Genomic DNA, 121,896 nt, shown 5'->3' with positions numbered 1-121,896 from the left:
AGATCTTTCTAAATGTTCATCAATTGTAACGCCACGTTCATCCAAATGAGACCCAAAATGGTCATGAGGCAATATTAAACCAGCCAGTTCCCGACTAAGAGGAGCCATTCTGCGCTCTACTCTGTTATACGCACTTCTTCCGGGAGCATTGGTAGCTAAAAACAATGCATCGAGATCATGTCGCTTAAAGTGTTGTATAGCAAACCCTATGACTTTTTGATAACGCGGATTTTCATCTGGCCCTCCATCAACCGTCATGATTACCACTGGTTTTACTAGTCCATGGTCAGTTTTAGCTAATGGTCGAAACTCTTCAAGTTCGAGAAGCGTCTCGAAATCCTGAGCATGAGTATTAGCAGTAGATGAACTATGCTTTCCACTTCGAATAGCGATGTATGTTGGTCCAGAATATCCAACGGCTTGCGGTTGTCCTAGCATATTGGAAGTGATTTTGATACCAGCATAAACAGATGGTATTAATTTATGACGCTCAGCGATTACCCAATCGTGATCAGGCAATTTGATTCTATATTCCATGTGCATTAGAAGAGGTGCTTGCTTATTTGCCGCAGTTACGCCAATAGGGACTCGAGCTTTATCATCTTGAGATATGAAAAATACTTGATCTGGTCCTAGTATGGATGCTATGTTCTCTAAATAATGGATTGATGTTTCAGCGAACTTGCTATCTAAGTGGCTCTTGTGGTGATCAGTTTGAGCCCGAATGAGCTTAACAGGGACTGTCGATACATGTCTTCGTCCCTCTGCAGAATTAGATTTTCTGGGAATCAAACGAAGATATGTCCCACTGCGACTAATGTCAAATCCCATTTTACGTAATTCTTGTGTGAGTTCATCAAGAGTTTTTACTCTGCGAATTGATTCCGTTCGTCTTCTATCATCTGCTGCACTCCCAAATAAAGCTATATCCGCGATTGTTTTCAATAGTAAAGGTTGATTGCTTTCAAGATTAGGACGTCCCACTGAATCCCTCAGAGATAGTCTTTTTTTCATTTCTGGATTTTCATGACAAATATCTTCTAACTTTCTTTTCATACCATCCCTGTGTTTCTTCTGGGCAACTGCGTTTTGAACCTTCCTGTTTAAAGACTGTTTTGCTGTTTTTATTTCCTCGCGCAACTTAATGATCTGTTTATCAACTTCAGCACGGATTGACATAGTATCTCTGGCAGAATACAAAGCATTCAAATTTTTTTCGAGTAGAGCAATCTTATTTTTCATAGCTTCCTGAGAAGGTTTTGGTCTCTGTTTATCTGTATTTTTATTAATTTCGCATTGCTGTTGTGATTCATTACCGGTTTTTATTTTATCTTCTTCCTGTTTTTTAATATTTGAAGCTGGCTGTGTAATTTGTGTTTTTTCTGCAGGTTTACAGGTTGCCTAAAAATAAAAACTTTCTATGGGTTCTGCTAAAGATTCTCTTATTAAGCTACATAAATACAAAGTATGGCAATAAATATGGTAAATACAAAACCCTATGGCTTTAAATCTAATATCTTTAAACGAGCAAATCGTTCCGGTCACAAAATACAGGGTGTTATAGTCTATTCAAGTAGGTATTTAAAAGAATATAAACAATCTTGATATGTCTTTTTATTGAAATATGCAATTATAAAATCAGATATCTGTAAAGGTGCGTACAGACATCGCGAGGCTTGCGCCGCGAATGGTTCGTCTCGCATACATCAACCTGAGGCATGCTACGGCACATGTATACGTGCGAACCATTCGCGGCGCACGCCTCACGATGTTTGTACGCACCTTTATGTATTTACAGAAAAGCAATTTTTTAATATTGGTTGAGTTTTTAAATGAATCACAACAGATTTTACACAGTTTACAATTTTAAACCACATATTTCAATAAAAAGACATATAAAGATTGTTTACATTCTGTTAAATACCTATTTGAATAGAGTATAGTTTTCTGTAGGTATATAATATATATGTATAAAACTGACATCCTGTATTTTGTGACCAATTGACGGAATCAATTATAAGAAATAAATCTATATAATGAATATTACCTCTATACTTTAAGATAGGCCATAATATTTTCTAATTAGCAAAGAGAAACTTTTTGGCGATTTCTAATATTTCTAGTAGGTACCTAAAATGATTTCGTCACTCACCTTAGAAAAAAATGTAGTAAATTGGATTTATTCTTAGTCGCTGCTTGCAATTCTTCTTCGATTCTCTTAGATACAATAATATCTAGTTCCTTGTCGGATTTTGCTTGTAATTTATAATTTCGCCACACTTCGTTAACTAACTTTTGTACATTTTGTACTTTCGTACTTGTATGAGATTTTTTAAAACTTTCAAACAATTTTTGGTATAACTTGGATTTGTCTATTTGAAATGACATCTTATTTAAACATTAAACTTTGGATAATGGAATGAATGGTAACACAAATGTTAACTTGCTTTACTATGCTTACAATACGTCTACTCGCTATAGCAGCCAAACGAAACAATACACTGATAGAGGAAATTTAGACAAGTGAACAGCGCGCGGTAATTCCCTTACTCGGTTCTAAAGCGAGTAGGGGAATTACCGCGCACTGTTCACTAAATGTATGTATTACTTGCGGGAATCCCCGAAAATGCTTTTCGTTTTCAAGCAAAGACAATGTGTGGGTTGCCATTCGTGTAAAAAAGAAAATAACTACCGATGACGTAATCATCATCTAGACTCCCCTACCCCCCATGTCATCCAAAATAAGCAAAGTAAAGACCCCCCGCCCCCCCATAGTGCTTACGTAATAATTGAACGGCCCCATTTACAAATAAGAAAAAATACCAAATTGTTAACGTTTTAATATTGAATTACTTACCGTCAAATATACGAGATATAACATAAAAGCGTAAAGCTAAAGAGTTTAAGGAAAAAAGTCGCGGTAAGCCCGGTATATCTTTCGAAGTACGTACATTCGAGAGTGGGGTTAGTCCGATAAGTAAAAACGTGCGTGAATAATCCGATCCCAAACAAAAGTTTTACAGTAAAATGTACTAGCCTTAATTTTGCTGTAAGTCTCGGCAAAATACTATAGCCGTAGCTCGTAGCGCGTAGTTCGTAGCACGTAGTTCGTGGTTCGTAGCGCGTAGTTCGTGGTTCGTAGCGCGTAGTTCGTGGTTCGTAGCGCGTAGTTCGTGGTTCGTAGCGCGTAGTTCGTGGTTCGTAGCGCGTAGTTCGTAGCTCGTAGCATGTAGTTCGTACCTCGTAGCGCGTAGATCGTAGCTCGTAGCGCGTAGTTCGTAGCTCGTAGCGCGTAGTTCGTAGCTCGTAGCGCGTAGTTTGTGGTTCGTAGCGCGTTGTTCGTGGTACGTAGCGCGTAGTTCGTAGCACGTAGTTCAAAGCTCGGACGCTGCTACGCGCTACGAATGCTACGAGCTACGAATGTAGTCTCGCCGTGACTTAAGGTAATAGGCCAGGGCAGTAGAGTTAGAATCTTGGCTCTATATGAAGATGTGATTATTTTTTTATCTTTATGGTCTCACCTTGACAATATTTATTTGAAAATGGTTTTTTGCACTCTTTTATTCTAAGTTAGACTTTAGGTTTAACATAAATGGAGCAGAGATCTAAAAGGTAGTTTTTTCTGTCTCATATGTATAATTAGGTATATTGCCTATCGTGGTTTTTTGTAAGATTTCATTGTTTCATAATAACAATAGGAACAAATAACCGTTCCTATTTACCCGTACCAAACGCGCGAAAGCTTTAAACGTTGCACTTCGCTTGGCTCGTGTTGGCGGAGGCACTCCCTCGCTACATAAGTATGAAAGTACGAAGAACATTTTTTAAATCGGCCTCTATGTATAAGGTTATCAACGTGCCTTCCAACCCATTCGTCGAGAACATAACCACGACTATTGGAGTGAGTTTCAATTTTGATTTCGAAATCGTGTAAAGTACCTATGTTTTATACATACCCACATATTATCGTCACGTCTGTTTTCCACTGGGTCAGCTATGCTCCTATTTATCGTAACGTGATGTAATAAAATTGTTCAAATCAAACCAGTAGTTTCGGAGATTAGCGCGTTCAAACAAACAAACTCTTTACTCAGCTTTAAATGTTATCATAGATACAGATTTCATTATACATAGGTGCTTAATTACAAATGATGAATTCAGATAAAACCAAACAATACAGAACTCAAACCCGCTACCTCTGGCTCACTGTGTCGGTGTTCTAACCACCGAGTTATTGCCACTCAGTAGTAACCTGTGAGACATGTGGCGCCATCTGTCAGAACACTTAGGCATTAACAGCATGAGTGAACGATTTGATGTTGCCGAATCTAGTAATCCATTTTATCTAAAGTGTTGTTATAAGATGTGTGTATTTGATAAAATATAATAATAAATTAAAAACAAAAAAAAGAGAGACGGAAGAGTGGGACTCGAAGCCGATCATCATTATTTTTATCGTTTTGTGATCTGAATTCAGTGTCGGCAAGTTTGTGAGTATGTACACTTTCACTCAGATTTGTTTTAGGTATAAAGATAGATTATAGTCTAGAATAACATATGGCTATTTTTAACGAGAGCACGCGGGCGAAGCCACTCGTAGCAGTTAGTAATTAATGAGTAATAAGGGCTTTTCTTTATATTGTAAATATTTCAAATTAAATCATTAAAAATCCATTAGTTAATTTGTTTCCAATCACCTGATAAAATTACTTTAACCATGTTGGTCAATCTATTTATGATTCTTAACTAACTAAAGGAAGAAATAAAAGTAAATCATTGTTGTATGTTATATATTATAACATAAATACATTAGCATAAACACAATTTCTGTAATATTAGTACAGATGAAACATGCACTATTTCAAACACCAAATGACAAATGGTGACTTTGAATTACTGGGTGTTAAGGACTAAATAAAACCTAACTTAAACTAAATTTACAAATAATATTATCCACCTTTCTTCCACTTTTCTCCAGGAGTATACTCAGTCATAGGTTTCCCTGATATGCCACAAGTGCCGATGCCTACTCTGCCGGTCAAATTGTCTGGTGAAGCAAATATACTCTTTGTTCGAACACCAGGTTTTTTTGCAGCTTTGGTATGAAAGTTTAACCACTTGTTCTTTTCAGTTTCTCTTTCTTCTTCAATTTGTTTAAATCTTTGCTGTTTCTTCTGTTTTTTCTTCTTGAGATATTCTCTGTTGTACCCCTTACCATGCCTATAAAGAAACAAACATCATTTTAGTACATGAAATAGTCTGGAAAGGTATAATATGCATATAATACACATAATACTGCATAAAGAGTATAGAATAGGACCAGCAGAATAACTGCTAGTTCTTATAAAATTGTGATGGCAAGGAATATAAAGGAATGGATAATTTTGAGGTGGCCTAAATATCCAAAAATAAATAGCCCAAAAAAACTTAGATGTTGATAACTTTTTTAATAAATTGGGTTTGTGGGGCATACGCATATAATTATTGAAAATAGAGTCACCTCTTTACATATAACTAGAATGATATGATAACTGGACAAAAGGGAATGTTACTAAATATTTCCATCTCTGTCGGAGACTAGAGAACTAGAGGTTTGGCATTATACATAGTTACTGAAAAGTGTCTTTATACTCACTTGCTTTCATCACCACTGTGAGGTCTCTTTACACCTGATCCAGGTATAACCTTTACATCATTAATGGATACCACTTCTGCTGTTGCATAGCCATCAAATTTTACTTTTAAGGTATCTTCTGTAACATCTTCAATGAGAGCTTCATAAAATCTGTAATAAGTAATAATCATTTGTAGCTTCTGCCCACAACTTTGTCCACATACAATATTGACTTTGGTTACAGTTTTTTATGTTCCAATTTCCAAAACAAATTGTGTGCGATTTGCATGTGCATAGAGTAACAGGCAAACATACAAACGGATTTTTTCTATAATGTACTTTTCCATGAGATCAGCCGGCAAAGAAGCAGACGTAGGTAAGCTATCGGCGCCGCCAATGGCTACCCGAAACACCAAAGGGGTTACAAATGTGTTGCCGGTCTTTTGGGGTGTTAGGAATTTGAGGATTGAGGAAAGGGAGAAGGTAATCGGGCCACTGGTAACCTCACACATACACCAAAACAAGACATAAGAATTGGTACACGCTGGTTTTCTCTGAGGCTCAGTTGTGCTGATGCATGGCTCTCCGACACTTATTACAGATTCCCTATTTGGTTTTTTTTTCATAATAAATTATTATTTTTTTCATAATAATTTTTCATAAATATTTAATACATACATTGTCACTTATCTTATCTACTGTTTAATTACATCTATTATAACTTAATATTACTAGTATTGATTTCTTATGGAGTGGGGGACTCAATCATTATTTACATCATTTATTTATCTTTCATCTGTATAATTTGTCCATTAGTGATTCTATTTTCTCCCTTTCTTATGTTTTGTGAAATATTTCATTTTGTATTAATGACTATATTGTTAGTATTTATTTAATTAATTAATAAAATAGAATTAAATTTAAGCATCCGAACACATTGTCAATGCTATCTATTTGTTTCTCAACCTTTTGCGAGTATCTTATTAGGAACTACACAAAGAAAAGCTATTAAACAATAAGCTCACTATAATTCCTTGTTATAGAATATACTAACAACAATACATTATCTAGATATTTATCCAGAAACAAACTATACTTATGAAAAACCTATAAATGAAAAGCATTATTAACCCTTCATGTGCCAGAATATGGATCCACACAAGACACAATGTGTTTTTAACCGACTTCAAAAAAAGGAGGAGGTTCTCAATTCGACCGTATTTTTTTTCTATTGTTGTCTTTTACAAGACGTTAAATTCAATTGACATATTTGTAATAGAACAAGACGTTAATGTCAACATAGTATATATTATATACTATTCATGTGCCAGAATGTGGATCCACACGATACATAATGTGTTTTCTATTGTTGTCTTTTAAAAGACATTAAATGAAATTGACATATTTGTAAGAGAATAAGATGTTAATGTCAACATAGTATATATTATATATTAATTTTACATTTTGAAAAGAATAAACTGTACTGGACTGAATTGTAAATTACTACAAGCCTACTTCTGCAATGTAACTGACATTGCAGAAGTAGGCTTTAAATAATACAACCTAATGAAAATTTAAAAATAAAATATAGTAAGATAAAGAATAAAAGTCTCATATACTGGCAGTCAAGCAGGGCATTCACTTCTTAAGCATGATTTGAAGCCTGGTGAGTACTGATGTAACTTATCCTGAGTTTTGTGCACTTTCCAAGGTTATTTAGACACCACCGACAGACAGTGCAGGTAATACAGAGAGGAAACCTAAACTTATAATTTAAAATTTTAAGCATGGTATCCTCCCAGTTGGATAATATGCTGATGATGGTGATGATGAGTACCTATTTAAAAATATGATAGGAATATGACTTTAGGATGACAAAGAAAAGTAACACTTACTGTCCATCTGATCGCCATTTCGCCAAACATCTCTCGCCAACTTGCCAGTTGGAAAAGTATTTGTGTGAGCTTTCCTCATCGTCGGCCGCCAACACGGATGCTGTAACATCATGATCATTACTAGAACCATGAATATTAGGCACTTTGGAGTCAGCGTCTTGAGTTTTGATAAGATCTTGTGTCAACTCTATTACTTCTTCCAAGTCAGCCTTTAATTTCAGCAACTCCTCATTTTCACCATCTGTAAGTAACGCTGCTTCCACCTAAAAATAAATTACAAATCTATAAGCATACATCAATAATCAAAACATAGAAGAAAATACATACCACGATGACAAAAAAGATCGATAACACTGAATTGTACCAACCTGTTGAAGTTGCAATTTATAATTTCTTAGATCATCTGCCATTTTGCAAATAATCACTTTAGTTTTTACAACAAAATGATTTCAGAAAGCCAGACTTTAAACAATTTTACAATAAAAATAAACACTATCAAGACCACAGGTGTAGAACTCGATGAATGATAAAAATGACGAGTGAATGTGAATGATTGGTTGACAATGACATGTGTTTCATTTGACAACGCGCGTCGGGGTGCACGGCGTGGACAGGGGATCTCTGTCTATGGTTCTCGAATATTTTTCCCTAAAACAACATATCCCGGAATATCCTTAAAATTAGACAACGGACGTCAAACAATGCTTGAATTATGTTTCAGTGTTTGAGTGAGATTACTGGAGGCCCCATCCTCAATTTCCCTAATTTCAAATCCTACCATAAATACATAGTACGACAAATTTCTCACCCCTAAATTTTTGGGAGATAGCTCCTAAAAGCTACATCACTAGTTGTGTACTTCAATCATTCATAGACAATATTATAAATAAATAAATTTTTCGTTCTTTTTTCTTTATAGCAACCCTGTATTAGATACGGATTTTTCAAATTTCTCAAAGAGGAGAGGAGAAAAGATTTTTTTAATAATATAATAATTTCTTCAAATGGTCAGTATTTTTGTCAGATATTGTAGGCTGGGATCCATACTAATAATTAAAAGGTTTACTTAATCTTATAATTATATTCTGTACTGCTAATTAAATTATGGTTACCATTGGGTGTATCTTTGATTCTTCATAACTATATTGAAACAGTTCAGTTGATAAAAAATAAAAAAGAAACCGACCCTTTCCCCTATATTTCTTACATTGTATTGGTTGTCCTTCAAGAAAGAAAAAATAAATGTTTATTATACTTTGATCAATCAAACCCTTAATAATTTTCCTTTCCTGAATTATAAGAGAAATTTCCTAAGTTACAACAAAATGATTAAAGTGTTTTGGGAGCAAACACTGGTCGTTTAATTGTTTTTTTTTTCATTTTTCTGGTAACCGTTGTAACTTTGCTAATCACCTAGAGCCATAATTTTATTGTCAATTGGACATCGCCTTCAGGGACACCTGTGTATGAGTATTAGAGTTATATAACTATTTTTGGAAAACATATAGATAAGGGTAACCATTATTAAAAGATATCTATACAATACAAAAATAATTTAATATTATTAAATCCAGTTTTGGTAAAACTTACAAAAGCTATGCATGAAATATATGTATTGATAGTTTAATAATATCTTATACCTTAATGTTACATCTTAATAATTATAATAATCTCTATCAGAGATGCAAAAATAAAATAATTATGTATGTACATTTAATTAAAAGTCAGTCAAAAATGCTACAAAGTAATTATTTAGCGTCAGTTATGTATAAAAAACAATTAAATTATATAGAACAAATAAATGTGAATAATTTGAATAAAAAAAGAGATTTGAAATTAATGCTGTTATTGTATTTAATATGTGTTAAAAACAAAAAAATGCAGATAAGAAAAATGAGGAGATATAGATTGTTCATAAATATGACAAGCCTTTATGGCGCAGTGATTTGAAGCTTATAAGTAGCATTATGCGAATTGCAGAGAGAGCAGGTCTAAGATTCTCTCAGTTACTGCATGCTAACGAAACCCATCTCGCCTTTTCAGTATTTTATAAATTACATGAGCTTTTACTCATGTTTATTAGGTAAAATATGGTTACTTATGATAAAAATGTGATCTGTAGCAAATATTGATTGGTCAGCAACACGTTAAAACATATTACTTTTTAATTTATCTTGTTGTTTTGTTTCACTTGATTTATTTAGCTATCGACGCTGACCAGGTGACTTTGTAGCGCAGTAGACTGGTGGTACCGGCGCCTTGATGCGAAGTCTTCGTTGTCATCATTCAATCTCTCTTGTTCTACGGATATGTCTGCATGCACGGGTGTCACAACCAACTGTTCGTATTCTAGGGGGCGTTTCCTGAATAATAAGAAATAAGTTGTTAGCTGCATCGTCCTCGTTATGGGGATAAAAGTAGCCAATGTGTGATTTCAGGTTGTATTATTCGTGCAGTAGGTTTCGCATGAAGTTTGGTAAAAAATTACGGATAGTGATGTTAACAAAATAATAATGGTTTGAAATAATAAAATGGATATATTTAAAATATTACTTATTGACTGAATGAAATATCATTCTTTTAAAGGGAATGTCATCAGATTGGAAACATACTTACCTACAATAGGAATATAATTAATCTTTGAATAAATAAATAATTACCCAATCAACTGTAGGAAAGAAATCTTAAGCCAATGGAAGAACCGGAACTCTGAAGCGCGTCCAGGCTTGAGTGCGGGGTTGGCGGTACCGATGTAAAGCCAGAACAGCCACAGGATGGTCAGGCAGCCGAGAGCATACCCCCAGTGGACGAGAAACATCAACAATAACTTTATGGCCACCTGAAATTAAACAACTAGGTAATAAAACATAAATATAATAGACCTCAACGTCCATCCTTTAATCCTCGGTGGGTTAGGTCCTAGATATATAGATAGTACTCAGTTGTTGTCAAGTCCCTCCCCTATGATTTGGGCTATCGATGATAATTTGTCGAAAATTAAAATAAACCGTTTGTTTCCCGACCTGAAAATCGTACCCCGAGAACTAGTTACATTACTTATATTAAGTACTTATGTCCTAATACTCAAACGCTAATCTCCAACAACATTAAGACTCAACTTTAAGACGCTCTCAAAAATATATCTGTCACTACAAATACTTTACAAAATGACAGAGATAGCAAGATATTTAAGTACAACTTAAATTGAGTAGCTTTTACGGAGCATCAAAATTCTGCCAGATAGAGAGAACCCGTTTTGACCTATATGCATATTATAATCTATGTTCTACTTATTACCAAAGCAAAATTGTTTGAATAGGTACTCACCCCAACAAGGGACAGCCATCTGTTGCAAAGATGCGAGTACCAGTTCTTGTTCTTAGAATGTACACTAATACTTGGTCGTCGGACATCCCCGTTAGACATGCGGCCGTTCATTATCGCAGAGTCCGTTGGAGACGGAGTAAAGTCCTGGAAAAGACATTTCTGCATTAAGCTCCAACAACATCAAGATAATTATGCAATTTTTTTAAAGTGACTGGCATCATTAACTTGTACAGTACAAGATTTATATCAGACTCCTACTACAGCTTCCATCCCGTAAGAGATTGCCTTGTGTGATAAGACTACCAGAGATAAGCGTACAATATTAAGTATATTGATAGTTCGATTAGCCATTCGGTATTATTTATTGATATTACATGAGTTGGCATTGATACGGCGCTGACGGCAACAAGTGTACAACTTACCCCAACATTTTTATGTCTAATTCTCTCTGGGAATAACAAGTCTAGATCACTGCCAGTAGCGCCGTAAACTTGCGTATCACGTTGTGAATGACCTTGGTATCTGAAATCAATACAGTTTACAATGAAATGGTTGCATGGCTAACGTTAATTAATTTTTAATACTCGAGCTATTAAAAAGTAATTTGAGTATGAAGGTTTATGTGGCTAAATATTTTTGCGTTTTTGGCGGTCATTATTGGAGTTTATTCCAGTTACTTAGTCTCTTTCCATATTTTTCGCATATACACAATATCTACATATTAAGTACTTACGCGATAATTTGGTTTGTCTATACACTCATTTAAAGTACTGGCACTTAATTAATTTTTAATACTCCAGCAATTAAAAAGTAATTTGAGTATGAAGGTTTATGTGGCTAAATATTTTTGCGTTTTTTATTTTTTAGGTCATTATTGGAGAGTTTATTGCAGTGACTTAGTTTCTTTTCCATACTTTCGTATTTTTTGCATATACACAATCTATTCATGTTGAGTAGGTACTTACGCGTTCATTTTGCTTTACTTATTCAAAGCACTGTTTGTTAAAAACTTTTGTCTAGGTATGTAATACAATGTTTGAAATCAATAAATTTCATTTCTATATAATCAGCAAATTAAACCAATAAGTAATAATAATGAAAATTATGGAATCATACCTCATTTCTCGTCTATGTTGCAAATCAAAAGTTTGGGCGAGAGCAAAGTAAGAATAGTCAATGCAAGCATAAGTGATGAGGAAGGGCATAGTGACAATGGGTGCGAGTTGATTGATGTCACCAATGATGATGAATGTGACGGTGACCACCGCTACTACCACCATCGAGTAGATCGGTACCTTGTTGGGACCTCTCTGCAAATAATATGACAATATTTGATAAGTTGAACTTAATATATGGGACCACAAATAAAACAAAATAAAACGTTAATTTCAAACACTAACTACTTATAATATCAAAATTTTATCACAGACACATTTTAAAATTATTAAGATTAAAAAAAATACTACACGTTTTTCATTACTGGGATTAACTCATGCAAAAAGTTAATCTAATTATGAAAAAAATCTATCAAAATGAAAACACATAAAATTCACAACAAAATACTAACCCCATGACCAAGAAATGCAAGTCCAGGTATAACTTTCTCATTTGCAATACTTTGTAGAACTCGAGGAGTTCCATACATGGCACCTAGACAAGAGCTCATGGAACTGACATACAGACCACCGAGCAATAGAACAGTCACTGCCGAGATGTCAGCTGTGATTGACAGGTTGTGTAGCAAACCGTCCCTCGTCACAGTAGCCGCCAATGTTATTATAAACATCAGGTATAAAAATGTTCTGTAAAAAACATTTCAAGATTAGAATGGTTGAACAAGAGTGGTCAAACTATTACTGTCTGTTATTTTTAAACATTAGGTACCACAGTTTGAATGTGATTTTAAAGACTTAGAAGTGGCTGGCATGGTTGTGTTTGTCTAACACTTATTTGTAAGACACTTGTGTAAACAGCATATTTTTGCTCTATTAAAAATAATACATACCCAGTACCGATAGCAGCTAATGATCCATTGGGTATGTTCACAGAGGGATTTTTCAAATCTCCACTCATGTTAATTCCAGCTAATATACCAGTGATGGTTGGGAAGAATACTCCAAAGCATTTGAACCAGGTGTACCCATCTTGGTAATCGGGCCATGTATTATTTGCTGCAACTCCACTGAGCCACCCCTTAAATTCTGAATGAACTGAAATATTAATAAAAGAAATAAGCTAGAATTGGAATTTTAGACAGTTAAATAGAGTAATGAGTTATTTTTACATAAAGTTAAGTGATGGTCCCTTTATATAGTAATAAATGGTAATATACACTCCATTTCCTTATAGTCTACTGGTATGTCACTTTATGCATTGTTTGATAATAAGAAATTAATATTCAAAATACTATATACTTACGTTTATCATCAGTTGGATCTGTGATGAAAGACCCCACAAAGAAGTCAAGAGCTGCAAGCATGATAATCATGAGCAGTGCAAATTGTAGCTTCACCACCCACTTCACTCCGGCTACATTAATAGTGCCCAGCAGTAGTACTGCAGCTATGGCAAATCCTCGGGATGCCCACTTGTGTGTGTCACTAAGTGGATCAGCAACTACGAAGCCAGCCATTGATTCACCAAAACCAAATACATTTAAGGCACAGCCCACAGCCTGGAAAGTATGATTTAGGGTGGTTTAAAATGCTGTTGAAAAAAGTACTGCATGTGAATTTATAGACCAGAGACATTTCTCACTTAGGTAATACATGGAAATAACAACATAAAATTAAATACCTATCCTGTTTATCTTTAGAGGGAAAATGGGATGATGTATAGTATTGTAATAACAATGCTTTATAAAAGTATAATAACAACTACTGAGTAGCATTACCTGACCAAAACAGTATATCATGCCGAGAGCACCTCCCATCCTGGACCCTAATGTGTGTGCAAGCAAGAAATACACTCCACCACTCTCTATCCTGCATCTTTCACATATACCAACTGCTGATAACACTGAGATCAGAGCTACAAAAACTGGAAAATAAATATATTATAACATTAGATAAAATCAATAATGAAAATTTGATAATCAGGTAGGTACATATAAGTGCAAAGTTAATTGAATTCCATAGTTATATATCATTGGCTTAGGCCATATATAGATTTAGATAATGAATATGCTGATATTCTTTTATGAATGTCTTGACTGATAAAAATACTTAATACCAGCTTAGGTAGTTACAAAAATATAATAAATTATACTGAACAAGGTATTAATTTCTTACCTGTAAAAAGTACTATAAAAATTGCATTAACTAAGCCTGCCTGTCCAACAATCCAACCAGATCTTAGAAATACAATTACTCCAAAAATATTTATAAGGCATGATGTAAATACTCCATCCCAAGTACCAAAGAGGACAGGTTGTGATATAAAGAAGTTGGATTTCCACCATGGTACATCACCCTGCAATTATATATTTTTTTATTTTCAGTTGCATAGACAATGACTATTTATCAGTATAGGTATTAATCTTAAGATATTAGCTGATGATTAGATAAACACAACAAGCGGACATGTAAGTTTATATAGCAAAGAATAGGAAAGCTATACTATTTTGATGTGTCAGATAGATATGTATATTATGTGACTAAGTGTGAAAGTGACTAGTACTCATTTAATATCTATCAAGAGAGATGTCTTAAATTCTCATGCCAAGTAGCATCCATCCAAAAAGTTAACTTTAAACCAAACCCAACAAGAGCATTTAGTTTTTTTAATAATTTAATGAACACTGCTTATTAATGTAATGAACTACATATTATAAATTTTAGTCTAGTTATTAGCAAACAGAAAGCATCAGCTGTAGTTTTAATGTAACTGAATATTATTGTGAGATCATTCTAAGACTAAGTGGTTGTTAAGAAATACATCGTTTACCAACCTGTATGTCTGCGAATATTTCATTAGCTCCTGAAGCTTGATGTCCGCCTGAACCATATTGTGATTCATTACCTAAATCCACGAAACCACCTGATTGTCTTCGCATCCGAGCTCTATCAAAGCCGGGCTCATCGCTTCGAAAACTGTCTATATCTAAATCATTTCTCCTTTGGCGATTATTTTGATCCATATTGGTTGAATTATAATATACTACGTGTAAATACTATCAAAAAACATTAGAACACATCCCGAATGTTTATCTTAGGAAGTGACTGCTGAAGTGTTGACGCGCGTTCAAGTATCGGAAACGTCACAAGTTTCTGAAGAATATTTGTAGAGCAGTATTTTTGTCTACTACTTTTCTTTGTTTTGCAAAGGAAATAAGCTCAAGCCGTACAGATTACTGGCAATTTCATGCTAAAAATGTAAAATAATATTTCTATGGAATTCACCTGTTATGACGTTTGCAAGATTTGACAACAAAACTGACGTAACAGTGAGACACTATGATAATGTCAAAGTATTTTTTTAAATTATAAAATACATTGACTCGTAGGCTTTTTAGTACAGTTATGTTCAAAAAATACGAAATATAGACACTTTCTTTTTAACTCGAAATCTTTTTGGAGGATTAAGTTTTAGCACATCGCATCAATAAGTTAAAGCTAGCAGAACTTCAAATGACTGTTAGGATTCGCCATTCGATTTGAAAATTATTAATATGTTAACACGGTTTAAGAAACCAATTACATTAACACACAAAATATAGAATCATAAAAATAAAATTGAAATAAAACGAAGAAAATCATAAAAATGACATCACTATAAAATTGTAAGACTACACACTTATAATAATCGATGTATAAGTATCTATTATATAAAAATAAGTCGGGTTTTCCTTCCTGACGCTATAACTCCAGAACGCACGAACCGATTTCCACGGTTTTGCATTCGTTGGAAAGGACTCGGGCTCCGTGAGGTTTATAGCAAAGAAAATTCAGGAAAATCAGTGGTGGCGAAACGGAGTTCGCCAGGTTTGCTAGTTATGTATATAAAGGTATCGTAAGATCTTTTTATCCATACATTGTAGTAATAAAAATTGAGTGGCTAGACAGTAATTCTATTGAAAAAATTGCCCTCATATTATAATAGCAGCATCGAATGAGGAAAATATGGTAGCCCTTATTGCCTATTCTACCTCTGTTCAAGAAGGCTGTTTAATGCTTATGAATATTTTGGGCACTTTGGCAGAATAATTAGATATAATGTTGAAAAATTATGCTGGCAAGATGTAGGGCAAAAGATAAAGACACTGAGAGTGTACACAACAGTCGATTGAGGATTATGACGTACCTAGATTGATTCGTGCCACAGATTCGCCCGAAAATAGTTTGTTGACTCGTAGCAGACTGATAGAATAGTTTTATTTCTTGCAATCTTAACGGTATGGTACTTAATTGTATCAATGTTATAGAAACAACAGTTTTCACCATATTTTTTATACCTAGGAGAATCTTAATCAACTGATAGAATCTAACGAAGACGGACGTAGGTGCTACACATACCTATAAATTACACCTGAACCCAAAACAATATTAACTAGTGAATATCACAAACAGTTGTTTTATACAAGAATCGATCATAGGCTTCTGCAAAACGGCCAATCACTGTGTTAAACATAAAGTTAGTAGTCTACAATCTAATTCGTTTGAAAGTAGGGAAGTCTTTAAGGTACCTATTTAATTTTTTCAAAGAATTTTCTTGCGAGTATTAGAATAAACCAGTGCTGTTGTATTAGAATTCTCTATATGCAGCGCTTTGCGTGTAGCCGGGTGCAGCATTACAATAAATAAACTCATTTTCTGAATGTTGTTTGTAATTTAGCAATAAAATATTTATTATTTATTCTAGTTAGGCTTCTACGCGCTACGATCTTCGCGCTACATTTTCGGTACCTATGTATCTGAACACCACGTTCGTCTATCCTATTGCTGTGACGAGAGGGAGTTTCAAACTCTTACTGACTAAAAAACACCCCGTTCCTACTCCTGTTTTTCGAGCTGGAGCTCTGGTAACCCGGCAGGCAGTCCGCAGCTTCCGGTCGGCATCAGCCCTACTGAGCCCCATCATCTGAGGTGGTTGGATAGCACGGGACTGGTTCTGGTTGGGCGGCGAGCGACCCTTGCTCGCCGTCCGCAGACCCACACTCACGGTGGCCGGTGATCGTCGCGCGATCCCCGACGCCCGGAGTGTCTTTAGCGACGGCCGGGGCGTGAGAAGGTTCGTTCCCTCACACGTCCCGGCTATGAATTGCTGCCTGTTCAATACCGGCTAATACTTTAATATTCAGTAATTTTCTCTACAAATTACTAAAACGTCACCTATGAAGAATACTTAAAAAAGAGACCGTGGCACCGGTTGCTATTATTATGTTATTTGATAAAAGATGGGCGTCCATCATGCCAAAACAGTTTTTGCCATCCCCGTTTTAATTTAATAGCTAAGCTGTGAAAGTATGTGACCGTTACCACTGTATACTAAGCTTTCTAGCTATGCGAGATTAATTGAAGATGTGATTACTTTTGGACAGTGCAAGAGAGTTGGTTTCATCTTGGTAACTTTTACATGAAAATGTTTTTTGTAGTATTCCATAAAACTTATGTACCTACATACGAATTAGATACCAAAGTGACGTGTGACGTTGCAAAATAGAAAGTGGTATAACCATGACTATCAGGTTAGGCTAACACGCAATAAACAGAGTCAACATGGAGAGAGGAAAGTGTCGTAATATTTTAATAAATATAAGGATTATCCTGTTCTTGCAATCTTCTGGTGGAGTTTCTGGCATGTTGGCGACTTGCCATCACTTAACACCTCTTAACCAGTACATACTCAACAAAAATGAATCAGACTCTATCATTTGCAAAATTACATATCGATCATGTTTATTTGCGAACTTTAGTCCATAAGCACCCATGGTGCTCCATAGTGAAATAAATTGTACCTAGGTTATAATTCTGTAATAGGTCCAATCACCTATGATATTTGAATTATAGAAACTACAACAATGATTACAAACGTTACTCCGTTTTATTTATTTGCTACTTGTTCAATTATTTAATTCACATTTTTGACTCGACTTCGACGTCATGTAGATTTCGTAAGCAACTCTTTTTCATCAAACACTAGACAAATGTGAATTAGCTTCGCGCACTTCGATCGCAATTTAAGCTGTCTGGATTTTGGATTGGTCTAAGATGTCGAGAAGCAAGTAGAAAACCTTGAATGGAAAGTAAGGGAAAACTTAGTGCCTGATTAGTGCCCTTATAAAAAAAATATACTGATTCAATACTAAATGCCAGACTAAATGACTGACTATTTTTTATTCGTTTTGAACCAAACTTACTCACATACTTTTCAGTTTAAAGATAGATATATTTCACAGTTGAGATTTTATTAATAAATTCTTTTTTTTGGTGATAACTGGCGTTTTAAAGTTGACTTTGATTAGAATTTTTGTTTAAGAAAATGTTCAAGATTTAAATTAGGCATTGGAGAACACTGTATTTTTACAGTGTTTGTAAATAACTTGATTAATTTACACCGAATTAATTGAGAAAGAGATTAAATAAATCACTTTATATATAGACACACACATATAGGTAACTGTTGGAGTTAATAATATAATTGCACGGTTGGTGCGATGGCTGGGCAACTGGCTGCCGCGCAACGGGTCAGCTTCGATTCACGCACGGATCAACTCTTTGTGTGATCCACAAATTGTTGTTTCGGGTCTGGGTGTCACGTATATGTGAACTTGTATGTTTGTAAACGCACCCACGATACAGGAGAAAATACTAGTGTGGAACATCGTTTAAAAAAAACAAGAGAAAAAAAAAAATCATATAAAACTAGGACCACCGAAGACCGTTCTCTAACGAGATGGACTGTTCAGAGTGAAAGATTCGTCCTCAAAATTTTACACGGTTGTAAGAGACACGCTGAACAGAAATCGCTGGAAGCACATCATCCGCTAGAGATACAGCTCAGACCAGAATGAGAGAGAGAGAGAGAGAGAAGAGAATTTAATAAGTTTCATTATAATACTTACCCGAAACTGATAAAGTTTTTTTTTTTATTTTAGTGCCATGCGTTTCATCGTGATTTGCTGATCAACTTTGCTTAGTTGTGTGTTTATTTAAGTCTATTTCATAATGTCTTATGAGTACAACTGTCTAACTGGATGACTGGGATAACTTATTTTCTATATGCTCTATTTTTCTATATCTAATGTTATTATCATACATTTTATTAGTTTAAAATAAATATGGCAAAATAATTTAATGATACTCGTGTGTAGCATTGTGGAACACGACGATAACTAAAGTACCTACTAAATTTTATTCGATTAATATTTTTTAACTAGCTATTCCCGCGTGGTTTAACCCGCTGCGCTGCTTAGCTCCTATTGATCGCAGCGCAATGTTTTGTCGCCAAGAACCTCCCTTAATAAATGAGCTATCCAACACAAACAACACACTAATTATTAAATTTGAACCAGCAGTTCCTAAGATTAGCACATACATACATTTTGGCCATTCATTTTTATTTATTTTTTATTAAAGTTGCAAGTACTTACGAGAACAGTTTTCCTGTTTTCTGTGTATAAGTTTACAAAAACAAATAATAATTATAAAATAATCTATTTATAATGTAAGGTCAGGTTTGGTTATCATATTTATCCAGTAACTTTAACCTTTGTATCTTCAAGGAGTACCTAATGTATAATAAATAATACCATATAGGTAGGTATCTATATATCTATATCTTCTTCACATGTTGGAAAACAGTAAAAAAGTGTGTCTGTGCATTAATTATTTTTCAATAAAACAAATATGGAGAAATAATTTGAAAAATCTGTTTGTATATTTGTCTGCTTGCAAACGCTGATCTCTGTAACTACCTAGTGGACGGATTTAAATTAAACTTTTTTGTTGTATCTATAGCTAATAATAGGTTTGGATATAAGATATAAATTGTTATAGAAATTAGGACAAAAAATCTATCTAAAGTCACTGTGCAGTTAGAGTTAGGTAGTAATGTTATGTTCTTATGTTTCGATTTCAGATTTCAACTGCAAAGTACTCATTCTGATTTCTTTCAAACTAGTAATAGCAGGTACTTATCTGATAATAGTTTTATTATTATTTAAAAGGTTATCTGAAAAAATGTTTTTCTTAATTTGATTGTTTGACTTAGTAGACTTATTTCTGCTTACTCATTTGAGGAAAAAATATATAATGTATGATTCCGTACCAATCCTGAGAAACAGATTCAGTGGAAATTTGTCCATGAATAAGTAATATATCGAGAATGTAGTCTCGTGTGACGAATGATAAATTCTTCTTTGACTCAATAATCGAACCCAGGAGTTTATAGAATCACTTACATTCACAACTATTTGATCACTTGTAATATAATATCAACGATAACGCTGAAATTTCGAGCAGCCGACCACAAAAAAGGGAAAGTACACTTCAGACATATTTAACAAGTTAAGCTGAGTCTTACAGCAGTATCGTAAAATTTATTCAGGAATATTACAATTTACCCTAAAAGTACATAACATTGCAGAAAGGTAAATTGGCAGGTAAAACAGCCGCGAGTAGGGTCGGTAGTACCGGTACTTCGGCATGGTTTCGGGCGCTATCTTAATCGTCCAGCGTTTAAGCATATTTATGTAGCAATAAGTTATCAGAAGCCTAATTACGGCCGCGAAACCACCTGTCCGCTATCATCTGTACATAGGCCTTCGCATATACTTCCGTGCGTCTTACGCGCGGTCCCACCCCCGCGGCGCCATTGGTTGGCGAGGTGGGTGCGCGCGCAGCGGCCCTCCTCGTGGCCGGGTGTGAGACGCTGCGACTCCGAAGGAGCCGGTCGCGACCGCGATGTGCAGCCGCGGACAGTTCTGCCGCGACCACGTCGCCACGCTGCCGTCGCACGCTACGCAACCCACGCCGCCGTCGCTGCCGACTCGGCTTTGCACTACTATATTTTCACGAGTCTGCCGATATATTTCGAACTTTCTCAATGAATGCAATAGTTAAAAGTTACTTTTGAATGTCGAAAACAAAGTTACTTTAGTTTGAATAACTTTCATAAACTTTTCAAGCTTAGTTTTTTTGTGTAAAAAGATTTAAAACGATATTTAATTGGTGATGTGATATGGCTAGGCGACGACAGTACACTAATTGCGCACGGCTGTTGTTGGCCGGATGCGCGTGGGCATGCGCGCTGCTCACTTTTGTCGCTGCTGAAGCACATCCTGATGTTGATACGTCCACTGGACTTGGTGATAACACACTCACTAATTCAGGTAACTGACAACTCCTTCTTGTATACCTTAGGCACTACAGTACGAAACACTAAAAACGTTAACTTTACAACTATCACCTGCATGGGTAAATCAAACAAAAATGTCGTCTGTAGATTTAAACATCACAATCTTAAAGTTACATACACATACATTATATATTTTATACTAAACGTTAGCTATTTGTGTAGGTACTTACTTATTATGTCTTATAACTTATCGACAGCAGTTATTAGTTACTTTTCAAATTGTTTTCTCTAACGGGAAACTTTTGTATGGCATACAAGTGATACAAGTCTATTTTCCTTACTCTCAAACTGCTTTATACTCAGGAATAGTTAATTAAGAGGGTTTGAAACGTATGTAAGTGTGTGCCGTGTTTACCAATCTTGTTATTACTGTTTCACATTAAAGAGGTTATCAGAAAATAACCTTATTTCTACTTAAGCATATTTATTTATAGCTGCAAATAACATACGGAAAGATACAGATATTAAAACTCCGAAGTGTTAACCTTTTAACATATTTTTTACTAAGATAATGTTCAACATTAAAAATATGTTTTTAGACATAATGAAGTAGATACTTATTAAGTAATCATGTAGTTAAAAAAGTTAAAAATATATAGGTACTTATAAAGTAAGTTAACCGACAAAACATATTTTAAATTAAAAACCAAATTAAGAATATTTAAAATATTGTTACAATTTAACAAACTATTTGAAAGGTGAGAGAAATAAAATTAAAGAATAAACATGTAGTTTATAAGAAAAAAATTACTTGTAAGACAGTGTAACTTTGCAACGTACATTTTTAAGCTTATAACGATTTTTTATATTAAAGAAGACGATTATTTAAAATATACATATATAGGCATTTAAACTGATAGATATTAACTTTACTACCTGTCGGGTAAGAGTTGACTATCTGCACTCTTTTAGTTTCAAGAAAGATGAGCAAATAAAATATTACGCATTTTTTTTCTATCAAGATGTTAAAGATTTATAAGTAACTCAAGTGTGTGTGGTTTAGCAGTTTGGTACTATTTTATATTATAAAATACTTTATTTTGACATGGAACAGCAAATATATTTTTTTTTGTTTGAAAATAATTAAATTATTCAGTAGATCGAAAATTATCGAAACGTAGCTAATAAAATCGCATTATAGATAAATGTAATCTTTCGTATATACTTACTTATACTATTATTTTATTAAACATACTAGAAAAAACAACATTTATACATATTACTATGCCAATAACTAAAATTTATGATTAAAATGCAATTCGATTATTATAAAAACGTGTAATAAAATAAATACTCAATAGTTTTATTTAATCGAAATTGTACTTAGCTTGAATACAAATAAAATTGATAAAGAATAATATGTTATGACGATATATTTTTTAATAATTTTGAAACATTAATTCGAAGATTAGTTTATGAGATAATAGTGCTTTATACGTTGGTAGCTATACAAGTAACTGTATTACTTTATTTAAATCTTGAGGCTATATGTCGGTATGTCGGTTAGGCCGAAATCTTGAAATATATCATTCAGTACTGTAAGACTGACGGTGGGCGGCGACCAAATTGAACAACACCTATTATATACATCCACTTATATACGAAGTCATCATCAAATAACGTCTTTCGAAGAAAATTTATGTAAATTTTCTATTTTTCGATATATCTTTATGAATTTTATATTAATAATTACAGTTTTGAGTAATACTCGTTAATTAGTTGATATATTAAGCGAGTGTCTATAATATTATGAACGTTATATGAAGTATATATCGTATATAAAAATTCGTGTATCAATTCCATTAAGTTTCAGTTTTTTAATTTTGTTTTAGCAACTATAATTTGTGAAAATTGAAAGACAAAACCTTGTTTTAATGCAAACAATATATTTATTTAAACATTTTTGTAGTTTTCGAGGTTTAACATTGTATGTATAAAATTAGTTAGAAAATAAACGATACATACACATTATGTAGGTACATACATTCATTTAATTAATTCAATTTGAGAAACATTGATGACTATGGTCCGGAATAAGTGACGTTCGATTTGTGTTCCTATTACTCACATTATATCGTACACGGCAGAACAAAATTAATTTATTAAATTATTTTTATAGTTTAACGTAGACTGTTACTTAAATTGAAAACTTTTAATAAAGGGAACCTCCTTTAACAGTTAAATTGCGAACTTCCATTTTTTAAGTAGGGTAATATACCTAAAGTCTTCTCCCAAGTCAAAAAAATACTATGCTGAAAACCGAACCAAATTCGGTTCAGCCAAAGAGATAATCGCGCACAAACATACATACACACAGGGTAAACTGAGAATCTTCTTTAGTTTGGTTTGAAGTCGGTTAAAAAAATATTTATCTGATATACAAACTCTAATGTTGTTCTCACTGGTTGCACCTAATATAACCCCCTACTTGTACTCTTAAATGTTACTTACAGTTTGGAGAAAACAAAAATGTCGTTAAATGTCACCTAGCTTACCTTAAGGGTTACTTAAAATTTTGGAATAGTTGGTGAAAATGGGTATTAGACTGCTAAACTGCTAGCATGACTATAGTTTTAGTTAGTCCTAATGTAATTTTGTCCGTAAATCGGACGAAGATCTTTAAAAAGAAAATTCTGTAGATTTCAAACCGGGTTCCAGGTCGCGTAATGTACTGTTGAGGGATTTTCTATTTAAGTGATTTACAGTATTTAAAAAGTGTAATAATATCATTGGGTTATTAAAGGCACTTATTTTTGTGCTATTTACAATTTATTAGTCTACTTGCATAGCTGATCGCTCTTCTTAACACCACAAAGTATACTACATCCATTACATTATTGTGTATTGGTAGTATTAGGCTGCGTAGCCCAATGCTACGCGTGCTACGGTGGTGCTACGGTGGCGCTACGAGATACTTGCTTTTAACTAGTTTTACCTATTTTTATATCATTCAAGTAGCGAAATGTTTCGGATACGCTACGAAGTGTGGATATACAGATAATCATCTACACCTAACTACCCAATATTTAAGTTACAGCTATGGGTAACATAATAATCTTAATTAAAATTCACATTACATGAAACATTTAAACATACAATGACGTTACATTAAATCGTGTTAATAGTGGGACTCCTGTGTCAGATAGTCGGACATAGTGATGCCAGTAATTTGGCCAGTCATAAATTACTCGTTTAACTGAATTACGCGAGTTGAAAGCATTCCACCGCTGTCGAATGCGAATCGTTTCCATTCCCTTGCTACTAGCGTTCACTGATATGCTGGCATCCATGCACTTCACAAATGAGCTTTGAATCAACGAAATTTCATTTGCGAGTCATTTGCCATCGATAACGTGTCAATCTTAATAACAATCCCGTCAGCTTGTTGGGATGTGATGCTGTAACCAATTGTTTAGTGCGCTTGTACTACCGACCAATGTACTGTTCTGCAGTTACTGTGACTAGTACTTCAATGAAATAATTAGTCAAAAACTCTTGATTTGTTAATACACGATTTATTTATTTTGTCCCTTTTCATGGGTATTTTGAACTGAAAATGGTTTCGGTTTCATTAATTAATGTAATTACCGGACTGAGTTAATCGGTAATTACAATTCACCAGGAGAAAGAACAGATTTTACAACACACACCTCATTTCGAAAATGTTGCAATTAAAGCCGTTATTGGGACGCTCCGTGAATACTGAAAAATTACCGTAACAAAAATGATGGAAGGTTTAGTTTAACCAGCTGGTCCAAATCAGTTAGCGATTACTATAACTGATAATTTAATTTTGTGTATTTATTTTATTTTCGCTCTTGTAGCTGTAGCTTATATAAGTGCTTACCTATTGTCATTAATTTTTTACAATTCATAGAAAAAATGAAAAATGTAGCATTCAAACTGTGTAGATCAGAACTATAATTTACAGTAGCCAATTCCTAGAAATAAGGCAAAAAACAAAAAGTGTTTAAATGTGGTTTAAATTATCATAACAATACTTCTACATTTTCATTTATTATTATTGGCATATAGTAGAGCATTAAAATAGTAATTAATTCCAAAAACAACAGTAACATATTATACAGTATAATATCACGGGTGGCGCGCAGTTCCGTCGGCGTCGGCTACTTTTTAAATTAGGCGTTGTAAGATATGTAGGGACTCCATAACAAATCATAATCCACGCTAAATATATCATAATGCTCATATTGCTCATACATGTATGGTTTAAGTATTTGTTGGACTATAATATAATTAAAAATGATGGCAAATCTCACATTATGTAAATATTTATTAATAGTACTAAACAACAAAGTGTGTATGTAGCAATAACATAAATAATAAAGTAATTTCTAGTATTTATTGCGTAATTTTAACGTAATTAAAACAAAAGTTATGGTCACCCAAGGATGCGAATATTAAAAAAAATACTGTACTAAATGGATGACTAATGGCCCAATAATATTATCAATACTGTTATCACCCATATATTTAAATTAAATTATTTATATTTATCTTTTTATTCACTCATTGGTTTTAGACTTTTTATAGCATTTTCATCAATTATCCACTTTTCCTAATTGCAAAACCGTCTTATACAATGCATTATGCGTTTAAATCAGTACCATCAATAGATTTGTATTAACAAATATTCTATTCGCTGATATATGTATTAATTTGACTTCTTGTCACCGGACCCTAAGTTGGATTCTTCGATAGTGACTTACCCTGGCTATTAGGTACTTAATAATATTAGGTACTTTCTAAGTCGCATGCGCATTTGAAATCATATCAATCATCACATCCTATCCTAAAGAGTATTATTTGGTTATCTTACAACCATTTATTATATGTGGAAATTGAACCCGTGGCAGCAGTTGGATACTGAAAAACTACGTCAACTATAGTTTGTATTTTGTATTTATTACATGAATCATATATTTTTACATGGATTGTTGTTCCACGTAAAATTCCGTCACAGGCAGTAAGACGTATGTAGGCAGTAGTCAACATAGTAGTTTGATGCTAGTGGAATAAAATATTTACTTGTAAGATGTGGGGTGCTCAGGTATAACTACTGTTACTCCCACGCTCACCTACCCACGCATGTGGGTATACATTCATACATATATGTATACATGTAAGACTCTGTTGTATTTATAGAAGAGCTCAACAAATGGAAAAGTTTGTAACAACAGAATCGAGACGTTTAAAAGCGCTCTAGTGCTAAATATCTCAACGTCATGCAGTAACAACGTTTGAAACTAACCAGATGCAATTATTCCACCGCCGAGAGCTCCATTCACTGAAGTTCCTCGGCTTGAACTACCGATAACGGAGAATAGTGTAACGAATTAATCAAAATTTCACCTCGGGGCCTAATATGAGTCATGATTTCTGGTGGCGAACAATGGAGGTGGAGGCACTCGATCCGAAGTTGAATCACTACGTACATTCGGAGAGTTCCTTTGTTACGGGACCGAGTAATGAAAGCGCTAGCTGATAATAATTTACGAACAGCAGAAGTGTCGCTGTTTAATGGCGAAAATAGGGGTCCGAGGAGCATTCCAGCTCGGGCGAGTGGGCGAGCGCCGGCGCCGACTGACAACCGCGCCGACAGCAAACTAAAATAATTATCATCATTGTCCCTGGCCACGGCGAGCGCTTTAATTGTTCATTTACATTTGCAACGATGATACCAGTTCCGAACTATTTCGCTCGCCGTTTATTTTACTCTCGCCCGTTCCGCTGCCGTGTTATTGTTCAGAGTTAATGGTCTGAAAAATAGAAATGATTCGCAATTTGTATGATGTTATTGTTGAACGTAACTTATAGCTTTATCTGGATTTCCCTGTATGTGAAGATTTATGGTTGTTTCGGTTATAACTTACCTACGAGATATAGGTAACTATGACTCGATCGAGTATCTAATCCACTTATTGTATGAATAAAATCGATAATTTACTTAGTACCTGACCACAAATCCAAATGAGACACAATAGGTTATACAAATAAATGTACAGATAACTAAATTTAACGCAGACAGGAATTTTATAAATGAAACCACGTGAGCAGTCGATACCTACGTCGGAGGTATTCGCAGGCATCCTACCCCAACCTTAACGTATCTAGGTATGGGCACGCATAACTCCGAGCTAGCTCTCGCCTGTTTATTACAAAACACAACACACACTTCTCAAAAGCCTCAGAACAATTTATTGTGATGGTTGTTTATATTGAAACAATTATCAAGTTCTTGAGAGAACTCTTAAACTAGATAAAGCTACAAAATAAACTATTAACCACGTTGAACAACCCACATAGTAAATGTTTTCGCTGTGTCTAAGGGGCACATTGCTAATACAAAATGAAATTACTAGAGATGCTCGCGGAGTCCTCGTCCTCCCACGGCATTAATTTGTATCAAGAATTTGTAGAGATTTAGCTTGAGCCGGGACGGAGTGTTCATCGCAGCCGGCGAGCGTTAACACTTATTAAGGGGGTGCATCCCTGCGACAGATGTAGGGGAGGGCCCGCCATTTGCGTAATGTCAGGAATGGTTACACTCGATTTAATAAAACTCCGACAGCATTTCATTCTGAAGAATTTAAGAGTCAATTCGTTTTAAACGCCACAGTAGCATAGCGAGAAAAAACCGTGAGCCGAAACGTGCCTCGAATACATTGCCAAGGCTTGGATTTCTTATCGGTAGCAATTGAGATGAGTACTTATGGCTTTTCGAGTGGCTCGGCTTCGTTTAATTTGTTGTTTCAGCGTGGAATTTTTATTAACGTCTCCCCTCACTTTACATTTTTAGGGACGTGTTCCTTATTGGCAAGTCAAGGTGAAGACAAAGTTTGGCTTCGTGTTTTTTGTTTTCCTTTGAGCACCTCCGTGCAAGGTTGTGAATAGTAAATAGATCGATGACCGCAAGGTTGTAGCCTGCAGTTTGCGGTTAACCTGTTGACTCGTTGTGGTTACACCGCGTATACGCTGTGTACGTAGGTATGTACTTGCTTATGTTGCAACCGATTAGTTATACCAGCTGTGGATAACCGGGCCCGTTCATTAATCAAGTCAGTTAGTTTCTGGTGTGTAGTATGTCTCAAGTTGCGTGATTCTGTCTCGCATATACCGTAACGTTCAATTAGGCTGAGCTCAGACATAACGTTGTGGCTTTATGTCTCCAACGCTCGACTATCATCCCGTTCACACAGGGATTTTTCCTGAGGCATGATAATACGACTGCATAAAATTATAGTGTTATACTCATCTTACTTGCAAATATAATCACATTATGTCCAAGCTTTGTGACTGGGTTCAGAAATTAATAGCAACACAGAGCGTGCGTCGATCGGAAAACACAAGGGGACCACTCAGCAGATGCTTATCTACACGCGCTCTCTGCTCCGACCAAATACTGCTTCTACGTACAAGTACAATGTAAATATGTACTTATTGCTTCACTTACTATGCTGAACTTGTACCATAAAATAACATTCCTTCTTGATGCTAAGGAACGCAGTGACTGATCTCAAGACAAGTTCTTCGACCGTCAATGTTAAGAGCTTACTTTCATTTAAAGTCTTTAGAACTTTAAAAACATCAAACCTTTTTGTTACATTTCTTTTGTACACTACTATATTATAACTTAATGTACAAAACTAAGTAAAACTTATTAAAATATTCAAGGTTACTTTTAAAGAATTCTGCGAATGTTAACTTTGCGTACTTGTAATAATAAAAAATGCAATTAGGTGCCAATAAATATGTATGAGTAGGGGTTTCTGGGAGGACATTACACGAATACTTAGAGTAACATGTGGCGCGTAAATGTGACTAAACGTAATTAATGATCGATTGTACGCACGACCATAGAGAATGGCCCGCACCCTCCGCAAATCTTTACCGCCTCAAAATGGGTGTCCCTTGAGACTCCAGCGCCTTTTAATTTGCAAGTATTAGGGGTGTACCCCGTAACGCTACCGTCCTTGTTATTTTTTTAAATTACATATTTGGGAGAGTGATTGATTTATAAAATAATGCTTTGAGTGACGAATGAAAACGGTGATTTTATTTTTTTGTGAGGGCAATCAGCTAGTACTATTACATTAGATAATAGTATGACATTGCATAGTTGATTAAGAATTTAACTCCTAGAGCGAACTATTATCTACATTATTAAAAATATATAATATATTGACTTACCTAATTGAAGATATCCGATAGGAATGCGCTGATTCACCTAAATATAAATTATACCTACATATTTTTGTTGGAAAATGTAAACAAATTTTAACCATCTCTTTAAGTTTCACCATTGATTTCATAATTCCCTGTAATTTTACCCTTTAAAACATTTTCAAACTTTTTAATTATGGTATATTAGAAAGTATTTTTTATATATTAATTAAACGTGTTACCCAGTTCATATTCCAAACCTTTAAGTTATCAAAATTAATGTTTATCTGGCAATTAATATTTTCTTATCTAACCTTTAGTTCAGACGCGCCCCAACAGATGGCATTGTAAGTCACTGGTTCGGATGGTGATGAATTTAATAAGATATTTAATTTACAAGTAATTTATTTCTTAAAAGAAAGAGTGAGGAAATATTTAGTTACATAGAATAATGTTAAACACATTGGTTAGTCGCGACAATAATATTTTTCTTTATTTCATAAAAAATAAGGATTTACAAACATATGTCTTGTACCTATAACACAATGGGAAGAAAAAAAATCAGTGCGAATCTAAAAACATCTATGGATATTCATGCAATTTATTGTTTGATTTTAAAACCGTGACGTAGAAATTCTGAACGGAATATATGGAAGAATAGAATTGAATTTCGTGTTACAAAAAATCTTTATAACTACGTTCCTATGCAGCGCGTATAAAGTAAACAAAAAATGGCGCGGCAGCATTTAGTTTTAAATATACACCGTTCACGCACACGCTGCGCGCGGATGCGTGGTTTATGACGTTACGGGGTACAATCCGGCCCATGTCGGGTGCGAATTTTACCCCACGCGAGAGGAACCAGCGAACAAGAATCACGTGGGCTTTTAATAAAAATTCTGAGTGTGAACAGCAGCTATCTGAGGTTCGTTTTACTCAACTACTAACAAAATAGGGTGCTAGTCTGATATTGCTATGAGATTAGATACGCATGTCACTTAATAAGTAGATATTAAGTTTTGCATCGATATTCATTTTAGAAAGTTCGCGTTAAAATTGGACTTAAATTTCTCAGATGTTTCAATAAGAGACTCGCAGTTTTAATTATAAACTTTTATCAATAGTCAAAAATAATCGATCACGAATTACTTATTACTTCTTATAATTAGGTGCATAACTTAATACATTTTGGTTTACTACATTAATCTACATGGTTTGCCACACATACACGGTGGAAGATGTATCAGCTTATCATTGATCGGCCGCAGTCACCCTGAGGGCTCAAAACGCTCTTGCTGCGATAACACAGTCCACAGCCCCATACCGAATTTTTAATCGGAGCCGCTGATGTCGTTTGTCTGTCGTACTCGCCCTGGGGGCTCTCGGTGCCGACTGGCGACTCCGCACTGCACCACGCCGACCAAACCCCAACGCCAATTTAAAATTCATATCATTCTGCAACCGTAAATTAGTTTTCTCTTCACTATCACTGAGCATTCTAAAAAGTTGTTTACCACACGTCCCGTTGTTTGTCACAACTTTGCCACTCCGGCAACAGATTTTTTCAGCTTTTATTGCATTTTGCTATCTGATTTATTGTTTGGTTTAAATGTCAGTAAAAATTCCATTTGCACTTTTTGTTAATCAGTTTTTAGGTAAGTACGCATGTTTGGTATAAATTATAGTGTAACATATATAAGTAGGCGTAATCATTGGCAGATGAATGCAATCATAAATGTATTTGTTGCCGAAAAAGAAAGATATCGATATTGGCCCGCGGCACTGGGAACATGAGACGGTAGGTCCGGCGTAATGTTTATTTGATACAAGTAATCGCCACATGATGTATGGAAGCGATCGGGCGCGGCGGTCGCATGCCGCGCGCCGCTCACTCATCGTCGACGTAAGGTTTATGATGATTATTCGATCTAAATGATGATTTATTACAGGATTAGGCAGGCACACAGTCCATTTTGTGGGGAGATTGGCTTTATTTATATTATAATACCATACTCACATTAAATCAGCAAGAAATCGGCTTTGTTGAATATTAATCACTGTGTTATTTATAAAACTCATGGAGAGATATCAAACTGGCGTGATATGAGCCGATAAAGGTAAACAGTCGGTAAACAACGACTCTACTTTATCAAAGAAACATTCAGATGAAACAAATGGACAATCTGTAGTACGCTCTCAGGTGTAGGTACTCTTTACTCGGTTTAATTTATTTTTTGTTAAAAACAAAACTTTCTTCTCTTGATATCGTTACTCCAAAAAGCAATTTAATATACCATCTTTCCAAGATTTAAGAATTTAATATTGGCAGCAGCTTGTTTAAATGGATGGATGCTTTTTTCGTTACCATAATTTTTAAGGCCGAGATAATCAAATTATGATTTTGTAAAAATGTGGTCTGAAATACCCCTCAGCACAATATTGTCCCTGGCGGCTACTGTAGTAAATAACAATTATTGCAAAAGACTTCCTCCCTCTTGTATCCAACACAAAGCTAATCAAATTATAATTTCAAATTAACCTTGGTTGCAGGCGACTTTATGGCACAACAATATAATTTAAAGTATTACTTTTAATTTGTCAACAAAAACGGTTGTTAGGAGCAACTCCTTTTGTGAAACGTTGTGTTTCGAAGGGAAATAGAGTAAAACAAACTTTGGCCTATTATTTTTGTTACAAGTGTAGCTTAATATTGTTAGTAAAACATTAACATTTACAGAAAACTAAAGTAATGTTAAAATCGCATTATTTTTATTTACCTGTGTCGCTGTTGTATCGATTCGGAGCATAATAATAATCATATTTTCCATTTGCTTTGCGGCAAAATACAAAATGCATAACTTCTAACTTTGGACAAAGAATAACAAAGACGCCATTTAAATTACTTTAATATAAGTTTGTTTCTTTGAATCGCGATGTTGAGGGGAAATTTTCGGAATTCGTCTTAAAACATTTCTTGCAAAGAAGAAGCTTCCGACGTTGCCAGGAGTTAGACGGGCCTCAACATATTATAGAAAATAAAATATGAGTCTGCAAATAAACTTGCAACAAACCGCATTAAATATTGTGACCGTACAGCGTCCATTGAATATTCTAGGAACAAGCGGAACTTACTTTTAGATTAGGTTATTTTAATAACTAATTATACTGTAGTTAAGGATTATACACAATACTATGTGATAGAAAAATAAAAAGTATAGTTTGCGCACAAATTATTGTTGATTATTAAGAGCTCTTAATGTATACAATAATTAGGCAGTTAACAATCAAAAATATAGATTACTATAAATATAAACATATATTGGTACAAAACAATAAGAGAAAAGTTTTTACATTTAGTAAAATGATTATTGTAAACGTTGTAGCCCTATCTACATATTTATAGAGGATCAAAAGTGCAATCGTCGATAATATAGGTTGGTCCGGAGCGACCGTTGATTCAAAAGAAAGACAAGTAGAAAGTTTCCCGCCGAAGACATGAAATCATAGAACGATTTCTTTTACGACTTCGGTTTCAACTTCATAGCGATGAATTATGCAGAAAGGAGAGAGATTTCCTGCGATAAAAGTCGTAACACCCAAGAGTGTTCTAAAAAGAACTCTTAGAATATGATAAGGGAAACGAACATAAAATATTTAAATTTGAATTTTTTGTTGCAGCTTCAGATCACCCTAAATATTTACTGTAGTTTAGAACTACCCTTACTGTATCCGCTTCTAATTTTTAGATGGTGGTTTAAAGACTTTTTGTAAATGTGGACGTTATGTTATCTCGATGGCTGGTAATGTTAGTTTAATCGACTAAAATGCAGGTATGTAAGGGGGGTAAAACTAAATCCGTGGACCGATCCAGCAGACGTTTGCAGTGGCTAACATGGCTCGGTATTTTTTTAATTGGCATTGCAGCGCGGAATAGAAGCGAAAGCGGGTTCGCCACAGCTAGACGCAAGAGTGAGCGGGGTGCGCCGCGCGCGTCCTGAATACCTAATTGACTAATATTAGTTGCTCTGAGGGGGAACTTCCTTAGAGGTGAGCGCTAAACTTGAGACAAAGAACACGTACGAGTCTTGTAAGGGCTACTTTTTTAGTTTTAATACGCGAACTTGATCCATCACTGACTCGCTTGTCAGTGCTCAAGTGTTATGGTGTTTGCAAGGTGAAAAATAATGTGTAGGTTTTTTTGGTAAAGTTTTTATTAATACTATATTTTCATTTTAATTCCGTGGATTATTCGTTGATCCGTCATTCCTTGGATACATCTAATTATATTAATGCTATCACTATTGTAACTTCAGCAAAATGTACTTTTAGATTAATTTTTTTGCTATCTCAATATTCCCCATTATATAAATCTATTGTATGAATTACGTTCAGAATAGTAGAACAATGCTTGCGCTAAATCATTTAGAACATAAAGAAGTTGTAAGTTCACCACGACTAGTATTAAAGTAAGTTTACAAAAGGTATATTGTACCCATTCGAAGTTGCAATAAAGTACTTCGAGCACACAGCACGGACTTCACAGGCAACGTAGGTTTGAAATGAAATAAATTCCATTAGCGTAATTGGTAGCAAAAGCGAGTTATAGGCCTGTGTCTCGTTGCCTGGAGCGCGCTCGCTCTCCGCCTTTTTAGTCGTCGAATGCAGCTTTTTAATCCCAAACTGACAATGGAGTCATAAAAATATGAATCTTTATCTTAATTCCCCACAACATTGTCGTAACTTTAGAAATAAATACAGCACCAGATTTGTGAGTTGCAAAAGGCAACGCATTCTCTGAACAGTCTGAGGTTACTTTGTTATGCTAATCTTCATAATTCTTTAGGCGGAGGAAGTTTTGGCAACTTACTTTTTTGAAAATAACTTGTAATTCAGTCGTAATTTGTTACGCCGTTGAATGTTTACTTGCTCGGATAAAGTTAAAATCCACAGTTTACAAGATTTTTTATGTCTGGGTTATTATTATTCTTATTTAGTAAGTATTAATACAATTAAGATTATGTTGGAACCAACCAATAATGCGGATAGATATTGTTATCCCAGTAATTATAAACTCGACAGTTAGGGAACCCTGTACTGAAACTACCCTGACAGTTTTGTAAAGCTCCTGCCTTGTTCAAATTAACGAAGAAAACTTCTCGATCAAGTCCGTCTACCTGAAAACACAAAGTAAACTCCGTGCCTTCGCAACTTATCCATTAACTTAAGTAGAATCTGTAGACAGCATGAGAGAGAATAGTGCCCCGCCGTCGTGTTACAGATAGTTTGAGCGTTAAACGAAATTTATGATATTAGATTGATTGCTTGGCAGGTGTCTGTTTACTTACAAGCTCTTTGTTCTCCTTTATAAATGTTTTACTATCCAATATTGTAATTCCGCTTTCTTGTAATTTATCATGCCAAGAAGTCAATGTAAAAATAATAGCTATACGGCAACGTGGATCGCAAGCCACCCTTTACATTACAGATGATGATGAATGATTCATTCTTCCTTAATATTGTATAGGTACACTAATTTTAGAACGAGCTTCTTAACAAATTATTGAAGCGTTTTCTTTTTATCGGTTAAGCGGGCCGGACTTGCAAGACGCACCGCATTCTCTATGAAATCTTCATTAATTTACGAAACTTCCGACAATTTCCTTTTGACTCGAGACCCGAAAATGAAAAATTATTTCTTGAATTTTTACTTCACTTAAAATCTGCACAACGTTGTAGTCGACGACCGCTTTATTATTTATGACAAGGAACACGAAACTCATCTCGAGTTATAAACTTCTTGGAATTTCTCCTGAAGTAATACAGAGCTATTATTATGATGTCCCCACAAAAAATATTCGCTGTAGCGGGGCCAGGGTCGGCACGGGGGTGACTGTCGGCCGGGCGGCGGCGACGGGCGAACCTAGTCCCGCACTCGAGCTCAAGGGGGAGACACGTCTGCCACACGGTGCGTTCTCCGCCACCGTTGTTGCCGGAACATGTTTGTAATTACTTTCTATAATCTTTATTTAAATTTCTATTCTAAATGTGATAATTAATTAGGATTATGACACGATCAAATAAAAATATCACATATTTACGGTCAGTTTTTACTAATGTCATTGTTTAATTAATATAAATACTCACTAGTTCAATTCACAAGAGCCAAAAATACACTTGGTTCAACAAACACAAAATCGATTTGCATAGATCAGTAGTGAGTGGGTAACAGAGGATTTGGTATTGCGTTCTGTACACGGTGATCTTTTTACGACTATTCGAAAACCGTAAACTTTTATCGCGTTCCTTATCCGGGAAACACTGCATTCTAAGTTATGACGCTCTTTTAGGTTCCCCTAATTTTTAATAGCTTTCTGAAGTTAAAGTAAAGAATATGATTTGTGAATTTCGTTTCATGCCAAAATTGTAACAGCTAAAAGTTAGAGAAAGTAAAGATTTAAGAAAGAAAGAAGTTAGATTTTTGGTTACTTAGTTCCATTTTGAAATAAATATATTATCGTCTATCAATATCATTATCCTGGTGAGGGGAATTGTAGGAAATTATTGTTAATTCTGTAAGATGATATCACGTATTTTTCCCTAGAGTGTAGGTTCGGTAGTAGTAGGTATACTCGTAGTACACACACATTGATATTTGGCCAGTTATGTTATTAATTCCATGAAAAGGGGTGAGCATTGGGGCATCCAAACCCCGAGTTACGATAGCATTTTCAAATTAAACTCTACTAACACTTTTGTCGCCCATCGTTCGCAAAATTTTGGGATTTATTTCCATGTAAGATTAAGTTGTATTGCTTTTTACAGTAATTACAGAGTCTACGTTTTTTCGATACAAAATGCGACTAGAACTAAACTCCTACCAACTTTCAAGGTTTAGTTACTATGATATTATCAACACATTGATAACAACAGGTAAGAGACAACTACCATAAAAGGTGTACCACCGTGGGTAACTGAAATCACGTAGCTTATGAATTAAGCGGGAGGTCATGCGTTAATGAGGGCACCGTGTAACCCTTTAAGAAAACGGAATCTTGGGAATAGTGGGGAAACAGGGATTATAGTCAGGACGCGTTGAAATTTATTAGTATTAATGTTTTCTTCCATCGCCTCACTGTTTATCTAGGTTAGGAATAGTTTTTAATTCTGAAGATATTTTTTTAACAGGGCAATCTGATTTTATACTACAAATTACATAATCAGTACAAAGAGATGGCAAAAGTGTTAAAAACAAATTGTGTGTTATTTACAACCCCTCAAATGAGAAACGGCATGACACCCATACTGTATACATATATATTTTTATCCTCAAAACAATAAACATATTTCAAGTAAGTGAGAAAACATATTTTTATGTTTCACAACTCCACTGTATACAACAGTCACCTATACAAAAGAATACATACGGCTTAAATGGCTTACGACAATAAAAAAGTTTTTGTGATGTTTTTCTTCCAAACCACTTAACAAGCTTGGCGCACGTAGACATGTTTGTGTCTTGCTTGCATTATGACACCGTGGTGCTATAAGATTTAGAGGGGGCAAAAGTGAGGAGACGCCGCGGCGCCAGACACGTTGCCTACTTTGTCATAACTACCGTACACAGTTAACTCTAAGTGTTCTAATGTCTAATGGAAACATGGAATTCATAAGCACACCCATTCTGTTCAACGGGCGCCTGTATAATTTGTTTACAGATAGACGAAACATTCAGTTCAGACAAGTGGTTGGACTGGATAAGTAAATCTCTGCCTAATCCTTTTGGTAATACAGACATGATTTGTCCTGTATGACAGCGTGCGTAATGTTAGCCGCTTTCATACGACACACAATATTTATACGATGTGGAAACATTTCCTGACCTAGTATGCTCTGTATATTAAGAACGTGTAGTGAAAAATATTTCAAACTTAGAATTTCGTCGTTGAGTTCCTCACTATATTAAGTTTCCACATTCATCTAAGAATAAAGGAAAAACACGTAGCATGCGAGATACTTGTAAGCTCAAGAAACTGTGAGATAAAACCAAGAGAGATATCTTATATGTTGTTCGTTGCTACTGTTCTTTGTTTTTGTACGGAATTTATAAACATTGAAATTGAATCATTTTGTAACTAAATCAATTTTCGGATTAATTATAGCCAAGCTATTGTTAGTACGAGACCAATAGAATATAGTTTGAATAATAAAGTATCAGTGGAGACGTCAAGTTGGCAAAGTTGGTAACGTGGCGAAGTTTGCCTATTCACTCATTACGGCGGAGACCTCTTGTTGCAGGTTGTTGTCATAAAGTTAACTTACGTACTTCCTCTATTTGAAAAATAAACTTTTAATAAGCCCCGACGACATAACATGCTTTGTTTAAGCTCTCCGCTGAAACTGTAAGTACGTACTTATGTTTTAAATTAGGAGCTAGTTGCTTGTAGTAATTATCATAAGAGCTTTAAAGTTTCTGATATTACAGAAGTTGTTTGTGTCACCGTAGGAGCTGTAGCTAATTTTGTATAACGATGAAAAACGCACAAGTTAACATAGTGAAACTGAGTTAAGAAGCACGCAGCGGGCGATGTCTCAGGACAGCGTAATATACGCTAACGGTCCGGGACAAGACAAATGTGTTTTCTCTCGCTTGCTATTAGAAGCTTTCCGCTGGCTCCGCTCTCATGCGCCCCCTGGATCTTGATTGAAAACGGTAGCTTATTATTGGATTTTTAGACGATGTGACAACAACGTTCATGCCGAATTACTGCCTCTGTGGTGTTGTGTGTTAGTTCGTTCTCGATACGTTCTATATTCACTCTCTTATCTACACTACATTTGTGTAATACTGTATGTCATGTTATTCATTTTATTTATAAAATACCGTAGTACTACCAACTCGGCAATCAATACTAAAGTAGCATTGATAGTACTATTTTTCTTAGTGAAATATTGAGAAGAAATAAAGTAAGTTGAGAAGTAGAGTTGCGATCGGTGAGTGCCTCGAGCAGGTAAGTTAGTATTTCAGGAACCGGTAACTAAAATGGTTAGACAGATATAATATAAAGACAAGGGTGGCAGCATTCACGTCGCAGCTAGTTAGCAGCGCAAACTGGCTCGTCGTCGGCGTTCGCGCAAATTCAATTTGTCTCGAATGCTCTGTGAGTATGGAGCCGAAGCGCGCCGTACGACCGACGACCGGCGACCGGCGACCAACTCAGTGTATACGCTCCCTTCCATTACTGTCACACTATTTGTCTATAGACGTAAGTTGCTAAATTACGACCATCTGACAAGATAAAATCTTAGGGAAATGTGAAAAAGTTTTCGAGTTGGAGATTGCTACAGCGCCGTTGACTGTAGAACAATGTTGAATGCTCTGAAACTGAATGTTTACTTGTTTCATAATAAATAGTAAACTTATCTGGGTCTAGTATATTGTGCTCCAAGTTTTGATACCTTGGTAATTCCTAATTATTTTATAGTTAAAGTACCGTAGTAAGAAAAGCTTCCACTAAGTTCTACAAGTTGTTGTTCATGCTATCCTCTGTGCCTATTTATTAATTATTCGACGACATTTCAGTAGCCGCAGTGTCTGTACAGTTTACAATAACATTACATAACAAAACGCTCGCTCGGTAGGGGTGCGAGTATAACATTGTAGCATGACTTGTGCGTTTTATCGAGTGTTGGTGAGATTAATGGCGGCTCGTCGCACGCTCGCGGCAATTACACGCGCAATGTGGCAGGCCCGGGCTCGCATCATGGTTTTGTTGCGTTCATCAGCCGAATGAACGTCGCCGAAATGACGCAGCCGACACCGAACCGCGGCACATTTGCTTTATGATACTCAATAACGCGACAAATTCTCTGCGGACGATGAGCAGATTGTCTACCAGCAAATTCAAAGTTGTTTCGCGTGCGTTGTGTCTGGTTTCTGCCTTCCATTTCTACGGCAAATGTCTTCCTATTTGATATTTGGCTGCGACTCAAATATTTTGAATGTTAATACAAATATAATTTTATGTTTAACTCCCACTCGGCTCCTTACCGGCTTGTTCTAATATTTCGACAAAAACTGAACATGTCAGTATGACATGATAAATGTATTCATTAGGAATGCAAATTTGTATAATTTCCTTCTAGTAGCCACGCTCTCATACATATGAAATACTCATTCATAAAATATTCAAAATGGTTTCACGCTCCTTAATTATCTGTGTTTGTACGTCGGTGAAAAGTTTCATATGTTTTAAATAACGTGGAGAGTCAAGTTGTACCTCTCACTGTTCTAGAGGTCCTATTAATTCTACTATTTTTAAATTAATCGCAGTTGACAAATTCTTATACTTTCTTTTACAATATAATTTACTAAAAAGGTTCATTAAAAATCTTTTAAAGGTGTAAAGCACGGTATAATTTAGCACGGCAAAGTAAAGTAAATAATTGGAACACATATTACATACATACGTATGTATTTAGTAGAAAATGAAATGTTAACACAATTAACACGTACTAAAATACCAAGAGACAACAGACTACTATAACTTTTTGTATTGTTTACTTAGCGCAACAGCAATTTTCCGTGGACACAAGTACATAACGAATGTTTGCACAAGCTCCGACGGTAATGCAGCGGCGCGGCGTGCCGCGGCGTGTTTCACGACAACGCTCTTTACTCGGAGCCACACAATGATCGCATAGCCTTTACAACCCACTGCTAATACTGCGCGATTTCCAGGTACAATTAAAAACAGTTCACATAGCGTGCTCCATAATAGACCAAGTGAATATTAACCCTTTCCGATGTGGACAATTACATGAATGTTATTAGGTTTTTAATGATTTTTAATGTTAGTACATAAATGTAGATTGCATAATACTGGTTTTATCAGGAGTTCAAGAGGAGTTCACATATTATACACGTACATAAATGTGTAAACTTAGAACAAAAATTTTATACAACATGTTTTTAATTTCCAAACTACGTGTTCAAACGTACGCTACGACTTTTGCTACGAAGCTACGGGATCGTGTGGGTAGCGTAGCGGTCTGTAGCTCGTAGCCGTAGCACGTGTCGGCCGGTCGCGCCGTGTCATGTGCGTTGCAATTACGCGTTAAATGACGTACAACGGGTAATCTTGTTTCACTGTTCATTGTGTAACATGGGAATGTGTCTCAAATTGCAACTCAAGGGACAAGTTATTTGATCTATTATTGACGTGGATTCTAATCGCATTGATAAATTTGTTAATGTTGATAATAATTTTTATCAAGTCTGTCTCAGTATCTACAGTAAATAGTTATAACGAGGTATTGAAATTAAAACTCCTCGCCCCATAGTATATCAATTTTTTTTGCTAAATTATTGATTGATAATTATAATTATATAGTTTCTTAGTTAATAAAAAAATGAGTAATGTATTATGGTCAGGGCCAGGGCAACGAAACAATTTTTCAATCCCATTCAATAAACAATTCGAGCAAATCTAAACATACGTTTACCAAATCTGCTAAGAGGCCCATCTCGCCACTACGTGACTGAATCGAAACGAATTTGTCCCACTAAAGCCGCAGCCTTTTTCTCACATTCGATGGACAGATAGAGATAGTAGTCCCTTCCAACGAATGGCCGCACTAAATCCTTAACACTCAACTTCACAGTGACTTGCAGCACTTTTCGTATCTTTCAATGTTTACAAAAGCGATCTGATAAAGTAAAACCTTAAAATGTTTCGCCTTTCTATTGATTTAGAAATAGTTTTCGAGACAAACTTATTACTGCGATATATTGGAAACGAGGATTGTATTTTCACAGAGAAAATAATAAAAAGGTCTAAAATAAATTCTAGCACAAAGGTAAAATAACACAATAACTAATAAAATAACAAGACTAGTATATTTCCTTGCAATTTTATGAAATCAGAGAAAGAATAATGGAAAAGATTTGTCAGTCAGCGAGCGACGAGCGAGGCAGCCTTCCACCAGGTGCAAAGATGTTTCATGATTTAATTTGGGACTTAGGGATCTGCTCTATTGAATCTATTGAACCGAACAATCTTTTTATCTCAGTCACATTCCGCAAGCGTTCACTTCACGTCTCCACATTTATCGGAACTATGATTAAGCTTTGTATTGAATCATCAAATAACATTTGGTTGTTTACTTTGCTGTTCCTTGCAAAATTGTGGGAAAAAACATAACAATTATTCCCAATGGTTGCATTATGGTACCGTAGTCATGTAGAGCAATGGTATACGATCGTTTCACTATAAATTGCTAATCAAATCGAGACTGTTTTGTTTCAGGACTAATGGTTTTGGAAATATTCAAATAACCGCAAGCTCACAGACACTGAACAAACGCACAAAAACAAAATCACGCATGGTTGAGCGCGCTGCGCCGCGCGGCGCGGTACGGCTCGCCGGAAAAATGAATGGGAATTTTACTATAATGGCGACCTCAGACAATGCGTGTTTACTTTATGCGAAATAATATTATAGTGAAACTTTAAATAAAGTTTCGTAGCAAACTATTTCTGATTAACTAATTGGATTGATTACTTAAAGTACTCGAATCTGAACTTAATTAACTTTTTTGTAACTATGTTGTGTGAAAACTGTGGTAGTTACTATAATAAAATAATACTAAAAAACTATTTAAACTAGCTTTTAGTTAATTCATTCATAATAATTTTCGAGGATATTTTCACTTTTAATGGTAGGTAGGAGTACATGTACAGTATCCATAATCTTTTTGTCCCCGATAAATTAATAGTTAGATTAGCTCGTGAAAAAGTTTGGCTGAACCGAATAAGTTATTTAATCGTTAGTTTAATACAAAAAAGTTTGTGATTAATATTTACCGCGGGCTGATGGCCGGCTGTTATTGCAGCTTGTAGTGTTGTAGAGTAAGTATCGCAGCGCAGTGGGCTCCGGGCGTCCGAGGCCGCGGGAGGAATACCAAGCAGTGGCCGCTTCCTTGCCAGGCCTCAGCTAATATTGTGCTGACTCACACACCTTTTACTAATGTACACCCTTTATCGTTTATTTTCTTTTTACGTCAACGCGGACGCGATGTGTCTTAATTACTCCTACAGATATAAAACGAAGTAGGTAGTAAAAACTGTATTATGATATTTCTATTACACTAAACAGAGAATAAAAACAAGCTTTTAACGTTAAAAGCAACAAAAGGTATTGAAATCTATTAACACAAAATATTCAAGTTACTGTTATTTTCTATTTAAAAAGGTATAATAATATTCAGCGTATCTACACATATATTTTAATATTCGAATAGCCGATATGAAAGTGTGTGTGTGTGTGTATTAGACATTTTAGGTCACTCGGGACGACGTCGAAATGAGATTTGAAACACAAAGAAAAACACTAACACTACTTAAATTACCTACGGTCTTCGAAAAACAACAATAAAGCAAGATTCATTCTGATCCATTACTGCTTTTTAGGATTGCTGATATATAAAAAACCTTTTTATACCAAATCTTTTGACGTAAAAATGTATTAAGTGCGTTTTTAGCTAGATATGTATCAGATCTATTTTTAGATCGTTGCCTAAGCCCTAGGTTTTTAGGTTTCCAGTTCTTGATATAGTTAATTCATTGATCTTTGTTTTTGTTTGTTAAAAACTGTTGATGTAATTTTGCTTTTGTTTCGATTACTTTACCAGTACTTCCATTTGGCACCATATTGGTCGGATCGTTATGAATTTATCCTGTCTGATTCTATGGGAGTCTATAAAACGACTGCATCTTTGGGTCGACCGCTGCAGATACAATCTCACAAAATGGAGTACCATCGATTCTCCTCGAACACAATGGGTTGAGGGCAGAGGCGCCTCTATTTTTCTTTTCTGCTTGTCATGTTTGAGTCTTAAAGATTTTAACGAGGCTACTGGACGGCCGTTTGACACCGAGTAACGGTCTGGTGACATTTTAACTACTTATCGATCTATAGAAAATTATTATTAAACAGTTTTATTTAACTTTTGTCTAGTTTTTACCCGACTATTATGTTTTTCGCGCGTATCTTGTATGTATGAGCCTAATATTCTTTATTACCTCATTTCTTCGAAACGGCTTGATGGATTTCGACAATCAGGGCATCGTTGGATTCGTCTTAATTACCCAAGTGTTCTTAGATCGTAAAACAAAAACCAACATGGCGGCCGTGAGGCGCCCTAGATTAAAAAAAAAAAAAAATTTATTTGCTACAATATGGGTATCAAATTAAAGAGCTCATCATGAGGATTCCAAAATGGTATATCACTGACATATAGAAAAAAAATACTATGTGCAATTAGGTTCTTTATTATCCAAACTAAATACTCGTATAGGTACTACGCGACGCGATTGACTAGCGGTTTCTGAACTGTCGTTTCGTGTCGCGGGTGAAATCTTGAGAAACACATAGCCGTATTATAACTAACTAAAAAGTGTTAAATAAAAATATTCGATAATTAAAATACATTACCACAAAATTAAATAATTTCATAATCAATAAACACTTTAAATAAAAACTGAAAAGTAAAAAACAAGCTTCATAATCAATACACATATAATAATGCGAAACATAATTGAGTGTAACAGTCGGGACCCATTAAATAAACTAGACTAAAATCATTCAATATGGGTCCCGACTGTTGCACTCAATTATGTTTCGATAAGATTATTATTTTTTGTGTATTGATTATGAAATTATTTAATTTTGTGGTAATAGCCTATCTACACTTTTAGACTAAGCTTGTTTTTTACTTTTCAATTTAAAGTGTTTTTTATGCAGTCGGGTTTTTTACTGTATTTTCAAAGTAAGTAAACCAATTTCTGACGTTTGTTATGACATTCGATAATTAAAATACAAAAATGTATAATAACGATACTGAATCGAATTGTATATATTTAATTAAATGAAAAGTGACCTCATTAAATGAAAACTACTTCGTAGTAGTATAAACCACATATTCAGTAGTAGTAAATAGTTTTGGCTGGTTCAATAGCTTCCAATAGATGTTCGATCAAGTTTGCTATTAGAATTTGAAATCGTATTCAAATAGGTCCGCATTACGTATAAACAGTACGTCGAGTACGTATGTGATGATATCCAAATTATGTGATTATAACTGAATGCATGACGCGTGCAGTAATAACATTGTCTGTAGGTATTTAGAGGGATGTATGGCATGACTTCGTTGTTATTGCATCGCTGCAGATATACGTATGTAGTATGTACCTAGCATTCGTATAAACAATGTTAGATTACAGGATTGCATTGATGATTTATTTATGTATGACGTATGAATATATATTTTGCTGCTAAACCGAATTTATTTTTATCTGATGTTACTACCACGCCTGCAATTATAAGTTTTAATTTAGTTTTTAAACTTTTTGGACTACAGTGAAATATTACTTCTCTCAGTTTCACAAAGTCCCTACGAGTTAGAAGTTTAGAATGCGAGGATAATATAACTCGGTGGCAATAATAAACTTTTATCCAGATCGAAATTATCGTGTTGAATCAATATAGCCTTAGAGTAAGTACATAAAAGAAACGCGCCTAACCGTGCGTTAATCCCGGGGAGAATATAGCCAGTGTGTAACTTCTCGCCCCTTTATCGTACCGTTGAAATCGTACTTCTTTGTGAGTAATCCCTCCACGTCCCAGCCATGTCGCCGACGAAGATAGAGCACGATCTTCACAAATAATGTCACATGCGATTCGTTTCAGACGACGTGACTCGCATCACCGTGGCTACCCGCCGTGCCATGCATAATGGGATAAATATGCTGCGGTTATGTGCCCACACATGGCCCTCAAATTAAGTGAGCGCTATTTACTGCACGCGGCGAAACTTCCTTCCCCGCTTGATTAACTAGATTGTGTTTACCTCCACATCAGCCTTATTACATGCAAGATGTTCCCTCGCTACGCGACCCGCGCCCAGCACTGCCCGCGCACACTGCTATCTCACCGTAAGCCGTAACTCGCCTCGCCTGCATTACCACTTTGTCAACTTTCACGGTAACCGAATTAAATCTCATTTAAGCAGACGTGTTATGATAGTCACCTACTGACGTAAACCATCTCGTGCAATAATAAACAAATAAAACAACATGACAGGTTATTTTCTTTTTATTATGTTTTGTCGCGTTCTGTAATGTAATAACGTAAAAGTATTTTCTGGAACCGTCTATGCCTACGTAAACTTAGTTACATCGCGTTTTTAGATTCTCGGGTGATTTGTACCTCGAGGCGTTGTTCAAAGACGTGCTGATATTCGTTTGAAATCGTACTAATACGTTTAAAAAAAGTATGCAATTCCAGGAACGTCTCAAGTAAAATATGTAATTTGAGATAAAGCGGCATCCCATTCCAGATAAGACGCAGCACGACCCACGTCGAGAGCCATCCGACTCGTTACGAGCCGCCCGAAGCGAGGTGTGATACAAAATCATCAATCTTTCCCGAGATTGTACTATTAAATGCCTCTTCGCTCTTTTCCCTCGAACTCGAGACCAGAAACAAATGTAAAAAGTTGTGTGATAAGTTCAATTTGAATTTGTAAAGCCCCTTTCAGCGTTTCTCGCCTGTTTATCTCGGCAAGGAAAGAACGGAAAATACAAAAGTAAGAGATAGGAAATGAAGAGGCGGAAAAAAGTGTCGGGCTCTGAACAAACGCGGAAAAGTTGGCGTTATCCGGGAGACAAGTTAAATCGCAATTTATTAGGGCGTACCAGTGAGCTTAGCACCGGCCGCCATCGGGCGACTCCTAACGCGCGAGCCGCCTTGTACGGCCACACATCTCACGGGAAGGGTTGCGGGCTACGCATTTACACGACACTTATAAGAAAAATGCGATATTATCTAAAAATTGAATCGGTTTAAATGCAATGCAATACAGTCACTTATCGAGTATTTTCGGTAGAAACGTGAACAACTTATAAAATCAACATATTAGGCTAATACAAAACAAACAGAGCTGCAGTTGCACCGCGCGCCGGGGCGCGTGCTTATGTCGCGGTTGTACTATCACGCATCTCCAGCCTCATTCACAAATCTTTATTCATGCCCCATATTTACTTGCAGCGTACGAGAGTGCGGCGCGGAATATTTTAACATACTTTCAATCTGAATTATTGAGGCAGTACCAACATGTTGCTCTATAAAACAACGAGTTTAGAGATTTTCTCAGACTCAGGAACTGACTAAATTTTATAGATTTTTCCTACAATATGTAGATGAATTAAATAAAACTTATTATTTAAATACGGTTATTGAAGTTCCTAAAAATAATTTGTACGTAAGTTGTTTGATATTTCGTAGAATTACATTAAAATACATCTAATAGATGAATTTCCTAATGAAGGAATTATTACATCCTACAATTGAATATTCGAAACAATATTTTTTCCAGCATACCTGTTAATTGTGGCAGCGACTAATCGGATCCGCTTCCGTGTGCAGATTCCATTATCTGTAGGATCGTGTCCACCGGCCCATACATATTCATACGTCCCGTCCGCCCGGCGAGTCTCGCGCCCGCTCCACTAAATCACCGCCGCGTCGTTATGATCTCATTTTTATAATCTAATTGCCTTGTATATTCTCAGAGTTAGTATTACTATTCTTGTATCGGTCTCTGAATCTATTTCCCGCCCGAATCGACGCCTGCTCACTTCGACGCCACTTCCGTTCGGAAGTTGTAGAAACAAACTTTTTAATTAGTCTGCGAGGACAAACAAGCTGTCTCTTAGTTTCTTCGATACACTGCGACGACGTACCTACTTGTCTTTACAAATAGGATAGCGGCTCTTGCTCTCGCTTATTTTAAGTGATTTATTGAACAGTTAACCACGTGAATATTTGAACGGCTTATTTATACTGTTATTAATTAACGAACTTCAGGTATATTTCACAACGAAGTTGTAAATTAATTAACCACATAATTATGTGCCTGTATCTGAATCGCTTCAACTATGCAGGAAATCTAATAACATAACAGGATTGTTTGTCTTACGGCGAGATGCTTTAATGAATAGTCAACACACCGACTACGTCGCATTGTGAGCAGGTCGTCATTGTTTTATTAGCGCTATCGCAGCATCATGTAGTAGCATGTTCAAGCGTATTGTAATAATAACTCCGAAAGCGATGAACAACGGCGCCGAGCCGCACTGTGTTTGTGTGTTTTCGTCGAGTATTTTTAATAAAGCTGCGCTAAGTGATAATTAATTGGTGTTAAAAGCATGGTAATTATAGTGTTCATTTGCGCATGGCACGGCGAGGCGGCGCGGCGGCTCGAGTGGCGCAGTCGCGCGGAGTAGTGGCGCGCGGTGTGGGCGCATGCCGCGACTGCCAGGCGCCACAATTACACAAGCCTCCGTAAATCATAAACATCAACCCTCCATTTAATCCAAATAGTCCGTCGTTAGTCGAGCAGGCTGCGTCTAATTTGTCTCCTGTAACTGTAGATTAATTTATTAACATTAATTACATGACAATACATATTACCTCGCTGTTTGTAATGAGTTTGCAAGTTTCAAATTGCGTCTTATGAATGCTTAATACGTTATTTGGAGTGATACGTTATTTTTACAGTTTTGCGTTAAAGTTGTAACTGAATAAACAACAGTTACGATAACTTATTACTACTTATTTTAGAGATTAAGATCATCGACGATTTATTACAGAGTTGTAAAAAATAAAGATGATGGACATTGCAACTTAGTAATGGAAGTGTGGAAGAAACACTGATGGGACCTAATCCCAGCTGCTTGTTACTTCTGTAAGGAGTCATTAACCTTTTCACGAATGAAACCAATTTGAAAGAATGATAGGATCTACACCACCATATGTCTATATATTTGTAAATTCAGCATTGTTATTGCAAGAGCACGCCATCCTGTTTCCCCGTTTTTATTAATTTTCTTTTGCAATATGTTGCATCAGTTTCCTAAACTATAACTGGCTTGGATGAAACTAAATTGAGCATAACTTTTTATGGGGCTTTTTGTTACGAACTCTTGTAATATATGTAGGTACTCAACTTTATCCAGTGAGACAACGAGTAACGTCGCGATACTTGGAACCATGTTGTTCGACATTATAATGAAAACTGCTATAAAATCTATTTAATTATCTGTACTGATATATTTCTCTCGTTTCGATGCCGATTCTATTGCAATATTGAAAGATTGTGTAACCCTATTTAATGCAAAATTGGTAATTTTTTTCCTCTTTATAACATAAGTATACATATATACAGATAGGATGTTAATCTGACATCAATCAATCTAATATTCTAACATTTTTCATAGGGCCAGCGGAAAAGGTGTTAAAATCTCTATAATATAATATTTATTCATAATTCAATCCATATACACAGATATTGAAATAAATAATGCAGCGCGACTATGAGGCATTCCACTTTTCAACGAAAAACATTTTCAAAGTGCCATCAATACATTTCATTCAATTTGCATGAATTTTTGTCCACTCTAGAGTGCTTTAGCTTTCACCACTTTTGTTGCTACCTTTCAAAACTGGCGGTTTTATGACACTTTTTCACTATCTATATTTGATTAAAGTTTATAAAAACAGAAAATAAAACTAATACCGTAAAACATGGCAACTTTACCATATTTTGGAACAAAAATAGAAATATATTTTTAACCATAAGACGCATAGAAACCAAAACTATATATTTAGAATTGTAGTCTATCTGGCTCACTTTACCGTAATCGTCATTATATACAAACGCTTACTTTAGCCGTAGTAAAGAAAAAACAACATGGGTAAAGATACCAAATTTTTGGCAACTTTACCTACGCGCCGTATTCATCGTGTATTGCATATTAAAGAGTTGTTGAGGTACAGAGGGCTTCATCTAGGACCTCTTCGTATTATAATGCAAACAATATGAGGAAATCTATAAAGATAACGGCTACACAGACAATCGGGAAAGTTGCCACGGGTTTCATCGTAATTTACATACAAATAATTTGTTACGCTCGGGGTTGTCAAAAAATGAGAATTATTTTTATGACATGTATATTTAAAAAAAAAATTATAAACCTTAAACCTAAAGTAAAAAAAAGCATAAATATCAGACATAAATATTGTTCCCTTTTAAACTAAATTAAGTTCTAAAATTTTAAGTATTTATGTTTAAAATTGTAAAAAAAGGCTACATAATAATGTTTAATCTTTTGACTTTTTATTTTTTTGACTTCACTATCTCCATAGCTAATTTTAACATTACTTTCGTATACTTTTTATATTGTCTAACTCCGAGTTATCTGCGGTTTTGTTTCATGTGAGCCATTTTGGCTCTAAAACAAAAGGTATTATTAAATACATTATAACTTATCATCCAGGATATTCACTATTATGCTGGGAAATTTAGGTATTCGAAAATGGTTACATACACACAAACAAGAAAAAAACATTTATTGCCAACCCTAACTGTAGGTAAAGTTGCCACAAAGCAGGCCGTGGCAACTTTACCTAACCTGTGTCAACATTACCGAAGCGATTATTTATCAATAAATTAAAGAAAAAGCAATTGCTGACATTACAATAGTAATCCCAACTATATTATACATTCAAGATCAAAATTTCACTCACCTGTGACATATAATTTAGGCTCTGTGAGCACAATTTAGGAACTACTAACTTTTAGCACATTTTCACGCATACATTGTGACGGCCATTACTGGCATAATAGCAGTCTTGCGTCTACGCAAAATATAGTAAATATTTCCTTTTAATGTCTAAAAAATACTACTATTACAAAACATAATTCTAGTGGGTAGATTTTTAGATAAATGAGTTTATACCGAATACCTATAGTATGGTAAAGTTGCCAAGGGTCCGGTAAAGTTGCCATAGTTTACCGGTATATTATGTACGACTGTACGTGTTATCTATAGACTCACTAATATTGATAGTTCGCACTTGTGTACATAATTTGTATCTATCTCGATGTGTTCTGCCTACCCCAAAAGGAGACAGGCATGATGATATGTTTAACAATATGTTATAGCTTCAATTTAGATTTATTTTTGCTGAGTAGCTACAATACTGTAATTGTAAGGTAGCATCTCAATTTTTTAATGGTTGCCTTATAAAATTAGGTTCGACGATACATAGATTTGAAATATCGTATGATGTCAAGATTTACTACATTTTATAGGATATCATGACGTTACCACCTCCCACTCCTAACTTCGTTTTATCCTTATAAGACAAAATAACAAAATAAGTGTCTAATATTTTATATATATTACAAGTTTGTTATTTGTATGGTTTTTTAAAAAAATGAAAATGTTTTTGTAAAATTCCCAGTAATGGTAAGATATTGTTAAGAAGAGTTATAATATCTTACAATGTTAAGTTTTTACGCGTAAGTATATGAATAACTTAAGCAAACTTATCTGTCAGCGTGTTGTCACAGATTGTATGGCAACATTAATTTGTCAACAATAAACTTTTATGGTCAAACGTTTCAAAACCATTCGTTTGTATTCACACATTCACGAGATATTCTTTGAAAGCAAAATATTAATTCAAGTTATATTATTCATCACGTCGCCGGGGGTCAGTCAGCTTGTTTTGTACATTGAAAATCTGCGATACGTCCGTTTTGAAGGTTTGCATTTTGTCCGGTTTTAAATAAAGGGCGAGGGCAAAGCGGTGCTGATGGTTGTTTGGGAAATGCGGAAAATTGCCCGCGGAAAAATTACGCAGAGGAGCGGACGCCGGCCACATGGCGCGCGACGATACGCCCTACATAACTGATGACTTTTCAATGGCCATTCATTCGCGGCCACGCTGACAGCGGCCACCGGCTCGCCCTTACCATCACACATACATTTATGGAACCACTCGTGTGTTCACGGGTGAAACAATTACCTCTATTGCCGACTATTGACACACGTTTGTTTCACATTTTTATGTGGAGCTGTTCTACCAGTTTTTCCGAATTAAAATATAAAATAACTGGGTTAAAGATTGTAGTCACTTTGTGACTGTTTTGTTAATAAAATATAGTCAATAGATGTATATTTTTGTTGTAGTGTAATTGTGACGCAGAATTACACTAATACAATCACGTTGGTAAAGTCTTAGATGTTTCGGAACAAATAACAAAAAGTTGTTCAACAATCTTTGCTCACTTATGAACATTAGAGTAGGCATGTATGTACGAGTACGTACGTCTACGAGCTTTTATTGATGAAATGTTTTGTAAATATGTACCGTATTCAATTAAATAATGACAGACAACGTACATTCGTAATTTAAATGTCGTTCAGAAGCAAATATAATTGTTACAAACTAATTAAAAGATCATACCAGCTTTGCTTTCTGTATCGGGTACTTATTTACAGCTGACTGTACCTTAAAGTGCGAAATGTGACCTTATTGCAATAATTGATAATTGAAAATAGTTAATATTGTAATTATTTAATAATTGACGATATATTTTGCTAATGTGAACTCCCATTACATTCAATGTGTTAATTGACAATATGTTATAAATTACGTCATACATTATGTATTGTGAAATCAGTACGTTGTTATGGTGTTATGCATTTAAATTAAAATGTCATATTCGTGTCGATACAAATGTATTCATAGCTTCGCGGCCAGCCTAGATGGATCTTAACATGTATGGAAATATACACATGTCCACGTCACACACACATTCTGAAGTTTTTCGATACGATAGTGCTATGAATTTTAAAGTCAGTTGGAAATAGAAGAAGTAGCTACTAGTTAATTTCATTTTTCGATTAAAAGTATATTTAGCAATTTTTAAAAGTATTACTCGGCGCAAATTATTATTAGTTTTACTTCTCTATAAAAACCATAAAACAAAACGCATTAATACTGTAAAACGCCGTTGAAACTTCGAAATCATTCATTGGCGGATAGAAAAGCAGATAGGAACAACATTCGCAGTTTCCGATTTCCGTCGGGTTAGTGTCGTCGCGCAACAATTGAAGACAGGAATAGAGCTTGAATAATTTATTTTAGGTACAGTTGTCACGTGTTTGAACAGGGTGAAACATGGGCGATTCACTCAGCCAAACAGTGGCGTACAAAGCAAGAGCACCGGCCGTTCACCCGCTCCGGTGCACCGTTTTTCCGCCTCTCAACCTTTAAATTGAAACAAAATCGTACACACCGCACCGTTTCAATTGCCTTTATACACGTGCCTAACTGATGCACACGAGATATACGCGCGAATTATAAATGCTACCCGCTCATGAATGATTTTTAAAACCAACTGCACATTTGAAATGGGTTTCGGCGATGTTTCGTTGGAATATAATTAAATTAACACTAGAGGTGGAGAGTATTATTTTCTCTATGAACTTTGTTTTTTAATTTACTGTATTTACTATGCTATGTAAAATTTAAAATTGCATCAATCAATCGTGCATTATATAAAGATAGGTATGACACAAAGATTCAAAACTTTCAATATATTCAAGACTCATTCACCCGATGTACAATAGGGGTGCCAAAATGTTTAAATTATTTGTAGAACTCCTTTATCAAAGACAAATATTTAAGTAAAATACGACACTACTCGTAACTTGTCAAATAACTGGTGGTTACAATCACAATAATAGTACTGTCCTTGGACATTACTTAATTAATTCGCCGTTATTGAAATACACATAATTTATCTGTTTAAACTACTAGGTATAAGTATGTATTTATTTTCGCTTGGAAGACATTCATCACAAGAAGTAAGTAAATCGTTGTTCAAAGGTGTTAAGTAGTGTGGAGTGTAGCGTAGTCGTCGCGGTGTCCCCGGGGACCCGCCACCCGAGCCACCCGGCCGGCGGCCCACCCGGGCTTCCCGGCTAGTCGGGCGCAGTCGGGACTCTTTTGATACATATTTTATGCTCTTCACTACTCTACGACACATAAGTCGCAATATCTATTTGTGTTTAGATTAAAATAGTTTATTTTCCTTTCTTTTGTATGTGTCTCTAACTCTCATTGATATTCACTTTGCTTTTTCTTTTTGTAACATCATGAAAAACATTTTGTATTATTATTTGTAGATACAGAAGAAATAATATATCTATCGCGAGCTATTGAAACATCCTCCGTAAGGTAATAGGTATAGACTGCCCATTATACGTGCTAAGTCCAATGTCTGAGTTAATCCGGGTTTGTAATTTTTGCGAACTTGTTTTGAAAGGGCAGGAAGATTACAAAAAAGAGAGGGGTCCGGTTGAAAGAAGTCCGGATAAAAAACCTACGGTCGGAATTTGTGGCGGCGAGGGTGGCTAGTGATAGGTACTTCCTTGCACAAAATTACAAGATATCGACATTTCGATATAAAGACCGCTAGAGTAAATGTATTGAAAATGTCGATAGGCTGTAGAGTTTATTTTGCATTAGAGGCCGTGGTATTTTTGTAGGAAGTCGTGATTAGATTTGCTAGTCGGTGTAGGGATGAGGTTTCGTAGTGATGTGCCCACAAGAAACTTGTTTTCGATGTGACTCCGCCAACAGTTAAATAAATTAGATAAGACGAGATACAACCCGATGGAAGCACTTAGGAACTTTCTGCGTTGTCAACACTTTTACGTATCTAGGACCTATTGGGCATATTATGTACTTAAGTAACAGAAAGTAAAACATTTAACAGCACTGTCTCTTGTCACACACAGATACCAATAAAAAACTTAATTTGAAAATGAACAATAACGTAAATGACCACTCAATTAATTGCAGTACTTTCATTATCATGTCGGTTCGTAAATATCAGTGAGCTTCATCCCTCCACGGGGAGGTTCAGTAGTCGGCTACATCGAACAAACCTGGAGGGATATGACCATAATCAACACGCCTGACAGGCGGATTGGTGATCGCATTCGCAATACGCTGTTATTTGTACACGGATCGATGCCACTGTCTATCATTCTCTGGGAATAGTTATGAACTTTTGTTCAAACACTTTCATTTAGGTACCTCGTAAAACTCTTTGAAACGTTCCAGTAAAATACTCATACAATTTATTCGCGATTGTACACACGACGGCACGTAGTCAACATTGGTACTGTTTTACATAAATCAGGAAATCAAAGTAGCATTTTTTCTTTTTATCGTTTCCTCTTGAAGTCTCACAAAGCTGAGCCACCGCAGCGCACTGGGAACAGACGCAGAATATTGTCTGCCTGCCCGCCTCGCATTTCTAAGCTCGGACGCTTCATTTAATCAAAACCTCGTCCTTTGAGTGTTTATTTGACAAAAGTATCTTCAAACCGCTTGGAATTTTTGTATTTGCTCTACGAATGCCAGCTAATCCATTAACATAAAATAAAGTTGACGCTCTTTGTTCCCATTCCAAACAAACTGTTGTGTTATAAAAAATTAAAGGTAAAGTAACCGTGTAATAACAAACAGTAAGCAAGAATCTGGTTCACGTAATTTCGGTAATATAATCGAACGAACGAGTCACTTGTAAGGAAAGTTTTAATATCTATTCCGATTAGATTCAGTGTCAGGAAGGAACGCAGATAGCGTCGGCGGAGTTGGAAGGAAATATTAGATGGATCGGGCTTCGAATACAAATATGGGGAGATAGGGAAATCGGATTTGCCAGTAGTCCCAGACGTGTCGTATTATCGGACTCTTTTTGTGAAACATATCACATTTTAATAAGACAAGCTTCCAATACGACGTCTTTCATAACCACTGTATCGTGTCCACTAAAAAGGGATCTTTTGGGATAAGTTATAGCACTACTTTATATTAAGAATTTGAAAAGTGACTGTATTTGTTATTTTATGTATTGTTTTAGTTTTTCAATTACCTAAGTGTACTCACCATTTATTGCGAAACGGTAAAAGCACAAAGTGTTTTTAATATTAATAAACGTGTTTAGATACATGATAACATCAAATAAGTAAATAGCCCGACCCTGTTTGTCATTAAATTGGACACTATTTGGTTTTATAAATACGGGCCTAGTAGGAATCGTTTCGAATCTTTATTGGAGACTTCGTAGAACTATCCCTCAAGGGTTGACCTTTACTCTGTCACCCTTTTTCAGACCGATTTGCCATTGAGATTCAACAGATTAAGGACTTTATTTTCTTCTTTTCCACCAGTTTGTAGATACAATCTATACAATGAAGAGATTTTTGTATTAGTCGAATAGTATGTATAAAGCTAGTCATTGACTCATATAGAAGTGATAAGATTACGTTTTAGGACTATTACAGGTATTGCTGTTGAATTATACATAGGTAGTAGCGTAATCGTTATACTCCTGCTTTTCGATGCGACGAAGCGTGTACTTGTATCAACTCTTTCAACGTGACTCTTTAATTTTTCGATTGCAGCAAAGATGATAATTATATTTTATTTCTAGATTGTAACAGCATATACCTTACTTATACCCGCACTCACACCTCCACCCACACTCGCACCTGCACCCGCACTCACAAAGAAAAGATTTCGGGATAAAAAGTACCCAGTGTTATTTCCAGGATATTAAAGTATAATTATACCAAGTTTCATCTTAATCGGACTGGTAGTTTTTGCGTGATGCGTGAACATACAGACAGACAAACATTTTTTATACACATTTTTGGGTTCGGTATCTACACCCTACTATTTATTATTTTCAATGCACAGAATGAACACTTCTACAGTTTCATTATATATAGATAATACAGTAGAGGGAAATGAGTGGTTTGCGGTATAGGAAGACTAACAGGGCTCGTCCTGTGCGGTATGACACGAAGTGGAGCCGCCGCGTGCCGTCCAAAAGTACAAAAGGCGGGTCGCACCGCGCCCGCCGTGGATTGTTCGCTCACTAATTAAATCTCGCCGACGACGACGCGGTTTCAAACCGACAGCCTCTTAATTATTGTTCCGGCTCTTAACATCTGTCTTAATGTCACTTTCTGTTTAATTCCGAAATTCTTTGGCTTTAGATATGTTATAAATGTTAATTTCTTCGTGTAAAATCTTAATTATTATCCAAGTGAACGACTTCAGTTTAAAGGCTAATTTAAATTTAATTTACTTTAAATTTATGTATCGGAAAATGTTTCTTTCACTAGTTTAAAAAAAAGTTATTTTATTAGCCTTTGCGCCACTGATATCTAGAGAGCAGTGCACGTACGTTGGTATTGCATTGTTAATGCTCTTTTCAAGAAGGTTAAAAAAGCTTTTATTGCGTTAAGAAGGTAACTGCGAAAACATCCGAAAGTTTTTAATTTTCTTACTGGTATACAAATTGGTTTCTGAAGCTACAAAAGGAGCACACGCCCGCTCCTCCCGGGCGCGGCGGTCCGAGGGCCGAATACAAATTAAGAGGCAGACTTCGTTCTCGCAAAACTAGTTAATGTGTGCAACGTCTGGATTTGAGATAGTTCTAAAAGCAAAGCGACTATTCTGCGAAAACTAATCATTCACTTTAAAAAGTAACTTACTTGTTATCTCGGTAGTGTTAGAGTGTTTCAAAGTAGTAACAAAAATGTTCTTTGAAATGAAAATATCAAGACAACTGAACAATGAACATTTGTAGTTTTCATCTAGAAAAAGAGAAGTCCAATTGAATCAAACATTAGAAAAAGAAAAAAAAAATTTTGCTAAATGTTAAATGTTTAAGTAGTAGGTATAGCTGTAGGCAGTTTTGCGTATCTTGTGTATATTTGAATTTTAGAAATGAATAAAAAGTTCTAATTAGTACTCAGCGGGGAAAAGTCGGGGCGGGCTGCGTCGAACGCTTTCTTAATTATTTATGCGCTGCAGGCTGAATAAGGAACACATTTGCCTCACTGCGCCAAATTAGGAAAAATTATAAAAAATACCATTCTCATAAAATTCAGGCTTCTGTTTTTTTTTTTGTTAACAATCTAGAGTATTCTTTACTTATAATATAAAGAGGAAAAAAATGTGTTTTTATATATTATGTATGTTTGTAATATTTTCACACATAAAGTCGATTTCCAAAAATTATTTTACCATTGGAATGCTGCATATTTATTGAAAGGCAACTAACGTTAAAACAATTGCTTAAGTCGACGCAGATGAAGTCGCAGGGTAAAACGGGCTGGTTTGACACTGTGCTGAATATTAAAAAAAATTAAGAGTTTCAAAAGTCTGATATAATTGACTGATTGAAACTATCAGGTGAGGTTTATGTCCGAACTTTAGGTAATAAAAATATTCATCGTTAGTGCTTTCGTTGTTCTTAAGAATTCCCTAAATCGTGTTTCTTTTATTTATTTAAATAATCGCATTTAATTTCGACTTTATAAATAAAAACTGTATCATTCATATAAAGCAAGTGTTGCAATGTCAATCCGTAACAGTGCCGCATTTACTTACTTTAGTAAACAAAAATCATGACATCTATGCCGTACTGTTTGTAAGTAGGTAAAGATATATCTGGAAAGTCAAATTAGTACATTTTTAAGAAGTCGAGGAGATCGGTCGATGGCTCGAGTCGGTTCGACTTTCCGCCACAAAGGGCCGGAGCACAGTGGGCGGAAAGTTTTAATATCCCTCCGATTGGATTCAGCCACAACCAGGGACGAAGGTACCGTATTGAAAGGAAATTCGCATTCAACACTAATACGTACATCGAATGATAAGGAAATCGACCAAGACGTCTACGTACCCGCCGAGATTCCTTTCACGTTGTTAAAATTACCTTCTTTGTGTCTGGAATATTTATTTTGCGGTTAGTTACCTACTCATATTACTAACATAACAAAAAGTTAAATTTTAAGTACCTATCTGTTCTTTAAAAGTACGGTACTAATGTAAGTAGGTTAAATATGATTGAGGAAAAACAAAACTATTTAAAAATCGTTACTTTTGTGATAACAACGAAGATGAAGTAATGTTTACCAAAAAAATTGTCGCGGTTGTGTAAGACGTTCAAAGATTATTATTCGGCTGTCCGACTGCGTCGGCAGGGCAGGAGGGTGCGTCGTTGAGCGGACGAAATGGGGACGACTCTAAATCCATATTCGATCAGTAGGATCTGCACTGAGCCGATCTGACAAGCTGCCGATCTGTTTTGCATTTATATAAACAGCTTTTTACCTTTAATATTGGTACGCTTTTTCCGAGTTGTTCCGAAAACTTCAGTGATAATATAATGATACTATAGCTACGGACGTATATTTCTATCGTCTACCTCTATAATAAGGTCCTAACTATTGAGAAATGTCACATAATATGCGAAAAATGTTGGCTGCCTTCCAGACTGTAAGTTACTAACTAGGTATGACATTGAAGGAAATGTACTTAGTTTTTAAACTTTCTCCAGTCGGTAAGCTTTACAGGTTCCGTCTGTGGTATATGTGTTTAAAACATGAATATGAACTAGATTTTTGTGAAGAGTTCACTGAGTTCAATCACGTCATGATCTTTCCATGAGAAACGTGTAGGAATGTAGCAGTTTGTGCGTACGTTCGGCTGACAGGAAGTGGTGCGAGGGGAGCTAAGAAGCGCGGAGGGTGCGGCTGGACCTTCATCAAGCGGTTGACTGGTATTAGGGCGTGCAATTGTTCCAGTGCGCCGCATTCCACACTCTATACAACACATATTTCACTCTGTGATTTCACAAATTAGCACCCATGTCTAGCAAGGGACCGAATCGTCGAAAAAACTAATCATTCATCCACACAAAGAGTTCCTTACTTGAATACTTTGAAAACTGAAACGTTGCCGGTACAATTAAAATGTTGAAAATCCCACATTCTGTTTTCGTTGCGTATCATGGAACAAAAACTGTTTGTTTAAAAGGTGTAATTACAAAATCCCTCGTGTACTGATTTTCCGGTGTTTTCGCGCGGTGTACGAGTACGTGCCGTAAAAATAATTCGACGCTCCTCGGGGATCGTTTGTAAAACGTCACGCGTAAAACATATTATAAAGCCAATAAAACGTGTTTACAAGGGTGAGTAGAGCTCGCCGTCCTCGGGGCGTTTCGTTTCCGCGCGATATCCGTAAACATTTTAGCGCTGCAATAAATTTAACATTATCCAAGTCGCGAGACATTCTGTTTTCTTCCGTCCCGGGATCAGTTGGTTAACGGTTGTAATCTCGGCTGTCTCGGATTTTCTGCTCTCTGGTAACAGGAATTATACAATTATGTGGCTTTCGCATGTTTCTTTCGCGCGGTTTTATTTATGAGTAGGTACTTTTTATCTTACGTTTTTGTCGTCATCTCTTTACATGGATTATATATTATAAGTGGCTGGAATTCAGAAGCCTAATTATAAAATATTTTTATTTTGCAGTGTTTGTACTCTGCGTCTTGCAAATTGCTTCTTTTGTTTATTTTTAAATTGCATTGTTACTCATATTTAATTATCAAGCAAGAATACATTTTAGGAAATAATCCTATGCATACGCCTACAGATTAGTCCAAAGGTGCGTTGCGTGCATTTATAAGGGATTCAATTACCTATTAAAATTTACTTACGGAAAATCTGGGGAAACACGAGTTTCCGAAAAGTGACCTCAAATTAGGCGGAGGAAATAAAAAGCACCCTGTTTTTCTCATCGCCTCTGACAGGGGAGTGTCGAGTGGCCACGGCCACGGAGCACACTGTTTTGGTCAATGGACGCCCATCTGCTCTCATTATGTCGTGAAAACACTCGCTCTGAATTTTATGACACTTATAAATGTTTAACAAGGCATCTGAACATGAATACGTTTTATGCTTCAGTGATCATGCTTTTATCTGTCTATTAGAACGCGGAACCTATACTTTTATACCATCTTGAATTACAAGAAAAATGGATCCAACTGATTAAGTTAAAAGATTAAATAAAAATAACAGATTGCTACCCTTAGCAATCTTGGAAAGTAATATTCTTCCACTTAATTAACGAAGAGAGTAAAATCGGCTAATACTTTCACAATAGATTAATCAGAGCATGTCTGCTGTCTGCATTGCAATGCCCTTTTGCAACGCTGATCCACTTTTCTACGGATGCGAGATTAAAGGGGAGAGTAACAAAATGAGAAATGGAACGATTTCAGGACGCATTATTAGACGGCCGCCCGTTGTCGGATTTATGACAAAGAACAGCGGATGATTCAATCAAGTCGGTTCTTTAGTTTGTTATATTCATGTTACAGGAGCCCATCTACGAGCCTTATTGTTATCACAACGGTGCCTTTTTGCTCCATTTGCGCGTTTTCTCTCTAAAAAACCATTTTTGTAGAAATCCTTAAATGGGCCGACGATACCTATAGGTACGACCGTTGCTATTATTTTACTTTTACCTACTGTCATTGAGATACATTATATTGCTTTCTTTTTCGTTTATGTAAAAGGAGAATAGTCTGATCAAATTATGTTTTGTTTTCGGCTCAGTCTGAACCTAATACCACTAGTATACAAATCTGAGTCAATAATACTATTACATGGCAAACGTAGGTTTACGTAACATGTTAACAACATATTTTAAGCGTGACTATTGAAAGCGTGGGCTAATCTTTTTAATATGAAAAATTTTTTTGATTACTAATAAAAAAACGTTTGAATTTAAATTGTCTGCTAATGTCGGTCACCGGTGACCCTTATGGCATTTAATGTATTATAATGAAGTCTTAAAATGTACGCCGTACCCCTTGAGTGGCACAGTCCTGAAGTTCCGGTGTTATATTACAAAGTAGAAAAGAATGTCAATTACGGACTATGGAAATTCAAATTGTTTTCAAACGATTCAAAGGAACTTCGAAAACGTTACGTTTGTAATAAATGCTCTAGCGGCGGAATGGCATTCAACACTATATTAACGTATGTACGTTGTGGTATTTCTCCCCGCACGGGAAGGAACGTAATCATGTTTATATTTAAATTCCTGTTTTGTTTACTTTACAAACAACTCGTGTGTTATGATATTGTTAGGTATTTGAATAAAATGTATGTTAACTGCTCACACAATTTTGAGAAGCGATTGTATAAAAGGACAAACTTTTGGTAAATAGGTATTCAGTGCAGGGGAGCAATTTACAATTTAAATATTCTTAATGTCTCCAAGTTGTCGCAGCGGGCGGAGGTTATTTTCTCCGGGAGGGGGGGGGGGGAGAGGGGGCTCAGGCACGGCAACAGCAGCGGCTTCCACTACATCAATCACTCGCGGACGCTGCGTCTGAACATTTCTAATTATTCCCCTCGCTTTGAATAGCCCTAATTCTTATTGCATGTCCACACCTATACAGCGTATCAGCGATGAAGCTGTATCAGGTAAATCAGAATGTGAGGAAAACTCGTTCGTCTACTACGTGACATTTCAAGAGAAACTTTGTATTTTTATAAATTAAGATTAAACCTAATCTTACTAGATCCTATTCCCCTAAATCAGGTAACTGCAAAATAAAACTTAATGTGTACCAAACTAACAATAAAATTGTGGCAACCACCACGGAATTGAGTCGTGTAATATTGTAGCGGAACTTTAGAATTTTCCTAATTAAAGTAGATAAAAACGGCAAACTCCATGCAGTAGATAGGATCGTAGTCGGTGTTCATTCCTGACTTTATTTTGAGTTACATAAGTAGAGACAGGAAGGTGGGACTTAATTTGAAGGCGCGTTCTGCATATTTTGTAAGCGGCGTGTTTGCTCACAAATGTCGCGAGGGTCGCTCGTCTCGAGAGGCCCTCGACTTCGACGAGGGCTCGAGGTGACAGCGCCGTCTAATCTCTGAGCTTCAAGTTTATCTCATTGATACACTTGAACAGCTTCCAGTGGTAATTCACTGATCAATTTCCGCCAGGTCCCTACATTTGTAATGTTCATTAAAATATACTGCTTCGATGGTCGAGTGCTCGTAAACGCGACTACTGAGAAAATAGGTCTTGTGTTCGATTTCTGGGTCGTGTAAAGTAGTACTGAATGTTGCATAGTAAAGAATCTAAAAGTGGCTCGATGAATGGAAATTGGCTCTACTCCGATATAATAAATCTCATAACAAGATAGCAGTTATTATAAGAGTATATTTTGTAAAGCGAAATGCTATGAATTTTACTTAATGTATATTTACCTGACTTGCAATTTCTTAGTAATAATATCTGTGATTCGAGAAAGCTCTTTAATCTAAACTTGGTTCTATCATAATTTTATCTTTAGATTTAAATTTAATTCAGTAATTACTTGGGTAAGTAATAAACTAAGTATAATGTTCGTAGTTGTACGTGACTGTACACTAGTGCAGGTCTTGACCATACGTATTTAACTCAAGGAAAGTTTATGTACTTCAGCTTATGACTCTAAATTTGGCGGAGTTTATCCGTAGCTGCGCGATGTTAACGTAGCTCATGGTTATGAGCCCCGGTATTACTTGTAACCAATTGAGCTTAATCGAAAAGTATAATAGTTTAAAAGTATAGTAGTAAATTATTACCCAATAAAAAAGATCTCATCGATTCATATTTGACTTAATTCTTTCTTTTAATACAAAACGTTGCAAAAAGGCTACTGTTTGGGATTATCATATTGTCTTTAACTCACCCGTCTGCACCACTTACTAAACAATGAATGTTTGTTCATCTCCACAATAAAAACTATTTTAAAGATAAGTAAAAATTGTTATTACCTGCGCTCGACTGCTTATTTACGCAATTTTATCTTACTCATTTAAATTAACTGCACCAGTTAATTAATACTTTCCTCATTAACTTACCCAACGAATAGCGAGTAATTAATAATGTATAATTATTACCATTATTAGCTCGGTATAATAGTCCAGTGTTGATACTGTGAGAATGACTTGATATTTAATTAAGTACTAATAAATTTGTACTTATATTCACGTTGTCACTTCAACTCATTCTTTTTACGAACACGTCTTCATTATTAACTTAAGACATACTGGTCATTCAATTGTTAAATTTACAAAATTAGTGAATAAAATAATTGTTCTTTGCCGTATTAAAGATAGAACTGCACGCGACACCACTTAAAGAGCCAAAGTTTGAAACCACATCGACCCAGGAAATGTTCCTGTGAGTAAGTAACAAAAATAAAATAAAAGCAATTGTAAATACGTTGAAATCACGGCATTACCTGCTCGCATGAAGGAATCGTTCAGTGTAAATAATAACGTTCGTCGTATTGTTATTGGTAACATTTTCCTGTCTATTGAATGTCTAAGTACGCGTAATAAAATGTAGGATGAATAATTATTCGCAACATTTTCCCTCGTGAAGGGTGTGAGGCCGTCAGCGACACAATAGATGTGTTTACAGGAAATCAGCGTGAACTGTGAACGCCTTCTTGGCCGTAGACGTCGGCGCCCGCATGAGAGTACACACAAACATTGGCCTGTATTTCTCTGTATTATTGTAATAAGCATTACTTTCACTATATCGGTCATTTTGTCTACTCAAGCTATGGCATTAGATTAAATTCAATTCCCGGTCAGAGGTTATCAAAGTCTCAATAATACGTACTACTCGAAGTCGTAATTTGCTGTGGGTATGAAAAACTTGATCGCGACAAAATAGATAATAGGTAATTAGTAGTATAAAACAAAGTCGTTTTCTCTGTCCATATGTCCCTTTGTATGCTTAAATCTTTAAAACTACGCAACGGATTTTGATGCGGTTTTTTTAATAGATAGATTGATTCAAGAGGAAGGTTTATATGCATAATATCACCATTGCACCCATGCGAAGCTGGGGCGGGTCGCTAGTATTTTATAGAATGTGAATCTTTCAATGTAGTCGTGCTTGCCCATCTGAAGAGCAACATTACGTGATATTACTTAATGTACTTATCAAACTAACAATCTTGGTTGTGGAGCTCTCAGCTTCTTAATTAATTTCCTTCTTTACATTCTCGTAGTGATTTTAACGAGACCAACAAGTAGCGGGCCATTCATTCGGGATGTAATTGAAGACGTTTGGCGCATCACCAATAATGGCGCACCGCTCGCGCTGCAACATCGGGAATGAATTGCGCGAGCTCAAAGTGCTCCGATAACTTTGTGTTTCTTTGAATGTAACGTGCATTCATTTATAAACGAACTGTGTTTATTCTACAGCATTTCTTAGAAATTGTTATTGAATATGTCTTAGTTTAAATACACTTTACTGAGTTCACAACCTCTCTACCATTATTTTAATAGAGCTGTAAAAAATAACAAATGTTGGTAATATTTACAATATTTAGTTTTATTTGAAAAAACTTAATAGGTGAAACATGAGAATATATTATGCTCCCCCGATATTTTGATTTTATTACTATGGTTGCGACCTCCTTATCACAAGATTTGTTCTGTCTTATAGCAGTCAAATTGTCGGCTCTGTCTATAGACACAGAAGAGAGATGGCGTATTTGTATTCATTCACAGTTTGAGAAGGCGTTATGAATAAGTATGGCATGTTGGTGGCATTATCTGGGTGTTCGGTAATGTATTCAAATATGTATCAAGCCCCATCCGCACCATGTTGCCGTTGTTATTTTATTTCGCACGCGTGACGTCGAACATACCAGCTTTATTTTTTTCGGCATATGAGAGTATCATATTGTTCTGGTGTCGACAGATGTTTTCGCAGCAATACTATGAAGTCTGAACATAATCGTAGTCATTCTTGTTAGTGTTTTAAATAAATTATTAACAAGGTATTTCACCCATATGGATTCAAGCAGTATTACATGTATTATTCTTTTCTTTTAGCAACAAACCATACTAAATATACGTAGGTGCTAGTGTCCAAGCAATGTGTGTGTTCGCCAGACTGGTCAGATATTGAAAGAAAAATAGTTGAACATAGGACAGTTCTGTCCGTGCTCTCGCCGCTCAACGGATATTGATTACTTGTCTGTAAGGAATACAAATGTATCAAGGAGACTGTTCTATCGCTGTTCAGAATGCCATCCTTTGTACTGACATCTAACATTAAACTTCATAGCCGACACTGCGTTTTCAGTTACAGCAGCGCCGTTTTGTGCACATCACGTAGAACATTTTTATTTAGCTTTATCATCTTTCGATACAGTATGTAGAACCTTCAGTTATGTTTTTCTAAATCGTTTAGCATTAAGATACAATTTTATCGTGCTATGATCCGAGGTAACGGGCGGCTAACATCGCAGTAGCAATGAGAGCCCCAGGCAGCTAACTAGCAGGTGCACGTTAGCAAAGAAAAATGAAATAACGCAAAAAGGAGAAGTCGAGTCGGGCGAAGGGGGACGCTGAAACCGTTGGGGTGGTTCTTTCGTGGAAAAGCCAGTTTCCTTTAGTGGAAACAGATAACGATCCGCTGCCGACGACAGAATACGTAACTGCACTCACTAAGCATACATCTACATACTAACGGAACGTTTGCCTATCAAAGGTATCTCACACAACAGATTCCCTTTATTGAGCAGGGAGAAAGTGCTCAGTCAGTGTTGTCGTCGCGATCATATCCCGCTCCATTCGCCGTGTATCACATGAGCGCACTACTTTCTACGCCAATTAGCTTCCTTACCGCGACGTCAACTTTTATACTTTATGTCGATCAAGATTTATGACATCTGAAACATGTACCGCAAGACCGTGCAGTGTACGTGTGAGCTTGGTGGACGAAATCAGGGAGTCGGTACACAAACATATGCGGCAAGCCGGAGGGATCATTGATTCTTAGGAGACGCTGCGTCAAACTTCCGTGCACTGCCTTGCAATCAATGGTGAAACTCGCGACGATTGCAAGAAAGCGTTAGAAAAAAAAATCAGTCACCGAAATTTTAATTAAAAGTTTCGGATAGCCAAACTCTTAGAAGTTATTCTGAATCATGAATTTGTGTTTAAAATAGAAAAATTAAAGAAAAACAAAAATGTTTAAGTTTTTTTTACCATTCTTGTAAAACTTATCATGCAACAATCCCAATTTAAATCCGTCTCGTAGCACTGTAGTATACGTAAAGCGGAGTCTCTCTTCCTACTTTTATTTTCCTCTGGGGAAACCCTCACGTCAAGTAGGCAAGTAGACAGGAGCCTGAGCAGTACTCGACGTGAGTGCGTCAATATCACTCAACTTCACCTTTATTAACTATTCTCTAATCTAAAATCTAGACAGCGTTATTAAATACCCATCTAGTACGTATAACATAGCAGACGAATATAATTAGCTGCATGATGTATTAATAATTGAGTAATTAGAAGTACCTATATTCCATTTCATATTGACTTATGCTTATTTCATATTTAACATTAAAGCACCTAGATTTGGCAAAATAAAATCAACAATTCAATTACGAACGAGTCTGCAATTCGACAAACAAGTGTCTAGTGTGTGTGTAATTAAAATGAAGTTAGTTAGCAGACGTGTAATTGAAGTGGTGCTCTTATATAAATCCGATACAGGCTAATTGGTTAATATTCATTTATTGCGAGGTGCAATAGTTGTAGATGTGTGTGTCGGGTGCCGCGGCCGGGCGGCGGGCGGCGAGCGGGCGGCGAGCGGGCGCCCGCGCTCGTGACCTGCATCCATTGCGTCGGCGATACGGCGACGTGCCCTCCATTCTGTTATATCGTATTGCCAATTTGTAAACATACGGTTTACTACTATCGAAACATACCGGGGTCTGCTTAAAATTCAACACAAAAAATACTACGAATATTTTTCAGATTTTACACGTTTCCAACAGGATCTACACAGTTAATCGTACACGTGTGAGATGAGAAGTTTTGTTGCCTTGTGATGCTATTGGCTACATATCTCAGTAATTATTTCAACTTTACTGAAGACAGAACAGAAAAAGAATACATTTAATACGTTAAAGTTACTATTTTCATAATTTTAGTTGAAAGAAATGAACCGAAGGTATCCTTTACCATTGATCTAATATCGGAATTCAAAAATGAAGTAATAAGTCGGAGATACAAGGGCGGGCGCAGCGCACAGTACGCGCTTAATGGGCGGCATTACCATTCGGAGTCGGTAGGTGAGCGGCGAGCGGTAACCCAGCCCGACCGCCTTGTGAATATGCAAAGTGAAACACGTTAAATATTGAACTACCGTATTGTACCAAATTGTGCCTAAATGTGCGCTTTAATTCTAAACTCTTCTCACTAACTGCTACTTTTAATTTGTATGTTATTAAAGTCAAACTGCACAGTTATACTACTGTTCATTGGCAATATGCCAAATCTGAAACCACTGTGTTAGGAGATGTTACTATGGTTTATTTAGTAAATTAGAAGCACATGGAGTACAGAGATATAGGTAGCTAATCCAACCCGTCATGTAAAAAATATGCAGATTCTCTGCAAGAAGCGGGGAGCTAATTAACGACGCGGTGGTCAAGGCTCTTAAACTAAAGCTTTGTGAAGATGCGAGTACGAGAAGCAAGCTCACGAGTTAAGATTTAAATTTTCTTTTATCTTCAGATAATGTAAAGAAAGAACAGGAACAAATTGAAAAATATGAAATATATCTAAAAGGAATTTCTATAGTTAAAATGCATTTATTTCATAGCATGAGCTAAGCAACAGTTGAGTTGAACTTATAATTTTATTTTGTAATAACTGGGTTGCTTCTGTACAGTTCGCGACAAACTGTTTCTTGGAACTTGGTCTTAATGAAGACCTCTCGCTGCTGTAATGAAATAGTTAATTATAGTTTCTACGACAGAAATAAGCAACAATATCTTATTTTATTCCTAACCTATCTTCAAAGGTACGACGAGATGCTCTTTAGGACTTGTTAGTATGCTCTTACTTAGAATATTACGTTCCATTTATATTTCTTAAAATTGCAATTATAGACAAAATTATATCTACTAATTAAATACAGTTATTTTACCAAGAAATTTTGTGAAAAATAAATTTCCAATTACTTCTGAGAAGATACGTGTGAGGACGAAGAACATACAATTTCCCAACTAAAATAATTTATGTATACACATGTATTATGTAACCACAACACACGCTACACGCTGTAGATATGACGCGTCATTCAAGTACAGAATACGAATCTAACGTGAGGGGAATATAATAACAGTGTATCCGCATAAAATATTTCTCGATAAACTGATAAAAAGCATACGCTGGCATGTCAGAGCAAAAATTGCCAAGCGTCGCGTCCCTCGCCGCGCGGCATTGTGCCCGAAATGACACGCGAAAGGCGTCAAGAGCGGCGCGCTCTCGCCTTCACAAAAGGCTTACAGATGCGCGCACCAGAAGATTTTAATGAGGCAACGACTCTGTGTGATTTTATCGCGTGTGCCGTAATGAGAAATAACCAAGCGCATCCTCTTTGACTGCGCTCGTACGGCGCTGCTGCAAAAATGCTACAAGTGACGTCTATGCCTTCTAATTTATTACGAGTGTAATAACTCCCGCTCACACTGCCACTGTCAGATAACTGACAACTTGTTAAGCCAGATATGCGCCGCTTTTCACTTTATTCTTTTCAGATATACTGTTCAGATAGTGTTTGTTCCGTGTAAATTACCAGATGTAAACAAATCCCATTGGCGATAAAATCGTCTCCGTTTTACAAACGTAATAAAACAAATTAGGCGTCGAAGTAAGTTACGAGGGCCCGGTACACTGGCCAATTTTCATCAATGCAAATCACGTTGTCGACTCGTCAACCCAATTACCAAGAAGTGAATTTAAATAAAGATAAGTATCGCCCTCGAGGAGACAATGCTAATAGGAGGCGGAGGCGTGATAATAGGCTCCGACTGGGGTTGAGCGGCGCACCGCGGTAGGTGCTTTAATTAGATCTCGCGACTTACGCCGTCAGCCCGAAACACTTGTTCAATTAGTGATTAGCTTTAAGAAACTTTATCACGCAAACGTTTCTCTCTCCACTCTGTTTTTACTATTACGATGCATGTTATGGCGTTGTTTGTTTGTAAACAACATTATACAGACTCGGAACGGATGTTAAAGATTATCATTTATCAGATATTTCTGTTGTTTGATTTCTGTAAACGTAATAAAATAGTATAAACAATATATTGTTGAAGTCAGTCAATTCGGCAAATGCTATCAATCAATATAAGCGGCCCAGTTTAATTAAAACGTAGAGAGGTATTTTCATTGTAAAGCATTGCATGGATGCACTGGTCTTGTGGTGGAACGCTTTGTTTTCCCGACACACAAGGGTAAAGTTGTACACTTTTTACTATGTGTACAATTTGTTATCTTTTTATGTATGCGCAGACAAATCTTACTAATATTATCAATATGAAAGATAACAAACGTACACACAACGTTTGTTACTTAATCACGTCAAAACGACAGAAGAAATCGGGATGAAACTTGGAATAGGGGCAGATTGTGGTCTGGAAAAATAGATAGGTTACTTTTTATACCAAGGGAACGTGGACGAAGTCGCGGGCAAACACTCGTACAGATATACATTTCTGATACTAGCTTTTGCCCGCGACTTCGTTCGCGTGGAATAGTGACTTCCGGCAAATTTTTGGTTTTAACCACATAGTTCCCGATCTCGCGGGATCTCTTCAAAAATGAGATGTGGAAGATATTCCAGGGAACTCTTCAAAAATCAACATAATGAGCTCTGCGTTTGAATTTAATAGATGTATACTCACTTAGGGCATTGAAAAAATAGTTTAAAAACGGACTTAAACTAACTTAAAACTAAAGAAAGCTACGAATTACGAATTTATAACAATTAAAAAAGAAACTATATTACAAATCCTCTATGCTATAATAACCAAGCTTAAACTAAATAATTTAAAAGAAACGACTTAAATCTAATCTAATTAATTTATAAATTAGACTTACAATTTTATTAAAAAAACTAACTACAGTAACTACTAATAATCGATATCAAACTAAACCTACGTTAAATAGTTTAACCAAAAAACCAGGAAAACCCAACAAATAAACTTATTAATTGACAAATACAACGAAACCAATTTAGAATATACGAAACAGCAGGACCACTACAGACAAATAATCATACGACTGATAATACACTTTTTCTACGATAGTACCGAAGCGCTCGGCCGATACCCAACCAAATGAATGTAACGAAACCATAGCGCGATCTATTTCGATCCCAACGCCATCTATCGAGGATAAAGACAACTTGGATTATTTATTTATAGCTCCGTTCGGGCATTTTCTTTGTACTAAAAGTTTAATTATATTGATATTATTTTTTTTACCTTTTTACTATTTATTTACTTTTTTTCGATGAATTACAACAATAACATGAACCGAAGTCGTGTAACGATCGACATAGAATTATCTATACTCCGTTAGAGCATTTTCTTTGTACTAAATGTTTTATTATATTGATATTATTTTTTTCATACCTTTTTACTATTTATTTACTTTTTTTCGATGAATTAAAACAATAACATGAACCGAAGTCGTGTAACGATCGACATAGAATTATTTATAAATAATTTATTTCTTATTTTTTGATTTTTGAAATAAAAATATATCTATGTCCTTTCTAAGGTTCTAAACTATATCTGTACCAAATTTCAACCAAATCCGTCAAATAGTTGCGGAGATTAATGGTATAAGCATAGAATGTTCGACGTGATTCTTTAATTTGACATAACTTTTTTATTTATGAACCGATTGACATGAAACAAACACTAAATGTAAATTTAAGCATCCCACAATATATTCGTGAAAACCGCATCCAACTCGGATCAGCCGTTTCTGAGATTAGCGCGCACAGACGAACAGACAAACAGACAAACAGACAAACAGACAAACAGACAAACAGACAAACAGACAAAAAAAACATTAATTACATTTTTGGGTTCGACATCGACATAACAATAACCCCTGCTATTTTTTTTATTTTTATTTTCAATGTACAGACAGCACTTTTCTACGATTTTATTATATGTATAGATTATCGTCAAACATTCAAACCTGGTGACTTTTTGATTGTCGATAAACCAAGAAAGTGTCGAAGCGGGTGAAAGGTTTTCAAAGCTCTGCTTACCCCTGCGGGTAATAAAATCTTTTGTTCTCCAGAGGGAAGGTAAAGAGGGCTTATAAGGAAACCACTTTTCCGCAATTACTTAATAGGACGTATGCGTTGTAAAACTTTTTATTTCTAGTTACTCTGAAAGTTCGTAAATTTAAACAAAAATAGTCGATTATTTCTAGATATCGTACGTCAGATGTTTTGTGACGATGCCATCACGATTTGTGTGAACAAAAACACATAGGTACATGTGTCCATACATGTATTATTAATATTGGGTGACGAGATTGTCTGTTTCGATCATCAAGAGTCAGCACCGTTGACGGCGGAGTGGGTAGATAAGAGTAGTGGGAGGGGGGCGACTTCCCGCGACCTGTCAACATCTGCTTCCGTACTTCCGCTGAACTGACCGCGACATGACCCGGCCTCGATGACCCTACAAACATGTTTCGTCGATAAACGTATAGCGTGTTACCGCATCCACCACATAAAATGTACTTCATGTAATTTATTGGCTCCAGCCAGCCTACTTTATATGCCATTAAATTTTTTTATCATAAATATTTTTATTTTTCCCCAATTAGTGGGTTGTTCTGTGGTATAGCATTGGTATCAATTACCAAATAATGCATATAATTGCATTTGGTAATACCAAAATATAATTACATATCATGATTTCTAAGAACACACTGTACGTAGCTTTTGAGTGTGCTAATCTCTTGAATCCTTTTTACTCTAGTAGCTGCAGAATGAAATTGTCTATTCTTGTCATTTTATAAGGATTAAAATGTTAAAAACGAAACCCACCGAATGTGCCAACAAACATTATTCTCTTACAATATGTGACACTGGTTATTTATTTAACGCTACTGATAGAATCTATTTATGTCTCCCACTGGACACAACCCTTAGCTTCCCGGCCCCCTAAACGCTCCATCCAATGATACTTCAAGCCATTCCAAAACATAATATTATTACTCTTAAAAACTTAAGATTTCAAAGTTATAAAAATCTGACACAAATGCGTGATTTCTTAAATATTGATAGTGTTTTCTTAATTTAATAATTAAAAAATGCCTATAAATATATTTGTCGCCTGGAGTTTGATAAAAAAACTGCCACCTGGAGTATTTCCGAATTAATAGTTCAAACCCACAAAACAGTATGTATCTCCTCTGGTGTTGTGAGTCTCCAACTGTTCATGGGCGGCGCTGATTGCTTATCATCAGGTAACCCGAACTATAAAACGGAGCTCAGTTTTAAGAAAACTTACATCTTTATTTTTTTACATACAAATACATAATTTTTATATACAACAAACAAACATGACGTCCTATTTTATAAAAATCGAACCTAACATCCACGTTTTATGAACAATGAGAATTTTTCACATCATACACTATTATATTTTACTACAAAACAAATCGCTTTGTAAAATGATAATACGTAAATATAATCCAGCTGAATAACAATAAAAGCAAATACTACCAATTGTACCGACATCATTTTTTCCACAATCCGTCTACTAAAACTAATATTATGTATGTTACTTTATTTCTATTTTCTGTATTCACTCAGGGTTTATGTATCTCGAATAGTCACGTCCGTGTCCCGGCGAAGGGTAAAGCATACAAATAAGTGAAAGTCCGAAACCGCCCAAACACCCGACGCCACGTTCTTTATCTGCGGATCTCTTAAAAGAATTTGATCGTATATGAGAATATTACGAGCCACATCTGTGACAAGGGACGTATAAACTTAAATATTTGGCTACAGAACCGCACTTACCATAACACAACTTTATATTGATTTTTTTCCAACTAATAACTAAGCTGTGAGCATTGTAAATGGAGCCTCGTTAAACACTTTTAAATACTTCGTTACAATATTTTTCTTCAAGAATACTTTGGCGTCTACAAGTTTTTCTTTGTCAAGTACATAATTACTTCGGTGTGGACTAAATTGAGAAAACGATAAAACTTCTCTAGTCACGTATATACTTTCTTTAATCACAATTCTTACAGATTTTACTTCAATTTGATTGATTTTCATAACGTAATCATAGTAAAACTTTATGAAACGTAATAAGATAATTTGTAACATCTATCTAAATAAACTGACGTGTAATATATTAACATTTTGAAAACATTTCCTTGCCCGTGGAATTCTGTAATATTTTGACGTGAAAACAATAATAGGTTGGGTCTTTCAAAACAGATAAAACAGCGAACGATAGGCTATTTGTCATGATGGCGTGTCACGCGTATTATAACGAGGTGTCTGTGCAGCCACAATCAATTTGGCGGTGTGGGCCCTGTCAATTTGCGGCGGGCCCGCAGTCGCGCCGTGCCCGCTCCGCCGCCGGCCCGCCGTCGGCCCGTCCGCGCCTGATGACTTCCGACTGACCGCTTCTCATTTGCATAAGGGCCAGCTTTAATATGAGATTATTCTCGAGTTAGGAGCGACTGCGGTCCCATTCATTATTAGTTTTGGAATATTTAGTCGACCCAATCCCGGACGTAATTATTTGAATTGCCACTCGTATTTGACATGCTTGTTGGCAAATTGCAATTCCATCCAATGGTTCTAATTTAAACGCACTTTACTTTATATTCTTTAGTTGATGATGTGCTAAATCGAATTTAAAAATGTTTAATAGATATCTGAATAGACCTAAAGTAAAATAGTGAACTTTTAGTAATGTCACTGTAGTAAACAATGTTTAGTAGGTACAACAGCATGTGGGAATTTAATCGACAAGGTGTACACGTCGCTACATTGTAATCACAACAATAGTACGTGTAGCCGTAGCGGAGGCAGCGTCTTGCCATCGGTGACAAAGGGATTACCCCCCTCCCGCCGCACCACTGTCTGCGGTTTCTTAATTAACCCCTAAATACCCTTGCACGCGCCGCACTGCCTCGTGCGGTATGTAAGATTATTGCCAACGTTACCCTTGTTAATTTTAATGTACGGTATTATTGAAACAAATAGAAGTCATCTCTACGAGCGCCTTATTAACTTAAACGTACGTATGCTCTTACCGAGACTTATGATTACCATAACATATACAATTGTGGCGTGTCTTATGTCGTTGCTTGATAATATTGTTTGTGTTGTCTCGTGGCTCATAATCGGAGTTTGGGTCGTTGACGCGACTGCCATTGATACGATGAACTAATGTTATAGTTTCATACATGTGATTGTTGTTTGTCCTAAATAATCTCAGTTTGTGATCTTCGTAAACATCGATTTGTGTAACGACTATTGAAACTTTCTATTGATTCTACAGTGATTTAGTTTGGTGATTGATTTATTATACGAGGGAATTAAAGAACAATATTTTTTAATTTAGATTAATTCCCCAATTATCGCGGTACTCTGTTCGTGATTGACTAACGTAACGATCTCAAAATTAACGACGTGTTTGGAATGTCGACTGTGGAACTTTACAAATTACCATCGCGTAGGGTGTTGCGTAATGAATACGCGTCATCGTTACCGGCGTGCTGCCGACCAATAGCGCTGTATCCATTGTTAGCAATGAACGTAGAGAAACGCATACACAGCTAATAGGGTACGTTATAGATGTTAATGCGCGATTTACATCGGTTGAGTCAGGGGCACCCGGGCAGAAAATGGAGCGTCGTGCTTAGAGCTAATACGATCAGGTGAGCAAACACGCAACAACCGAAGCTTTCATCTTCAGTCGGGTATCTCTTAGCCACGTTTGCACACACAAATATATGTACGTACCTAAATCTAAATGTTAGCTCTGTGGCGAACTGCTGCGTGCGCCGGAACCGATATACTCCGTCGAGTGGATACAATATTGATAATATTGTAAAGTAAACGGTAGTATCAAGTAATTAAGGTCTCTGATTAGCGCTACGAGGTAGGCGTGACTAAAGTTTATAATTCTCTTAAAATTGTGGTTGAAAATATTTTCTTATTTCAGCAAAATGTAAAAATATTGTAACCCATTATTTTAGGGTAGTTTTGATTTGTATTTGTAATGGTTGTGTATTTTAGTATTTTACAGAGTAAGATTTACGTTACTTGCAAGTTTTTAATATAATAAAATGTTAAAGAATCGTTAAATATACGTTCCATAATATATAAGACGATATTTTTGTTCGATTGCGTCCAAACCGGAACAAAATAAATCTATTGTCAGTCTGGATGCGGTGGTGATATGTAAACAACTTGGAACCAGACTAACTATCGCCACCGAGCAAGTTTATTCTCCAAACACAAACGTAGGTACACAGACACACAGACACATCGAAGTAAAAGCATGTTCAATCGGACCGGCTCGTCGAATCGTGTTTATTCGCAAACAACACGGTTAGTCTTTGCATCACAGCTAAATAAACCCCATTGACTCCCGTCTCAAAATTTTGTATTCGCCACATTAAACATTGGAACCATTAATCAAACACAGCACGCTGAATGCGAACGTTTGACTGTGTCCTGACTCAATACTGTGTCGTAGACGACATCGCTCCTTTCTTTACATAGACTCCCGCCTCGCTCACGGGATGACAAATGTTTACTTGCTTATTCAACCCCTGTGTAACCCCTTCTCCTTGCACAGTTCAACACTTCCCGCTTTTTCCAAACAGTATTAACATTTTCACCGCAGCGATCAAATACTTAACCATTCCGCACCTCGTGTAGCGACATAAAAGTAAGAACTTAAGAAGAAAACAAAGAACGCCAATTTGGCAAGTCGAAGACAAACGCATTTAAAATGGGCAGAGCAGAGCAAGGGCCATCTATCTTGGAGCTTGATAAACGACGACATTATTCCTTATCGCCCACTCAATTTGTTTAAAAGCGTTCTGCTTTGATAATTTGAGAATTACAAATCGTATCTCTTGACACAAAAATGTCCTCATAACTGCAAAATCTTTCCAGCTTGATAAGGTTAAGGGGAGATCGGTTCAATTTATCTAAATTTATATCTTCTGAATACGCCGCAACTACGAGAGACGAAATTCCGATCGGTAATACAAAAAAGATTGCATGTCCTTGACTTGTGTATACACGAGACCCGCAAGTATATAATTTAGTAAACAAATATATTCTTTTCAGTGGTGGAGGAACCAGAGTTTACGGACGTCATACAGAACGTGACGGTGCCGGCCGGCCGGAGCGTGCGACTCGCCTGCTCTGTCAAGAACCTCGGCTCCTACAAGGTAAGTTTACTCATCGCACTGAACTATAACAGACTTAGTTTGATACAGATGTACCGCACACTACTTTCTTTCCAACCTTGTTTATCTCCAACACAAACACAAAATCACATCTTGAATCTTTGAATGGGCTTCAGTAAGATAGGTCGGAGTCGGAGGCGACGGCAGCGCGGTGAATAGACGACAATATGCGTGGAGCGGCGAAAGGAAACATAAAATAAGAAGCATTTTATCATTTGATTTAGAACGCGCCGTCGTAATAAAGTGTCCATATAAATGGAGGAAGATATGATTTACAACCCCTACGCCGAGTTTGCACCTCGCTCGTGCCTCAGACGGTTTAAAAACTAAAATGTCTTTAATGCTACCCATGTTAAAGACATTTTATTTTATGCAAAGTTTATGTGTTTTACATAGATTAAATAATAGTATGGTATGTAAAACATGTGGCTCGTAACAGTATAACGTTTTTTCGCCGAAATGATAAAGCAAGTAGTCTAATAATTATAAATATTTGGATGTAGAAACTAAAACTACTAGGGAATATAAAAACTTTATTTTCAAGAATTTAATCATTGTATATATTACGTATATGATTGTACTATGTATAACAGGAGGAGGCTTAAAGATATAGTGACATGAGTGGTAAAAGCCTTTCGTCTATTTTTCGGAACGAGACGATAATCATAATGACATAACTATTTATAGAACAACTAACGGCTGGTAATAACAAATTAGTGACTAAAGTGCATAAAGAAGGAAAGAATTGCACCTTTAGTGCGGTATAGCGGGTTCGATTTTCGCACTGTGCAACTGTTTGTGAGATCCACAAATTATTGTTCCGAGTCTAGGTGACGTGTGTATGTGAACATGTATGTTTGTAAATGCACTCACGACACAAGAGAAAATCCTAGTGTGGGGAGCACTGTTTTAAAAAAACCTGTGTTAAATATGAACTACACTGCTACGCCGTAGCCGATACGTAGTACTTCGTAGCAATGGTGTAGATGCGCATTATATTTATTAGCGTATCAAATAACTGTTCAAGATGTTATTAGACACACTTTTGGGTATTAGATGAAAGATTAAACTTAATGACATCAATTTGGCGCCGCAATATATCTGTAACGAGTAGTACAACTGTCGGTAGTAGCGAAGAGCCGGTAAACGTAGCGCGGACGAACACCGACAGCCGGCGACCGGTGACCGGACGGCCGATAAGCCGCAAGGTGACGCCGCGCCGGCTAACTGCCGACACCGCACGCTCCCACTCCCGGGGGGCGCCTGCTTCATTCGGTTCCCACTGAATCTCCCTGCACCCGCTGTTAACCAGAAACATAGATTAGTTAGTAATAGCCAATTTATAGGTAAATGCTACTATGTTTATATATATTATTTAAACATCCTTTATAACGATACAAATAAAACCACAAAATAAGTAAGAATACTACAATGGCATTTCCATTCAATACCGTTTGGCCGACTTTTTCCTTCTTTTTTTATTGCATTTACTTACTTGTGAAGCTGTCTACAGTGCGGGCGCAATAAAAGCCGAGATAGTGTTCTCGTACTTCTGAAATAAAGGCTTAACTGGGGGAGCCATCACGGTTGCCCTGTATTGACAACAAGAAGCGGATTTCCCCGAAAGCCTCGCCTGTGCCATTAGTTTCCCGCATCGGTTAAAAAGATTTGCCTTTTCGTCCGTATTTTTTTTTTAGAATTATTGACTCATGTGAAATATTGGGATAAAATGACTGTGTTTTTTATTTCTGATAAAATGTGATAAATGAATTATGTAAAATTATTTAAATGAAAATATGCCTATAGCAATTAATTACGATCTGACTAACTAAAACCTAAAATACCTACTGTACAGCATAAATACCATTTGCTTTTATGTTCAGGGCAGTAAGTTCGGTTCACGCGACACGACAAATATTTATATCACACATGGTTATTTGTTCGGAATGTACTCGTATTTATTGTATAATGTCATTGTCGGGACAAAATCCGTACTGCAACATACTTTGTTACAATGTAATATTAACAGATTCCAAAACCGCTTTTTTTTTCTGAATGAGAGCATTTTTGATAATAGTAATTTAATATTTTATAAAATTATTAAACATTTATAACTGCGTTAAATGTTAATCGCGAGGCAAATCGACGAAAAGATTTTCTATTTTGTGCAAATGTCTGTAAGTATGCGCATGGAGCCGGTTCATCGGCATGAAATGTCAGATAGTCGGCAGTAGCACGTATGTGGGTTTGCAATAACATGCCACAACGAGTCGCAGCAATGTTACACTCGCGCCGCATGCGAGCGCCGCCTGTTCAAATTCTGGCATATTTCTCGTGCCTTAATAGTGGAGCTCGCATGAGCAAACTGAGCCCAAGATGAGGGGAGCCGAGAGCACTTGTTTCGACGACCGCCCAGCTGCGTTATCGCCCGCGCCACTCTAATGTCTGTAATGATCGTGTACACTTCACGATCCTGACGAATACCGGTTCATGTTTTAATTAAAAACATACAGATAGGTTTACAACCGAACACAAAGTCTCGATAAAATCTGTCTCGACAGAACATTTTAACTATAACGATAGAAGTTTTTGCTCGTAAAATGTTTTCGATCAGCACTACTTACATCAAACCCAAAATAACTTATTGGCCGAAGATTCCGTGAAAACTTGGAGAGCCCTCGGCACAAATCCGCAGCTGAAGAGATCTCTAAGTGGGCTTTTAGCAGAACTAAGCTAAGCCGTCTCGTGCAAGATGTTCGCTCATTTCTGTCTGCGCCATTGCATTAGTGTGTCAACCGTACTAACGCTTTGTGACGTGGAGAGTGTTCTCCGCACAACACACTGGTAGAGGCTGCGTATAGTTACTTTATTCTTCAGTACTTTGAAGTTTTACCTTCCAATACATCAATAGCTAAGGCGCAATAAATAAAATATTAACTTTTATATTCTGTGTGGAAATGAGTTTCATCTTTTTCCCTGTCTACTACTATCATATGTAAAATTTTCTTTTATGAATACGTAACACACAGTTAGATGTTTATCATATTTATGAAGGTTGTATCAAAAACGACTGCTGGGCAAATCTCTCCAAAGACAAGCAAAAAGTATCTTAAGTAGTTGTGTGAGCTTTTCTTTGGTAAAATGTTCACAAAACAATATTCTGTTTATCAGATTATCTGTTATGTACATGCAATTCAGATTGACATTTATTCAGTGAATTTAATGATTTAGTAAAAGACTATATAAGAGTAAACAACTTGTTAAATTTCTTTCCTTGCAACAAGCAGTCCTCGTTGCAGTACTTACACTTCTGGGAATAAACAACTTAAGTAAGATGTTATGCGGTGCAATCATACACTTTCATTTTTGTATAAAATATATCTTCTTAATGTCTTGACTGCACGGTTGGTGCGGTGGCCGGGTGCCGCACAGCGTGTAGCGGTTTCGATTCTCGGACGGAGCAAATCTTTGTGTGATCCATAAATTGTTGATGTTTCTGAGTGTATGTGAACTAGTATGTTTGTAAATGCACCCACGACACAGGAGTTGCAAAGTGCGGAGTGGTCGTGATCATGGGACCTCTCTTGCGATGATGTCGGTACCTGTATCTACAATTATTATATTTTACGCACAATAATAATTTGCTACTAACCCGCAATGTTCCTTCACTTATTTAAAGCATTATGACAGTTACTGCAGGAATATATAAAGTTAAAAAATATGAACCATTCGAGAATTTGAAACAAACAAAGTTAGGGTAATAGCGTAAGATGAAGCTCTTTAAACGTTCCATAATTAAATCTGTCGTAATATTATTAAACACGTCTACGAATCATCTCCTGCGGCGATAGGATCCGTCGTTAAAGAGGTTCGGTACGGTGCGCGGTGGAATGGGCAAAGTTTGCAACGAGTCCATTATAAATCAAACGATGCCTTCCAGGCATGTCCTGAGGGACGAGGACGTCTCCCGCCGTGCCACCGAACTTCAACTTTGCCTCCTTAATGCCTCAACAATTAAGATAAAAAGAAAGAAGGGCCTAAATTAAAGGTGGTTAAAAGATAACGAGTTAATAGGCCGCTTTAACTTTGCGAGTAAAACGCAGGCAGAGATTTTCGGTATTATCGTAGCACAGATATCAATGCGTATACTTTGTGTAGATATTATTACCGTACAGATAACATATTCAGCCAAATTCCCATGATGACTTTATTGTAAACTAAATCAATTTAGAATAAACACAAATAGCTTCACCTAGCAGTAAACCCAAAAATGTTACAACCTGTCCATAAAATTTGCGGTTAGGTAATTTTGCATATTTGAAGTAATGGGCCGAGTGCCGGCGCGGACGGTGCGGCGCGGCGGGGTGCGGGGCGCGCGGGGGAGCGCCAGGCAACAACTCGCGTAACGACGTCGTGACCTAACTCGTTTAGGATCCGCAGACGAATGAAATTAGTTAGCCGCTGCCGTCATTACGAATATCATATTTTCATCTGCCACTTCCTCCAGCTTCATTAGTCACTTACGTAGCGGGAAACCATTTTATACTTCAGAGGAAAATAATAATATTGCTCCGCATTTTGCGATTAACTCAAGTTTTCCTCAAAATTGCTAATAATAATAAAAAATATTTCACAGAATCCAAAACTCTGTTATATAAATCCCGCAGTACTTGTGCTCGTACTAAATGTTTCTACCCACCCCGAGCTCGCAGTACGATTGTACAACTTCGTTAAGTTCAACACTCAACGCTTATCTTCCGACCGCTTATAAAATTTTGATTCCTATTTAATTTTATCTTAATTGTTCGAACAGTAAAAGAGAACTTTGGGCAATATCTCTTTGCGTTATAACGGATTTAAGATAACTGCTTTAATCTTTGGTCGGGGATGAAGACTGTATGTACGCAGCGGTCTTGGAGTTTTCATATTAATTTTCTCATAATAATATCGAAGCACCCATATTAGTTGGAAGACTGTCCATCCAGATGGCGGCGACGCGGCGGCGGCTGCGGCTCGTAATTCAATCAGTGCGGTGCAGAGGGACACACCGCCGTGATTAGATTAGACGCCGGCCACAATTACGCAGATCAGATTTACATCTACCGCTGCCGCTCGCATCTACACCGTCGCCGAGTCGCGTCGCCGAGTCGCCGCACCGCCACCGCAACGCCACATCTCCGTACCTCTCGCTCCCATCTCTCAACTTCTGAATACTTCTACGAGATTACTCAGCGCTAAGTTACAAACTTTAAAGATTAGAAAATAAGGAGATCTTACTTAAAGAATTTTACATGAAATTATTTTCATGTAAATCATTTGAAATATTACTAAGCCTGTTTAATATCCCTGAGCCCCAGGTTACGCCGACAAGTCAGGTCGCCGTCATTAGAGGGGTTACCGTCCCATTGCATAATAAAATGGGCGAAGTTTCCTCAAGTCCATTATAAATTAGACAGCGGCTGAGAGCCGCATCACTTAAGATAGGTAAGATGTGACCCGGCACGAGTTTTAGCTACCAAACTTCCTCTATATTGGTCCCGCAATCTTGATAAAAAGAACTACCCATGATTCAAACTTGAACAAGGATTAAGAGATAAAGGATGCACGTCGAACTTTTAAACCTCAGGAACCACCTCACTCTAGTTAATTTTTCTTGCGATTATCCGACTTTAATTAATTTTATAGATCTATGTACCTAGTTTATTTCAAGATTTAAAATATGCCAAACCCTATCTCGGTTAATAAAACACTTTGTTATAGGTTGGAACGTGCTAGTTCAATAAATACTTTGGATTGTAGATTGCCTTTTACTGAAATTGTTTACTTCAAACCGGATGACTCAAAAACCCGACACGAACACTGAGATTTTTTAAAAAGCGTTGCGTTTCATGTATGGTGTATGGGACGCGTGACTCAGAAAAACTGAAAAATGAAGGTAGTGTAACGTTAATTGATTAAGGTACGGGAAAATTAAATCTTTTTTCTCTGGGAGAGATTACAAGTGGCGAGAATGTTCACAGTGAGTATAACAATCTGAGTAAAATGCATTTTAAGCGCTTAATGCCGTGGAAATTGGTGTGAAGCGAGGACGCGATGGCAGCTTCATGCAATTACACAGATGTCGCGGAGACGGCGCGCATACTAGACGCCCGCAACCACGTCGCGCGTCCTACAACACCGCGCAACATTCTCTAAACACCAACCTGCAACACTTATAAATAGAAAAAAACTAGCTATTGTTTTTTGCCAACCACATGGTTCAACAGGTAAATGAAACTAGGTACTAAATCTTATACACTTTATTAATATTTCCTTATACATCACAAAGATTTCCGGAACCTAAATGCATATAATTATGTTTAGTATAGCACAACGTGTTAGGTAGGTAGTCAAACTTCAATTCCCGGTTACTCACAAACTATTGAAGCTAGGCGTCATGCAACATTATGTGATATAATTATAGTAAATAAAAAAAAGATAACACATAACTACTAATACAACTTTAAATTATTTTTATATGTTTTAGCTTGCAATGTTGAACCCTATATTATGGTTATCAGGCATATATTATACAACAATTTCCCCAACAACCCTTAAATTCCTAACCCCTAAAAGGCTGGCAACGCACTTGTAACGCCTCTAGTGTTTCAAGTTCATGGGCGGTGGCGATTGCTTAGCATCGGGTGATCCCTCTATTCGTTTACTGGCTTATACCATGAAAAAAAAATTCAAAAGAAATTTCACTAAAATCCGTCTTTCAGGTCCAGAGATTAGCGTGTGAAAATAAACATACGAACAGATTCGTTTTCCCTAAATATTATAATATTTAAAGTTCTATTACAATATTTAAAACACAGATACACTTTTTACTATTTTATGACATTTATACGTGTCAACATAAGTAATGGTTGTAATAAAAAGCTTTTCACTAAAATATCTTCCATCCATATAAAATAAAATCAACCTGTAATACGCAGTTAGTGACAGTTGAATAATATTCCAGATAGACACCTACATTTTATTTATAAAAAAATGTGTCCTCGGAGAAGTCTTTAATTTCCGTTACGTCACTCGTCCAATTGGGAGAGCGATTGGAAATCATTGAGGCATACTCCACACCCTAGTTTTCTCATTTTACATTTTCTAAAGGTATTTATTTAGGGGAGATTTTTCATGTAATAATATTTCAAAGACTTTGTAATAATCGTTGTTCAATTTAAGATCTAGAAATTGTTGTATAAATTGTGAATATTAAAAGCTTTGAAAGAAATATTTCATCCCGTCGACGATTGTTATGGATATTACAAGTCTCATGGTTGATTTCTTTTGTTTGTTGTAATTTTAATTATTCAGGGATTAGCACAATAAATTTTTTTCATAGACCATTAAATGACTATTCCTTTTTGTCTAGGTGGCGTGGATGCACTTTGAACAGTCAGCGATCCTCACAGTCCATAACCACGTGATCACGCGCAACCCTCGCGTTAGTGTCACTCATGATAAACACCGCACGTGGTTCCTGCACATCAGTGACGTCAGGGAAGAGGACCGGGGGCGCTACATGTGCCAGATCAATACCGTCACTGCCAAGACGCAGTTCGGATATCTACATGTTGTCGGTAAGATCTTCAGTTTAGAACTACCTTCAATAATTAAAGAACTTGTTAACAATTCATTAAAACCACGTGGCGCGTGGGTACTCATAGCAAAAAGATAAATAATATTTACCCGTCCCTAGAGCTCACATTAAAATCTCGACGTCGCTGTTTATACCGACCATTCCATAACAGCTTCACATAAATAAATAAAACACGTCAATTAAACCATGAAACAACCGCGCGTCTATTAAAGTGGCATTAATGTTTGTTTATAGTGCCGCCGACCATCGACGACTCGTTGAGTTCGAGCGACGTTATCGTGCGAGAGGGCGCCAACGTCACGCTGACGTGCCGCGCTAATGGCTCTCCTAAGCCCACCATCAAGTGGAAACGGGACGACAACTCAAAAATCTCCATCAGCAAGGGACATTCCGGTGACACATCGAATTTGTTCATGATCGAAATACGTTTTTGCTTCGGTTTTTATGTCAACTTTACTCAACGGATTATTTTTCAGTTTCCGAGTGGGAAGGAGAAGTGTTGGAGATGGCTCGCATTTCCCGATTAGATATGGGCGCCTACCTGTGCATTGCTAGTAACGGTGTGCCACCGACAGTGTCGAAGCGGGTCAAAGTCAGCGTTGATTGTGAGTGATCTAAATTAGTCCTTAATGTCATTTACAAATACACTTTTTAAACAGTACTTTCACTGACATACACTGGGAATTATAATTTGTACTCATTTTCAGTTCCACCAATGTTATGGATTCCTCACCAGCTCGTGGGTGCTCCGCTTTACTATAATGTGACTTTGGAATGCTTCACGGAAGCCCATCCGACATCCCTGAACTATTGGACTAGGGATGATGGTCACATGATTCATGAGAGCCCCAAGTATCACATGGAGAATACTGTAGGGATACCAGCTTACAAGACTCACATGAGACTGCTCATTAGAAATATCAACACTGAAGACTATGGTACATACAAGTGTATAGCTAAGAATCCGAGGGGCGAGTCTGATGGTACCATTCGCTTATATAGTAAGTACTTGTTATAATGAAAACTCCATGATTGCTATTGACTACTTGTATTTACAATTCTGATCTATTGGTCAACACTATACATACACTTAAACAAGTTGATTTACTATATTTATTTCGGCGTAGCTTCATCACCACCGACGACCACACCGGATCCCCGTGCGCTGACCGTACCCCCGCCGTCCAGGCCTCCTCGCCGCGACACTCCACTCACGGACAAGGGTGAGTAACGAAACCATACCTTTAAGTCTCATCCATCATAACAAACCTGATTTCAAATTTTAATAACTAATCATTTGCCCTTACTAAATGATAGCTGAAGCAAGATCAATTTTTATCAAAGATTTTTCACAGGAATATCGCATAAACTAAGAAATATTTCAGCTGGGAAAAACAATCTCAGTCTTTATTATAAAAACAATACAATCAAACAATCTATTTGTAAAATATTACTAACTTGAACGAACAATAGTTTAATCAGAACTTTAATTTCCATTTGATTACGGGATATTATCATATCAATCATACTGCAACAAGCCAAGAAGCGTGAAATGCAATATAATAATTTGTAGAATCAACCACGGGGTGGTATCACGCAGTCTCGTGCAGCAATTTATTATGTTCGTGTGTGGGAATAGTAATTAATTACAGCTATAGCAAACGTCGCGGTCGAATGAGTTTATCAATATCTGATATCGGTGCCAATAAAATGCATCGAAACAACATTTTTATGTCGACGATTTCGTTTATTAAGAGATAATATTACCTTTACGAGTTGTATCCCCCACGAGATCGTTCAGTTTGTTTTCATTGTATGTTGCTGTTTCAGTTATTATTAGTGGCTGTTATATTTGTTTATAGATCGTAAACTGTTACGACGATCTGCTTGTCGCCAGCCGGTAGTTTGTTAACTGGCTCCGAACGTTATGAGTCCTCGTAAACTTTGACCAAATCGTTTATAAACAAAACATTTTATGAAGCGCTGTTATTATAAACTCCCCATCAAATTATTATAAAATTGCTTTATGCTAAATTAATAGGCGTAAGGAACATCGTCTGTTCAATATCGTGATCTTTGATAAACGTTACATCATCCTGACCCACGTTAAAAATTGTTCTAAGGCTACAGGTATCTCTTGGGATGTTAATTTAATAAATAAACGACATTCGGAAGATGTCACTTAATTTATTGTGAACGGTCCAGGCAGATATTGCTAATTTTATAAAAGATGTTATCGTTCCCCAGAAGGGAACTATGAAGGTGGAAGCTCGATCGATAAATTGTATCCACTAATAAGTTTTAAAAGTAAACAAAAGAAGCACTCGTTCCTTAGGATATTTCCGTAAATATTCTTACTTTAAAATATTAAAGAAAGTAATCGATATTTTTATGAACTTTCAATAATATCAACCCGCCATGTTGCCGCGTTATGAACTTGTAATCTCAGAAGCATTGATGTAGGAGCAGCCGAGCAAGCGTGTATTGTAATATCGTGGTGTCAGAAGTTGTTGGGTCCGCGTCATTACTCGCCCGTTATTGGGAAGTTGGGCATTTTCCCGGCCACGCTGCCGGACAACATCTTGCGCCAACCTATTACGGACAAGTGTTCCCATCCTCCTTGTTGCAAACTCTTAATAAGCTTTGTTAACACGATAAATTGAAAATATAGTTGCTGTAACCCGATAATATTTTACCTGCTCAAGGTATAAAGTATGTATCTGCCCACATAAATATTTCAGACTATCATATGCATAATCAATAGCTGTAGAAAGTTATGAGATGCTCAACAGCCGAGGGATATCATTTGAACATGTTCGCGCGAACTTGAAAAACCCATTTAGGGGTGCGCCGGCACGAGTGTAAGTTTTGCGGCTGGTTGTTTTTGCGGCGTGGTGTGGCGCGCCGTCCACGTCGGACCCGTTACTGTTTTATTTTTTGCAACCATTACGAATTTACGGCTGGCCCCGGATACTCGACAATATTGCGCAACTTTTCAATAACTGTTAGCCGACCGCCTGCCGACGGCCCGTCCCTTGCCATATTGAATCCTTTGCCCAATCAGTTTGCGTTCTCGTTTTTTCTCTACAAGCTCTCTTTTTAGGGAGATTAAAACATTTTTTCCCCTTAAATGCTTTCTAAATTAACCTTTTTATGTTATGCAGGTACTAAATATCAATCGAACCTCAATGAAATTGACAAGGGCAAACAGAAAACAGATGAGGGTGGTGGGAAGACGCACCTGAACTGGGTGGGAGGCGCATCGCAGGTTACAGGTATGTTAAAATATTGGAATGGTTGGCTTTTTATCTTAAAACAGACTTAATGGAAAATAAAAGTAATTAAAAGTAAAAATTCTCAAGATAGTGTAAAATAACATTAAAAGTTAAAATTAAAATCGATATATTATGTAATTTTATCTTAGTTAAACTTATTCCCTTCAATGTTTACTTTATGAAATTAACCATTTTTGCTAAAGAGGTATACACCTCTAATCGACTATAACAATCAAGGTACTTTAATCTAAAAAAAGGCAAAAATCTAATATTAATAAGACATTTTGTTCACAGGCGACGCCGACTGGAGGAGAAGCTCTATATGGGTGACAGTGTCAGTAATCACTGTGCCATATTATATTTTACTGAAGTAACTCCATTATCATTCACTCGAACACACTGTCCATGTACACACGTAGGTACCCGAGCTTGGCTCGCCCGAGATAGTGCAAATTAAAAGGAAATTGTTTTTATCTTTCGTATTCCGTACACGTCATGTGAGATAAATTCAACGTATTATCTGTTAATTCTCGCCTGTGTACATACAGGGTGGCCTAGAAATCAACGCCAAACCGATACTGGACAATGGGTCAATATATTAGTATATACTGACGTATACGGGGCTATAGTTAGTCAAAAAAGACAGAAATTATACAAAAAATATTAGAAAGTTTTGGCGAATATGTGTTGAATTATTTTGTCTTATTTTTCTGATAACCAATATCAATTAACTTGTCGTTTATTTGCGTGCCTAACGTTGATTTCTGGACACCTTGTATATTATGTAGCGTACAGGCGATGAATGTTTCAGTTTTATTGTGACATCGTTCTATTGTTGCTGTTTAATGGTTTAGATGGAACTCTGTGAGCTTTTAACGGAAACTATTGAAATGTAGAGATTAGACTGTGAGTAAAGATATATAGATCATGTCAATATTATTCATTTCCTACGGCAAGTTTATGTTTTATATTGAAAAGTGAACATTAAGTGAGTCTTAACAGATGAACAGGTGGTGAGTGAAATAAACCTATATACTTGTAAACCTGTCGAGGAACGCGACTAGTTTCAAGCCATGCTTGTGTCTAATATTCATGAGCCGCAGTCACCAAATTATTTGTCTTAGCACAAATCCTCAAGAATAGTTGAACTATACTTACAGTCCCATCTCTACAACGTTCATTATGTAATTTACCATCAAAAATCACAAACATTAAACAAACATTTGATACGATGATAATATAATGAATAACCGAAATGAGTTTACCATGAAACAGCTACTAACGTGTTTTGTAATCGAATAACAAAAACGTAACTGAGCTTAGAGCTTCGACCAATAAAAACAGCTATCCGTTACATTAAAACTAACTCATATGTAAGTAATACTTATGAATTTATTGTCCTCGAAAACAGGTAAATTAGAATAAAAAAACGAATATTAAATTGTAGTCACATCGCCGTCGTTATGTACAATAGAATAAGAGGTTTAGGTTTCATAACCAAAATGATATTCATAATTATTGTAAGCGTTGTTGTTAATTATATAAACTAAAGGTATTGTATGTACAACAGTTCCTTGAACTTGTTTCACGGCTCAGCAGATACGTGTACAGGGTGACTTTTAACTCGACGTGTATCGTACACAGAGTGTGCGCGAGAATTCTCTGCTTTTAATGAGGCCAGTAATTCAAATGAAAATTATTCGAAAATATTGCTGGCTAATTAAATTAATTTAGAGAAGTTCATTTATTAAATAAATGTAAATCATCATTGTTTTATTCAGAAAATATATGTACCTATATTCCGTACCTATTAAAATTGATTAGTAAAAAATATATATTAGTCAAATAATTTTAGGCACGTGGTTTTTAGAGAAATTATAACAATGTTAAGGTCTTTGGGTACTGTAAATATTTTAACAAATATTTTATTGGAATAATTAAAAACTTTTGGAATATTGTGTTAAAAGTACATATTGTATATCACGGAGCAACAAAAATGTTAAATAACTTTAAATTAAAAATTACCATTGAATTAAAAGTGGCGCTGTACATGTCCCAAATCATTTATTTTCACCGTTGATATAGTAATACAAATCTGCTCAGCCGTGAAAAGTATGTAATAGACAAATTCACTGCACACATAATATTATTAATATATAATACAAAGTGCACTATTATCATAGTTATTGATTTTATTATAAGATTATAAGAATTAGATAGAGTAAGACTGAATGAATTATAAAATTGTGTCTTTAGAGGGTATTTAAATTTTATTATTTTATTGTGCTTATGTAAACCTCATGTTCGCTGTGATAAAAATATTACTGAATTGACGAAATTTCTAAATTGAACATTTATATTATATGTATTGTTTCCTGCATCATCGTGCCGTAGTGGTGTAGATCCAATCTGTATTCCTAATGTGACTCCTGCCTGCCTTCCTACTATATTTTCAAATTTGAGGTAATGGAAACTTGTGATGCGTGACTTATATTTCATATGAATGTATTTTCTGCTACTCTTGAATTTTACATTTTAATATCCCCGATGTTTTTGTATTTATGACACAACTTTTGGATTTGTAGCTTTATTTATTAATCAAATTAAGATTTTATTTACATTTTTCTTATATAGTTGTTTTACAAATCCAAATTTCTTCTGTCAATTACACCTAGTTTATATAGTAACATACTAATATATATATGTGTAAATGTTACCATTATCATGTTGCCAAATTGCTAAATATAAGATATCGCCACATAGATAGAAATGTTGTAAATATATTCATTAAGCGAAGCCACTGAGTGTGTTTTTAATAACAGAATGTAATGAGTGTTCATAGCGGTCACTGCGCGGCGGACGATTGTACCCATACTACGTAACTACACGTAACGACTAAGAGTGAGTAGGTAACAAACTAAATAAAGCTTGTTTTAAACGCACATCTTTTAATTATACGCTAAATCCATTACACTTCCCCAAGACATACACAGACAAATCGAAAATAAAGTTTACAAAGTTGAATTTAATATTTAATACCGCAACAAATTCTTCAGCCATCCAATTAGATTTTTCGCTACTGCGAATGTCAAAATAATCTACGCAGCTAAAGTTTCCCCGTCATATTTTGATGGACCAAAATGCTTGCAAACAATCTGCGGCGAATCTTTGAAGATTAGGGCCGGCTTTGAGGCGCCGAAAAGGCTCCAACTACGTATGGCCGAACGCCAACTTGTGTAAGCCAATCTAACTTCTTTTAAATGTGTTTTTGATATAAAGAACACATTACTGTACGCATCGCTTTCGACTTCCAAATCCTGGAGAAAATTAGCTTTTGATTTATAAGGCTTTAAGTTTGTTGAGTTCGTAAATTGTGTACGCTCTGATATCTTCGCACACTTTGAGAATACTGATACATCGTAAATATAAACACAACGCCGTGATTCATAAATAAGCGAAGCCTTGAATAATTTCGCTGTGTTGAGTCTTCGAGTATACCACCACTTTATAAAGATAAATACGCAGATTCAGATTGCTGTAGGTTGGAGACAGGCTATCAGATTCTCATGGCTTTAGGCCCATAGCGTCATCCTATATCAACAATCCGGTGGGTTCCAATTCTAAATTATAATAAAACATCACAAGCGATTTATTCCTGTTACAAGAGAGAGGCGGTTATTATTGTACAAGATAATGAAAGAGTGAAAAGTACCAAAAATATTGTTCCTGACACACGTACAAACACGCACCAGTGCTGTATCTTACTACGCAACCTTAACAATGATTAGAACATGCTGTGTAACGGTAAATTAACATAGGTGCTATGTCGCTACGAGTTCTCGTAGCAACTTACTGTTCTGTGATAATGTTGAGTTTTTATTTATACTACACTAGTGGTCACCTAGTGGTCGAAATTCGACCATATACGATTTAATTTACAATACCACTTAACATACGTTCAAGGATCATTATTATTTAACTAGCATGCTAATCGTTTTGTAAAATTCAAATTATATATTCCGGCGCATCATGAATAACCAAACCTCCTTCAATGAGAAACCTCTTTTCATATGAGACGTGAGAATATCATCGCAATGTCTGTCAATTTTGACGTTTTATCAAATACAATACTATGCATGGTAATGTGTGCAATGTTTTGTTTATTGATTTAATGTACTTTATAAGCATTATTTTTGAAAAATATTAGCGTTCTGCACTTCTCCTACACATAAACTATAAGTGTACCAAATTTTATGCTCCTACGTCCGCGCAATTTTCGTAAAATGGGTTCGAAAGTTTTTGCATCACGTATTAATATATAGATACTTCTAGACGACAGACCCGACGTACGTATAAATAACGGCTACTCTCTGGTACCATTAATGAAATTATCAATTAATTGAACATGACACTACAAACGTTGCCAACTTATTTAGCTAATAATTTAGCTCGTCGTGTAGCACGTAGTGATCACAAAATGAATCTTGTCGATTTTCAATTATAAAATAGTCAGCTGATACTTGTACAGGACATAAGTTCAGTCAATAGATAAAAAACTTTAATGCATTAACATAAAGCTCAAAATGCAGTGTGCATCGTGTGATAATTTATAGCCTTTCATCTAGAGTGCAGTGTTTGTAACAGTAGCCTCATTACTTAGCGACGGCGCAGTAGGCGTGTGCTTCCGTCGAAACCGGATATCGCAGGGCGTACAAATAAAATTAACGCTTATTGCTATTCACTAAAAGCACCCCAAATTAAGAGGTTCACTTTTCATTGGCTTCTACTTGGAGGTTTTACGAATAGAGTAGTTGCGTTCACTTCGCTAATTATGTTCCCGAACTCGAGAGTTTTGTTTCTTGTTGATGCGAAGTATAAAACTGCTAATTGTATTCTTATTACATTTGTTTGTATTTGTTTCAAGGTTGTGTTTTCTTTGTTTTTATAGTGATCAATCAAATACTCAAACGGTTTGGGCTCGAAATAACTGGATTACAAAAAGATCAGTTTGTGATAAAACTTTTAGAAGTCTTATCTGCAAACTTGGGCTGAAGATTTTAGAAATTTACATTTGAATAGTAGATACTAAGAATTTTACATAATTCATTTTATTTTGATACTGATTTAAGTCACAGACGTTATAGATAACATAACAGGGATTTAAAAGTTAAGAAGATTAATAACCTGCACAAACAACGATACCGATACGGAACGGAAGGCAGCGCACTATGGCCACATTCTGATTGAAGAGAAATTCAGCCGGCGTACAAGTGAAAACAAAGCAATATTCTCCGGGTCGGTGATCGTTTCGGTCCACATAGAGCCTCCATAATTTTCAGGAGGCAAATTAATCCGAGCACGGCTGGGCTGATCGGCGGTCAGTGCGTCCTCGCATACTAATGCTATTGTTTATCGAAGGGGCTAATCTGTGCGTACCAGCCGTCACTGTCCACCCTCCAAATTATAACGGATCACTTTCGGCCGCGTCTAATCCTACGTCCCTCGCCCGTCTCGATCGCCAACGTGGACGGACTGTCAGACAAGATACATGCGTACGCTTATAAAATTTGACCTACTTTTCATATTATTTTGGGTTTCTATAAATAGAAAAATAATATATTCATTTGTTCTTACTCTAAGATGTTAGGTACCATCACAGGTACAATGACTCAACAATATTACCTCGTCACAGTTTTCTCATATTTAATTAAAACACCCAAACTTAAATGAAAATTGATTGATACCTGAACATTTTATAGTAAAGCAACTAAATAGCAGAATTATAAGAATACATGCATCGGTACATTTAATAAAAATGTAATAACTTTTCTACTTATTTCTCATGTAATATTCGACCCAAAAATACAAATGACGTAAAGTTATATCCAAATTAAAGTAAATCCTCAATTGGCTATTGAAAAATATCTGTGCATGGATTTGAAATGTCAATGTGAACAAACAAAAATCTCAAATACACAACGCATACGTTATCAAAACAACTACATACACGTGTTCCAAATATTCGGTCGCACAAGCCGTGGATCAAACGTGCAATTCTAAAAAACATTGCCATCATAAAACCAATTTTAGAGACAACTTAGAAGCTCTTTTTGTGAATAAAGTCCATGTAAAAGTTAACTTTTGAACAATAAAATAAAACACTCGCCTACATAATAGACTCGAACTAGAAGTAGCACGTGCCCTCACTTTCCCTACTTTAATATTTCTGTCACAGCACACACGTACCGAATGTTTATAAAACAGCTTTAAAAGCATAGCACAAAAGTGTGACATAAGAGTCAGTCCATTTCGACGTTACAAACATGTGTAAAGTTGTAAAAGAGTCGTCCCGCACTGAGTGATAATAAAGGTAACCCTCTGCGGCACCTTTATCGTTATCGAATAAAAATAATCCCGGGATTTTTTGGGATGATCGTAAATTATAACGGGATTCGCAGGGGTGGCTAGAGGACACGGTCGCGACGCCTCGGCTCGCTTTCGTTAGCAGCTTTCGTCCAGAACCTTTGACTTTCATGTCGTCCACAACGTATTTAGTACAACTTAAAGAGATTAAACATGTTCTTGAGGTCACTGAGTAACTGGAGAAGTCATGATGTCACCCTGTCAGAATATAGTCTTGTCCATTAATAGATCGAGTATTTGTGGCAAATCTTTACATCGAACAGCCGCAACTTGGTTTTACGTAGCATAAAATTTATTATTCTGTAAATAATTCATAAAACGTCTCTCCACGACACGACACATTTAAAATGAACGAGACGGTAAAGAGTAGAGTCTAACAATAACCAGACCCTCAACGCATATTTTTGACGGTGTGAAGCGCTGAAAATCCACCGATACCAACAAAAGTGGCAACTGAAACTAATGAATTATTCATACCGGCGGCGCGGTGCATGTTCTATCACTGTTTTATCTATTGCGGGGCTTACGGCGACCGCGACCCGCGCCCCTCACTCGGCGCTCGCCGCCGCCTCGCCGGCCCGCGCAAGGGTTAACTACCTTGCAACCAACAATTTTAGTGCCATTTGAGAAGACTAGATAAGCTTCATGTAACAAATAAACATTAGCTTAATGCTACCGCTAACGCAGTAAGTGTTAAACAAGGACCGCTCGTTTATTTAGTTGGGCACCTATTGTTTATGCTATATTTTTCAATAATGACTGAGAGTGTGGCTCTCTTGAACATCACCAGACGTTTAGTAAATATTTGAAACACTGTGTAAATATACAAGTAAAATCTAGAATCTAGATAAAATAAAACAAAGTCGCAAGACGTACGCAATCACACGGCAATACAGTTTCACAATTCTTTCATAGCATGAAGTAGCTATACAGATAGTGTCGAATAAACAAGGATAACAAAGTGGCAAGTTTTCAACGTGCACAACATGTCGGCGGGTGCGATATTGGTTGTGGGCGACGCGACGACACGGCTGGCGGCGACCGCTCCCGTAAACAAGATAAACCCAGCCACCGCCACCGGTCCACGGGAGGACGAGGAGCCCTCCTGTAACCGCTAACCGGTAACGCACCGCCACACATAAATCTGCACAGATTTCATTGCCTTCAACCACGATCCCGCTGGTAATCTCCACCAGGATTACTTTTCCAGGATTCCTTAAATGCTCTTTGTTCTCTTCGTGGATATTTTCGGAAGTTTTATTAGACAATCATTTATTCAGGAAACATTTATTAGAGATTGAAAATGGGTTAAGTTTACATCACTTTTATTTGACAATATTCAGGCGGTCAATATTAAATTATAGCTCAACAATAGATCGATTTATCTACTTCTTAACTCCTCAACACTACAGGAACGATAATTTTTAATACCGACCTAATGAAAAAATGAATAAATGAACGAATCGTAATACATATGAAATCTGCGAATAGTCATACTACGTCAAAGCCTAGGATTAACGATTGAAAAGCTCAAACATATTTTTCCAATCACCAGTATCATCTAAATAAAGCCTCTATGAAATTAAAATCATCCGAACGTTCAGCCATGAATCATCTATGACTAAAATAAAAATGAACGCGAGAAGAGACATGACTGACCTACGAAGTTTCAATATATGTAGGCACTTAAAAGTATTCGAAATAAAATATTGTATCTACATGTTGCATTTCTGTAAACTACGTTAGTTCCCCTTTGCGAGGATTAAAGTTCGCCCGCAGGCTCTTGCTACCACAAAATCATCTGCTGGATATATCCCAAAACAAACAGTCAAAATGTGGAGGATAGAAATTTGCGATATATACTTCTTATTTCTTTTGTCAGTTAAGATAGTGCGGCGTATAAAGGATAATAGAAACTGGTATAGGTAAGACTTATGATCTGACTGAAGTTTGTTGGTTTGTGTGTATGTTTATTACTCAATCAAGTGAAATTGGGAACAGAGGTAAATTATGCTTATGAATAACACACAGAGTACTTATTACCCTAGTGTTTTATAAAGGTAATTAATACATCATCAACTGACGTTTTGAAGTAAAAAACAACTTAAAATATTTAACAAAAATTAATAGTTATTAGATTCCCGTTCTCCAGTAATAGTTAAACGAACATTACATTTTGTTGTCCCAAACATTTTAGTTGGGGGAAGTTCATAAAGTTCCTACATAGGAATCGATAGTTATTGAAACGAAATTGAATAAGCAAGTTAAGGAACTGTTAGTAATTGTCTGACGGAGTACAGAGCGGGTCCCGGGACCATCGCAGGAGTCGCCTAGCCGTCTGCACACTATAAACAACTTTCGCAATTAAACTTTTATTCGGTAGATCGATATTACTCAACTCCCGTTTATATTTTGCTTATCAACCAACTACAACTTGGATAAAGTTGTAGAGACGGGCAAACTCCTCATTACTTATCTGCTCGAAAACCTGCTTTAAAAATACATGTTCTAGTTTTGACTGGCGACTACAACTTTATGGGCAAAATTAGACGCTCCTTTCGGACTTTGTTTACCTAAACTGTTACTGCCAACTACTATTTAATGATATTGGCCTTTACTTTAGTCAATTGAAACAATAACGACTTCAAAAGTCTAGTTTTCGATGATAGTTTCTGGAGTCTATTGATAAAGTTTGCTTATTATGATTTTATGTGAATATGTTTGGAAAACCACAAACTTGTTTACATAGAATTCAAATTGAGTTTTTAGTTTGAATTATACAGTCGCAATGGTTGCCAACTGAACACTGCAATAATACAATGTTTAGTACCCATTTGTAACAGTTCTTTGGGTTTTCGTTCCACAAATGAGTTTGAAACTGTTTTAGTTGAATCAAATTACTATAACTACTCTCTACACGAACATTGTGTTCATAGAGAACATCATAGAAGTTCTTATATAGTAAACGGACGGTTACAATAAAAACAGATCAAACAAGCTCAGCGTCGAGATCCACTCTCACGTCAAAATGTTCACAGCCACTTATTAATACGGAGTAAGGAAATTCGAATTTCCATGTATTAAAGGTATAGGGAAGGGTAGAGATGTCGTATGGTGATCGTTGGGAACGCGGTGCGACACGGGCGCGGGACGGCGGCGCGACGCAGGCGAGCCGGCACGCGCTCGATGCCCGCACATAAATCTCGCCGGCAATATGAGACGCCGCAATATCACAATAACCCCTTCCTTCCAGCGCGACGTCCTTACTACACGCCACCAGTCACGAGACCTGCTCAAATTGAAATTATTATAATATAACATATCCAGTCGCACTTTTATTATAATCCCGGAAATATTTCGTGTATGTACCTAGAAGTAGGGGGAACTGCTCTAAGGAATATTATAAGCTTCTCAGAACAGTTATTCAATTAAAGTGCTTACATAAAATTAATACAGTTTTGCTGTTAGGAAACTAAGTTGAAGTTATAATTATTATTCAGTATTTGAAATAGCAATGTTGTAATTAAATATGTTTCTGACGTAAATACTTGCATATCACGTAACCTCTAATCTCGTAACTTCTATATTACATGTGCACCAGAGGTATCTTAATTCCCTAACAGTGATATCAAGGTTTTGAATCTTGTGACATGGACCATACGGATAAAATTAGTTTGACTTGGTAGGGTTGTAGTCTGTCTCGTTGGTCGAATGACCGCAAACGTAACTGTAGAGCATGAGGTCTATAGAGTTTCGTTTTCCTGTCTGTTTGTTTGTACACTTACATATATGTATGTACATATACGTTCGTATACATATGAAAACTATTTTCCAAATACGCTATTGCAAAAATTAACGAACTTTATCAACAATTTACACAAAAAGTACAGAATTTTGTAAGTAAACTGTTTTCTAATTACACTATACATATATACTATACGACAACAGAATATTTTATGATAATGACACTACAAAATTTATAAGTTTTTAATAATGTTTCTATGGCTTGTCGAGTGATATAGTATTTACAGATGATTTACATAAAAAATTACAAAAGCAAATATTATTTTAAAGTCAGGACACATATTCTATAAACAAAATACTTTTATTAAAAATGTGAAACATTTCACACACCTCTACATTTTAATCTGAGAGCTGACCCAAGTTATCAACCCTCGTATACGTATACTTAGAAATCGATACAAATGCTCTTATCCTATATTATATCCAGTGATAATACGTTTCACAATTGAATAACTTTGATAGATATACAAAGGCTGAGCGGAGAAACCGAGGGAACACGTTCTCATTATTCAAATGCATCGAAGCAAATTATGGTAATCTGGGAAACCTGTTCTGTTTCACTAATATTAATAGGTAGAGAAACATCGGCCCCCGCTGTGCGTTCCGGTCCGAATTGCTTGCTTATTCAGAATTCACGGCTCCTGTCCACTGTACTGCGATGACTCTGCAAAGGCAAACAAAGGACACGTTTAGCAATGAAATTTAGTATGGGTGAAAGGGTTCGCAGCTGACCTTGTCATTATAAGCTGATGGGGATTTGGATACATTTAGATGGGGTATATATCGACTTCTTTGTCGGGCAAGATTATGATGATACCAGTAATACTTTTGATTAGACCGGATACTATCAAAGCTGGTAAAAATCATCATCCTGCAACATGAGGTAAAGCAAACTCAATCTACAAATAGATAATATGTATAAGTCTATCAACTTTTATTACGGATTAAAAAAGAATATCAGAGAGTACTAGCAATGAGGTAATGTAACAGAAGCTGATAGCCAAATTAAATAAAGCAATACTATTTCCACGTGCCACGTTACATATGTGACGTGTTCATCGACAGGCGAGAGCGAAGCGCGAGGCGTGACGTCACGCTACGTCACCACAGTGACACCACTGTCACGCCACATCCGCGTCGCCTCGCCCCGACATCCACGTCCGTCCGGCAATAGTCTGTAGGTACACTGGAATAATAATTATTATAATTATTCTTAACATTAAAATAGACTTTGGTCTGCAGTTTTCAAGAGATTTACTCTGGTATTCTGTTGTAACATAGTATTAGATATTGATTTCCAACTAGATATAATAAAAAGAAAGTTGTATTTATGTAGTATTTCAATACAATTCAATTTCATATAACATAGATGTGTACAAGATATAACTCAACACGTACGTTATTCTATCAATTTGAAAGCAGTAATTTTATCACAACAGTAAATCGCTATCAAAAAGGTTTGAAGGTTTATCCAGAGTTTGCTATCTAATATTTTTAATGGTTTTATTTTATGCTATCGGAAATTTCATGCGGCTAAAGTAATTTTCCGCGAGCATAGAGCGGAAATTACCACATAGTGTAGTGACGTGTTCGACAAACGTCACGTAGCCGGATCCGAGCGCGCAGATCCTTATATCCAATTTCCGGCCGTTTTTGTTGGAAATGAGAATTAGCTGACGTGACGTGACGGAAAGTTAAATATCAATGTCGATCGTATCAATACCGAGGCGGACACGGCGATGGCCGCTGCTACCGATAAACTTGTTATGTAACGTCGAGCCGTCGAGGGGATGTTCTAACAACTGTTATAAATGTACCACAAACATCTATATATTTTATGCCCAACCATTCACCATTTCTTTTAACTCGTAAAGGTATACCAATCAAAATCCCTCGGTTCCTGAAGATAATAAATATACAGTCGTTTTGTTTTTATTCCACATTTAACCTCGAATATAAAAATCTGTGCGCCCAATTTTAGTATAACACAAGTTTGTTCTCCAAACAAATAAGCACCAGGGTATAATAATTTTCTCGAAGGTAGGGCGGTGACGTTGCAATTTCATGTCCTCGCGAACTTGTTGAGAAGTTGAAAAGGTATGTTTTTTACTTAATACATTTTTTGCGAGTGATATTCGGCGGTGGAGAGGCTTGGGTGTCACTCGCGAAGTCAGTGGAGCGTGCGTAACGAACTCGTCAGTGCGGCTTCGCGTGGATCCGGCCGCGCGCCCGCGCCCGCGCCCGCCTCGACCTCGCCAAGGGTCGCTCTCACCTCGCAAATAAGTCGCCTATAATTTACCTCCATCCGTCAGTTAGGTGCAGTGAGTGCACGACTAGACGGGACCTGCGGTTCCGTAATTCCATTAAATAATTGGATACTGTTTTGATTTATCGGACCGATACTAACTTATCATATTATCTCTATTTTAAGCCCTTTACCTGTATTACGTAAATGAACTCAAAACAAGTCAGTCAAAAACTTATTTTACTGACACTTTCCGAAATACGTAGAAATCACCTTTCAATAATATTAAATACTTAAATCCTTAAATAACTCTTCAAATAATGTAATTTTTCAATTGTCATGAATACGGACGACATTCTTTTGAAAAATCTCGTTTTATTTCCAGTGACTTCACGTAGGTGTCACCGTCGATGTGCGCTGAAGGGTAATTACTCGTATTATTCGTTCTCATTCGTTTCGCTTTCATTTCCAGTGATATGATTTCAATCCTTTGTGAGATTAATGATATTTTCTGGTGACGTATTATCATATGCTTGACATATTTCTTATTAATTATTGTCAAGTTCATTATAAAAATAGCCAATATCCAATGATAAAAAATATGTATCTACTAGACAGTAATTGAAACAAAGTTAGTGTACGTACAATATACGCACTCACGTACTTACACAAAAATACGTAAATACAACATTTGATGTCATAAAAGCTAATACATAATCCATTAATATTATTGCAAGTACGCACAGAATGCTTACCTGCGTCGGCACTCAGTTGGCGTGTTATTGAAAACCAGACTCGATCCTTATGAAAAATTACTTTTTCGTCTCGTACCGTACGTTCTTGGGCTCCCTTTCGTTTCGTACGGTCGGATGCAAATACGAGATTCCTTTACTCGAACACAATAGATGTAATGTTGAGCTCCGCCACTGGAAAATGTTGAGATAAGTTATTTGTCTGTTAGCATTTTGTGCGACTACATTATCATTTCTCTACACAAATATAGAATGTAATCATTTGTCAACATGATTTTTATTGTATTCTTTTGCCTTATCGGGATAAGGAATATCTGTGTTTCGATTCAACAAAATCGGTGAGGCTAAGATTAAAAAAATATTGTGATTTTATTCGACATAATAACACGTAGCAAATAAATAATTTATACCAACTATTTTAAAAATATTAGCAAACAATATTATAAAATATTTACTACAGAGCGTGTTCAGTGAATCTGATTCCTTTCACAGGACACCATTGGCAGATACGACTATCGGCACAATGATTGCTGAATCTACATCCCACATGTCGACAACCTCATGAGCTAAATCAAGATATTTACTGGCTTTATCTTTTTCAGCTCATGTGGGATTGTTATATCAATTATCATTGTGCGACGGCTTGGTCGATCTATCACCACAATGTCAGGTTTGTTAGCAACAATTGTCCTGTCTGTGATGATAGTTCGATCCCAATACAGTGTGACATCTCCATTTTCAAGAACTGGGTCAGGCAGATACTTATAATACGGCACTTCAGATTCAACAAGTTTGTATTTTAAAGCAAGTTGTTGATGAATAATCCTGGCTACAAGATTGTGTCAAATAAAAGCATAATAACAAGTTAACATCAGGTTGTAGCAGTACAAGGCCAGTTAAAGCCGAGCCCCGTCGGTTGGTTAATGTGCTAAGGGGTAGGAAAACTTTCAGGTAAGCGTCTTCTTTCGTGGAACGTGATCCGCCTACAGTATGCACGACGCCTTACTTGTAGGCACACGCTAGTCCCGTTTACGCGACAGATAAAAAATATTGTCACCATGAGTTACAAACTTTAAGGGTGATGAGAGGGCATGACGGACTACTTCCAAAACAAAATACACTTTTTCAACACGTTCACAGAATCCAATAGAAACTGTTCCGGGAAACTTGGACAAGCGAAGGAATAAGTGAAAGTAGGAATACGGAAATATGTACAAGTTGTGAAGTTTACTTGTAATGGGTCGACTTACAGGAAACTGTATTAGGTAAGTAAGAAAAATACTCCACAGCCGCGTTTTATATTTCTTGCTTATTAAATGTACTCACTGAAACTAAATGTAAAGATAGCCGGCAAAAGAAAAGCCCGAAACGATATTTTGGAAAAATCTACGGAGTGTAAGCAAATACTTGCGGTCGCCAACACCAGCTTTCCGGCACAAATCACTAAAATCTGAAAAAATGTGTAAAAATTCAAAGTCGTGACTTTTTATATTAGGTACGCGGCACAGCTTCCCTGTCATGGGACCGACTGAAGATGAAAATATAATAATAGAGGCGCATCAAACGTGATGTTATTAAGGGGTTCCGTGACCAGGGTTGCGATGGGAGGGGGCGGCGCGGCGCGCACGCACCACGCGTGCATCGAATACCGACCTATTCACATGCAAAATCAACTCTTTACCAAAACGCGGCATAGGTAACGAAAGGAAAGAGTGCGATAAATTCGCCTATTCTAACAACTACATATCGAATATCGAATCTATTTCTTGTGGACTTGAATTATACCAGAAGCGATTTATTTATTAATAGTCCCCATTGCCGTAAGCAGATGTAGCATTCATTACAGCTCCCAAGGTTATGGAATCGTTTGAGACTTGCAGTCATTATACCATCGCTAGATAAACGAGACAGTTAAAGTTACTAGATGGATCCAAAAAATCCGCGGAATTGATTTGCTGCCCCATTCAAGTACATCCTGGAAATCGAACTTTTATGTTCGCAACCTTTTGTCTTAGAGTCGATTCTTCAATTGGCGTGCAGGGGAAAAATCTTTTATTTGTTGTAGAAGAGAAGTAACGCCCGTCGGCGCCTAATCAAGGAGTTGGCCGGGACTTGCGCCGCTAACGAACAGGTGTACCTATAAATACTTTCCGGGGCGATTGCTCCAGGCTTTAATCAGCGCCGCAGCACCACTTTACCGCTTTTCATTGACTCTCGACTGACCTGCCGGCGCCGATTGGAAACCTACACTACGAGAAATACGGCCTGAACGAAATTTACGCGCTATTTCGACTCCTTAGCTATTGCCTTAAATTTAGGTTGAAGTTGTATCTCAGTAAACTAAATGTTCAGTATTTTATACATCATTTTTTATTGTGTTTTAGACGCATACTAATAAACTGTACGTAAAACTAATTATAATAGAGAAGTTGGAAAACATTTGACTCATTAAGTATCTAAACATAAGTAGCAGATTGATGCGACTATTCACAGCACGTCGCAAGTGCGCGCTTTGTGCAAAACTTCGGCTGTATCGAATTAAAAATGAATGCATGTGCGGTAGACGCAGATAGGGTTGAACGATTGAGAAAAAGAAAAAATCATTAGGTCAGAAGAGATGTAAAAAATCTAATTAAAAAACATACCACACGAATTGAGAAATTCCTCTTTTTGAGAAGACGGCAAGCAAGGAGACGTACAGAACAGCTCATGGACACCACCACGGAGTCACAAGTGCGTTACCGACCTCTTGCGGGTTAGGTATTAGAGGATTGGGTATGAGGGAGGGGAGGATTAAGTTTCCGGTAACCTCACTCACACGGCGAATACACACCCCAAGCGTTATTTCACGCCAGTTTTCTGTGAGGGTCAAGTCGGCCCATACGTGCTTAAAAAATAGCTCTCCCAGACTTAAACTATTAGGCATGAGATAGGGCAAATAAAACCTGTATTTAAATAAAACATTTACAAAAAAATAATATGTTACTGGGCACTCAGTTTCCTAAATTATTCAAAAAACGTCAACACTCAAATGTCCTATTTAATATTAGACAGCCCTAAACCGCGGAGTCATCAGAGTATTCTGCTAACGTTACGTGCTTCGTACGACCTTTCAATGGGAAGTAGACTCAGTTGCTTTTAATTGGATCCGCACTGCTTCTCACCATCTGTCCTACCACCACCTCAAAAATGAACAACTTTTATCAAACTGTTGCAACTAATTAAAATGTTCAATTGCAGCGTTTATTAGCGAGCGTCAATTTAACACTCGAAGAATTTTTATAACCACACTCGTTCCCGTCGCTGTTGTTCAGAATACGTACAAACGTATTAATTGAAATTAAATTCTATAAAACATGAGCAAATTAGAGTTTGGTTCGGAGCTATTCTTGTTTGATTAAAACACAGGATCTCACTCGAAGGTTATCGACGTGAGACACTCTAGAGAGCTAAGAACTTTAAAGAACTATCAAGTATGGAAAGATAGCCGGCCATGCTAAATCAAACTAACAAAACTATCTTACAATTTAAACTATCAAAAAATATATATAGTTGGTATTTTTAATAAGCTTCCAAAATAATTCATTCACTTTATTCTCTTTCATATTTTATTGTAAACCAAATCAATTAATTTAACTCCTCCACTATAACCATTACAATCAATGCCAAAAATATTTCCACCGCACCACCGCAACAACACCGAAACACAACTATCAATTTTGTTTCCAATATCACAACCAGGAATCAGAAACATTTTTCTATCTGTATGATAAACAAGTCCCTTTGCAACTGACCGCAATCCTTATAATAACTGAGGGCATGCCTATCTCCGGTAATGAATACAAATAAATCAGAGAGAGCATCGCAAACTCTTCGAGTAAATTAATATAAAGTTGTGCAACCCTACGTGCATTAGTATTCAGAGTCTACGTTCATATAATAAGGAAACGAAAGATTTTAATGAAAGCCTGACATTGCAGTCTATGTATAGAGCTGATGATACGCACCTCAATATTAACTCATTCTGCATACTAATATGTTACATTAGAACTAAAAATTTAATACGAATAGAATGTATCGAGGCCGAAATTAATAGTCTATCGCTGTAGACTAGACCTGCGTAGCCCCGTAGCATGTGCTACGAATGGCGTAGCACACCCACAGCTGTGTTATATTTTGAATATGTGCCATGCTGTCTTAAATTAATATGTATTATGAGTACCGCTCATATTTTTAACGATGATTCTAGAAAGTATGGTGTCAGGTGTGCAGTACTAGACTCATCCTGCCACGTAGGTCTTATAACTAACAAAGGATTAACGTACCTTTTAGGCAAGATGCATAAAATATTAATATGCAGTGGCCAGCAAGTCAATCCCCTCCAATCTGACAAGATTTTTCGATAAATTTTCTATTTAAGTAAAGTCGAAAATCAAATAAAGTAAGATAGAAATGAGTAGGTAGGTAAATACACAAAATTCTATTTAAAAGAAAATTGTAGCGGTGTTATCATCTCGATATAAATACGTGTTGATGTTGGGTGGGACGGCGGTACCGGCGCAGCAGCAGCTGTTTCTTTAAGTACTTCTTCTGCGGCCGCCCACCGCGGCGGCGCCATCGTCTTTACGCTCTCCTTCATTATCTACTCTGCATTCTGCTTTAATGCATAGTGCATACCTCTCGTAATGACTTCAAGCCATTTCAAATCTGTGTTAAATTTCCTACTTGTGTATAGTCTTGTTCTAAGAAATAGCTCTGTATATTGAAATTAGATTAGAAGGCAATAGAGTGCAGCCAGTGGTACCGTAAAATGAATTATAATATTTATTTTTATTGTATAGTGTCAGTACTTAGACGAATTTATTTTTTTATTATTTTTCCTGTTTTTTCATTATATATAAAAAAATATGATAACATTAATAACTGTGACATTTTGTTATACACCGTCGTTATATTCAAAAAGGAAAAAAAATGTCGAACCCAACTCCAGTAAAATTAGTAGATTCGTTTATTCGCCTCGGACAGAAATGTTTAAAAGTCAACAACTTCCCTTGATAGGAAAAGTTAATTAAATAAAAAGCGTTTATTGAAAAACAAAGAAGAGGAACCATTGTTGGCCCAGTTTAAGAACTGGACGGAAACGAGATATTGTGAAGTAAAGTTACTTTGCAGAAATTATTTCGGGCTAACTTCTACTCACGACATTGCCTTCTTTCCACTGATTGGTGCAATCTGTCATTTGTTTAAAAGAAATCAATCAATGCTTATTTAATAGAACAAATACAAATACTTTCTCTTGTATAGATTTCAACAGAAAACATTTTTTTTTAATGTGGACTGGCCAACAGAAATAAATATTGATACGGGATTTTTAATTAGTTGACTTTTTAATATCATAATTCCACACGTATTAAATTATGTTTTTATTACAATGCTTGGACATATTTATTTAACTGCCTTAAAGCCTAAGTCGCTAGTCTGACGTTCTCCTTAGAGTGAGGAAGTTGTATAGATAAGTACGTATCTAAGTTTAAGCTAAGGAACCCGTCTGATGTGCGTGCCGAACGCGCTTGACGTGGGTTTTAGCGATTGCTTGACGATCCATACACACACTGCACGTTAGATTATGTTACGTAGTCATAATATTATAACAGTTATTATAATAGAGAACTGAGATACTGAAGGTTTTGGAATCTGTAAGAAAATACATAGCTTTAGGGTTCTTATATCATTAGTATTTATATTTATCATCATGTCAAGTAACAAACAAAATAAATTACCAGTATCACCAATAAAAGTATCAACAAAAACAAAAAACGCCAACACTGAGGTTTTGTTCGTAAGTACCTCACAATAACAAGTGGTAGGGTAGTTGGTGAGGCCCCCTCCCGGTACTCTGGCCTCATTAAACCTCGCTATTTGTTTAGGACCACAGCTCAAACACGCCGTCACTCCGCCAGGACTAACAGATTTTACGATTTAAAATATTTAGGTAGCAATTTTACCTTGGTGCGTTTATGACAACAAACATTACGGTTTGTATTTGAAAATTGAAGATAGGCGTAAATGAAAGCCTAGCAGCTGTTGTATGTTTTTGTGTACGGCATACAGTGCGCCCCATATATTCCGGTTATTACCGGTTCTGGCTAATTGAACGCAGCTTGACGATTTTTTGGAACGATTGTCGTATTTAGTAGGCGTTATTTTATTGTAGAGCCTAGTAAAGCAACATGATGCATTATAAACACACATAATACTTAAAGTACTAATCTAAATCTACTCTATTTTCTTTTCTGAAACAGTACTGTTTTTCTTCTCGACTATTCTGTAGGGAGCTTTATAGATGTCATGAAATTTCAGTAACATAATAACAGGAGGAACACGACACAGCCGCTGCATAGCCCGACATACCAGCACATGTACATCGGAACGTACCGCTTCCAGCCAGATGTCACTTCACAATACCAATGCACGTTGACACAGTAAATTTTCATTGCAAATTCTGCCATCGTGCGACATACAGGGAGGCTCCACAAACAGTTGACTTACAAATGTCAAACTTAAACGAACCGAAATGGACCCGAGTCTGATACGAAGCATCGGCTCGCGAAAATAATCCTGGTTACCTATGTCATGTGATAGTATTATATAAGGATTGGTATTGTTACTTAGCATTCGCCTGTTATGCCCCAATGTGAGCCAGAGGTAAATACTTCTACTTATTTTGTTGAATCAAGTTTTCCCAGTTATTTTATTAATCCTATAATGAGTGAGCATTTTGCCAAACAAACGCGATCGTTGTAAAGTGCACGCTCTAGCTGACTTCAATCCTACATAATTATATTGATTCTTACATCGATTAGAAAATACGAATACCGATCTTAATAAAATATTTGATTGATTTACTTAGGTAATAAAAGTGAACCAAGTTCGAGATGTTTATTTTTTTGTTCTATTAAATCAAATCTATCTACATTTAAAGTGTAGAGCTACCAAAAATCCATTTAATTAATGTAAAAAAGAGAAGCGCCGACAAAAACATTTATATAGACAGAAATAAAATTTTCCAAAAATAAAACAGTTTGTTTTTTGTGAATCAGAGTCTAGAACGCACTGAATGTGTATTCTAGTTGCGATTCGTGACGAGTAACGAACCACGCACGTCTCCGCAGCGCTCGATCGTTCAGTCATGCACAACAGAAAAAAATGTATGGAAATAAAGGGGCGCTTCACAAGTGGATGTGGATTGCAAAGTTTTAATATTATCAGACAGACACTACAAACATTGTATTACAAACTACTACAGTAGAGTCCGTTTATAATGACATCGAAAGGAATTGACAAACACGTCATAATAAGCGGACGTCATACAAAGCGTTATGTATAAATGAAAATCTTTTTTATGTAAATATGTATGTATTAAGTATTTTAATACAGAAACATAGTATATTTGCATATGTGTAAGACCATATTAAATCAAAATCAAAATTGCACGTAATCAGCAGATTATTATAATAACACATACAAGTGTATTTTTTATTGTAAGTAATCTGTAATTTTTGTCTGCTTTTGTTTCTTCATTTTATTGTAAAAACAGACTCTCACACTATTGTGTATAGAAGACATAGCTATGGTCAAATTATCATTTTCAATATTGCTGTGGACAAATCGTGATAATAATTCTGCAGCTTTTAATTTAAATTTAAATTTTAAACAAAAACTAGGCACGTGCCGAACGTCGTCGGGAATTAACGAACATTATTGAAGGTAAAGAATCGTGCCGGTCATTATAACCGGACATAATTTATTAAAAATGGGTCATATAAAGCGGCATGTCACTGTAAGGGAAGTCATTATATCCGACTTTTTTATAAAGAATTTTATATGAAAACCAAACTTCGTCATGCAATTACGTTATAATAACCGGTTGGTCAATATAGGCGGAGTCATAATAAACGGATTCTTCTGTATATCATATTAGACAGTACAACAAAAATAAATAAATCAAGAATACATGATGGATGTGTTTTAAAAAATATCTTACGTCGCAATATTTATTATATCAGTATTCGCACGTTCATGGCGCACAACAAACAACGCCAGACGCAAAACCTTTTTAGATTAATTTGTAATTTGAAAACAAATTTTAATTAGGTGGCCGAAATAATGATAGCAGTTAATTAAAAGTTACGTACACACGTGAGAAAAATATACACATCACCAAGTTACAATACTGACGTTTTATTATTACGTTATATTATATTCCGATCATGTATTCAATTACTGCCATATAATATCATTTTTCACTTGGTTGAGCCGCTTCGCGTGATATGTATTAACAATTTTCACTAGTTTATTGAAAAAGATCCCGGCTTGCCGCACGTATATGTCATCCAATAAGGAGTTAATGTACACGGGTAATATCTCATTTCGCATCAAAAATAAATAGATACGACAGGTATCACGGGCAGCTTGTGGGTACGTTACGTTACCGATAAGCTCGTAGGTATATGTGGCTGCTATAATGCTCTACCCATATTAAATAGTTATTTCTTATTAAATTACTAAAGTTGCCAATAGATAAATTAGAACTATGGTTCCACAGAACTTGCAAATGAAACGGCAGTTGCTGTATTTTTGTGGTGAAGGGAATTATATCTCTTATGTCTGAATCCGATAGAATATTGTAGAATACAACAAAACAGCAGGAGTAGTCGAAGATAGATATGGCATATTGATCGAGTCATTGATGCGACAACAATTTGCCGGTCCGCTCGGCTCGAGTGCCGCTATGCAAATGCCCGCGCTCCATTTTACGCTCGGGCCGGTGGCGGCTGCGGCGGCGGCGGGCGCAGCGGGGGTGAGGGGGCACTGCATGCCGGATGTTCCGCTGTCGTCGCAGGAAATTGAGAGCGTTGCATAAATCCTGATCCTACAAACCAAATTTGATTCGACCTAATCCGGATATTGATACGAAACAAATATTTCCATAATTTCATTAAAATTATTATATTTTTTACAACCACCACACATGACACCGATGCCTTGGTAATTGAGTTTTCTTAAATAAATATGTTTTGGAGCATTCTTGTGGAGACCTCGCAATAGTAACGAAGAAAGTCGGCAGAGTGAAATATTGTCGAGAAAATTGAATACGTGCAAGCATTCACAGAGTTTTCGATGCCGTGTCGGTTGGTAATGTTGGTATACACGGATCTTTACATTCTATCGATGAGGATAACTATTTACCAACCAAGGGGCAAAACCTTTGATTTTTCAAACTCTGGTTACATTTTATATTCTACACTTTTATAAAATGTCCACAAAATTAATTTAGGTATTAATAAAAAGTTCCCAAAACAGAAATATAAGTCCTGCTTTCACATACATATAGAAACGAAAATATTAAGTTGTAAATCCTCCTTTATCTAAGTTTAAAGTCTAATCTTGGAACTGTAAATAAACAAAAATAATGTATAAACAACTTCTCAAAATTTGCTTTACCTAATTACAAAATATAGTTTTTCTTAAACTTTCTTACTTAGCGTACAAACTGCATATACCTAATATTGAACTAGGAAACGAGTCAAATAGGTGGAAAAAATTGTATAGGCGATCATCGTACACACAAATGTAATAAGTACGTTAAACAAGCTCAAATGATTTAAAGACACGAATTGAATTCGAAGCTCAAATTATTTGTGACAAACAAATTGCTAATTCTATAAACCAGCAGGATAAACGAAGATTAATCTCGAATCCGTTTGAAAAAAGTACACAAACGAATCTTCCACAAAGTTGCCTTAACGAAACAAATATTTTTGTACTATTTGCGAGAAAAAGCTGGATCTGATAAGAAATTCCAATATTAAAATTGCTCGGCGGCTCTTCCCACCTGTTCTCTGTGATTAAAGTGCGTCTCTTTCGAACACTCGAACCGAGGCAGCGCCAAATGCAAATGTTAGCTTAAAGAAACCTTTTGCGGTGAACCGAAGGAAAAAAATTACATGCCAACTCGTCTAGTTCGTGTGTCATTTTATCATTTACGTGTGTTTTGTAAACACGAGACATCAAAAGGAACTCTGAAATAAAGCAAACAGACTTTCCTTTCATTCGTTCGAGCAACACTAATTCAGGGCACTTAGTCGGCAGACGCGGCGCGCGGCGCTACATGTGTACGGCATCAACACACTGTAATGTCTAACAGGTCCAAGTGATTTTATCGACACTGAATAGAGCTAGGTACGGGGAGGGTACATTAAATTCAATAACACGAGTTAGGGAGTTCGACGCTCGCTCCGACCGTCCTCAAAATAAGTAAAGAAGGAAAGTTTCGAAAAACTCCGACCAACTTGTACCATGTTGTATGTGTACATTTTTTGTGTGAAAACTAAAATAATATGGTTTTTATCATCAGATGTGTTGCTCGAGTTTTTATTGAAATTCCGATTTTGTGAATTGATTTTAATCATAAAAACTGTTTTCACCTACTATTGTATGTAAGCGTTATCATTTGATTTTTCTTTGTAACATACTCATCGATCTAATTTTACCTGAGTCTGTAGTTTAATAAATGAAATGTTAATCATTTCAGCTAATAGAGAGTGTCATACATTTTGTTCCCAACTCAGAACAAAGACACTTAGCCTGAGTGTAGTAACAATAAAGTCACGGCAGTCATTATTAATAAATTCATGAAGAAGAACAAAGCTTTTTGAGAAGGAAACTTTGAACACTTTAATTGAAAATGTACATTTCGTAATGCAGTTTAGGAGTGGAATGAAAGCAATCTGTCGTAGGAGTGTTTTGTTCACACATCGTTATGCGCTGCCGACTTGTGATAGTTCACTTGTTAGGACACTCTCGTCGCCAGCCGCCCGCTGTGTGCCTATCACCGAACTAGTAAGTGTCCCTCAGTTTACTACAAGCACCTACAACTTCAGAATATGCTCTCGAGTCGCTCCCTAAGCAAACAGGCCCTCGTATAAAAGCTATTAATATGATTAAGTTGAAAATTGCTACTGGTAGTTAGAAGCTACTTGAATGTCGGAGTTATTTTGATAAAAGCGCAGGTATCTAATAGAAATCATATTACGTGCTGCGGGAAAACTCGGAGCGACTATTTTCCTTTTGAACATTATTTAATTAAAGAAAATTAGTTTCATATGATATTTAAAGCAAATTAACTAAGTGTTTGCTTTTTCATACAATCTTAGACTTGAGTCACCAAATCGAGACTGCATATGCTGGCTTAAGAAGGTTGAGAAACAAGCTTCTTTTAAAAACACAGAAGAAAAGAACTTGATACCAGACTCCTTAAAGTTAATATCACGTAAACTCGACAAGGTTACGTATAGCGGAGCAGGGCCTGGTGCCGAGCGGCGGGAGCCGGGAGTGCAGCACGCTGACGCGGCTCTCATCAAGCCATCATTATGGAAGCGCCATGTTTTTAAAATGGCTTTGGATTGCGCATAGCCGCGGTCCAAATTAATCCCCTACTACAATGTTGCTACGTTAAATTGGGATAATCTGTTTTGAGGGAAATATGCTTCGTTATTATGAAAAAAACTTTACAAAGCTTCAATATTAATTATTCGGCGCTCAACCTTTCCGTCAGCCCGTGACTTCCGTCGTGATTTTGCATATAATTTTCTACTCAATGAACGTAACCCACGGTGTGGGTAAGCTACACCAGGAATTATGAAAAAAATGTTAAGTGCTATCTGTGGGAACTAGATAAGGAAAAGAGGTAATATTTCACTCAGATTACTTGCATTAACATTTATTAAACTCCAGATATCTCGAAGTTTTGTATCAACATTTTCTAACATTTCTGGAACTTGTTTTCGTAAACTTTATTCAAAAATACACATTCTTTTCTTGTTCCTTATCATTCGCATTTCAGATATTGTCGACAAGACGAACTATATTTTATACAAAAATATCCGGAAGAGTAAAAATTTTATTATTTCCCTCAACTTTTGTATTTTTCTGTTTGGAAAACACACGTCTTTCGAAATAATGTACAACAGAGGAAAATTAGATGTTCATGGAATCGAAAACATTGATTTTGACACCTTTTTATTTCATAATAGTATTATTTATACATATGTCCGTCAAATATACTCAATTTAAATAAATAATCCGTATTTTTGAGAGAGGTACTGTCAACATACGCTGACTGCTTGAGGATTCGGAGTTCTGCGAGCAGTAGGTCGCGGGCGGCAATAACGGGCACAATGCGGCACAACTAACGACGAGGGGCCGCCCCCTGCCGGGAGGTAATAAAACCACGCATTCCACTTGCAAGTCACGGACTAGATTACCAAGAGCCGCGACATCCTTCGATGTGCTATCGCCGAACTGGTTGCCACACCTCCGATGTACCGCCGATATTAACCAGACGCGGATAAATAAATAATCTGATCACACGGATGGAAACCCGATTGAATATTACTTTTGGTTCTTTTTTAAGATAAATTATTAATGATTTTTGTACTTAAATTACATTGCTCAGCAGTAGTTACTTGCAGGCTATTGATGATCATGAGTTAAATTTGATTTTACAAAGAATTGTTGTAATAATCACATAAGTAAATAAAATAAACATTATAATAAAGAATGGAAAAAAAAACTAAAAATCACGGTTTACTCACGTATTATTAATAGAGAAAAGCTCTACTAGTTTCGAGTCACAGAGGGACTCTTCATTATAAGCAGCGTGCGCAGACGCTGCAACATCGCGCAGCTGACAAACGACAAACTAGTACTAAACTAGTAGAAATTTCCCATTAATAATACGTAAGTAAATCGTGATTTTTAGTTAATTTAGTATGTCTCACAATAAATATTATACAAACAAAAAGGATAGTTGACAATTTAATAACACTAAATTCACGCCAAATCATCAACTACAACTAGCTGCACAAAAATAAAACAACTGAAAAACGCAAGATCAAAGCTAGAATCTCGATGAACAATATTTGAGCATTGTTGCGAGCTCGGAGCAAATTAACAGCGGACAAAGAAAAGTATGTCCTATCAATAAGTGGCGGTGGAACTGGCAAATTGAATTGAATAAAACACACAAGTCTCTAACGAGCCGGTGTTTACCCAAGTGGACACTAATTGGCTTAGCCAGCGGTCGCCGACGCGCTTGCACACTGGAGCCAAGAAACACGAACACTGTCCAGCGCGGAGAAGGCATTCGATTACTTTGTAGCTTAACGCGTCGATAGTTTATGGCACGTCCTATAATTGAGTTTGAAATTTTCCTAGTAAAATGAATTTTATATGTAACACTAACATGATTATAGAAAATAGGGATAAAGAGCAAAGCTCCTAGATATTTTATTACATTCATAAAACGTTTTCCAAACCAATCTTTACGGCCTTCAATTAGAACACAAAATACATCGCAGAAAAAAATCTGTCACAAAAGTGAGAAAGATCAAGAGCTGACATTTAAAATAAGAACTAAACGATAAATTATTTTTCTTTATACAAACATTACAGTATAATAACCAATTAAACTTTCAAACATATTGATGCCACATCTGACATCGTTTACTAATTCGTTAATTTCAACCAGCATTATTCGAGCAGGGTGGCTTCGGAATGAAGATGCAATCACTGTAACTAGTGGCTTGGGCCTATAAACACTCCATGACCTTCGTAGTTCAGTTATTCTCCAATTAACAGAAACATAAAAGTAAAATAAAACTATCTCAGCAAAAACATTTAAAGAAACAAAATAGATTTACGGGTAGGTTTGTAATTTGGCTCATACAACAGGTTTGCCCGCGAGGTAAATATAATTTACTGCGCCATTTCACATTTTACTTTATTCGTTAAAGAGAACAAACTAAGAATCTGTTTATATCAAACACCATTACGTTTATAAAATTACGTAAAAAAATACAATTTATATAAATTACATCTACTAGTAACGTCTTATAATAAAATTACATATTAATATGTTGTATTATTCGTCAGCATATTCAAATCATAGAATTAATAAAACGAAATGGCTATCTTAAATAAGATACTCCTACAACGTTGAAAAGAAAACCTTTGGTATCAGAACATAATGAAGTCTTTCCCAACCACGCTATAATACATATAATATTTTAATATCATGTGTATTTCCAATACAACATGAATATTCTGCGCGCAAAAGTAATTTTAAAGGCTATCACAGAAGGCGGGCGCGGGCGCGGGCGACACTGTCGGCACCCACTGACATCAGTGGCTTGTATCTTGCGCTGAATTTGCATATAAATTGTATCTTCTGGTCATACCGAGCAAGATGACACGCGTCTATGATGTGGAGAACTGCATATTTGTGACCACGCTAATCTACGCTACCCAAATTGAACATGATGCAAATATTTTAAAATTAACTTTGAAAAAGGTTCTTTACATTTTACAGTTTAATAATTTTAAACTGGTACTAATCAGTCAAAATTACTCTCAGCATAACAACACAAACGAAGAATAACCGAAGCCATCATAATCCCCGATTTTAATGACTCCAAATAAATCTACGCGATCGTTACTAAGCAAAATTAAAGGTTATATTAGTCTTCATCAACGCGCTTCCGAAGCGATGCAGGGCAATAAAACGATGAAAAGAAGCTAATTTTTCAGCAAATCATCTCCGGACCCTATGAAGTCATCAATATTCATTTTGCGGCGCGCCTCCGAAACAAACACCTTTGCGAAGGAGCATAACGCGCTTCCTTTGAGCGAACTATGCCGGGGGCGCGCGTCACGCGGGGAAACCGGCTAACTCAATTTATTTGGATAATTGCCTTGTTTCACTAACGCTCCCGACTCGCATCAATTAATTTACTGTACAACGATAGTTTTTGATAACATTATTCTATAGTTTATTTGTAACCAGTTCTGCATTGTTTATTAAGTTGCGTGTACAAATAGCAAATAATTCACTATAATTTAACTAAACATTTTAATAATTATGTAATTAAAAAAGAATATACGTATATAAATAACTAGCTTCTGCCAGGAGCTTCGCCTAGGTACCTGTGGGATAAAAAGCCTATGTACGTCTGTTTTAAATTTCATGTCAATCCCTTCAGCTGTATTGACGTGAAGGAGTAACTAGCAAACAAACAAACATAAACAAATCGCATTCATAATATGAGTAGGATTAACAACTTAACACCTAGAATGAGCCACACAACTTTGCTTCACCACCTCAATAGTAAATATTTATTAAATTTAATCAAAGCAATAAAAGCTGTCTATAACAATTCTATTGCTCCAAGAATAACGTATTCGAATCTATTGTTTGTGTCTACTGTTTGTGATTATCAAATCACTATGCCATTATGGTCGAGGCTATTAATATTCTGAATAGGGAACGGAATAATTTTGGGGTAAGTCCAGCGTTCGGCTCCGGTCGTATTAGCAGGACTCCATCGGCTACGGCTACGCGCTACGAGTGCATTCGTCCGGCGTACTACGCTCGTAGCTCGTAGCCACTGCGTAGCACTTTGTAGCACAGCAGTAACTTCTCACTAACTCATTCAATTAATGTTTGTATTGTGATTCAATTTGTTAACTTGTTACTGTAGTAAGTTTTTTATCAAATTAAACTGATAAATTAGAGCAGTCTACCAACAAAACATTTTATTTAATGCAAGAGTTTTCACAACGACCACAACTTAATATTTCAACTTAGTTCTTAAGACAAATTCTTATTTCAAAATAATGAGTTGCGTAATAATATGAGATAAATCTTAAGTTAATAGGAACAAATCCAATTATAAATAAAATTATCTCGTCAGCAATAGTGATTGAAATGTAAATTACTGTTTTTGAGAATACCTTTAAGAAATACTCGTTTTATTGAACATTCACTGAATGATTTCTTTAAATGAGAGAAACAGAATTTCAGTAGATTGTAGCTATTTGGTGTAGCCAGTGCACGTACGCGACCGCAACGTCCAAGCTAGGCCGTCATTACTGCGGCTCAGCGCCAAATTGCGATATCCGCTGCCTTTGCCGAGTGACCGCCTGCACCTTGCAGGTAGTTGGCGCAATCAGTTTTCTTATTTCAAATTAGTACATCTATTTTGTATCGTACAATTGAAGCAGAGATTCGGAATATTTTTATATGTTTTATAAAGAAAGATCGTGGCCGGCACCTGGCGTAGTAAAGGCAGTGCGGCTGGGGTCGAAGGTGAAGAGCGCCATCTTTGTGCGGCGGCGGCGGCGGCGGTCCCCACGCTGTCCACAGTAACAAGCCACTCGTGTTTATTTTACCGCAATGAATTTCCTTGCAATATTTTCTTCATTTTTTAATTTTGAATACATTTGAGCACAATTCTCCGTGCCGGTTGTGCGCCCCCGGCAATCTCCAAATTGCCTCTTTATGTGCAGATGTTCCGACCCTCGGTTTTTCCGTCTTTTGAATGTCGTTTTGCTGTTAAATAACCTGCTCTTCTATTGTAATTGGGGTTTGTAAGTTTACTTTCTACTTCCGACTGCATTGTCACCGCCATACTACTAAGTGGAATTAAAACCATTGTGCAAGTCATTTTCAGATTTCTCTTTAAACATTTTTTTAAATTTCAGAACTTATTTCTACATTTTCATATCTTATGGCGTGTGTCGTAGTAAAAGTACAATACACACACGTGAGTATATACTCTTTATACTTTCAGTTTAATCTCATGTAAAGGGAAATGCACAATAAAATGTTATAAAATTTGAGCCATTAATTTGTTACATCTGCCTTTTGTGTTCGCAATAAAACGCAATTTTAATAATAAAAAGTTAAGTGGTACAAATGCGGTAGCGGGAACTGTTTCTTGCGGCGAGTTCTAAATTTAATCTTAGGAGGGTCACTAAAGATCACAATTACACGTTTTACAAGATTCCAACTCATTTATTTTCTGCGAACAAATTATTTCTCGTGAAGCAAATTAATTCCTTAGCATTATACTTCTTTCAAGATCTGAATAAATTTGAACGAGATTTCATAAAAAAATAGACGGGCTGGGAGCCCGCGGCTAGGGCAAATTACGTCTTTATTTACAAGTGCGTACCTAAATATTTTCTTCCCATTGGAGAGCAGAAATGTTTAATTTATTACTGCGAAGACAAAATATAAACATGCACCTCGGGTATTCCATGCATGAATTAATTATTCTTAAAATATTTCAGAATTATAAAATTTAAAACTAGGTAATTATGAACAAGAAATTGGGTATAACTTAGCCTAAATTCCATATCGTGATAATCTAAAATACTCTAATACTACTTTACTCGACCCAGGAGTCGAGTCCATAGCTCGGCAAACACACTTGCGACCACTCGAACAACAAGGCAGACAATAATTAACTTAGAAATTTAAAAGAAAATACTGAAGAGAATTGTGGAAATAGAAGAAGAATAAATAAAGCGCCATGAGAATAAAGTTAGTTTATTCCATTAATAGCAACACAATCATCTCTGCTCGCCAGTTGTTCACGCCTCAGAATAAGAAGTATAACTGAAATGAATTCACGGTAAAACACCTTATTATTGTGAAAATTGAAAACGTAATTCAGTTTTTTTTTACTTCATTATAATTATTTTGTTGTAAACATGTCTTAGGATTTATTCTTGTTTGTGTGTAATTACTGTAGAAAGGTATTTTTGGTTTATTCACCATAACGTTATGCCATTTAATCTCTGAATGGATAGGCAGAGGTAAACAATGAACATACTAAATGTGGTACAGGTGACACTAACTTTTAACCAGTTATGATTTGTGTAGAGATTTTGCGAAATACCCAATAATACTTTGCGTGACCCGGGAATCGAACCCTCCTCGTCGCGCTGTAATCAATTGTGATCAGTATTCCTAATCCTAGGTTTATTTTTTATAACGACATTGGAAGGGCAAATTGAGTCCAAATTAGGTCAGTGAAAAAGTTGTTGCTGAGCAACACTGGTAGCAACAGAAGACATAAATTACATTTAATTAAATAAACTCAGATGGTTCATTGTTTTTCTTTATACATTTAATACTAACTTGTGTAACCTTCAAAAATGTAATCGTTTTGAAATTACTACTGTCTGAATGAAAGATTATCTATTTAATATCGTAGTCTAACATTTTTCTCTTTGTTAAATAGTATTATTATATTATATTGTTTTTTTTATCTCAAATTTAGTTAAAATTTCTTCAAGTTCTCTTGAAGTTCTCTTGTACCGATTAATTCTCAGTTGTTTTACTGTCGAAAATTGAAAAACTCAATTACCTTTTACCTGACCTGGCCATTATACACAATAACACCCAAAGGGTAAAACGTCAGATAGTTCTAGATTATGATAATTGGATAATGGTGAACAAACTTACGTCTGGATCCTTTTCATATGAACATTTGTGTACTTCGAACGCTCTCTGGCATCTGTCTTTATCTGGAGTATCTGGATAATACAATTTACTATTTCAATAACATAATATTAAGATGTTTTTTTTCTCTACAGGGCTCTGTAAAGTACACAACAATTGTGAAATTGCATGTTGGATGCAGTGGTTGGTTCTGGATACATTAAGCTGAATACTATGTTAAGTGGACGCCTTCGCGGTCATTTACGAAAGTGCTCTGTGATGGGCCCTGTATCATGTGATCCCGCGCGTGCTCACGAGAAAATCTCTTAATTGTTATATCCTTAAACTTAATTAATATAAAGTATGAATACTTATAAATATATTGTAAGTGCTTACCGAGATGTTTACATGCGAATATCATTTTAGTAGTTCTCTCGTAGTACTCGTCAGGTATCAGACTGACGAGCATGTCGTAATCCACTGTATCGTCATCATCGACCTGTCACACAATAAAATTAATTGAAGCCTTAATTAAGGTACTACAGATACATTTAAAAATATTGATCTGTTCATTATAGTTACACGTATAAAACCTACAGTCAATTTTTACTAACCAGTCAGTCAGGTCTCTTTTATAGAAAATTAGTGCAATAAAATAACAGTACACAACTTTACTCTTGCATAATTCTTAAGATACAAGGACAATAATCAAACACAACGTGAAACACAAACCGCCTCAAAGTTCAGTTTGACAAGTCTTTCAGAAACACAACGGAGTTATAAAAAGATTCGTACACATGAAACGTATTGTAAGTACATTAAAAGTCAAGGTAACATTACGCAAACGTTAAAAGACAAAGCGAAGGAATTGAATTAAAAATAAATTAAATGCCTGTTTGTATCTAATTTCGTTCACAGCAGTGTAGGGAGATACAAACAAAAGACAGATAACTCACGAGACTCGCTTCCTCCAGCAGGCAAAACATATAGCACTTCAATTTCGCGTCCTCCTTAAATATGCCGTTTTCGCAATTCGTTATATCCTCTGGGGGCAAGTAAGAATAAAGACTCTTTAATGTACGCAAACATGAGACATTGTATTTGGAAACAATGCTAGTGGGAGGGGTAACCTTCAGCTATTATTAAGTAACAAGCAACGTTTTTAAAATTCATAGTAGTGACTTGGCAATGACAATGTGCTCTGATCTCGTTTCGCTTACTTAAATTATAAAGGTGCCTGCTCTAGGCCCTTGTTGAGGCTGTGGGCGGTAGCTTAGCGGCGCCGATTGCTTGGCGTCATTCGCATGCTAACATAGAACAAAGGAGGAAGAAAATTTTCTTTTGAACACTCACCCTCCGCGACCCCAGTTTTAGCGACACACTCGTCGTGAACTGTTTGTATTATTTCTTTGATTTCGTCACTAAACACCTGTAACAGAAATGTAGTTATAAATATTGGCAGGTTCACTTGACTTACATTTCCACAGGAGTATATAGTTACCTACGAATCCCTACAATAGACTAATCCGCTAGTTGAAACTCTAAGAGCTTTCAGAAAACAATTCTCAAACATTTGTGTAATATATTATCTGTCTGCACCAAAAGAACACTCAGACTAACCCCTAAGCGATATCTCAAACTACTTACACAAGTACCTACTTCCACAAACTTGCCACACATTAGGTCCACAAAGTTTTCAGAGATTTCCTTATTAAATCATTTTCTGTCTGCATTATTTAGCGTAGTCGGGGAACCGCTGAGACACCCGGTCTCTTGATCTACACGACTACCTTTGCGAACAACGACGGGGGGAAATAAGTCGTTTCAATATTAAAAATGAGATAACATTCTCAAAGAAAATATTAAGTCGCGATTCCCCCGGGAGCAACCCAATGCGCATCAACTTGTATCATAATGTTAAATATTAATTTAAATGGTGAGCGACTGTCTCCATTGTTGTCTTTGTGAATTTTCAATTGACATTTTCGTAAACCTCCCGCAAATATCGAAAGAACAACTTAATTAATGAGGTCTTTATCTTTTATTATTCTTTATTCTGAGATAATTTAAATGTGTTTTACTAAAGAATGTCTTTAATTGAAGAATTACACATTTACAACTGTGTACTGCTTTTATAATTACATTTACAATACTTCACTCGATTCCTGACTACCTACATCTATAAATAACTGATTACACCTACTGTTAAGGAGGGGTTAACCAAAAAAGGTCAAACAATAATAAGCTCCTGACTTGACATTTCTCATTTGACTTTTAGTTTGACCCGAGAATCAGAAAAGGTTATATATCTTCGAGTTCGTCCATTCAAGATTGATCATTAGACCAAATTCTAGATTCTAGACGTGTCTGATATGCTGTCGTTTGTCGTATGACACCGGACACGCACGGCGGTGGAGTGGCGGCCGAGTACGCGATGCATAACGTATTCGCGCTCGGCGACATTGAGCAATAGTGTCGCCGCGGTTCTCCGTCACTCATCCATCACACTGACACACCGCGCCTTCACAAACACTTCATAAAGTCTGTTAACTTGGAAAATTCTATTTTAAACTCAATGTGCTATTGATGTTTTTCTATTATTTTCGACAATATTTAAACTTGTTTAAAAAAGATTAGATTTGTGTACACACGTCCACTACTGTGGACATCGTACATCAACCCCTTTATTCAAGCTTACTTTCTTAGTGATTAACTAAAAAAAAATATTGTAAGTTATAAGTTGTTTACACATTGTGTTGAGCGAGAAAATTCAAAATATAACTCACCGGCTTATCCTTACCGCCATGAGTAACAGCAACTAAAATGACAAAGAGGGGCAGCGTCTCTGTGAACATGGCGC

General features: G+C 36.2%; 4 protein-coding genes across 5 annotated transcripts in view; 1 reads left to right on the top strand and 3 right to left on the bottom strand.

Moving 5' to 3' along the window:
• Nucleotides 1-4,775: 4,775 nt before the first annotated feature.
• Nucleotides 4,776-8,063, bottom strand: LOC118279172 (survival of motor neuron-related-splicing factor 30). Its single transcript, XM_035598720.2, has 4 exons — nucleotides 7,878-8,063; nucleotides 7,510-7,772; nucleotides 5,636-5,785; nucleotides 4,776-5,220 (listed from the first exon to the last, which is right to left on the bottom strand). Exons 1-4 carry the CDS (start codon nucleotides 7,917-7,919, stop codon nucleotides 4,950-4,952), a joined length of 726 nt encoding a protein of 241 aa, XP_035454613.1. The 5' UTR covers nucleotides 7,920-8,063; the 3' UTR covers nucleotides 4,776-4,949.
• A 984-nt stretch (nucleotides 8,064-9,047) lies between these two features.
• Nucleotides 9,048-15,178, bottom strand: LOC118279008 (solute carrier family 12 member 8). 2 transcript variants are annotated; one of them, XM_035598535.2, is made up of 11 exons: nucleotides 14,786-15,178; nucleotides 14,127-14,307; nucleotides 13,730-13,875; nucleotides 13,255-13,510; nucleotides 12,842-13,037; nucleotides 12,404-12,638; nucleotides 11,953-12,146; nucleotides 11,259-11,358; nucleotides 10,837-10,980; nucleotides 10,170-10,348; nucleotides 9,048-9,872 (listed from the first exon to the last, which is right to left on the bottom strand). In XM_035598535.2, the coding sequence occupies exons 1-11, from the start codon at nucleotides 14,972-14,974 to the stop codon at nucleotides 9,710-9,712; spliced, it is 1,983 nt and encodes a 660-aa protein (XP_035454428.1). In that variant the 5' UTR covers nucleotides 14,975-15,178; the 3' UTR covers nucleotides 9,048-9,709. The 2 variants fall into 2 exon arrangements, with proteins under 2 accessions (XP_035454428.1, XP_035454421.1); XM_035598528.2 differs by having other exon boundaries at nucleotides 12,842-13,046; nucleotides 14,786-15,177.
• A 5,415-nt stretch (nucleotides 15,179-20,593) lies between these two features.
• On the top strand, nucleotides 20,594-90,401 carry LOC118273813 (lachesin-like). The gene is made up of 9 exons (XM_050698603.1): nucleotides 20,594-21,166; nucleotides 76,428-76,531; nucleotides 83,961-84,168; nucleotides 84,423-84,581; nucleotides 84,665-84,793; nucleotides 84,896-85,189; nucleotides 85,316-85,411; nucleotides 87,353-87,463; nucleotides 87,758-90,401. The coding sequence occupies exons 1-9, from the start codon at nucleotides 21,016-21,018 to the stop codon at nucleotides 87,835-87,837; spliced, it is 1,332 nt and encodes a 443-aa protein (XP_050554560.1). The 5' UTR covers nucleotides 20,594-21,015; the 3' UTR covers nucleotides 87,838-90,401.
• Nucleotides 90,402-118,123: 27,722 nt separating this feature from the next.
• Nucleotides 118,124-121,896, bottom strand: part of LOC118279193 (general odorant-binding protein 83a-like) — a 3,834-nt gene continuing 61 nt past the window's right edge. Inside the window, exons 1-6 of the mRNA XM_035598776.2 lie at nucleotides 121,823-121,896; nucleotides 120,390-120,465; nucleotides 119,993-120,081; nucleotides 119,433-119,535; nucleotides 119,061-119,131; nucleotides 118,124-118,208 (exon numbers count right to left, since the gene is read on the bottom strand). The exon at nucleotides 121,823-121,896 is cut by the window's right edge and continues 61 nt beyond it. Coding sequence (XP_035454669.1) covers nucleotides 118,191-118,208; nucleotides 119,061-119,131; nucleotides 119,433-119,535; nucleotides 119,993-120,081; nucleotides 120,390-120,465; nucleotides 121,823-121,896 — 431 coding nt within the window. The 3' untranslated portion in view covers nucleotides 118,124-118,190. The remainder of the gene's footprint in view (nucleotides 118,209-119,060; nucleotides 119,132-119,432; nucleotides 119,536-119,992; nucleotides 120,082-120,389; nucleotides 120,466-121,822) is intronic.

Source organism: Spodoptera frugiperda, chromosome 15, assembly GCF_023101765.2.
Source record: "Spodoptera frugiperda isolate SF20-4 chromosome 15, AGI-APGP_CSIRO_Sfru_2.0, whole genome shotgun sequence".
NCBI lineage: Eukaryota > Metazoa > Arthropoda > Insecta > Lepidoptera > Noctuidae > Spodoptera > Spodoptera frugiperda.
The sequence above is the reverse complement of the archived record's forward strand: the minus strand, read 5'-3'. Positions and strand labels throughout refer to the sequence as shown.

Excerpts from the sequence above, each read along its gene's own strand:
- LOC118279172 (XM_035598720.2), bottom strand. The coding sequence starts at position 7,919 with ATGGCAGATGATCTAAGAAATTATAAATTGCAACTTCAACAG. Across the intron at positions 7,773-7,877 it reads ATAAATTGCAACTTCAACAG|GTGGAAGCAGCGTTACTTAC; the intron begins GTTGGTACAATT and ends ATTTATTTTTAG. Across the intron at positions 5,786-7,509 it reads AAATGGCGATCAGATGGACA|ATTTTATGAAGCTCTCATTG; the intron begins GTAAGTGTTACT and ends TACTTATTACAG.
- LOC118279008 (XM_035598528.2), bottom strand. The coding sequence starts at position 14,974 with ATGGATCAAAATAATCGCCAAAGGAGAAATGATTTAGATATAGACAGT. Across the intron at positions 13,511-13,729 it reads TGATATACTGTTTTGGTCAG|GCTGTGGGCTGTGCCTTAAA; the intron begins GTAATGCTACTC and ends CATACTTTCCAG. Across the intron at positions 11,359-11,952 it reads CAACATAGACGAGAAATGAG|ATACCAAGGTCATTCACAAC; the intron begins GTATGATTCCAT and ends TATTGATTTCAG.
- LOC118273813 (XM_050698603.1), top strand. The coding sequence starts at position 21,016 with ATGGCTAGGCGACGACAGTACACTAATTGCGCACGGCTGTTGTTGGCC. Across the intron at positions 84,169-84,422 it reads CGGATATCTACATGTTGTCG|TGCCGCCGACCATCGACGAC; the intron begins GTAAGATCTTCA and ends GTTTGTTTATAG. Across the intron at positions 85,412-87,352 it reads CACTCCACTCACGGACAAGG|GTACTAAATATCAATCGAAC; the intron begins GTGAGTAACGAA and ends TATGTTATGCAG.